Source organism: Ranitomeya variabilis, chromosome 3, assembly GCF_051348905.1.
Source record: "Ranitomeya variabilis isolate aRanVar5 chromosome 3, aRanVar5.hap1, whole genome shotgun sequence".
Lineage (NCBI taxonomy): Eukaryota > Metazoa > Chordata > Amphibia > Anura > Dendrobatidae > Ranitomeya > Ranitomeya variabilis.
The window spans coordinates 313,549,090-313,693,268 of record NC_135234.1 but is presented as its reverse complement, the minus strand read 5'-3'; the positions used below and the strand labels follow the sequence as shown (position 1 = coordinate 313,693,268).

At 45.2% G+C, this 144,179-nt stretch overlaps 1 protein-coding gene and 1 long non-coding RNA gene across 3 annotated transcripts; one reads left to right on the top strand and one right to left on the bottom strand.

The window, feature by feature from the left end:
- Positions 1 to 74,493: 74,493 nt before the first annotated feature.
- On the bottom strand, positions 74,494 to 83,750 carry LOC143818191 (uncharacterized). Its single transcript, XR_013224373.1, has 3 exons — positions 83,658 to 83,750; positions 75,350 to 75,539; positions 74,494 to 74,795 (listed from the first exon to the last, which is right to left on the bottom strand). It is a non-coding gene; the product is annotated as an uncharacterized LOC143818191 (long non-coding RNA).
- Positions 83,751 to 83,806: 56 nt separating this feature from the next.
- MED18 (mediator complex subunit 18) lies at positions 83,807 to 124,262 on the top strand. 2 transcript variants are annotated; one of them, XM_077295659.1, is made up of 3 exons: positions 83,807 to 83,948; positions 84,069 to 84,149; positions 121,586 to 124,262. In XM_077295659.1, exons 2-3 carry the CDS (start codon positions 84,077 to 84,079, stop codon positions 122,137 to 122,139), a joined length of 627 nt encoding a protein of 208 aa, XP_077151774.1. In that variant the 5' UTR covers positions 83,807 to 83,948; positions 84,069 to 84,076; the 3' UTR covers positions 122,140 to 124,262. The 2 variants fall into 2 exon arrangements, with proteins under 2 accessions (XP_077151774.1, XP_077151775.1); XM_077295660.1 differs by lacking the exon at positions 83,807 to 83,948 and having other exon boundaries at positions 83,959 to 84,149.
- Positions 124,263 to 144,179: the final 19,917 nt, after the last annotated feature.

Sequence of the window (144,179 nt, the reverse complement as noted above, 5' to 3'; positions counted from 1 at the left end):
AAGCCTTGGTGGCTACCTTCTGGGAGGGTCTTTCAGGAAGAATTAAGGATGAGCTGGCAGGACGGGACGTGCCTACTACTCTGGATGACATGATTTCCCTGGCAGTCTGGATAGACCTACGGTTTCAAGAATGATCAAAGGAGATCAGACGTGAAAAGGGGTCCTATCACTCGGTTGCTAGTACTCCTAAACCAGCGACCTCCCCGACTTCATTCTTCTCACATATGGCTATGTAAGTAGATCGAGTAAGCTTGGGTAACCGCCGCCAGGAGGCGCGTCGCCAGGAGGGGAGCTGTTTCTACTGTGGCAGTTCCGAGCATTTCATCCTCTCCTGTCCAAAAAAGTCGAGAAACACCAGTGCCTAGGGTCTGTAGAAGAGGCAGCCCTAGGAAAGGATCATCTCTCTCCACCACTGCAAATAACAGTCTCCGTGGTCTTTGGCAAGGTAAAATTTTCAGAACTCTGTCACTTGGATTCTGGAGACGCCAGCAATCTCATTCAGCAGGCGGTTGTGGATTGCAGGTGACATCTGTAGATGGCAAACCCCTGTCCGAGTCCATTCGGTTCCAGACTGTGCCTGTGGAACTCTGGGTAGGTTTAACACACTCAGAAAGAATTTGCTTTTATGTGTTGCCTGGTTCATCTCGCCCCTTGCTTTTAGGTCTACCCTGGCTCCAGATGCATGAACCAGTCTTAAATTGGAAGACAGGTGAGGTTCTGCGCTGGGGAGACTCCTTCTTGGATAGGTGTATCATCCCTCTTGAACTGTTCTTCCTCCAATCCAGTCCACTACTCTGCCGGGTCTACCCTCCTCTTACTGGGCCTTCGCTGACATCTTCGGGAAAAAGGAGGCAGAGAGATTACCTCCGCACAGGTCGTACGATTGCTTGATTGATCTGCTTCCCGGAACATCTCCCCCTCGGGGGCGAATCTATCCTCTTTCTCAAGCAGAGACCCAGTCCATGTCTGACTACATTCAGGAGAACCTGACCAGAGGATTTATCCTGAAGTCATCCTACTCAGCTGGAGAAGGATTCTTGTTCGTGAAAAAAAAAGATGGATCTCTTCGGCCCTGTATCGATTACAGGGGGCTGAACCAGATTACGGTAAATAACAGGTATCCGTTGCCGCTTATCTCAGAGTTGTTTGATCGTCTTAGGGGTTCTAAAATCTTCACCAAACTGGACCTCAGAGGGGCCTACAACCTAATATGTATTCGTAAAGGAGACGAGTGGAAAACTGCTTTCAACACCCGGGACGGACACTACGAATACCTGGTTATGCCGTTCGGTCTAAGTAATGCACCTGCAGTTTTTCAGGAATTCTTAAATTATATTTTCAGAGATCTGCTCTATTTGTGTGTTGTTGTTTACCTGGACGACATCCTGATCTTCTCTGCAGATTTAGCCTCCCACCGGAGAGAAGTACCTCTGGTCTTACAAAGACTCAGGGAGAACAGACTTCATGCTAAATTTGAAAAATGTCTCTTTGAACAATCCTCTCTGCCTTTCCTTGGTTATATTGTCTTGTCCACAGGATTAAAGATGGACCCGGAGAAGGTATCTGCCATTCTTAAGTGGCCTCACCCATCTGGTCTGAAAGCCATACAACGGTTCCTGGGGTTTGCCAACTATTACCGTCTATTTATTCCACACTTTTCCACCCGAGTGGCACCCATCTCGGCCTTGACCCGGAAAGGCGCAAATGCCAAGGATTGGACTCCTGAGGCAGAGGAGGCTTTTGTTTCTCTTAAACAGGCCTTCTCCTCCGCACCCTTTCTTCATCGACAGGATTCAGATAAACAATTCTTGCTAGAGGTAGATGTTTCTTCCATAGGTTCTGGTGCGGTTCTCACCCAGAAGTCATCCACAGGTCGGATGGTCACCTGTAGTTTCTTCTCGAAGGTCTTTTCTACCTCAGAAAGGAACTATTTTGTGGGAGCTCGAGAATTGTTGGCAATCGAGTTAGCCCTGCAAGAGTTGCGACATCTCCTCGAGGGGGCAGTCTAACAGGCTGTCATCTTCACTGTTCATAAGAACCTCGCTTATCTCCTATCCGCACAAAGACTGAATCCTCATCAGGCCCGCTGGGCCTTGATTTTTGCCCGATTTAACTTTGTTTTTCATTTCCGTCCGGCTTATAGGAACGTTAAAGCCGATGCACTCCCGATTTTGAGGAAGAACAGCAACACATCATTGAACCGTCCATGTTTGTGCCCGTAGCCGCAGTTAATCTTGCTCGACTTCCTCCAGGAAAGACTCTTGTATCTACTTCCATTCAGAGTCGTGTCCTCCGGTGGGGTCATTCTTACAAGTTGGCTGGCCATGCTGGTCAGAAAAAGACTCTGCAACTCATCTCCTGATAGTACTGGTGGCCCACGATGGGCAAAGATGTGCAGGAATATGTTACTGACTGTACTTCCTGTGCCCGCAACAAGACTGCTAAGCATCTGCCCTCTGGGTAGCTATTACCTCTCTCTGTTCCTTCAGTTCCCTGGCAGCACATCGCGATGGACTTCATCACTGATCTTCCCGTGTCTTCCTGCTGTTCCATCAGCTGGGTAGTGGTGGCTCGTTTCTCGAAGATGGCCCACTTCGTTCCGTTACCCGGTCTCCGTCTGCTCCTGAGCTCGCTGATCATTTCATGCAGCACATTTTCCGTCTTCATGGGTTTCCTCTCCACATTGTGTCCGACAGGGGCGTCCAGTTCACCTCCAAGTTCTGGAGAGCGGTTTGTAAATCTATGCAAGTGGAACTGGACTTCTCTTCTGCATACTACTCTCAATCCAATGGGCAAGTAGAGAGGACCAATCAAATCCTGACTGGATTCCTGCGTCACTTCGTCAATGTGCATCATGATGACTGGATCAAATTGCTGCCTTGGGCAGAATTCTCGTACAATAATCAAGTAAGTGCATCCTCTGGAAAATCTCCATTTCAGAGTGTGTTTGGTATTCAACCCGGGATCCCTCTTTCCATCTCTGGGTCTTCAGGCGTCCCAGCAGCTGACCTCTTTACTGGGGAATTCTCGAAAGTATGGAGCGACACCAAGGTCGCCTTGGAGAAAGCCTCACAACATATGAAGAGGCATGCGGACAAAAGACGTCTGGATGCACCTATCTTTCGGCCCGGAGATAATGTGTAGCTCTCCTCCAGGTATATTTGTCTGAAGGTGCCCTCATACAAACTGGGTCCCCGCTTCATTGGTCCTTTTGAAGTCTTGAAACAGATCAACGCAGTCTCATACAAATTGAAAATTACCTGCTTCTTTGCATGTGCCCAACACTTTCCATGTTTCCCTTCTCAAACCAGTAGTTTTGAACTCCTTCTTTAAAGACCCAGATTCCACTTCTGAGCCCATCAGTGAGGAGGATGTTTTTGAGGTAAAGAACATCTTGGCCACTAAAGAGTAAGGGGTAAGATTTTTTACTTGGTGGATTGGAGAGGCTTTGGTCCTGAGGAGAGGTCATGGGAGCCTAAAGAGAATATCCAGGCTCCTCTCCTTCTGAAAAGATTCAATGCAGGCTTGAAAAAGAGGGGGCGTAAAGAGGGGGATACTGTTACACCCGGTCTGGTCCCTGTACCTTCACGGGGTCCCGGTTGGGACCCCCGCTCTGTGCCGGCTCCACGCTGTCCTGACAGGGCCTCTGCTTCCCATTCCTCCTCTGCTTCCTGGCATGCAGCCTGCAGGTCCTCCGGCTGTGTGCTTAGGTCATGCGCTCACTCTCGGTCTCTTAAAGAGACAGCGTACATTTTCCAAAAAGTGTTTCTGGCCAATGGCGTATTAATGTTTACTATTTCTAGCCCCTCCACCATAGGGAAGGTGCCGGAGTATCAAGTATCCTCAGTTGCTAACTTTCGGTTCCTGCTAGCATGTGCTTCTGTTTCTGAAGTTCTCTGCCAGTGCTCCGCTTAAACTGTTTGTCTCCACAGACTATCTGCTACCTGTTACCTGGCTTTCCTGGACGATCTCCAATCTGCTTACTCCGATTCCGTCTCGTCCCGCCATTCAGTTACCCGAGCCTCTGGACAACGTCAGTACCGCTGGAACCAGCTTCTACCCGTACTCTGGGTACCCATCGGTTAGCTCTACGTCACCTGCTAACCCTGCTTGTCCGTCTGTCCCTCTGGGTCAGCTACCACAAGTCCGAGGTCTAACTGGAGGTAGCACCAGTGTCCCACAGGCATCCCATTCTGACCCTGTTCGAGGGCTCTTACCACGGATGTTTGGGGCTCCCGTAGTCATTGTCATGTCGGACGCTGTTCAGACCAGGTCATCCGACAGACAGCGGTAGTTCCGCTTTTGACCACTATTTGTTCATTGGCGTCGGCTAGATTTTGTCTAGCTGTTCAGGGGTTAATTTACCTGATCCTCGGATTGGAGGTTGGGCCATGCCCATTGCCTTTAAATAGTTCTCCTGATCATTGGGTGTCGCCGATTATAGCTTCTGTCTTGCGCATTTGTTATCTCGGTCTGGAGTGGAGAGCTGGTCGTTGGAGTATCGTTGCTGGTGGTGTATTTTCCCTTGTCTTATTTACTCCATCCTATATTTGTGTTTATTTTTCCTTACACATTTATAGTGTATTCCTGAGTGACTGCAGCGTGATGTGTTGTGAACTGTTTTTGGGCTCCCTCTTGTGGTCACAAGTGGTACTGTGTGAGTGCTGTCTTTGGGCTCCCTCTGGTGGCTCTTTGTGTCATTCTGCAGGTCTGAGGCTGGATCAGCTGTCTCGTTATGTTAGCTGGTTTCCTATTTAGCTCACCTGGACTATCAGTTGTTGCCTGCTGTCAATGTATTCAGTGCTATTTTGATCTCTCCTGCCTACCTTTGTTACCAGTCTCTCCAAGAGAAGCTAAGTTTTCTGTTTGTTCATTTTTTGATCATCAGTGTTCAATATGTTCCTTGGTTATTTATTTGTCCTTGTCCAGCTTGCTAATATGTGATTTCCTTGCTTGCCGGTAGCTCTAGGGGGCTGAGTTTCTCCCCTCACACCGTTAGTTGGTGTGGGGGTTCTTGAATTCTCAGCGTGGATATTTTGTATAGGGTTTTTTACTGACCGCACAGTTCCCTGCCTGTCTTCTGCTATCTAGTATTAGTGGGCCTCATTTGCTGAATCTGTTTTCATTTCTACGTTTTTTATATTTTCCCCTTACCTCACCGTTATTATTTGTTGGGGGCTTCCTATATCTTTGGGGTCATTTCTCTGAGGCAAGTGAGGTCTTACTTTCTCTATAGGGGTAGCAAGTTTCTCAGGCTGCGTCGAGACGTCCAGGAATTTAGGCACGTTCACCGGCTACCTTCAGTGTGTTTGGTTAGGATCAGATTTGCAGTCAGTCCAGTTACCACCTCCCTAGAGCTCGTTCTATGTTCAGTAACTTAGCTAGTTCATTCTGTGATCCTCAGCCACTAAGGATCATAACAGTGATGTATATTTTCCTTTATCCTTGTCTGTGCTAACTGTGGGTACTGGTGTATTGCATTCACTGGGTGGAGGCCGGAGGTTTCCAGCTCAGGGTTGTATCAGGAGGCAGGGTGAGGTTCGAGGCCTGAACATGCACACCATCAGTGTAAACTTCAGGTAGAGGGCCAGTCAGTATTTCCCTAGTCTTAGGGAAATTGCAGGGGCCCGGGTTATAAGCTCTCGCCCACCTAGTCTCTCCGTGACAGTCATGCCCCCTTCGGAACCCCCCGGACCGTGGTCCCGAGGTTCCACGTTAACTTACAATAAAAACGAATGTGAACTTCACCATCTGTGCCTCCGTTTCCATTCGTTACATACTGTAAAGCACAGAGGTGGATTGCTGATGTTTTGGGGATGTGTGAGCTACAAAGGCACAGGAAACTTGATTAAAGAAAATACTGGAGGCTAATTTTCACTCATCGGCCCGGAATCTGTGTATGGGATGTACTTGGACGTTCTAGCATGACAATGATCCAAAACACAAGGCCAAGTCGACCTGATATTGGCTACAGCAGAACAAAGTGAAGGTTCTAGAGTGGCCACCTCAGACTCCTGACCTCAATATCATTGAGCCACTTTGGGGAGATCTCAAGCACGCAGTTCATGCTAGACAGCCCGGGAATTTACAGGAACTGGAGGCTTTTTACCAAGAAGAGTTGGCAGCTTTACCATCTGAGAAAATAAAGAACCTCATCCACAACTACCACAAAAGACTTCAAGCTGTCATTGATGTTAGAAAGGGCAATACACGGTATTAAGAAATGGGGTATGTAAAGTTTTGATCAGGGTCAATTGGATGTTTTGGGTTGTCATTATGATTTAACCACTAATTGACCAGAGGTATTTTTGGTTTTGCGTTTTCATTTTTTGCTCCCCTTCTGCCCAGAGCCATAACTTTTTTGTATTTTGGTCAAAATAGCCATGCGTGACGAGTTGTACTTTTTAACGTCACCATTGGTTTTACCATGTTATGTACTAGAAAACGGGAAAAAAATTGCAAGTGTGGTGAAGTTGCAAAAAAATTGCAATCCCACACTACTTTTTTGTTTGGCTTTTTTATTTGGTTCACTAAATGCTAAAACTGACCTGACATTATGATTCCCCAAGGTCATTACGAGTTCATAGATACCAAACATGTCTAGGTTCTTTTTTATCTAAGTGGTGAAAAAAATTCCAAACTTTGTTAAAAAAATAAATAAAAATAAGCACCATTTTCCGATACCTGTACTCCATTTTTCGTGGTCTTTGGTTGGGTGAGGGCTTATTTTTTTGCGTGCCGAGCTGACGATTTTAACTATACCATTTTGATGCAGATATAATCTTTTGATCGCCTGTTATTTCATTTTAATGCAATGTCGCGGCGACCAAAAACCGCAATTCTGGCGTTCGGGCGATTCTTAACACGGCGATACCAAATATTGTATTTTCCGCTTTATAAGACGATGCAGATTATAAGACGCATCCGAAATTTTGAGGAGAAAAATAGGAAAAAATGTTTTTTAATAAAATGGTGGTGCTTCTTATAATCCATGCATCTTATTGCTTACCGGGGGTGGTGGCTGTGGTGAAGCGGGGACCCAGGGTCGCTGCTGGAGGAGGCAGGAGTGGGGTGATGCTGCAGGCTGGGATGAAGGGGTGTCCGGCAGTGCTGCGGGGGTGTCCGGCGGTCCTGCTGCGGGTGTCCAGCGCTACTGCCCGGTGCTCTGCTGGTGTCTCCGGTGCTGCGGGTGCCCGGACAGCGCTGCCCGGTGCTGCTGCGGCGGTCTCCAGAGCTGCCGGGGCTCTGCCTATATTTAGTGAAAGGCCAGAGTCCTGGCAGTCCCATGATTTCCTGTGCAGTGGACTCCAGAAAAATGGCCGCTGGGGAAGCAACGCATGCACAGATGGCGATCTCGGCACCGAGATCTCGGGAGATGAGATTTCAGCGCACCGGAGACCGCCACAGCAGTATCGGACAACGCCAGCCGCACACCCGCAGCATCGGAGACACCAGCAGAGCATCGGGCAGCAGCGCCAGACACCTGCAGTAGCAGGACACCCCCGCAGCTCCTCTGGGCACCGGAGACACCCGCAGAGCACTGTGTAGCAGCGCCGGACACCCGAAACACCGCCAGACACCCCTTCATCCCAGCCTCCGGCCTGCAGCAACGGTACCGGTAAGGTACATTCGCATTATAAGACGCAAACCCATTTTCCCCCCAAATTTTGGGGAAAAAAAAGGGTGTCTTATAATCCAAAAAATACGGTATGTGTGTGTTTGATTTTTTTTTTTTTTTTGAATGGGGCGAAAGGGGGGTAATTTGAACATTTATATATTTTTTATATTTTTAAAAACATTTAACTTTTGGCATGCTTCAATAGTCTCCACAGGAGACTAGAAGCTGCCATAACCCGATCGGCTCTGCTACATACAGGCGATGATTAGATCGCCTCTATGTAGTAGAATTACTCATTTGCTATGAGCGCCGACCACCAGGCGGTGCTCACAGCAAGCCGGCAGTGACAACAATAGAGGTCTCCAGGAGACCTCTGGTTGTCATGCCAATGACAGCGGCATTTAACTTGTGCTTCCGGTCATCGGGATGGAAATCCGCCCACTGGTGACTCCCGTCACGTGATCCTGAAGAGTCACACCGACCAGAAGAAAATGTCTCTTTATATAGTTCTCAACTGGCCTTCAACCAGCATCCAGAGGTAAGAGAGATGTCAATCAGGCCAGCCTTCATTGTTCAATTATGAAAGCTATTTGCATAGTTTTCCCTCCTCTGTTTGGGAATGCCAACAAACTGGCTGGCATAAACAATGTAAGTAATCAGCATATCAGCATACATCGTGTGGCCATACTGTTTTGCAAAGATAACAGAAGATAAACTGTAGGAGCACAATATATTAAGGCCCCGTCTCACATAGCGCTGCTGAGTCACAAGTTTTGTGACGCAACAGCGACCTCAGTAGCAATCTCGCTATGTTTGACACGTAGCAGCGACCCGGCCCCTGCTGTGAGATCGCTGGTCGTGTCGGAATGGCCTGGACCTTTTTTTGGTCGTTGAGGTCCCGCTGACATCGCTGAATCGGTGTGTGTGACACGGATTCAGCGATGTCTTCACTGGTAACCAGGGTAAACATCGGGTTACTAAGCGCAGGGCCGCGCTTAGTAACCCGATGTTTACCCTGGTTACCATCGTAAATGTAAAAAAAACCAAACAGTACATACTCACATTCCAGTGTCCGTCAGGTCCCTTGCCGTCCGCTTCTCGCACTGACTGACTGCCGGCCGGAAAGTGAAAGTACAGCACAGCGGTGACGTCACCGCTCTGCTGTTAGGGCCGGCGCTCAGTCAGTGCAGGAAGCGGACGCCGGGGGACGCGAAGGTGAGTATGTACTGTTTGTTATTTTACATTTTACACTGGTAACCAGGGTAAACATCGGGTTACTAAGCGCGGCCCTGTGCTTAGCAACCCGATGTTTACCCTGGTTACCCGGGGACCTCGGCATCGTTGGTCGCTGGAGAGTGGTCTGTGTGACAGCTCTCCAGCGACCACACAGCGACTAAACAGCGACGCTGCAGCGATCGGCATCGTTGTCTGTATCACTGCAGCGTCGCTATGTGTGACGGGGCCTTTAGAGGTAAATATTCGTCCTACAAGAGTCAATACTTCAGACAACAGTTCATGAATTCTGCGCCTACTCAATTTACGTCTAGCATAATTAAGAAGAAATGCTGTGTCGTCACAAGGGGCAATTATTTATTCAGGGGCTCTGTGCAGGGCAGATACCGTATTTTTCGGACTACAAGATGCACCGGACCATAAGACGCACCCCAAATTTTGGGGTGAAAATAGCAGAAAAAAAGGTTTTTATAAGATGGAGGTCCGTCTTATTGTCCGAATTTAAGGTATCTTACCTGAGGGCTGGCGGTGGTACAGCAGGGTCACATGAGGCATGGTCCCTTCCTCAGGATAACTCCGGTCCGGTGTCAGCGGTGCTGATGTTCGGTGTGGACTGTGGGGAGTGCACCTTAGCAGGGTCCCATAGCGATGCCATGGCCTGGTGTCCACAGGAGGTTGCAGGAGTGGTGTGGTGGTGGCAGCAGTGGTGTGGCGGCGGCAGAGGTGTGGTGATGCTGAGGGACGGTACGGCATGCACCTGAGCAGGGTCCCTTCCTCAAGTGAGGTGAAGCCGCGGCCTGGTGTTCAAGGCAAGCAGCAGAGCCGGGTTAATCACGGGTTTCTCGGTGGCGGCGTCCATCTTTCTGAGGCCACGTGTGTGCAGATTGAGTACTCTGCGTCCCGTAGCCTCAGGAAAATGGCCGCGGGAGGCAGCGCGTGCGCATATGGAGATCGCGGTGGCCATTTTCCTGAAGTTGAGTGAAGCCGAGATCTCAATCTGCGAACTCGGCTTCCGGAAAATGGCCACCGTGATCTCAATCTGCACACGCTCGGCCTCCCGCGTCCATTTTCCTGAAGCTCCAGGAAGCAGAGAACTCAATCTGCACATGCGCGGCCTCAGGAAGATGGCCGCCGCCACTGAGAAATCCGTGATTCACCCGGCTCTGCTCTCCGTGGACACCGGGCCATGGCGTCACCTCACCTGAGGAAGGGACCCTGCTCAGGTGCACGCTGTACTGCCCACCACGCCTCAGCATCGCCGCACCTCTGCCGCCACCACACCACACCACTGACGCAACAAACGGTAAACCTGCATTCGCACTATATATATAAGACGCACCCCCCATTTTGCTCACTTTTTTTGAGGAAAAAGTGCATCTTATAGTCTGAAAAATACGGTATTTTTATTCAGGAGCATTTACACTGCTATGTTAAGGGTATTGTGTGGGAATGTGCTGCACAAGACTGAGACGATGGAAGTCGGCAGAGACGAGCTGTGGCTGTGAAAAGTCATCATAGAGTCTGGACAAGATGAAGAAAAGAAAGAGAACAACTGCAATCCGAGGCAACGTCAACTATAATGTACCTGGACGTAAATGTTTATTTGTTACATTGACTAATTGTCGTCCACTCTGTTTGCTCCGCAATTTGATGCCTGATTGCAAATACTACTTGCAGAAGAAGCGCACCACCGTGGGGTCCAACGCGGCACCTCCATATGCAAACATACACATGGATCATTTTGAGACCACTCACGTATACAAGCACCCCCTTTTCACAACCAATGTTATACATTGGAAAAGGTTCATTTGGATTGGTGCCGATGATACATTAATGCAGTTTTACACAGACCTCAATGGGGCCAGCACTGATTTATCATTTACTATCCACCACGACACACGATCCATTCACTTCTTGGATACCACTGTATCAATTACAACAGATAGGAGACTAGAAACCTACTTGTACACAAAACCAACGGAAAAAAATAATCTGCTTCACTACACGAGTTGTCATCCTCCACATATCAAGAGGTCTCTTCCCAAGTCCCAACATCATAGGGTGCGCCGTATTGTTTCCAATGCGGATACCCGCACTCTCAGACACGATAATATGACTCCAAGTTTCGGCCAAAGGGGGTACCCGGATAGTATCCTTAAATCATCTAGAATACCAACAGAACGACCGGTTAACTCCTAAAAACAAAGAGTATTTTTCATCAGCACATTTCACCCTTTTAGTAGAGCTATCAACAATAACATATTTAAACATTGGTCTTTTATACAAGCTTCATACCCTAAAGTTCCTGAGTTCACAAATAGACCCATCATGGGATACAAACGACCCGAGAACATTAAAAACCACATAGTGAGGGCCGACGTGGGTTCTGCTAAAGTAGGTCCCATCCAACGCACACTAACTACTCCATGAAAAGGCACATTCCCATGTTTAGGATGCCTTCAGTGCTCCAACATTTCCAAAGGTGATAGCTTCACCCATCCACGATCTGGTAAACGTTACCCCATTAAAGGATTCTATACATGTGACTCTACGTACGTAGTTTACCTGATTAAGTGCCCCTGCGACCTTGGATATGTGGGGGAAACTACTCAGAACATTCGTGAATGGATTTCACAGCATAAGTCCATGATCAGATGTGGACGGATGCTATTATGCATTCCCTCACATTTTATTTCAAACAGTCATACCATCTCCCAGCTCAAGTACCAAGTGATAGATCACGTCCCACCCAATAGGCAAGGTGGCAATAGAATCAAGCAGTTGAAACAACGCAAATCTTTCTGGATTCATACATTACAGACTCTGTCCCCTCTGGGACTCAATAGAGAGTACGAGGTCCTTTACTAATAGGTCTATATTGGGTTATACATTAACTGATTAACTGTATACTTACCAGTATAATCTATTTACATTTTATAACTGACGGTGGACCCATGACGATTTAATCTTTTTCCTTTTTCCTTTATAGATACCATTATAGACAACAGACCAGGTAATATGTTTTTTCCATATACAATTTATAATTTTGTTTTTTTATTTTTATGTTTTTCTATTTTTTCTATTTTTTATTTTTATATTTATTTTTCTTTTATTAGGCTTTGTTTCAGTGTCTACCATAGGATCCTAATCAATATATTTTGGCATTGTTTTTTATTTTGTTTTTTTATTTTTATATTTTTCATTATTTTTCTATTTATATTTTATTTTACAGTTTCATCTTCATTTCTATCATTATTTATTTATTTATTACTTATTTTTTATTTTATTTTTTTATTATTTTTTTCCACTTACTTTTTTAATTTCTAACTTTTTATCTTATATATTTACTTTTTTGACGTTTCATTCTTCATGAATATTTTGTCCATTTAAACTTTGTTGTTCTATATAATTTTTCCTATATTAACAACATTACCACTAATTATATTTTTTCCCCCTGATATTTGCCCCATTTATAGGGGCTTTCAATTTCCCTTTTCCCCATTCCTCTCATAGTTTACCCCCTTAGTATCTCCTTTCTCTTTATAAATGCTCCTTTTTTCTTTTATTACTCCCCCTACTGATCACTAAGGATCACCACCCTAACAGAACGCCTTGTCCATCCACCATTGTGCGCGCACTAGTCATGTTCTGTCCATAGACTCACAGGCCGGAGGGTTGCACAAGCGCATTCACACCTGCGACCTCTTTAAACTTGAACCAGAAGTATTGGCGGCTTTTCCCGTCCCAGCGCATAAATAGCAGGCGCTTGGCATAGTGTCTGCACATTATGCCCACACAGGGATACCGGCAATCCGCCGCCGCACCGAGGCGTCCATAACTTACAGGTACATGCGGTCTCATTCTATATTGGCTCGCGCAGCCACCTTCCCACTAACGGTGCCTGATCACCTGCCTCCCTCTTTGGTGCAACCCCCCCTTGCCTGCACCATATACACATATATATGTATTTTACTAATACGTAAATTGATCCCAACACCTTTAATTTTCCTGTACAGGTAAACCCGGTCCTACACTGCATACCCCAATCGTTCATTCATGTATACATTTTTTGGCGGCGTACTTAGGGTGTTTTCCCTCCTTTTCTTTCTCCCTGTTTTTTCCTCCCCTTTCTTTCCCTCCCCTCTTTTTCCTTTCATTTTCATCCTCTCCCCTTATCCCCTTCCTAGTTCCCCTTGAATCCTATATCATGGGTCCTCGGTCGATGATTCTCTTTGTACATATGCTCACAGATTTGACCCTATTATACTATGTATTTGTTATACTTTGTGGCACCGGGCATCATAGTCATGTACATTTTACTATTATGGCCATATGCTGTTTCTGAGACCAAAACCTGGAGTGTAACTTTGGTTGTTTCTCTTTAGCTACCTCTAGCAAGTATGTTGCATTGTTTTTGTGTTTTCCAGCACTGTTTTTATGTGTTTTTTAACATATTTACTGTTTTGTGTATATTTCATGACAGATTTGGCTTGAGAAAGGCGTTACATTGCCGAAACGTTGCAGCTGCAGTATATCTGTATATGTCAACGTTCTGTTTTTTCTTTTGTATTTGGTGGATGTTTTGCCTCTTTTTTTCATTTGGACACTGAACAATAAATTGTTCTCATTGAGTGCCAAAGGTTCTTGCTTAAATCTGATTGCAAATACTCCCAGTATCTTCCTAACATTGTTAAGGACATACTGAAGTTGTAGGTTCATGGAATACAAATGTATATGGGTCTGACTTGACATTACAATTGATGTACCATGTACTGATGGTTACATGATACATGGCTATCGTAAAAAGTGTTGTGCAGTCTAACAAGTTAGGGGTTACTATGTTTTTGTTCATTAGAAGCATTAAGGGGTTGTTTAAGTTTGTGATGAGTCTGCAGATATGCTATGTGGCTGCAGACTTTTGAACTCTCACAGTGTGCACTGCACGCTGTGAGGATTCTCTGGTGCTGGTTGTGAGAGTGGTAGGTCACAAAACCGCAAGTATGCGATTTGCATACATGTGGTCAGGTTCCGATTAGATATGCATGGCCTCACTCAATGAAAATAAACTGAGCGAGGCAGGACACGTCTAGTCATAATGTGGCCAGAAGTATACAAATCGCATACTTGTGCTCACATGACCAATGGTAAGGAAGAATCCTAAAAGTATGCAGTGCATGTGCTGTGAGAATTCAGAAGTCTGCAGAACCTAGAGTTCTTTAATTTCAAAACTAAACAAGCCCTTTAATTATAAAATAAAGCACTGTAGCATGTAATCCAAACAGCATGTAATATATCCACTGTCAGGATTCTGCTATGCTCGCTGGTTCCAACAGTCATCACATGGCCACTTCACTCATATGCGACTTTCAGACTTACGGTCATGGGACAAATAGCTTTTCTTCCTGCTTCTCAGTTTTTCACAGAACATTGAGAGAATTAAGGAGAGTAGATAGTCGGCAAATGACTGTATGTGTGGAAATCGCATATGTGCTTGTATTCACCGCTGTTTCGGCCCTCCGGCTGAGATCAGCACTAGCAGGGAAGAATGCTGGGTTATATTCAACTGATAACAGTGAGGGCAGGCGGCAGATGGGACTACTACTCCCATCAGTCTACACCTGCTGCAGTTAAAAACAGTGAGAGCAGGTGGCGGCTGATGGGAGTATTCAGGTTCTCCTCTATTTTTGATAACCAGCCAGGTAAAACTGATAGCTGTGGATTGCAACCATCAGCTGTCAGCATTAGCAAGCCTAGTTATCAAGAATAGAGGGGTCCCCAAGCCGTATTTTTAATAATTTAAATAATTTAAAAAAAACGTCGTGGGATCACCCCTATTTTTGACAACCAGCGTTGCTAAAGGAGACAGCTGGGGGCTGATATTCTGAGGCTCGTAAGGTGCCATTGATATTGGCCCCAGCCTAAAAATAACAGCTTGCAGCTGACCAGAAAAGGCATATCTATTAGATGCGCTAATTCTGGCACTTTGCCCAGCTCTTTCCACTTGCCCTGTAGTGGTGGCAAGTAGGGTTCATATTTGTGGTGTTGATGTCACCTTTTGCCTGATGTCACCTTTTTTGTATTGTTTGGTTACATCAAGCCCATGGCTTAGTAATAGAGAGGCGTGAAAGATCTGCGTTGAACTCACTAAGCTGAACTGCAGTGAACTCACTGACTTTTTCTCACGGTGCTGAGGTGACCGCAGTTCAGGGGCCCGGATGGGAACGCAGCCTCAGTGAACGGCAGTAACCTCGATGATGTCCCTGCTGGTCACTGACGCTGCAATCGCAGGTGCTCATTCATCAGTGGTTCTCAGCCTGGATGGTCGTATCTTGACAACGTCCAAGTTGAAAACAATTTATCCCCAGACATGGATTATAGGTGAGGAACATTGTTGTGTTTTATTTTTGTGTTATTAAAGGAGAGGAGGGATTCAAAGGAATGAAAGGTAGGTGAGTATAACGGTATTTGTTATTTTTAACTAAAAATGGAAAAGTGTGTTTTGTGTTTGTTTATTTCAATAAAATACTTTATACTTGCTGTATTTTTACTTACAATACAACTATAGGATTAGTAATGGAGAGGTATCTTATAGACTCCTCTCCATTACTAAGTCGTGGGATTTGATGTCACTGGACAATACAACTGTAACATCAACCCCCACAAATAAGAACCCCACTTGCCACCACTACAGGGAAAGTGAGAAAAGCCAGGCAAAGCGCCAGAATTGCCACATCTAATACACCGTGTTCCAATTATTATGCAAATTGGGTTTAAGTGTCATAAAGATTTAATTGTTTTGTTTTTCAAATAAACTCGTGGATGGTACTGTGTCTCAGGGCTCAGTGGATCACTGAAATCAATCTTAAAATATGTGATAATTAGTTTTCCAGGTGATTCTAATTAAAGGAAAATTACTTAACAATGATGTTCCACATTATTAAGCAGGCCACAGGTTTCAAGCAATATGGGAAATAAAAAGGATCTGTCTGCTGCTGAAAAGTAGGGTTGAGCGAAACAGATCGGTCAATTATATAAATCGCCGACTTTCGGCAAAGTCGGGTTTCGTGAAACCCGAGCCGATCCCAGTGTAGGATCGGCCATGCGGTCGGCGATCTTCGCGCCAAAGTCGCATTTCATATGACGCGTTCAGCGCCATTTCTCAGCCAATGAAGGTGGAAGCAGAGTGTGGGCAGCGTGATGACATAGGTCTCGGTCCCCATCATCTTAGAGAAGGGCATTACAGTGATTGGCTTGCTTTCAGTGGCGTCACAGGGGCTATAAAGGGCGTGCGACCGCCATCTTACTTCTGCCGATCGTAGCTGTTATGATCCGGTGACCTTGGAGCCGCATGAAACTTTCTCTGGAGTGGGTGGAAACTATACTGACCGCAGATCTTGAACTAACACCGCAACTAGAAGTAGCCGTGGGGTGTGCCTAACAAACCCTAGACACCTCGACACAGCCGGAGGACTAAATACCCCTATAGGTGGAAATAGGAATACTACCTTGTCTCAGAGCAGAACCCCAAAGTATATGCAGCCCCCACGAATATTGACTGTGAGTAGCAGAAGAAGAAAAGACACACGCAGGCAGAAAACAAGATTTAGCAAAAGAGGCCACTCTAGCTAAATAGGAAAGGATAGGACAGAATACTAGGCGGTCAGTATTAAAACCCTTCACAAAATATCCACAGCAGATAATACAAAAACTTCCACAATCTAACTAAAGACGTGGAGAGAATATCTGCAACCCCAGAGAATCCAACAAAGACTGAGAAAATACTGACACAATCTAAGCTAGACAAGAAAACACAAAAGAATAGCACTGAATTATGAAGCACACAGCATGTGTGCCACAGAAACAAAACCAGACACTTATCTTTGCTGATTTGGTAGAAAGGCAGGAGGAACCAGGCAGAGGTCCAATACCTCCCAACAACAATTGACAACCGGCAAGGACCAATGAATCCTGCACGCCTAAATACCCCAGTCAGAGCTGCAATCAGCAGAAACACCTGACCAGGACTGCAACTCAGGGACAACTGCATTACCACCTACAACCACCGGAGGGAGCCCAAAAGCAGAATTCACAACAGTACCCCCCCTTGAGGAGGGGTCACCGAACCCTCACCAGAGCCCCCACGCCGATCACGACGAGCCAGATGAAAAGCATGAACCAAATCAGCAGCATGGACATCAGAGGCAAAAACCCAAGAAATATCCTCCTGGCCATAACCCTTCCATTTGACAAGATACTGAAGCCTCCACCTTGAAAAACGAGAATCCAAAATCTTCTCAACCACATACTCCAACTCCCCATCAACCAACACAGCGGCCGGAGGATCAACAGAGGGAACAACGGGTACCACATATTTCCGCAATAAAGATCTATGGAAGACATTATGGATAGCAAAAGAGGCCGGAAGCGCCAATCGAAAAGACACCGGATTAATAATCCCAGAAATCCTATAAGGACCAATAAACCGAGGCTTAAACTTAGGAGAAGAAACCTTCATAGGGACATGACGGGAAGACAACCAGACCAGATCCCCAACCTGAAGCCGGGAACCAACACACCGACGACGGTTAGCAAAACGTTGAGCCTCCTCCTGAGACAACACCAAATTGTCCACCACATGAGCCCAAATCTGCTGCAACCTGTCAACCACCGAATTAACACCAGGACAGTTAGAAGGCTCAACCTGCCCAGAAGAAAAACGAGGATGAAAACCAAAATTACAAAAGAAAGGCGAAACCAAAGTAGCTGAACTAGCCCGATTATTAAGGGCAAACTCGGCCAATGGCAAAAAGGCCACCCAATCATCCTGATCAGCAGACACAAAGCATCTCAAATAGGTCTCCAAAGTCTGATTAGTTCGCTCGGTCTGGCCATTTGTCTGAGGATGAAATGCAGAAGAAAAAGACAAATCAATGCCCAGCTTAGCACAAAAGGCCCGCCAAAACCTAGAAACAAACTGGGAACCTCTGTCGGACACAATATTCTCCGGAATACCATGCGAACGAACCACATGCTGAAAAAACAACGGAACCAAATCAGAAGAAGAAGGCAATTTAGGCAAAGGCACCAAATTAACCATCTTAGAAAACCGGTCACAAACAACCCAGATAACCGACATCCTCTGGGAAACTGGAAGATCAGAAATAAAATCCATAGAAATATGCGTCCAGGGCCTCTCAGGGACCGGCAATAGCAAAAGTAACCCACTAGCACGGGAACAACAAGGCTTGGCCCGCGCACAAGTCCCACAGGACTGCACAAAAGAACGCACATCACGTGACAAGGAAGGCCACCAAAAGGACCTACCAACCAAATCTCTGGTACCAAAAATACCAGGATGACCAGCCAACACAGAACAGTGAACCTCAGAAATCACTCTACTAGTCCATCTGTCAGGAACAAACAATTTCTCCACAGGACAGCGGTCAGGTCTGTCAGCCTGAAATTCCTGAAGAACCCGCCGTAAATCAGGGGAAATAGCAGAAAGGACCACCCCTTCTTTCAGAATGCCGACCGGTTCAAGGACCTCAGGAGAATCAGGCAAAAAACTCCTAGAAAGGGCATCAGCCTTAATATTCTTAGAACCCGGAAGATACGAAACCACGAAATCAAAACGGGAAAAAAACAAGGACCATCGAGCCTGTCTAGGACTCAGCCGTTTGGCAGACTCGAGGTAAATCAGATGCTTATGATCAGTCAGGACCACAATACGGTGCTTAGCTCCCTCAAGCCAATGTCGCCACTCCTCAAACGCCCACTTCATAGCCAACAACTCCCAATTGCCGACATCATAATTGCGTTCAGCAGGCGAAAACTTGCGGGAGAAGAAGGCACACGGTTTCATCAAGGAACTAACAGAATCCCTCTGAGACAAAACGGCCCCTGCCCCAATCTCAGAGGCGTCAATCTCAACCTGAAACGGAATAGAAACATCCGGTTGCTGCAACACCGGAGCAGAAGTAAATCGGCGTTTAAGCTCCTGAAAGGCAGCGACAGCCGCAGAGGACCAATTTGCCACATCAGCGCCTTTCTTCGTCAAATCGGTCAAGGGTTTAACCACGCTGGAGAAATTAGCAATGAAACGGCGATAAAAATTTGCAAAACCCAAAAATTTCTGAATGCTCTTCACGGATGTGGGTTGAATCCAATCATAAATGGCCTGAACCTTAACCGGATCCATCTCCATAGATGAGGGAGAAAAAATGAAGCCCAAAAAAGAAACCTTCTGCACCCCAAAGAGGCACTTGGACCCCTTCACAAACAAAGCATTGTCACGAAGGATCTGAAATACCATCCTGACCTGTTCCACATGAGACTCCCAATCATCGGAAAAAAATCAAAATATCGTCCAAGTATACATAGTAACATAGTTATTAAGGTTGAAGGAAGACTTTAAGTCCATCTAGTTCAACCCATAGCCTAACATGCCCTAACAATCAAGAATTTATTAATATAGGTCCGGAAGATATCATGCATGAAGGATTGAAAAACCGATGGAGCATTAGTGAGCCCAAATGGCATCACAAGGTATTCAAAATGGCCTTCGGGCGTATTAAACGCAGTTTTCCATTCATCACGATGTTTAATACGAACAAGATTATATGCCCCCCGAAGGTCAATCTTAGTAAACCAACTAGCCCCCTTAATCCTAGCAAACAAATCAGAAAGCAAAGGTAAAGGGTATTGAAACTTGACCGTGATCTTATTCAAGAGGCGATAATCAATACAAGGTCTCAAGGAGCCATCCTTCTTAGCAACAAAAAAAAATCCCACTCCCAACGGTGAAGAAGATGGCCGAATATGCCCTTTCTCCAAAGACTCCTTAACATAACTCCGCATGGCGGTATGTTCAGGCACAGACAGGTTGAAAAGTCGGCCCTTAGGAAACTTACTGCCTGGAATCAAGTCAATCGCACAATCACAGTCCCTGTGCGGTGGAACGGAACTGGACTTGGGCTCATCGAATACATCCTGAAAATCAGACAAAAACTCTGGAATTTCAGAAGAGGAAGAAGAGGAGATTGACATCAAAGGAACATCATTATGAACCCCCTGACAACCCCAACTAGTCACAGACATAGACTACCAATCCAACACAGGATTATGTACCTGCAACCACGGAAAACCCAGCACGATAACATCATGCAAATTATGCAACACCAGAAATCGACAATCTTCCTGATGGGCTGGCGCCATGTGCATGGTCATCTGTGTCCAAAACTGAGGCTTATTTTTAGCCAAAGGTGTAGCATCAATCCCCCTTAAAGGAATAGGGTTCTGCAAAGGCTGCAAGGGAAAACCACAATGCCTGGCAAATTCAAAATCCATTAAGTTCAAGGCGGCGCCTGAATCCACAAACGCCATGACAGAAAAGGATGACAATGAGCAGATCAAGGACACCGATAACAGAAATTTAGGTTGTACAGTACTGATGGTAAATGAACTAGCGATCCTCTTTGTCCGCCTAGGGCAGACTGAAATGACATGAGAAGCGTCGCCACAATAATAAAACGACCTATTCTGACATCTGAATCCTTGTCGTTCCTTTCTAGATAGAATCCTATCACACTGCATTGGCTCAGGACTCTGCTCTGAGGACAACGCCACAGCGCGCACAGTTCTGCGCTCCCGCAAGCGCCGATCAATCTGAATGGCCAGAGACATAGAATCACTCAGACCGGAAGGCGTGGGAAACCCCACCATAACATCTTTAACGGATTCAGAAAGACCCTTTCTGAAAATTGCCGCCAAAGCATCATCATTCCATTTAGTCAACACAGACCATTTTCTAAATTTCTGACAATACAATTCTGCCGCCTCTTGACCCTGAGACAGGGCCAACAAGGTCTTCTCCGCTTGATCCACAGAATTCGGTTCATCATATAATAATCCTAAAGCCTGAAAAAAGGAGTCTACATTAAGCAAAGCAGGATTCCCAGATTCCAGGGAAAATGCCCAATCCTGTGGATCACCACGCAGCAGGGAGATGACGATTTTAACCTGCTGAATGGAATCACCAGAGGATCGAGGTCTCAGAGCAAAAAACAGTTTACAATTGTTTTTAAAACTCAAAAATTTGGACCTGTCACCAAAAAACAAATCAGGAGTAGGAATCTTCGGCTCTGAAACAGGAGTCTGAACAATATAATCAGAAATACCCTGTACCCTAGCAGCAAGCTGGTCTACACGAGAAGCTAATTCCTGAACATCCATGCTAGCACAAGACTCCTCAGCCACCCATAGATAAAGAGGGAAGAAAAGACAAAACAGACTGCAGAAAAAAAAATGGCTCAACACCTTTCTTCCCTTCTTCTGAGATGCATTTAACTCATTGTGGGCCAGTTGTACTGTTATGATCCGGTGACCTTGGAGCCGCATGAAACTTTCTCTGGAGAGGGTGGAAACTATACTGACCGCAGATCCTGAACTAACACCGCAACTAGAAGTAGCCGTGGGGTGTGCCTAACAAACCCTAGACACCTCGACACAGCCGGAGGACTAAATACCCCTATAGGTGGAAATAGGAATACTACCTTGCCTCAGAGGAGAACCCCAAAGTATAGGCAGCCCCCAGGAATGTTGACTGTGAGTAGAAGAAAAGACACACGCAGGCAGAAAACAAGATTTAGCAAAAGAGGCCACTCTAGCTAAATAGGAAAGGATAGGACAGAATACTAGGCGGTCAGTATTAAAACCCTTCACAAAATATCCACAGCAGATAATACAAAAACTTCCACAATCTAACTAAAGACGTGGAGAGAATATCTGCAACCCCAGAGAATCCAACAAAGACTGAGAAAATACTGACACAATCTAAGCTGGACAAGAAAACACAAAAGAATAGCACTGAATTATGAAGCACACAGCATGTGTGCCACAGAAACAAAACCAGACACTTATCTTTGCTGATTTGGTAGAAAGGCAGGAGGAACCAGGCAGAGGTCCAATACTTCCCAACAACAATTGACAACCGGCAAGGACCAATGAATCCTGCACGCCTAAATACCCCAGTCAGAGCTGCAATCAGCAGAAACACCTGACCAGGACTGCAACTCAGGGACAACTGCATTACCACCTACAACCACCGGAGGGAGCCCAAAAGCAGAATTCACAACACGTAGCATAGGAAGAGGTTGCTGCAGCTTCGTCAGAAGCAGGGATATTGTTAGGGAGGAAAGATTAACCCCCAAACCGCTTGTGCTGTAGCGATTTCCACTGTCCAACACCACCTTTTCTTTGCAGGGACAGTGGAGGCTAGATTTCTGTGCATCAGCTCTGTAGCTTATAAGGCTCCCTGATAGCTGCATTGCTGTTTGTATGCCGCTGTGCAAACCAACTGCTTTTTTCAAAGCAAAAATCCTGTTGCTTCTTTCTGCACAGTTCTCTTGTTTCTTTGTCCACACTCTTGTGTGCAGCAGTCCTTTTTATTGCTGCCATACTTGTCCTTTGATCATTGTAGGGAGATTGAAATTCTACTACAGCCCTTGTATTTTTTGATATATCTGCCAGCCACTTTCTGCCAATCAAACTGTGTAGTGTAATACAGTGGGCCTGATTTTTTCCTGCATTCTCCCACACATAAAAAGGGAGATTTATATTGCCACTGAGTGCATCTGCGTCAGTCCTGTCTGTGGCATATCTGCCAGCCACTTTCTGCCACTCAAACTGTGTAGTGTAATACAGTGGGCCTGATTTTTCTGCTGTCTCCCACACATAAAAAGGGAGATTTATATTGCCACTGCGTGCATCTGCGTCAGTCCTGTTTGTGGCATATCTGCCAGCCACTTTCTGCCACTCAAACTGTGTAGTGTAATACAGTGGGCCTGATTTCTTTCTGCATTCTCCCACACATAAAAAGGGAGATTTATATAGCCACTGAGTGCATCTGCATCAGTCCTGTTTGTGGCATATCTGCCAGCCACTTTCTGCCACTCAAACTGTGTAGTGTAATACAGTGGGCCTGATTTCTTTCTGCATTCTCCCACACATAAAAAGGGAGATTTATATTGCCACTGAGTGCATGTGCGTCAGTCCTGTTTGTGGCATATCTGCCAGCCACTTTCTGCCACTCAAACTGTGTAGTGTAATACAGTGGGCCTGATTTCTTTCTGCATTCTCCCACACATAAAAAGGGAGATTTATATTGCGACTGAGTGCATCTGCGTCAGTCCTGTTTGTGGCATATCTGCCAGCCACTTTCTGCCACTCAAATTGTGTAGTGTAATACAGTGGGACTGATTTCTTTCTGCATTCTCCCACACATAAAAAGGGAAATTTCTATTGCCACTAAGTGCATCTGCGTCAGTCCTGTTTGTGGCATATCTGTCAGCCACTTTCTGACACTGAAATTGAATTGTGTAGTATAATACAGTGGGCCTGATTTTCCCAGCAGTCTCCCACACCTATAAAGGGAAATTTCTATTGCCACTAAGTGCATCTGCGTCAGTCCTGTTTGTGGCATATCTGTCAGCCACTTTCTGACACTGAAACTGTGTAGTGTAATACAGTGGGCCTGATTTTCCCAGCAGTCTCCCACCCACACCTATAAAGGGAAATTTCTATTGCCACTAAGGGTATCTGCGTCAGTCCTGTTTGTGGCATATCTGTCAGCCACTTTCTGACACTGAAACTGTGTAGTGTATGTGGTGCAGTGACCAATGTTACAGCCAGGGGGCGCTGTGTGTGCGCTTCAAGATGCGCTTGGAGGCATAATGGTGATGAGAGAAAGTCCGGCAGGATTATAAATGGCCGGTATGTCAGTCTGAAGTTAAGTTGGTGTGCTGGGACCTGTAGTCCCACGTGTGATTGTGTAGTTCTAATGGGAGATTGGCAGGGCTAGTTATGAGAGATGGGAGGGTCAAGCTAGCCACACACACCCACACTCCCACCCAGGGGAGTGGTTACAGGTATGTAATGTGACCAGGTTGTGGGTCACATGTTCCTGTGGGTTCCTGTGTATGGATCCGTTTGGTTCCTATGCAAGGTCCTGGACGGTCGGCGTTGGAAGCTCCTGTGAGTGGAGTCTTCCTGGAATCACCTGAGACCGTGGACTTAGTGGACGAGGTGTTGGATTGTCCTGGTATGGACTGGAATCCTGCAAGCACTTGGTAAGATCATGGACTGATGGCCTGTGTGTTGAAAGTGCCTGTGACTGGACTTCCTGAAAGCACATGGAGAGGCTGCAACTACAGAACCTGTGATGGCTTCTGTATTGGGGAGGCTACAGTTCCTACTGGGGGTCTGGACTATCCGAGGTGCCCTGGTCACAAGGACGGTGACCCCAGTGAGGCAGCTTTCCCCTGTGAACCAGCACTGGCAGGAGTCAGTATATGGAGCCGGAGCTCCTATAAGGTAACTCCAGGTAAAAAGGGGTTACGGGCAGACACGGATCTGCCATTGGAACAGACTATCGATGGTTAATGTGTTCCGTTGATGTACATAATGAACTGTTTGTGTTATGGTTTATGACGTTTAATAAACCAGAATAGACTGTTTAAGTGGAGAAATCGTTCCTGCTTAACTCCCATGCCAAGCGAGTGTCCCCCAACACACTCAGATAGCGTATCACCACATGTAATACAGTGGGCCTGATTTTCCCAGCAGTCTCCCACACCTATAAAGGGAAATTTCTATTGCCACTAAGTGCATCTGCGTCAGTCCTGTTTGTGGCATATCTGTCAGCCACTTTCTGACACTGAAACTGTGTAGTGTAATACAGTGGGCCTGATTTTCCCAGCAGTCTCCCACCCACACCTATAAAGGGAAATTTCTATTGCCACTAAGGGCATCTGCGTCAGTCCTGTTTCTGGCATATCTGTCAGCCACTTTCTGACACTGAAACTGTGTAGTGTAATACAGTGGGCCTGATTTTCCCAGCAGTCTCCCACACCTATAAAGGGAAATTTCGATTGCCACTAAGTGCATCTGCGTCAGTCCTGTTTGTGGCATATCTGTCAGCCACTTTCTGACACTGAAACTGTGTAGTGTAATACAGTGGGCCAGATTTTTCAAACAGTCTCCCACACCTATAAAGGGAGATTTAAATTCACAACAAGTTTACGTACACCTTCTACCTGGTTTTACAGTACTATCTAACGGTTGTTAGTTTGGTTACATTTTTCCAAGAATGAGGAAGTCTGGTGGAAGAGGTCGTGGCTGTGGGCGGTCATTGCCAGCTGGTAATGATGGTAGTGGTGGTGGAGCATCAGGTGGTCGTGGGAAAAGCAAAATAGCACCTAAGGCTCGAGTTGTTGAGCCAGCGTCATCGTCTGGCTACACAAGGCCTCAAACGCTCCCTTTTCTGGGAGTAGGAAAACCGCTTTTAAAGCCGGAGCAGCAGGAAAAAGTTTTGGCTTTCCTTGCTGACTCTGCCTCTAGCTCTTTCGCCTCCTCTTCGGAAAGTGCAAAATTTAAAAGCAGCGCGTCGTCAGTGGATGGTCCCGGTCAGGAACAAGTAGCTTCCTTGTGTCCTTCACCCAGAACAACAGTGAAGGATGCGTCAGGCGACACAACAGGTTACTCCATGGAGCTCTTTACACATACCGTGCCTGGGTTAGAAAGGGAAATTGTTAACAGGCCATGCCCATTACAAGATGAATCGGACATGTAGTGCACAGATGCACAGCCATAGCTAGATTATTATGCTGTTCCATTGACTCAGATCACAACATTGTCCTCGCAGTGTACTGAGCCACAATCTGACCCTGATGAGAATATGGTGCCCCGTCCTGAACGCTATAGCACCGGCTTACACGGTGACACAGAGGAAGGTGCACAGGACATAGAAGAGGTGATAGATGACCCAGTTGTTGACCCCGATTGGCAGCCATTGGGGGAACAGGGTGCCGCTGGGAGTAGCTCTGAAGCGGAGGAGGAGGAGCCGCAGCAGGCATCAACATCGCAACAGCTTTCATCTGGCAGGCCCGTATCTGGCCAAAAACGTGTGTCAAAACCAAAAATAGTTGTAGGACAGCGTGGCCATCCGGTTAAAGTAGCACAGTGTGCAATGCCTGAAAAGGTATTCAATAGTAGGAAGAGTGCAGTCTGGCAATTTTTTAACCAAGATCCGAATGATCAGTGCAAAGTGATCTCTATGAAATGCTCAAAGACCTTTAGCAGAGGTCAGAATGTCAAAAATTTAAATACAACTTGCATGCGTAGACATTCAACCACCATGCACTTGCAAGCCTGGACTAACTACCAAACGTCCCATAAAGTTGTTGCACCCGCTCACAATGAAGCTAGTCAGCAACGCTACATTCCTTCCCTAACTGTAAGCCCACCGTTTATGACACCACCTGCAGCAAATGTGGAGGTATCGTCGCAAGGCCAAAGCAGTCAAGGAATCACCAGGTTCTTGGTAGGAAACACTGTATGTAGGCCAACAGCAAGAATACCATCACCAACCCTCTCTCAGTCTGCCATGTCCACCACCACCCCCGCTAGTTCCACCATATGCAGCTCTCCAGTCCAGCTCACCCTACAAGAGACTCTCGTTAGGAAAAGGAAGTACTCGTCCTCTCATCCGCGTACACAGGGTTTGAACGCCCACATTGCTAGACTAATCTCGTTAGAGATGATGCCCTACCGGTTGGTTGAAAGCGAAGCTTTCAAAGCTCTGATGGCCTACGCAGTACCACGCTATGATCTACCCAGTCGACACTTCTTTGCGAGAAAAGCCATCCCAGCCCTCCACCAGCATGTCAAAGACCGTATTGTCCATGCACTCAGGCAATCTGTCAGTAGAAAGGTGCACCTAACAACAGATGCATGGACCAGTAGGCATGGCCAGGGACGTTACGTGTCCATCACGGCACACTGGGTTAATGTGGTGGATGCAGGGTCCACAGGGGACAGCCATATTGGGACAGTTCTGCCTAGCCCACGGTCTAGGAAACAGTTGGCTGTAGGCGTTCGCCACCCCTCCTCCTCGTCCTCCAGCAGAAGCGAGAGCTCGTCCACAGACCGCAGTCGCACGACCACTCCATCCGCAGCTGCCAGTGTTGCACACGAGGTGTCCCATCATGGAACAGCTAGTGGTAAGCGTCAGCAGGCTGTGTTGGAAATGAAGTGTTTGGGCGACAACAGACACACTGCGGAAGTTCTGTCCGAGTTCTTGCAGCAAGAGACTCAGTCTTGGCTGGGCAGTGTACATCTTGAGGCAAGCAAGGTAGTCAGTAATAACGGAAGGAATTTTATGGCTGCCATAGCCCTTTCACAACTGAAACACATTCCTTGCCTGGCCCACACCTTGAACCTGGTGGTGCAGTGCTTCCTGAAAAGTTATCCAGGGTTACCCGCCTTGCTCCTGAAGGTGCGAAGACTTTGCTCGCACATCCGCTGTTCGCCCGTACACTCCAGCTATATGCAGAACCATCAGCGGTCTTTGCAGCTTCCCCAGCACCGCCTAATAATCGACGTTGCAACAAGGTGGAACTCCACACTGCACATGCTTCAGAGGCTGTGCGAACAGAGGCGTGCTGTTATGTATTTGTGGGAGGATACACATACACGGGCAGGCAGTTGGATGGCAGATATGGAGTTGTCAGGTGTGCAGTTGTCGAAGCTACAAGACCTGTCTCAAGTCCTTCAGTGTTTTGAGGAATGCACACGCCTGGTTAGGGCAGACGACGCCATCATAAGCATGAGCATCCCCCTAATGCGTCTGCTGATGCAAAGTTTGACGCACATAAAGGAGCAGGCGTCTGCAGCCGAGGACGAGGGAAGCCTTGATGACAGTCAGCCATTGTCTGCTCAGGTAAGTCTCCTGGACGAGGTGGCGGACGAAGAGGAGGAGGACGAGGAGGATGATGGGGATGAATATTTATGGGAGGAGGAAGCGTCTCAGGGGGCAATAGAATCTGGTGGCGTTGCAAGGTCAGGTACAGGGTTTTTGAGGGAGACAAGTGATGTTGATTTGCCAGAAAGTGCTCCTCAACCCAGCACAAGCAGTGATTTGACACCTGGAACATTGGCCCACATGGCTGATTATGCCTTGCGTATCCTAAAAAGGGACCCCCGCATTATCAAAATGATGACCGATGACGATTACTGGTTGGCCTGCCTCCTGGATCCATGCTATAAAGGGAAATTGCAAAATATCAAGCCACATGAGAACCTTGAGCAAATATTGGCTACCAAACAAGCAACTCTTGTAGACCGTTTGGTTCAGGCATTCCCAACACACAGCGGCGGTGATGGTTCTCACACGAGCTGCAGGGGGCAACATGGCAGAGGTGTTAGAGGTGCACAAATCAGAAGTGGCGTTGGACAGAGGGCTTTTATGACCAGGTTGTGGAGTGATTTCGCAATGACCGCAGACACGACAGGTACTGCTGCATCAATTCAAAGTGACAGGAGAGAACATTTGTCCAGTATGATTACTAACTATTTTTCCTCCCTTATCGATGTTCTCTCTCACACGTCATTCCCATTTGATTACTGGGCATCCAAAATAGACACCTGGCCTGAATTGGCAGAATATGCATTACAGGAGCTTGCTTGCCCAGCTGCTAGTGTGCTATCAGAAAGAGTATTCAGTGCTGCTGGTTCAATACTGACCGAAAAAAGGACTCGTCTGGCTACCCAAAATGTTGATGATCTAACCTTCATTAAAATGAACCAATCATGGATTTCTAATTATTTTGCCCCACCTTTCCCTGCTGACACCTAGCTTTCCTGTAAAAAGGTCTTGCTTTTGGACTCGTCTTACTGACTGCTCTAATTTCTCCATTTGCAGCTGCTGTATGTCCACCATAGGCCATTTTTACACCTCCCTAAATGGGCTGACTCCCCCCACGGGGCCGTGGTCACCACTTGGCGCAAGCACCCGTGCGAGTGCCGTTTGGCTGAACAGGTGGGTGTGCCCACTTTTGGGCGACGGCACTAGCACAGGGTCCCTCATAGTACAATGAAGTGTCTCTGGCGGTGGTGGTGCACACCCAACGTCAGACATACCGTCGTAACATGAGGGGCCCTGGGCCAGTACCGCCGCCCACGAGAGTGTTCCCCCCCCCAGCTCAAACAGTGCTCTACCACTTGCAAAATTACCTCTCACTGCTCCACCACTGTTTAATCTGTGCTGTTAAATCCTTCAATGGCACTGCCAATACCAATTTGTTGACATGATTGATGCTAGTAAAAATATTCAGGGGCCCTGTCCTACATTTACACCAGTTAATACTTTGCGCCAACTACCAGTGTCTGCAAGACAGCAGAGGAGCCCACCCCTGTACCTTGGTATGCCACCTGTTTATTTGTGAAATTTTTTTTTTTCCCAGACATTAACCTCACTTTATTATTTTGGCCTACTAACTGTGTCAGACACTCTTTACAGTTGTCCTCCACTGAACAAAGCTAGGCCGCCTGCGTACTCCTGTAACCTATTTTTAACTGCATTTTGCCTATTACTTTTTTGGCCCTACTAACTGGGTCTGCCCCTCGTTGCAATCTTCCTCCGCTGAACACACCAATGCTGCCTGTGTACCCCTGTAACCTATTTCAAACTGCATAGAGCCAACTTATTTATTTTAGGCCTAGTAAGTCTGTCTGCGGTCCCTCCTTGCAATCGTCCTCCGCTGACCACACCAATGCTGTCTGTGTACCCCTGTAACCTATTTTAAACTGCACAGAGCCTACTTTTTTATTTTAGGCCTAGTAAGTCTGTCTGCGGTCCCTCCTTGCAATCGTCCTCCACTGATCACACCAATGCTGCCTGTGTACCCCTGTAACCTATTTTAAACTGCATAGAGCCAACTTTTTTATTTTAGGCCTAGTAAGTCTGTCTGCGGTCCCTCCTTGCAATCGTCCTCCGCTGACCAAACCAATGCTGTCTGTGTACCCCTGTAACCTATTTAAAACTGCATAGAGCCTACTTTTTTATTTTAGGCCTAGTAAGTCTGCGCCACTCCTTCCAATTGTCCTCCGCTGACCACACCAATGCTGCCTGTGTACCCCTGTAACTTTTTTTAAACTGCATTGAGCCAACTTTTTTGGTTAAGGCCTACTACCTGTGTTTGTCTGCGCCACTCAATACAGCTGTCCTCCTCTGAAAAAAGCTGAGCTTCAATTGTCAGGTTTTCAGCCTATAGGAATTTAAAAACTGCATTGGTGCTACTAGTTTGGTTGGGCCCTACTAACGGTGTCTGCCGCTCCTTGGTGTTGTCCTCCAAGGAAAAAAGCTGAGCTTCAATCTTCAGGCTTTCGGCCTATATCAGATATTAAACTGCATTTGGCCTACTAGTTTGGTTGGCCCCTACTAATGGTGTCTGCCGCTCCTTGGTGTTCTCCTCCACTGAACAAAGCTGAGCTTCAATCTTCAGGCTTTCGGCCTATATTTACAAATTTTAAACTGCATTTGGCCTACTAGTTTGGTTGGGCCCTACTAACGGTGTCTGCCGCTCCTTGGTGTTCTCCTCCACTGAACAAAGCTGAGCTTCAATCTTCAGGCTTTCGGCCTATATTTACAAATTTTAAACTGCATTTGGCCTACTCGTTTGGTTTGGCCCTACTAATGGTGTCTCCCGCTCCTTGGTGTTCTCCTCCACTGAACAAAGCTGAGCTTCAATCTTCAGACTTTCGGCCCATATTTACAAATTTTAAACTGCATTTGGCCTACTAGTTTGGTTGGGCCCTACTAACGGTGTCTGCCGCTCTTTGGTGTTCTCCTCCACTGAACAAAGCAGTGCCGCCTATTTACTCCTGTTACTAATTTTGAACTTTATTTGGCCCACTTTATTATTTGGGCCTACTAACTGTGTCTGCCTCTCATTACAGTTGTCCTACACTGAACAAAGCAATGCCGCCTGGTTAGTCCTGTTACCAATTTTGAACTGCATTTAGCCCACTTTATTATTTGGGCCTATATCTGTGTTTCCTCCTCATCCTGCCCATTGCCCAGCCAGTGCTACATGAGTCTGCTGGTACATTGACCCAGACCACTACATTCCCCTTGCACTCTACACAGCCAGAATCTGACCCTGCTGAAAGTCAGGTTCCCCTTCCCGCATACTATACCACCTTACACGGGGACAAAGAGGAAGACACAGATGAAAGTGCAGGTTCCTTCATCAGGCGGGGAGGGCATACTCATTGGCGACGTCACTGTCACAGGGCCCCTCATAGTACGCAAAAGTGTCTCTGCCGGTGGGAGGCGCCCCCACCGTCAAACACAACGCCATACTTTGAGGGGCCCTGTGCCAGTGCCAATGCGAACGAGTGGGCCCCCCTGCTTGCTCAGGATCACAGCACTTGCAAAGTTGAAATACTGACCTCTCCCTGCTCCACCGCTGTGACGTAGTCCGCGTTTCCTGGGCCCACGAAAAACTTGAGCCAGCCCTACCCCCCCACACAACTTTAGGCAAATGACCCCCAATTTTCAATGCCTAAGTTTTATTATAAGGTAAATTAAGATTCACAAGCTTAAGTGACACGAATTGATGTTTTTGACATTAAAATGGGCACTGTAGGGGTTTTCCTTTCCTCCACTCACTGCCGACTTTGCTTCCCCATTGACTTACATTGGGTTTCGTGTTTCAGTCGATCCCCGACTTTGCGCGATAATCGGCCGATTTCACTCGACTCGACTTTTGACAAAGTCGGGTTTCGCGAAACCCGACTCGATCGTAAAAAAGTAAAAGTCGCTCAACCCTACTAAAAAGTGTTAAATAGTGCAATGCCTTGGAAAAGTGTTACGATTTTCCCAATGGCAGGGAAATCAAAATAACAACGGACTAGCTCTCGGGTGATGGGAACTAAAGTGACCGTGACCTGAACCTGACACGACACTGGAAGTAGCCGGGGAGTGTTTCCTACGATGCCCTAGACACCACGCGCCAGCCGGAGATCTAACTACCCCTATCAGAGGAATATACAGGCCTGCCTTACCTCCAGAGATGAACCCCAAAAGGAGATAGCAGCCCCCCACAGATATTGACGGTGAGTCAAGAGGAAAAGACATACGTAGGATGAACAGCAGATTTAGCACAGTGAGGTCCGCTTACTAGATAGCAGAAGTACAGGAAAGAGTTACTTCACGGTCAACTTCAAAACACTACTCAAAAACACCATCCTGAAATTACTTTAAAACTCCAGTGACAACTCATGCCACTGGAGTGGCAATTCCAGTCCACGAGAGCTTCCAGCTACAGAGAGTCACATTGCAAATAGCTGGACAAAAATAGAATAAACTAGAAACAAAATTCAACTTAGCTGAACAGGATCTTGAGGCAGGAGAATGCAACAGAATGCTACTGATACATTGTTGGCCGGCATCAGACCAGCAGCCAAGCAGCCTTAAATAGGAAACTCCCCTAATGGGTGTCAACAGGTGATCAAGGATAGAAGAAGGCAAATAAGTGGCACTACCATAAAACACCACCGGGGGAGCCCACAAACAGAATTCACAACAGTACCCCCCCCTTAAGGAGGGGGCACCGAACCCTCACCAGAACCACCAGGGCAATCTGGATGAGCACTATGAAATGCACGAACCAAATCAGGAGCATGAACATCAGATGCTGTCACCCAAGAATTATCCTCCTGACCATAGCCCTTCCACTTAACCAGATACTGAAGTTTCCGTCTGGAAACACGGGAGTCCAAGATCTTTTCCACCACATACTCCAACTCACCCTCAACCAGCACAGGAGCAGGAGGATCAGCAGACGGAACAACCGGCACCTCATACCTCCGCAACAATGACCGATGAAAAACATTATGAATAGTAAAAGATGCTGGGAGGTCCAAACGAAAGGACACAGGATTGAGAACCTCCAGAATCCTATAAGGGCCGATAAACCGAGGCTTAAACTTAGGAGACGAGACCTTCATAGGAACAAATCGAGAAGACAACCAAACCAGGTCCCCAACACAAAGACGAGGACCGACACGCCGATGACGATTAGTGAACTGTTGAGTCTTCTCCTGGGACAACTTCAGATTGTCCACAACCTGTCCCCAAATCCGATGCATTCTATCAACCACAGCATCTACTCCAGGACAATCCGAAGACTCCAATTGACCGGACGAAAAGCGAGGGTGAAACCCTGAATTACAAAAAAATGGAGAAACCAAAGTGGCAGAACTGGCCCGATTGTTAAGGGCAAACTCTGCCAATGGCAAAAAATCAAGCCAATCGTCCTGATCAGCGGACACAAAACACCTCAAGTAAGTCTCCAAGGTCTGATTAGTACGCTCAGTCTGGCCATTAGTCTGAGGATGGAATGCAGACGAAAAAGACAAGTCGATGCCCATCCTGGCACAGAACGCCCGCCAAAATCTAGACACAAACTGAGTACCCCTGTCAGACACTATATTCTCAGGAATACCATGCAAACGCACAACATTCTGAAAAAATAGAGGGACCAGCTCAGAGGAGGAGGGCAATTTGGGCAAAGGTACCAAGTGAACCATCTTGGAAAAACGGTCACACACCACCCAGATGACGGACATCCTACGAGAAACAGGAAGGTCAGAAATAAAGTCCATAGAGATGTGCGTCCAAGGCCTCTTAGGAATAGGCAAGGGCAACAACAACCCGCTGGCCCGGGAACAGCAGGGCTTAGCCCGAGCACAAACATCACAAGACTGCACAAAAATACGTACATCTCGAGACAAGGAAGGCCACCAGAAGGACCTAGACACCAGATCCCTGGTGCCAAAAATTCCAGGATGACCTGCCAACGCGGAAGAGAGAACCTCCGAAATAACTCTACTGGTCCAGTCATCAGGGACAAACAATCTACCAGGCGGACAGCGATCAGGCCTATCCACCTGAAACTCCTGCAAAGAGCGCCGCAGGTCTGGGGAGACAGCTGACAATATCACCCCATCCTTCAGGATGCCAGTAGGTTCGGAATCACCAGGCGAGTCAGGCTCAAAACTCCTAGAGAGGGCATCCGCCCTCACATTCTTAGACCCAGGCAGATATGAAACCACAAAGTTAAATCGAGAGAAAAACAACGACCAGCGCGCCTGTCTAGGATTCAGACGCCTGGCTGACTCAAGATAAATTAGATTTTTGTGGTCAGTCAAGACCACCACCTGGTGTCTAGCACCCTCAAGCCAATGACGCCACTCCTCAAATGCCCACTTCATGGCCAAGAGCTCCCGATTTCCAACATCATAATTTCGCTCAGCGGGCGAAAACTTTCGAGAGAAAAACGCACATGGTCTCATCACTGAGCAGGACCTTTCTGCGACAAAACTGCACCTGCTCCGATCTCGGAAGCATCTACTTCAACCTGGAACGGGAGCGAAACATCAGGCTGGCGCAACACAGGAGCAGAAGAAAAGCGGCGCTTAAGCTCCCGAAAGGCCTCCACAGCCGCAGAGGACCAATTAGCAACATCAGCACCATTCTTGGTCAAATCAGTCAAAGGTTTAGCAATGGCAGAAAAACCCGCTATGAATCGGCGATAGAAATTAGCAAATCCCAAGAATTTCTGAAGACTCTTTAGAGAAGTAGGTTGTACCCAATCACAAATAGCCTGAACCTTAACAGGGTCCATCTCCATAGATGAAGGGGAAAAAATATATCCCAAAAAGGAAATTCTCTGAACCCCAAAAATACACTTTGAGCCCTTCACAAATAGAGAATTAGCTCGTAAAACCTGAAAAACTCTCCTGACCTGTTGAACATGAGATTCCCAGTCCTCCGAAAAAATCAAAATATCATCCAAATACACAATCATAAATTTATCCAGATATTCACGGAAAATATCGTGCATAAAGGACTGAAAAACGGAAGGGGCATTCGCGAGACCGAAAGGCATTACCAAATACTCAAAATGGCCTTCAGGCGTATTAAATGCGGTCTTCCACTCATCCCCCTGCTTAATCCGCACCAAATTATACGCACCACGTAGATCGATCTTAGTGAACCACTTCGCCCCCTTTATGCGAGCAAAAAGATCAGTCAGTAAAGGTAACGGATACTGGTATTTAACTGTAATCTTATTCAGAAGTCGATAGTCGATACAAGGTCTCAATGAACCATCCTTTTTACCCACAAAGAAAAACCCTGCCCCCAGTGGAGACAAAGAGGGGCGAATATGACCCTTTTCCAAAGATTCTCTGATATACTCCCGCATAGCAGTATGTTCAGGTACAGACAAATTAAACAAGCGACCCTTAGGAAATTTACTACCGGGAATCAACTCAATAGCGCAGTCACACTCTCTGTGAGGAGGGAGAGAATCAGTTTTAGGCTCCTGAAAGACATCATAAAAATCTGACAGAAATGCTGGGATCTCAGAGGGAGTAGATGAAGAAATGGGAACCAAAGGTGCATCCCCATGAATCCCCTGACATCCCCAGCTCAGCACAGACATTGATCTCCAGTCCAAGACTGGATTATGAATTTGTAACCATGGTAATCCAAGTACTAATACGTCATGTAGATTATATAACACAAGGAAACGAATAATCTCCTGATGGTCTGGGGACAGATGCATAGTCACTTGTGTCCAATATTGTGGTTTATTGCTAGCCAAAGGTGTAGAATCAATACCCTTTAAGGGAATAGAAACCTCCAGAGGCTCTAAATCAAACCCACAACGCTTGGCAAAGGACCAATCCATGAGACTCAGAGCGGCGCCAGAATCCACATAAGCATCCACAGTAACAGATGATAAAGTACAAATCAATGTCACGGACAAAAGAAATTTAGACTGCAAGGTACCCATAGAAAAAGATTTATCAACCTTTTTATCAACCTTCTTTATGCGTTTAGAGCATGCTGATATAACATGAGCTGGATCTCCACAATAGAAGCACAACCCATTTTTGCGCCTGTAATTCTGTCGTTCGCCTCTAGACAATACACTATCGCATTGCATATGCTCTGGTGCCTTTTCAGAGGTCACCGCCAAATGATGCACAGGTTTTTGCTCAGAAGATACCGCCATATGGTGCACAGGTTTTTGCTCAGAAGATACCGCCATATGGTGCACAGGTTTTTGCTCAAAAGATACCGCCATATGGTGCACAGATTTTTGCTCAGAAGATACCGCCATATGGTGCACAGATTTGCGCTCCCGTAAATGCCGATCAATCTGGATAGCCAATTTCATGGCATCATTCAGACCTGTAGGCACAGGGAACCCCACCATGACATCCTTCACGGCATCAGAGAGACCTTCTCTGAAATTAGCTGCTAGAGCGCACTCATTCCATTTAGTAAGCACCGACCATTTACGAAATTTTTGGCAGTATATCTCAGCTTCATCTTGCCCTTGAGAAAGAGCTATCAAGGCTTTCTCAGCCAAAATCTCTAAATTAGGTTCTTCATAAAGCAACCCCAAAGCCAGAAAAAACGCATCTACATTTAATAACGCAGGATCCCCTGGCGACAATGCAAATGCCCAACTTTGTGGGTCACCCCGCAATAGAGAAATTACAATTTTAACCTGTTGCGCAGGATCACCAGCAGAGTGAGATTTCAGAGACAAAAACAATTTACAATTCTCTCTGAAATTCAAAAAACGGGATCTGTCTCCGGTAAAAAATTCAGGCACAGGGATCTTAGGTTCAGACATTGGAGCACGTATAACAAAATCTTGTAAGTTCTGGACCTTTGTAGCCAGGTTATTCAGACCTGCAACCAAACTCTGTGGATCCATGATTCAAACAGGTGTAACCAAAGCCATTCAGAGATTAAGAGGAGAGGAAAAAAAAAAAAAAGGCTGAAGACTGCAGTTTAAGCAAGGAGTACAAATAAGCACTAAGGTGCACTTTCCAAACACAGAAGGAAAAAAAACCTTTTCATATCCTTTCCTGCTTTAGTGCATAGTTTTAACACATGGGGCCGGCCAAACTGTTATGATTTTCCCAATGGCAGGGAAATCAAAATAACAACGGACTAGCTCTCGGGTGATGGGAACTAAAGTGACCGTGACCTGAACCTGACACGACACTGGAAGTAGCCGGGGAGTGTTTCCTACGATGCCCTAGACACCACGCGCCAGCTGGAGATCTAACTACCCCTATCAGAGGAATATACAGGCCTGCCTTACCTCCAGAGATGAACCCCAAAAGGAGATAGCAGCCCCCCACAGATATTGACGGTGAGTCAAGAGGAAAAGACATACGTAGGATGAACAGCAGATTTAGCACAGTGAGGTCCGCTTACTAGATAGCAGAAGTACAGGAAAGAGTCACTTCACGGTCAACTTCAAAACACTACTCAAAAACACCATCCTGAAATTACTTTAAAACTCCAGTGACAACTCATGCCACTGGAGTGGCAATTCCAGTCCACGAGAGCTTCCAGCTACAGAGAGTCACATTGCAAATAGCTGGACAAAAATAGAATAAACTAGAAACAAAATTCAACTTAGCTGAACAGGATCTTGAGGCAGGAGAATGCAACAGAATGCTACTGATACATTGTTGGCCGGCATCAGACCAGCAGCCAAGCAGCCTTAAATAGGAAACTCCCCTAATGGGTGTCAACAGGTGATCAAGGATAGAAGAAGGCAAATAAGTGGCACTACCATAAAACACCACCGGGGGAGCCCACAAACAGAATTCACAACAGAAAAGGTAGGTAAACATTAGATATTTCACGAAAACTTAAGAGTAATCATCATACTGTGAATAGATTTGTGACTGAAACAGAGCACAGACAGAATTCATGCAGATAAAGGCACAATGAGGAAGGATTTTACCAGACAAATTCATTGGATGAAGAGAGCAGCTGCCAAAATACCATTACAAAGCAGCAAACAGTTATTTGAAGCTGCTGGTGCCTCTGGAGTCCCTTGAACCTCAAGGTGTAGGATCCATCAAAGGCTTGCTGTGGTGCATAAACCTACTATTCAGCCACCCCTAAACAGTGTTCACAAGCAGAAACGGTTGCAGTGGGCCCAGACATACATGAAGACTAATTTTCAAACAGTCTTGTTTACTGATGAGTGTCGAGCAACCCTGGATGGTCCAGAAGGATGGAGTAGTGGATGGTTGGTAGATGGCCACATGTCCCAACAAGGCTGCGACGTCAGCAAGGAGGTGGAAGAGTCATGTTTTGGGCCGGAATCACAGGGAAACAGCTGGTAGGGTCCTTTAAGGTTCCCGAAGGTGTGAAAATGACCTCTGCAAAGTATATAGAGTTTCTGACTGACAACTTTCTTCCATGGTATAAAAAGCAGAAACGTGCCTTCAGGAGTAAAATCATCTTCATGCATAACAATGCACCATCTCATGCTGCAAAGAATACCTCTGAGTCATTAGCTGCTATGGGCATAAAAGGAGATAAACTCATGGTGTGGCCACCATCTTCCCCTGACCTCAACCCTATAGAGAACCTTTGGAGTATCATCAAGCAAAAGATCTATAAGGGTGGGAGGCAGTTCTCATCAAAACAGCAGCTCTGGGAGGCTATTCTGACTTCATGCAAAGAAATGCAAGCAGAAACTCTCCAAAAACTCACAAGTTCAATGGACGCAAGAATTGTGAAGGTGATATCAATGAAGGGGTCCTATGTTAACATGTAACTCGGCCTGTTAGGATGTTTTGGAGTTAAATAGCTTTTTTGTTCAGTGAATGTGACCTCCTAATGCTGCAAATTCCATTTTCAGTTCTTTAAAACATCAAATGTTTAGAAATTCTACTGTGCCTAATAATTTGGAACAGTGCATTTTGAGTTTTTATTCATTTTAGAGATTATGCTGTTATCATTGGGAGGTGTCTTCAATAAAATTTGATGTATACTGTAACGGGTGATGACTTTTATTAGACTGACTGTCATTTGCACCGACCATTTAGGAAAATCTGAGAAAAATATCATTTGCATAATAATTTGGAACATGGTGTAGATGTGCCTTTTCTCCGTGGCTGCGGTCTGGTATTTTTAGGTTGGGGGTGCAATATCAATGGTCCCTTACCAGCTTGATAATACAAGCCCCCAGCTGTCTTCTTTAGCAAGGCTTGGGGACCTCACGCCATTTTTTTTAAATTATTTATTTAAATAATTACAAATATGGTGTGGGAGTGGTTTTTACTTTTTTTGCTACGCCGTTTACTGATCAGATTAATTCTTTTTATAGCTTGATAGATTGGGTGATTCTGAATGCGCCGATACCAAATATGTGTATATATATTTTTTTCTAAATTGTTTTATTTTGAATGGGGTGATTTGAACTTTTTTATTTTTTTTATATTATTAAAAACATTTTTTTTTTATTTTTCACTTGCTTCAATAGTCTCCATGGGATACTAGAAGCTGCAAATATCCGATCGCCTCTACTACACACAGGCGATGATTAAATCGCCTGTGTGTAGCAGAAATGCTCCTTAGCTATGGTCGCCCACTACTGGGTGACGCTCATAGCAGTCCGGCTACGACAACCATAGAGGTCTGCTGGAGACCTCCGATTGTCATGCCAACCTATCGGTGACCCGCGATCATGTGATGGGGTTACTGATGGGCGAGATTAGTGACACGCTTCCAGTGCTATCACATTAAATGCCGCTGTCAGAGATTGACAGCGGCATTTAATGGGTTAACAGCAGCAGGTAAATCGCGATTCCACCCGCTGCTGTTGGGGGCAAATGTCAGCTGTTCAAAACAGCTAACATGTGCTGGAAAAGATGTGGGCTCAGTGCTATGGCAACTTGATACATAAATGCACACTCCAAAAATGACAGACTCGGCGATATACTGAGCAATAATCAACTAGCTCAAATGAGCCATGCAAAAAAAATAAGACAGTTTGTAAAGTACCACAGTATGCAGTAACTATAAATTGGAAGTTAGAGCATGAACTTAACGCCTATTTTACCCACTAAATAGCTGAGACAGGAGAGATAGGGGAAAAAAACAATATACCAGCAAAATTGCTATACACAACCTCCCTCTCCTCACATGGTCCTTTAGAGGGGTATAAGTTCCCATATATCAGAACATCAAGCTTGCCCACCATAGAGAGCATACAATAAATTACCAAAACCAATGAGCCCAAGTCAGCGTTTCTTAATCACTGTTTAGCAAACTCAGTTAGTGCTGTAAGCCTATAGAGAGCCCTGGGGAGTAAAGACAGGAGGTGCGCAGACCCAGGAGGGTCTAAACAGTGGAAACCCCCCAATTCTAACTGAAACCCTAACCCAAATACACCCCTAACCCTAATCCCAACCATAACCCTAACCACACCCCTAACCCTAATTCCAGCCGTAAATGTAATCCAAACCCTAACTTTAGCCCTGACCCTAACTTTAGCCCCAACCCCAACTTTAGCCCCAACCCTAACCCTATCCCCAACCCTAACTGTAGCCCTAACCCTAACTTTAGCCCCAACCCTAACCCTAACTTTAGCCCCAACCCTAACCCTAACTTTAGCCCCAACCCTCACTAACCCTAATGGGAAAATGGAAATAAATACATATTTTTAAATGTTATTATTTTTCCCTAACTAAGGGGGTGATGAAAGGGGGTTTGATTTACTTTTATAGTGGGTTTTTAGCGGATTTTTATGATTGGCAGCTGTCACACACTAAAAGATGCTTTTTATTGCAAAAAATAGTTTTTGTGCCTCCACATTTTGAGAGCTATAATTTTTCCATATTTTGGTCCAGAGTCATTTGAGGTCTTGTTTTTTGTGGGACGAGTTGACGTTTTTATTGGTACCATTCTCGGGCACGTGACATTTTTTGATCGTTTTTTATTCCGATTTTTGTAAGGTAGAATGAAAAAAAAACAGCTATTCATGAATTTCTTTTGGGTGGGGCACTTATACCTTTCCACGTTTGGTAAAATTGATAAAGCAGTTTTATTCTTCGGTTCAGAACGATTACAGCAATATCTCATTTATATCATTTTTTTATGTTTTGGCACTTTTATATGATAAAAACTATTTTCTATAAAACATAATTACTTTTGCCTCGCTTTATTCTGAGGACTATATCTTTTTTATTTTTTCGTTGATGACGCTCTATGGCGGCTCATTTTTTGCGGGACAAGATAATGTTTTCAGTGGTACCATTGTTATTTATATCGGTCTTTTTGATCGCGTGTTATTCCACTTTTTGTTTGGAGGTATGATAATAAAGCGTCATTTTTTGCCTCATTTTTTTTTATGGTGTTCACTGAAGGTGTTAACTAGTGGGACAGTTTTATAGGTCGGGTCATTACGGACGCGGTGATACTAAATATGTGTACTTTTATTGTTTTTTTTATTTAGATAAATAAATATATTTATTGGAACAATATATATATTTTTTTTCTTTATTTAGGAATTTTTATTTTTTTTTACACATGTAAATATTTTTTTTTTTACTTTTTTACATTGCCCCAGGGGGGACATCACATTATAGTGACAGATCGCTGATCTGACACTTTGCAGTGCACTGTGTCAGATCAGCGATCTGACAGGCACTGCAGGGAGGCTTCCCGGCGCCTGCTCTGAGCAGGCGCCTGAAAGCCACCTCCCTGCAGGACCCGGAAGGCCCCCCGCGGCCATTTTGGATCCGGGGCCTGCAGGGAGGAGGTAGGAGACCCTCGGAGCAACGTGATCACATTGCGTTGCTCCGAGGGTCTCAGGGAAGCACGCAGGGAGTCCCCTCCCTGCGCGATGCTTCCCTATGCCGCCAGAACGCTGCGATCATGTTTGATCGCAGTGTTCCGGGGGTTAATGGGCTGGGAGAGGTCCGTGACCGCTCCTGGCACATAGTGCCGGATGTCAGCTGTAATAATCAGCTGACACCTGGCGGCGATCGGCCGCGCTCCCCCCGTGAGTTAGCCCACCGGCATCAGGACCAGAACCGCAGCGGGACCGCCCCTGGGTGAGTATAATCTAATCTCTTTTTCTCATCTTTCAGGATACATCGGGGGCTTATCTACAGCATTACAGAATGTTGTAGATAAGCCCCTGATGCCGGTGGGCTTAGCTCACCTTTGATTTTGGGGGTGACAAGTTCCCTTTAAGCGTTCAAGGGCTGACACTTGAGCCACCTTTTAAACACAACCAAAAGAAGCAATTTTTTTAAGGATATTACAGATCATTATGTGTAATAATTATAGGTTGTGAGACTTTGAATAAAACTAATTGTTACTTTTTTCTATAGAACGCATTGTCACCCTAATGTACAGCAATGTGACAGAGCTTCCAAAGGAAACTCCTATGGTAATATGAACACAGGTTTATTTAGGTCTGAAAAGCAGGAGGATGGGGAGATTTGTGAGCATAATATACTCCCACCAAAGCTTTCCATTTTTATAGAACTGACAGAAATAAAAGTTGCATTATGATTGCTATGGGTAACAACCAATATTCATTATTGTGCATTACTTTCCATTAATCTGCCGACATTTATGGAAGGAGAGCGCATTTTGCACTGCTGTAAGGAGACGGCTATATTGTGCATGTTTCCCCTTGAAGAATAAGTGTATTGTTATATTGGTATAATGTGAACTGTGTTAGTAATGTTGATATCGTGTGTTGCCCAACGGAAAGGAGAGTTAGAGTTAAGGACTGTGATTAGCCCAGAGCGGAAGGAGCCAAGCTCAAGGGACAGAGACAGTTTCCTGTCAGGATGTCAGATAATCAGCGTGCATAGAACGCAGACCTAAGGTCTAATGTGAGCAGTGCCTCATGATGTGGGTTTCCATGACGTGAGAGACCAAGACAGAGGATAGTGATATCCTAGCGGAAAGTAGGAGAGAGGTGACTGAAAGACAGAGAGTGGTCAATTGGAGAAGGATCCAGGAAAAGGACGCCTAGCAGTACGGCCCAGAGTTTGTAACTCTAAGAGGTAACAGGTCAAGACGAGACAGAATACCTGAGACAAAGAGAGTGCCCCGAGCAGGAGTTCCAGAGCGTCAGGCATAGAGAAGATAAGTACAGGCCATACGGCAATATAGTTCCCTAGAGGGGAAATGAGATGCGGAACCGCGGGTTGAGTAAAGCACTCTTGCTAACAGGACTGTAGTACTGAGCTGGGGTTGCGGTGAAGTAGAGAGGAACGGTGAAGATAGAGGACAAGCGAGAAAAGAGCAAGGAATTGAAACTGTGTGTGGAAAATGCTGTTTTGTGAAGGAAACGTTCATTAAATTGTGTGCCCGCTATCTACTGTATATAAACATCACAAGTTATCGTTTAGTAAAAAGTTTATTTTTGACTGGTGGTCTCCATCATTGAACTGTCAAACATTTGGTCCTGGCCAACCAAAGTCATCGGTTATATGCGGTCTGCAAGGGCATAGCGCCCCCATAGCAGATGTCCGCATACCCAGCCAGGACCTTAATGTAATGTGCCAGGGCTGAAGAGATGAATACCTCGCCCACGGCTACTGCCCTGCACTTGTAGTAGTCAGCAGGATCAAGTCTCACAGCCAGAAAAACATAGTGATCGTGGAAAACTTGAGTTTTATGGAGGATGGCAGCCATTATAGAGCTTAAAATGGTGCCAAGCACGAACTCTGTAATGGCAGTTGGTGGCGTAGAACAACAAGAAGATCCCGCAACTTGTGTTTATAGAAGGAACGAAAGGGCATGAAAAGCTGTCCAGCCCTCCAGAGTTTACACCTACTGAAGGGAGTGTTGGCACTGGAAGTGACAGCCTACAGCAAGGAGTGGCTGCTGCAGTAAAACAAAGTGGAAGGAGAAGGCCCGCCAAGTAAGATGTAAGTCAGGAAAATAGAAGGAGTAGATGAACGGGATGGTGAACCAAAGAGAAACCTACCTAGTGAAAGGCGGAGCTGTAATGAAGGATGCTGAACAGCGAGACAGGCAGCATCATTTGTCAGTTGAGTGTGGAAGAGAATACAGTACTGTGGAATGACAGAGACAAACGCAAAAATTATGAAATGGGAGTTTTTGCTGGCAAAGGGAGACCTGGTGCTTGGCAAACCGTCCGAGAAGAGGATAGGGCAAGGACGGTTGTGTCAGTTAATGACGCTGATGAAGGAAGAGATGAGGCCCGGTGGTCTGATCTGACAGAAGATAACCAGGTACCTTGAGGAAGGGCCAAAGATCGGACGTTAGCCGGAGATTGAGAGCCTCCATGGCCTGGTTCATGACCTAAGGGTCAAGCGCCTGGAGGCCTTATGGGCTCAGACGTTGGTGGGGTCCCTGCTGACCACAAAAGTGGTCCCCACCCCAGAGAGAGCACCCCCTACTACCAAGGCACAATGAATTGCAAACATGATTTGGGGAAAGAAGAGAAGGGAGGAATGGGTATGAGCCCAGCTGGATGACCTCAAAAGAGAGGGTCTTGATAGTCATATGATGCAAGGGATGGTTCTGTCAGAGGGAGTAGGGTTTACTGGAAGAGCAGAGTACCAAGCATACCGTTTATGTGAATGCTCACTCTGTACGGCGCCAGCCCTCTTCCCTCCCACATGCAAAGCTTAAAACCAGGGTGGTAGGTTCAATTTTTGAAGAACAGACCGAGAGGGTGGTTTCCGGTGGCTGTCTCCAGAGTACAGATGAGGACAGAGCTTGAAAGACTGTCCGCGGCAGGGCAGCCTTGGGTGTGTTGCAAAGTTGGTCGCAGATGAAACTTCACAGAACATGATCTACATGCATCAGCACTTAACACAGCATAACAGGAAGTCTGAAGGACCTTTTACCAGAGAGAAAGTGAAATCAAAGTACAAGTATATGCATTACATTCAACTAAGCATATAACAGTAACAACATCACCATCTACTGTCAGAAAAGTATAAACTGATCCTACATGTGGCACCCCAGGGACCTGGTTGTCACAGTAGAATTGCTTTCCTTACGAGGAGAGTGATGTTACGTTTGGAGGCAAGAAGGGATAACTGTCACCAGGTAAACACAAGAATGCAACACATTCACACTCCAGGCCATCAGGGGGAGCTTTTGATCCTATTTACTAGGTGACTCCCCATATATATGGTAGTTTGTAGGGAAAGTTAGTCAGTTATTGCCAGGAAACAGACTGGAGCAGTCTGAGGCAGAAGAAGGGGTACGGAGCTGTGTAGCCGCAGTGCTGCAGTTCCTGGAGAGATATACAGAAAGCCGAATATATTGCAGTGAGCGTGTAGGAGTGTCAAGCACAGCAAAGGATACCAGTGGGAGACCAGCCACGAGCAGGCTGCCTCCTTCTGAGGCACAGAGACCGGTAGCCGGAACACCGAGGTTGTAAGGGCCTCTACGACTTACATGAGAGACCGGCAGGACATCTGAACTCCAGGTTACCTGTCCGCCTTAATACCCAGGAGGCACGGTGACACCCTTAGAGCCCAGGGTGTGCTAGAGTCCCTATAAACAGGCTCAAGTCACCAGTCATACTGGTTGTATCCTATCCTATACGGGGGACAGAGAGAGAACGTCTGTGAGGACCTTATCTGAAGCCATAGGCAGTAAGGGACTGCAACACCACGGTGCTAGAGGAAGGCTTTGATTTCCACCTGGATAAGGGGACTCCTAACTTACCTCCAAGCCGGCCGGACACTGCCTGCCCTGTGATCTGGTGCCCTGAACTGTGGCTGCCTGAAGTCTTCAGTAAACAAGGTAAAGAGACTGCAAACCTGTGTCCTCGTTCCTTACTGTGCCATTTATCATCGTCCATCTACACACCGGGAGCCCTGGGGATATACTTCACCTGTGGGAAGGTATACCATCTAGCTGCCATAACATCACCCCAGAGGACCCCTTAAAGCAGCATCGGTCCCCACTGACAGAATACCACAAGTGGCGTCATGAACATAAACTTTATTCCCTTTAAAGACCTTTCCCTTTTACATGGGCGCCCAGGGCCACAGACCGGGTCGTCACCGTGACATCCCCCTGTGAACTCAGGACCCGGTACCGAGTACACCACGGCCCTGGCGGGCGACGCACTACACACAAATAAGTCTGTGCCTGTTGCATATCTGCCAACAGAGTGGAGGTGCCCATCCTGAGGGTTTTTGTTTCCCTGTGTCCTGGAGCTCATGTGGAGGAAGCCAGGAAAGCAGTCCAGAGTCTCCACAGTTCCACAGGGGAGGTAGGAGCTGCAAGTGAGATGTCTGCTAGACTTGCCAGTGGTGGCAGCGAATCCAGATGTCTTGTATGTGACGCAGGGTGGGCACTCGGCTGTAGATGTGCGGTAGGCTGGAGCAAGGAAGACCTTTGTCACAAGTTTACCGCAACAGAGAGGAGTCAGAAAACCCACATCTGCTTTCCCCTACTCCTTCAATGTAAATTTCCTTTGGCAATGCAGGCGTTTATCTGTTCTGTTGAGAGCTCCTGGAGAGTTTAGGCTCTCAGCCGTGTACTGTTAGCCACTCTTATCTCCTATATAATTTTGGTCCTGACTAGCACTCATTGTCAAAGCAGCTTTTGCTGCACGGCTGGAGGTTGTTGGTGGTTATTTTTTTTTCAAACTCTTTATTAGTTTTAAACAGTACATATCAAACCAATAGCATGTCATAAGCTCTGTCAATTTGTCTTTTCCATTATGTTCAATATGACATTATTGTCAAAACAGTAAATTATTCAAACTCTACCTATTCTGTAATCCCTACCTTTAACTCCCCCCAGCCACACCTCTCTGGGTGCATCCATAAAAATCTATAGTTTATGGAATCAGAATATGTTCATCAATAAACTTAAGAAGATACCATCTGGTGTCCTTCAACTGGGCTCTCAGGCTATCTTTAACTCCGTTACCCCCAAGGGTGGTTTGCATGTTAAGGACCGGGCCAATTTTTACAATTCTGACCACTGTCACTTTATGAGGCTATAACTCTGGAACGCTTCAAAGGATCCAGGTGATTCTGACACTGATTTCTCAAGACATATTGTACTTCATGATAGTGGTAAAATTTCTTTGATATTACCTGCGTTTATTTGTGAAAAAAATGGAAATTTGGCGAAAATTTTGAAAATTTTGCAATTTTCCAACTTTGAATTTTTATGCAATAAAAATAACAGAGATATGTCACACAAAATACTTAATAAGTAACATTTCCCACATGTCTACTTTACATCAGCACAATTTTGAAACCAACATTTTTTTTTTGTTAGGGAGTTATATGGGTTAAAAGTTGACCAGCAATTTCTCATTTTTACAACACCATTTTTTTTTAGGGACCACATCTCATTTGAAGTCATTTTGAGGGGTCTATATGATAAAAAATACCCAAGTGTGACACCATTCTAAAACCTGCACCCCTCAAGGTGCACAAAACCACATTCAAGAAGTTTATTAACCCTTCAGGTGTTTCACAGGAATTTTTAGAATTTTGTGTGCATGGCAGAGCTTGGAAGCGAAGGAGCGCCATTTGACTTTTCAATGCAAAATTGACTGGAATTGAGATGGGACGCCATGCTGCGTTTGGAGAGCCCCTGATGTGCCTAAACATTGAAACCCCCCACAAATGACACCATTTTGGAAAGTAGACCCCCTAAGGAACTTATCTAGATGTGTGGTGAGCACTTTGACCCATTAAGTGATTCACAGAAGTTTATAATGCAGAGCCGTAAAAATAAAAAATCATATTTTTTCACAAAAATGATCTTTTCGCCCCCAATTTTTTATTTTCCCAAGGGTAAGAGAAGAAATTGGACTCCAAAAGTTGTTGTACAATTTTTCCTGAGTACGCTGATACCCCATATGTGGGGGTAAACCACTGTTTGGGCGCAAGGGAGAGCTCGGAAGGGAAGGCGCGCCGTTTGACTTTTCAATGCAAAATTGACTGGAATTGAGATGGGACGCCAGGTTGAGTTAGGAGAGCCCCTGATGTGCCTAAACATTGAACCCCCCCCCACAAGTGACACCATTTTGGAAAGTAGACCCCCTAAGGAACTCATCTAGATGTGTTGTGAGAGCTTTGAACCCCCAAGTGTTTCACTACAGTTTATAACGCAGAGCTGTGAAAATAAAAATTCTTTTTTTCCCACAAAAATTATTTTTTAGCCCCAGTTTTGTATTTTCCCAAGGGTAACAGGAGAAATTGGACCCCAAAAGTTGTTGTCCAATTTGTCCTGAGTACGCTGATACCCCATATGGGGGGGAACCACCGTTTGGGCGCATGGGAGAGCTTGGAAGGGAAGGAGCGCCATTTGGAATGCAGACTTAGATGGAATGGTCTGCAGGCATCACATTCCGTTTGCAGAGCCCCTAATGTACCTAAACTGTAGAAACCCCCCACAAGTGACCCCATATTGGAAACTAGACACCCCAAGGAACTTATCTAGATGTGTTGTGAGAACTTTGAACCCCCAAGTGTTTCACTACAGTTTATAACGCAGAGCCGTGAAAATAAAAAATCTTTTTTTTCCACCAAAATTAATTTTTAGCCCCAGTTTTGTATTTTTCCAAGGGTAACAGTGTAAATTGAACCCCAAAAGTTGTTGCCCAATTTGTCCTGAGTACGCTGATACCCAATGTGTGGGGGGGAACCATCGTTTGGGTGCATGGCAGAGCTCGGAAGGGAAGGAGCGCCATTTGGAATGCAGACTTAGATGGATTGGTCTGCAGGTGTCATGTTGCATTTGCAGAGCCCCTGATGTAACTAAACAGTAGAAACCCCCCATAAGTGACCCCCATATTGGAAACTAGACGCCCCAAGGAACTTATCTAGATGTGTTGTGAGAACTTTGAACCCCCAATTGTTTCACTACAGTTTATAACGCAGAGCCGTGAAAATAAAAAATCTTTTTCTTCCACAAAAATTATTTTTTAGCCCCCAGTTTTGTATTTTCCCAAGGGTAACAGGAGAAATTGGACCCCAAAAGTTGTTGTCCAATGTGTCCTGAGTACGCTGATACCCTATATGTTGGGGTAAACCCCTGTTTGGGTGCACGGGAGAGCTCGGAAGGGAAGGAGCACTGTTTTACTTTTTCAACGCAGAATTGGCTGGAATTGAGATCGGACGCCATGTCGCATTTGAAGAGCCCCTGATGTGCCTAAACAGTGCAAAGCCCCCAATTATAACTGAAACCCTAATCCAAACACACCCCTTTCCCTAATCACCCCTAACTCTGACACACCCCTTACCCTAATCCCAACCCTATTCCTAACTGTAAATGTAATCCAAACCCTAACCCTAACTTTTAGCCCCAACCCTAACTTTAACCCAAACCCTAACTGTAGCCCTAACCCTAGCCAAAACCCTAACCCTAGCCAAAACCCTAACCCTAGCCCTAACCCTAATGGGAAAATGGAAATAAATACATTTTTTAAATTTTTTAATTTTTCCCTAACTAAGGGGGTGATAAAGGGGGGTTTGATTTACTATTTATAGCGGGTTTTCTAGCGGATTTTTGATTGGCAGCCGTCACACAGTAAAAGACGCTTTTTATTGCAAAAAATGTTTTTTGCGTTACCACATTTTGAGAGCTATAATTTTTCCATATTTTGGTCCACAGAGTCATGTGAGGTCTAGTTTTTTGCGGGACGAGTTGACGTTTTTATTGGTAACATTTTTGGGCACGTGACATTTTTTGATCGCTTTTTATTCCGATTTTTGTGAAGCAGAATGACAAAAAAACAGCTATTCATGAATTTCTTTTGGGGGGCATTTATACCGTTCCGTGTTTGGTAAAATGGATAAAGCATTTTTATTCTTTGGGTCAGTACGATTACAGTGATACCTCATTTATATCATTTTTTTTATGTTTTGGCACTTTTATACGATAAAAACTATTTTATAGAAAAAATTATTTTTGCATCGCTTTTTTTCTGAGGACTATAACTTTTTTATTTTTTCGCTGATGATGCTGTATGGCGGCTCGTTTTTTGCGGGACAAGATGACGCTTTCAGCGGTACCATGGTTATTTATTTCCGTCTTTGTGATCGCGTGCTATTCCACTTTTTGTTAGGCGGTATGATAATAAAGCGTTGTTTTTTTGCCTCGTTTTTTTTTTTACGGTGTTCACTGAAGGGGTTAACTAGTGGGACAGTTTTATAGATCGGGTCATTATGGACGCGGCGATACTAAATATGTGTACTTTTATTGTTTTTATTTTTATTTAGATAAAGGAATGTATTTATTGGAACAATTTTTTTTTATTATTTATTTAGAAATTATTTTTTTTTTACACATGTAAATTTTTTTTTTTACTTTGCCCCGGGGAAGGGGGTGGGGGGGGGCATCACAGTGAAGTGACAGATTGCTGATCTGACACTTTGCTGTGCACTGTGTCAGATCAGCGATCTGACGTGCACTGTTGGAGGCTTCCCGGCTCCTGCTCTGAGCAGGCGCTATGAAGCCACCTCCCTGCAGGACCCAGATGCAGCCCCGCAGCCATTTTGGATCCGGGGCTTGCAGGGAGGAGATGCTCGGTACAAGGTGAGCACATCGCCTTGTACCGATCGTCTCAGGGAAGCACGCAGGGAGCCCCCTCCCTGCGCGATGCTTCCCTATACCGCCAGAACACTGCAATCATGTTTGATCGCAGTGTGCCGGGGGTTAATGTGCTGGGGGCGGTCCGTGACCGCTCCTGGCACATAGTGCCGGATGTCAGCTGCGATAGTCAGCTGACACCCGGCCGCGATCGGCCGCGCTCCCCCCATGAGGGCGTCTGATCGCGCTGGACGTACTATTCCGTCCTTGGGAAGTAGGGCCCACCCCACATGGATGGAATAGTACGTCCAATGGCAGAAAGGGGTCAATAACCGTCAAATAAATAAGGCAGCACACTGCAGCGCCAAAACTTGCAAACATGAAATATGAAAATTGAATTGCATTACTGCACTAGAAATATTCAAAAATTGAAAAACTTTAGGGCATAAATTGGCTAATTCATGTGTACCTGGTAGCCAAGATAAGGCATTTCTCGTATACCAGGCCCTAGCAATGCCTTTCCTCTCAGAGAATAAGGTCTTCATATGAATGGGAACCTAATGTGAGTCCTCTCTTAGACTAAAATCTATATCTCTGTGGAGGGGTAATGGTCCTGCTGTGATTAAAAACACCTGTGGCTAAAAGGCGGAGTGCTCAGTCAGAAGGCTAATGAATACAAATTTCAAAAAACTGACTGTCATATCCAAACATAGACTAAGTGTGTACAGGTGCTGAACCTAGAGTCAGCAACTCACATACAATCAAATAAATAAGACAGCATACTGTGCTGACTTATAACTGGTGATAACCTTTCTTTGTCGGTTAATGTTTCCAACCAATCCATTTTGAAAAGGAACATTATTTTTGTCTGTATTAGTGATTGGGATGGTATATTAGGCCTCAACCAATGTTGTAATATACTCTTCCTATCTGCCTAAGCCCATATTACAAAAATTGCTTTTATATGTTTGGGCAGAGATTGCTGAGATTCCCCTAGCACAGTAGTGGGGAATCTTTTTTCTGCGAAGGGCCATTTGGATATTTATACCATCTTTTGGGGGCCGTACAAACTCCGCCCACAAAGTGCATCCTGACTCTGGCACTGGTTTCAGGATGTAATCTTTCATTGCATGCCCTTCAATGTTCAGTAGTGAACACTGCGTGTGTGTGCTAACAGAGCAAGAAGAAATTAATGAGCTTGTGGCAATCAAAATACAGCTCCTTGCCCAAGAATGCAGTCCCTGAGAATCTGCTCAGGGGCCTGATAAAAGGTCATCAAGGGCTGTAAATGGCCCTGGGGCCTGAGGTTCCCCACCCCTGTCCTAGCACATTCAAGATTGCCCATTGCAGTGTAAGTGGGAATGTAATATGAAAGGTAGTTTGTAGTTCTACATGTATCCTATGCCACAGTTCTTGTATTCTTGGACAGCTCCACAGGTGATGGAGGATGTCTGTGTTATGTGTTCCACATCTTGAGCATGTATACAATGTTGTAGGTGTCATTTTGGCCTGCATTGACGGAGTGATGTTTGCCCTATGAAGCATCAATAGAGCCATGTCCATGTAACTACTATAGGGGATAAATTTCTTGTGACAACATAACATCCAAAAAGTCCCCATCTTCACACCCTGGGGTACCTCTCACCCATCTAGAAGGCCCGATGTCTCTCCCCTCCGAAGACCAACACTGACGTAGTATAGAGTATGTTTTGCTCGTTGAAGCATTCTGCAACCTCTAGATTTTAAGAAAGACCTAAATGTTATTCATCTGAGCTGTGCCTTTCCTACCACCAATATATTTTTGGGCTAGGCTACGTGTCTGAAGGAAGAGAAACAGCCTGTTTCTAAAAAAAATGAAAGTGCTGTGTCACTGTTGCAAAAGATAGTAGGGAGAAATTCTGAGCCACAATGGTGCATCCGTTTTGCCAAGGTTATATAATGTACAGGTGGACAATTATTCATAAATTTAGGGATACCTAGAAATGGCTGAAAGGGAGACAGGTCAACTGTCACTCCACAAATTTTCTACCTCTCCTCCATGTCAAAATAGTTTGCCACAAAACCAAGTGCTCCCTAACATGATCAGGGAGCTCATCGTTACCCAAATGGATCAGAGCGATTACTGACACACGAGGGCTTAATTGTTGCTTCAATTGTACATTGGCAAAGTGGGAGACCCCACGAATGCAATCCACAATGCACCTAAAGTTAGCTGCCAGATTGTATCTTCCAATATCCGGAAAATTAATTCCTTCATCTCTCTTGGATAAATGTAGCTTGAGCAATATTGGTAGTTATTGTTGGAGAAAGGCGTTTGGTGGATTTATCTGTGACTGTTGCTAGGTTTTGAGTGCGTGATAATTAATTCTTCTCCTACTTTGGCTTAACCCTATCCTCCATTCCCCGATGCATCCATCTGTTATATGTGAGTATATTTGTATGTTTAGTATTTTTTGTTACCACCATTCGTATTACCTTGTTAGTCTGGTTGGTGTACTATGGTATACTACTACTCCCCTTTTTCCTGGATGGGGGAAAGGCACAGAGTCAGGGCGGATTCAAGAGCTAAGGCAAGGTATGTAGCCCCAGCATCTTCACCGTCAGAAGTAGTCCGGGGAGCAGGGCGAGCTAAGGTGCCCCCTAGCATTACAGACAGGGAAGGAGCCTCTGGTCCCGGACACCTGACATCAGAATTGTGACAATCTCGGCCGTAAAGAGGAAGGATCAATAGAGAAAAAAAAAACTGAATCAGGAGCTGTAAAGGTCTGTGTTGTGCCTGTTGCATTCTCATGTGTAGAACAGTTCTGAAGTTTCAGGAGGACCAAGCCCTGCGGCTCTATGGTCCAAAAAGCCTGGGACTCCCCCACGCTAATGGCCACGGATGGCCGAAATGTGCTTTTCCCCCAGTTTTGTTGCGCTCGTTGCACATTCACCTACTGGATTAAATGACGCTACAGCCACTGTAGGGTCCTACACTCTCAGTCAAGGAGTGAATCTAATCCAGGACGAACGTTGTCCTTAAGTGACTGTGTGTGCCTGTGGAACGCCCGCAAGGGCCGTGGGGTTCCCGGTACTTAAGGGGATGTGTCACAGTGGTGGCTACCCGGTCCGTGGCCTTGGACGCCCATGTAAAAGGGAAAAGTCTTTAAGGGGGTTTTGTGAATAAAGTTTGTGTTTGTGACACCACCTGTGGTTCTCGGTCAGAAGTGACCGACGCTGCTTAAAGGGGTCCTCTGGTGTGGTGTTATGGCAGCTGAGATGGTATGGCTTCCCACAGATGAAGCTGGGTCCCCAGGGCTCCCGATGTGTAGATGGTGAATGGAGCAGTAAGAAATGGAGGACACAGATTTGCAGTCTCTTTACCTGGTTTACTGAAGACTTCAGAAAGCCACAGTCCAGGGCACCAGATCACAGGTACAGGCAGGGTCCGGCCAGCTTGGAAGCAAGTTCTGGGTCCCCTCTACCAGGTGGAGTTAGAAGCCTTCCTATCAGCCCTGTGGTGTAGTCCCTTGCTGCCTGTGGCTTCTGTCAAGGTCCTCACTGTTCTCTCTGTCCTCCTTAAAGGGTAGGACACTAACCTGTATGACAGGTGACTCAAGCCTTTTTACAGGGTCTCTATCATGACTCGGGCTCTATGCGCCACTGTGTTTCTAGGTGTTAGGGTGGGCAGGTCCTGCCGGTTTCTGCTGTGCCTCATAGAGTCCGACACAACCTCGGTCTTCCGGCTACTGATGTCTGTGTTCTGCAGGGAGGTAGCCCAATCGCAGCTGTCCTCCCCAGCTGTCACTCTCCTGTGCTTCGCTCTCCTCCGCGCTCACTACAATCTGTTCTTCCTTCAATGTTGTCTCTGTCCAGGAGCTGCAGCATCCTCTTGGCTGCACGGCCCCACACTCTCCTCTCTGCCTCAGACTGTTCCAGTCTGTTGTCTGGAACTCTCTATCCAGAACTAACTAACTTTCCATCCAGACCAGAATATATATATAGGGGAGCCACCCATAAGCTGAATCAGAGGTCCCCCTTCTGGCCTGGAGTGTGAACATGTTGTATGCTTGTGTATACCTGATAGATCTTTCCTTGCTTCCAAGCATGACATCACTCTCCCCGTGAAGAAAGCAATGCCACTGTAACAACCAGGACCCTGGTGTGTTACACTCCCCCCCTCCCGTTAAATCCAGTACTCCCGGACTGGGAAAAGAACAACGGGTTAATACAGACATACAACATTTTTAAATGCTTATAAACAGGTATAAACATTGGCTTCCCTTCATGGGAGGTGATCGATGCTTTAACGTTGCAAAACTTTATTACAAGGTATAAATAACTTTCAAAATATAAAACTTTCCTATAACATACTATGAAATGGCGACTACCTTTTACGGGTATACTATCTTTAACACTCTCTTCACTGAAGTACCAAAGCAATAACTTACTTCCAATCTAGTACACCCTCACTAAAATATTCAATACTATCTGCATACTTTATCTCACATACAAAACACTATTTATTTCCCTTACAGGGTAACTTCTCTGGCTGCATTAAATACTATCACTCCATTAAACAAAGTGCAACAACTCAACATTTTCAAAGTGCAATCAATATTCAAGTCAATAACTTTTTAACAGCAGCAACGATGCGGGGGACCCGTCATAAACCCCCAAAGTAGGACATGGATGGGCTACAAGGCATATATCCACACCCGGTGTTCAGCCACGCCAGACGGTCTTTCGCTTCAGGTCTCAGGAACAAATATAAACTTTTAAAGGCAAACGTTAGTAAACAGTTCCTTTAGCGACTCCTTGTAAAATTAGTAGAAAGCACCTTAAGAGGTGCCAACTATATACAATGGAGAGTTTGTGGACCATTCACCGTCCATAACCTAAGTGTCTTTAAACAAATAAACTGTCTTTCAACAGAAATCTGGTCAGGGTAAACATACTTTTTAACTATTCACAGTCATATATTCCTGATTCAATTTTGCTTTTTCCATGGTAGCACCTGGACATTACAGTCTCCTAATCGGGAGTTCAGTCGTATGCCAGGAACAACATAAAGCTGATCAGTACCCATGATTGGAGTCTGGGTACTCCTTGAATGCAGTTCCACTGTAGCCTGAGTAGCCCTGGCAGACATGGTGGTTAGTTCTCTGCTGGGGGCAAGTGCAGGGGTTACCTAGCCAGGTAATGCTGCTGGTTACTTAAGTGTGGTTGCTGGCGGTGGCTCTGGGTCACTTGCAGGTGACCTGGGTCCTGCTCCCTTTGGGGCACATTTGTGTACATGCAGTGCGTAACACTTTTTTTCTCCCCAGTGCCTGGTGTAAGAAACACGGTCTCCGGGGTAGAGGTCCGTGTCCGGGTGTCCCTTTAATAGGTGGTGTTCCACATCACACCTGGTGACTAATACTTCTAGTTGTAGGCCGGTTCTTTAATAAAGCCCCAGCTGATTTGATGCGGAACGCCACTACAGTCCCTTGTCTCCGTGGGCCCCTGTCCTCATGATTTATCCTCCTGGCCTGAGCTTTAGCCTGCAGTTCTCTCTCTCTTTTGCGGCCCTGCGGCGGAGGTCCCGCTCTCTGTCCTCCTGCTTCTGTTTCAGCGCCTGCTGCTGGCAGTACTCTTTCTGGCCGATAACCTCCGTTCTCCCTCAGCCTGGGCCTCCACGTGGAACCCCATCAAGTTGGTGCCGGAATGCTCCCACCGGAAGGTCACCCATTCTCTGTGTGCTTCCTGGGTCCCCCTAGTCGGCTGCAGCGGGGCTGCGGAGGTATGTACGATCTCCCAAGGCCGCTCCCAATCTAACAATCTGCACACCCGGCCAGGTGTTAGGGGTGGCGGAGCATCTATGGGCCCGATCAGGGTTTCCTCGGCTACAGGGGCAGGATTGGTCTTCTTAATGCCGCTGCGTTGTCTCTGCTGCCGGACTCCTCCGCTACAGGCTGGGATTCCAGAAGCGTGCTCTGCTGCTGCTCCCACACTTTTGCGGCTGTGCAAAACCAGGATCGCTGGACCTGACAGCACAGCTTCTCCACTTCCGCTCCAAGAACCTCCAGGTTCAACGCTGACAGCAGGTCTTCTTCTTTCTCCCATTGGCTGGGGCAGCTTCCTGCTTTCTCCCCCTCCTCCGGGTGACCTCCGCTCGCCATCTTGCCAGCCAGGTACTGAGTCGCATCTTCCTGCTGTTCCCTTCACGCCTCCCTCCATGGGCGGTTCCTACTTCCTTCTCCCCGCCATCCCAGATCAGGAGGCGGACATCTCTGGGGGATGGACAGATCTCTCGGACATAGCAGTGTCTATGAGGGGCGGCCATTACTTTCACGCCGTTCCTCCAGGCTCCGCCAATGACAACATGCCCCACTCCTCCTGCATGGCACAGGGTGCTGTAATGGCAGCGGTTTGGGTGGTATTATACAGCTCAATAGTCACACAGTAAAGCACAGTCTCTGAGGCGCACATGACTCGATTGTTTTTGGTCGGTTCATCCTGTTCATGATGCCAAAATGGAACGCCAGCCAGGGCCATGGGGTACTCGGTACCGGGTCCGGTACATAAGGGGTTGTCACGGTGGCGGCAACCCGGTCAGTGGCCTTGGGCGCCCATGTAAAAGGGAAAAGTCTTTAAGGGGGTTTTGTGAATAAAGTTTGTGTTCCTGACGCCACCTGTGGTTCTCGGTCAGAGGTGACTGACGTTGCTTAAAGGGGTCCTCTGGGGTGGTGTTATGGCAGAGGAGATGGTATGGCTTCCCACAGGTGAAGCTGGGTCCCCAGTGTGTAGATGGAGATAGTGAATGGTACAGTAAGAAACAGAGTACACAGGTTTGCAGTCTCTTTACCTGGTTTACTGAAGACTTCAGAAAGCCGCAGTATAGGGCACCAGATCACGTGTACAGGCAGGGTCTGGCCGGCTTGGAAGCAAGTTCCGGGTCCCCTCTACCAGGTGGAGATAGAAGCCTTCTTTCCTACGCTGTGGTGTAGTCCCTTGCTGCCTGTGGCTTCTGTCAAGGCCATCACTGTTCTCTCTGTCCTCCTTAAAGGGTAGGACACTAACCTGTATGACAGGTGACTCAAGCCTTTTTACAGGGTCTCTATCATGACTCGGACTCTATGCGCCACTGTGTCTCCAGGTGTTAGGGCGGGCAGGTGACATGTAGTCCAGCTGTCCTGCCGGTTTCTGCTGTGCCTCGTAGAGTCCGACACAACCTCGGTCTTCCGGCTACCGGTGTCTGCGTTCTGCAGGGAGGTAGCCCAATCGCAGCTGTCCTCCCCAGTTGTCACTCTCCTGTGCTTCGCTCTCCTCCACGCTCACTACAATCTGTTCTTCCTTCAATGTTGTCTCTATCCAGGAGCTGCAGCACCTGTTATGATTTTCCCAATGGCAGGGAAATCAAAATCACAACGGACTAGCTCTCGGGTGATGGGAACTAAAGTGACCGTGACCTGAACCTGACACGACACTGGAAGTAGCCGGGGAGTGTTTCCTACGATGCCCTAGACACCACGCGCCAGCCGGAGATCTAACTACCCCTATCAGAGGAATATACAGGCCTGCCTTACCTCCAGAGATGAACCCCAAAAGGAGATAGCAGCCCCCCACAGATATTGACGGTGAGTCAAGAGGAAAAGACATACGTAGGATGAACAGCAGATTTAGCACAGTGAGGTCCGCTTACTAGATAGCAGAAGTACAGGAAAGAGTCACTTCACGGTCAACTTCAAAACACTACTCAAAAACAGCATCCTGAAATTACTTTAAAACTCCAGTGACAACTCATGCCACTGGAGTGGCAATTTCAGTCCACGAGAGCTTCCAGCTACAGAGAGTCACATTGCAAATAGCTGGACAAAAATAGCATAAACTAGAAACAAAATTCAACTTAGCTGAACAGGATCTTGAGGCAGGAGAATGCAACAGAATGCTACTGATACATTGTTGGCCGGCATCAGACCAGCAGCCAAGCAGCCTTAAATAGGAAACTCCCCTAATGGGTGTCAACAGGTGATCAAGGATAGAAGAAGGCAAATAAGTGGCACTACCATAAAACACCACCGGGGGAGCCCACAAACAGAATTCACAACAGTACCCCCCCCTTAAGGAGGGGGCACCGAACCCTCACCAGAACCACCAGGGCGATCTGGATGAGCACTATGAAATGCACGAACCAAATCAGGAGCATGAACATCAGATGCTGTCACCCAAGAATTATCCTCCTGACCATAGCCTTTCCACTTAACCAGATACTGAAGTTTCCGTCTGGAAACACGGGAGTCCAAGATCTTTTCCACCACATACTCCAACTCACCCTCAACCAGCACTGGAGCAGGAGGATCAGCAGACGGAACAACCGGCACCTCATACCTCCGCAACAATGACCGATGAAAAACATTATGAATAGTAAAAGATGCTGGGAGGTCCAAACGAAAGGACACAGGATTGAGAACCTCCAGAATCCTATAAGGGCCGATAAACCGAGGCTTAAACTTAGGAGACGAGACCTTCATAGGAACAAATCGAGAAGACAACCAAACCAGGTCCCCAACACAAAGACGAGGACCGACACGCCGATGACGATTAGTGAACTCTTGAGTCTTCTCCTGGGACAACTTCAGATTGTCCACAACCTGTCCCCAAATCTGATGCATTCTATCAACCACAGCATCTACTCCAGGACAATCCGAAGACTCCAATTGACCGGACGAAAAGCGAGGGTGAAACCCCGAATTACAAAAAAATGGAGAAACCAAAGTGGCAGAACTGGCCCGATTGTTAAGGGCAAACTCTGCCAATGGCAAAAAATCAAGCCAATCGTCCTGATCAGCGGACACAAAACACCTCAAGTAAGTCTCCAAGGTCTGATTAGTACGCTCAGTCTGGCCATTAGTCTGAGGATGGAATGCAGACGAAAAAGACAAGTCGATGCCCATCCTGGCACAGAACGCCCGCCAAAATCTAGACACAAACTGAGTACCCCTGTCAGACACTATATTCTCAGGAATACCATGCAAACGCACAACATTCTGAAAAAATAGAGGGACCAGCTCAGAGGAGGAGGGCAATTTGGGCAAAGGTACCAAGTGAACCATCTTGGAAAAACGGTCACACACCACCCAGATGACGGACATCCTACGAGAAACAGGAAGGTCAGAAATAAAGTCCATAGAGATGTGCGTCCAAGGCCTCTTAGGAATAGGCAAGGGCAACAACAACCCGCTGGCCCGGGAACAGCAGGGCTTAGCCCGAGCACAAACATCACAAGACTGCACAAAAATACGTACATCTCGAGACAAGGAAGGCCACCAGAAGGACCTAGACACCAGATCCCTGGTGCCAAAAATTCCAGGATGACCTGCCAACGCGGAAGAGTGAACCTCCGAAATAACTCTACTGGTCCAGTCATCAGGGACAAACAGTCTACCAGGCGGACAGCGATCAGGCCTATCCACCTGAAACTCCTGCAAAGAGCGCCGCAGGTCTGGGGAGACAGCTGACAATATCACCCCATCCTTCAGGATGCCAGTAGGTTCGGAATCACCAGGCGAGTCAGGCTCAAAACTCCTAGAGAGGGCATCCGCCCTCACATTCTTAGACCCAGGCAGATATGAAACCACAAAGTTAAATCGAGAGAAAAACAACGACCAGCGCGCCTGTCTAGGATTCAGACGCCTGGCTGACTCAAGATAAATTAGATTTTTGTGGTCAGTCAAGACCACCACCTGGTGTCTAGCACCCTCAAGCCAATGACGCCACTCCTCAAATGCCCACTTCATGGCCAAGAGCTCCCGATTTCCAACATCATAATTTCGCTCAGCGGGCGAAAACTTTCGAGAGAAAAACGCACATGGTCTCATCACTGAGCAGTCAGGACCTTTCTGCGACAAAACTGCACCTGCTCCGATCTCGGAAGCATCTACTTCAACCTGGAACGGGAGCGAAACGTCAGGCTGACGCAACACAGGAGCAGAAGAAAAGCGGCGCTTAAGCTCCCGAAAGGCCTCCACAGCCGCAGAGGACCAATTAGCAACATCAGCACCCTTCTTGGTCAAATCAGTCAAAGGTTTAGCAATGGCAGAAAAACCCGCTATGAATCGGCGATAGAAATTAGCAAATCCCAAGAATTTCTGAAGACTCTTTAGAGAAGTAGGTTGTATCCAATCACAAATAGCCTGAACCTTAACAGGGTCCATCTCCATAGATGAAGGGGAAAAAATATATCCCAAAAAGGAAATTCTCTGAACCCCAAAAATACACTTTGAGCCCTTCACAAATAGAGAATTAGCTCGTAAAACCTGAAAAACTCTCCTGACCTGTTGAACATGAGATTCCCAGTCCTCCGAAAAAATCAAAATATCATCCAAATACACAATCATAAATTTATCCAGATATTCACGGAAAATATCGTGCATAAAGGACTGAAAAACGGAAGGGGCATTCGCGAGACCGAAAGGCATTACCAAATACTCAAAATGGCCTTCAGGCGTATTAAATGCGGTCTTCCACTCATCCCCCTGCTTAATCCGCACCAAATTATACGCACCACGTAGATCGATCTTAGTGAACCACTTCGCCCCCTTTATGCGAGCAAAAAGATCAGTCAGTAAAGGTAACGGGTACTGGTATTTAACTGTAATCTTATTCAGAAGTCGATAGTCGATACAAGGTCTCAATGAACCATCCTTTTTACCCACAAAGAAAAACCCTGCCCCCAGTGGAGACAAAGAGGGGCGAATATGACCCTTTTCCAAAGATTCTCTGATATCCTCCCGCATAGCAGTATGTTCAGGTACAGACAAATTAAACAAGCGACCCTTAGGAAATTTACTACCGGGAATCAATTCAATAGCGCAGTCACACTCTCTGTGAGGGGGGAGAGAATCAGTTTTAGGCTCCTGAAAGACATCATAAAAATCTGACAGAAATGCTGGGATCTCAGAGGGAGTAGATGAAGAAATGGGAACCAAAGGTGCATCCCCATGAATCCCCTGACATCCCCAGCTCAGCACAGACATTGATCTCCAGTCCAAGACTGGATTATGAATTTGTAACCATGGTAATCCAAGTACTAATACGTCATGTAGATTATATAACACAAGGAAACGAATAATCTCCTGATGGTCTGGGGAAAGATGCATAGTCACTTGTGTCCAATATTGTGGTTTATTGCTAGCCAAAGGTGTAGAATCAATACCCTTTAAGGGAATAGAAACCTCCAGAGGCTCTAAATCAAACCCACAACGCTTGGCAAAGGACCAATCCATGAGACTCAGAGCGGCGCCAGAATCCACATAAGCATCCACAGTAACAGATGATAAAGTACAAATCAATGTCACGGACAAGAGAAATTTAGACTGCAAGGTACCCATAGAAAAAGATTTATCAACCTTTTTATCAACCTTCTTTATGCGTTTAGAGCATGCTGATATAACATGAGCTGGATCTCCACAATAGAAGCACAACCCATTTTTGCGCCTGTAATTCTGTCGTTCGCCTCTAGACAATACACTATCGCATTGCATATGCTCTGGTGCCTTTTCAGAGGTCACCGCCAAATGATGCACAGGTTTTTGCTCAGAAGATACCGCCATATGGTGCACAGGTTCTTGCTCAGAAGATACCGCCATATGGTGCACAGATTTTTGCTCAGAAGATACCGCCATATGGTGCACAGATTTGCGCTCCCGTAAACGCCGATCAATCTGGATAGCCAATTTCATGGCATCATTCAGACCTGTAGGCACAGGGAACCCCACCATGACATCCTTCACGGCATCAGAGAGACCTTCTCTGAAATTAGCTGCTAGAGCGCACTCATTCCATTTAGTAAGCACCGACCATTTACGAAATTTTTGGCAGTATATCTCAGCTTCATCTTGCCCTTGGGAAAGAGCTATCAAGGCTTTCTCAGCCAAAATCTCTAAATTAGGTTCTTCATAAAGCAACCCCAAAGCCAGAAAAAACGCATCTACATTTAATAACGTAGGATCCCCTGGCGACAATGCAAATGCCCAACTTTGTGGGTCACCCCGCAATAGAGAAATAACAATTTTAACCTGTTGCGCAGGATCACCAGCAGAGTGAGATTTCAGAGACAAAAACAATTTACAATTCTCTCTGAAATTCAAAAAACGGGATCTGTCTCCGGTAAAAAATTCAGGCATAGGGATCTTAGGTTCAGACATTGGAGCACGTATAACAAAATCTTGTAAGTTCTGGACCTTTGTAGCCAGGTTATTCAGACCTGCAACCAAACTCTGTGGATCCATGATTCAAACAGGTGTAACCAAAGCCATTCAGAGATTAAGAGGAGAGGAAAAAAAAAAAAGGCTGAAGACTGCAGTTTAAGCAAGGAGTACAAATAAGCACTAAGGTGCACTTTCCAAACACAGAAGGAAAAAAAAACCTTTTCATATCCTTTCCTGCTTTAGTGCATAGTTTTAACACATGTTGGCCGGCCAAACTGTTATGATTTTCCCAATGGCAGGGAAATCAAAATCACAACGGACTAGCTCTCGGGTGATGGGAACTAAAGTGACCGTGACCTGAACCTGACACGACACTGGAAGTAGCCGGGGAGTGTTTCCTACGATGCCCTAGACACCACGCGCCAGCCGGAGATCTAACTACCCCTATCAGAGGAATATACAGGCCTGCCTTACCTCCAGAGATGAACCCCAAAAGGAGATAGCAGCCCCCCACAGATATTGACGGTGAGTCAAGAGGAAAAGACATACGTAGGATGAACAGCAGATTTAGCACAGTGAGGTCCGCTTACTAGATAGCAGAAGTACAGGAAAGAGTCACTTCACGGTCAACTTCAAAACACTACTCAAAAACACCATCCTGAAATTACTTTAAAACTCCAGTGACAACTCATGCCACTGGAGTGGCAATTTCAGTCCACGAGAGCTTCCAGCTACAGAGAGTCACATTGCAAATAGCTGGACAAAAATAGCATAAACTAGAAACAAAATTCAACTTAGCTGAACAGGATCTTGAGGCAGGAGAATGCAACAGAATGCTACTGATACATTGTTGGCCGGCATCAGACCAGCAGCCAAGCAGCCTTAAATAGGAAACTCCCCTAATGGGTGTCAACAGGTGATCAAGGATAGAAGAAGGCAAATAAGTGGCACTACCATAAAACACCACCGGGGGAGCCCACAAACAGAATTCACAACAAGCACCCTCTTGGCTGCACGGCCCCTCACTCTCCTCTCTACCCCAGACTGTTCGAGTCTGCTGTCTGGGACTCTCTGTCAGGAACTAACTAACTTTCACTCCAGACCATAATATACAGTTGTGGCCAAAAGTATTGACACCCCTGCAATTCTGTCAGATAATACTCAGTTTCTTCCTGAATATGATTGCAAACACAAATTCTTTGTTATTATTATCTTCATTTAATTTGTCTTAAATGAAAAAACACAAAAGAGAATGAAGCAAAAAGCAAAACATTGATCATTTCACACAAAACTCAAAAAATGGGCTAGACAAAAGTATTGGCACCCTCAGCCTAATACTTGGTTGCACAATCTTTAGCCAAAATAACTGCGACCAACCGCTTCCGATAACCATCAATTAGTTTCTTACAATGCTCTGCTGGAATTTTAGACCATTCTTCTTTGACAAACTGCTCCAGGTCCCTGATATTTGAAGGGTGCCTTCTCCAAACTGCCATTTTTAGATCTCTCCACAGGTGTTCTATGGGATTCAGGTCTGGACTCATTGCTGGCCACCTTAAAAGTCTCCAGTGCTTTCTCTCAAACCATTTTCTAGTGCTTCTTGAAGTGTTTTAGGTCATTGTCCTGCTGGAAGACCCATGACCTCTGAGGGAGACCCAGCTTTCTCACACTGGGCCCTACATTATGCTGCAAAATTTGTTGGTAGTCTTCAGACTTCATAATGCCATGCACACGGTCAAGCAGTCCAGTGCCAGAGGCAGCAAATCAACCCCAAAACATCAGGGAACCTCCGCCATGTTTGACTGTAGGGACCGTGTTCTTTTCTTTGAATGCCTCTTTTTTTCTCCTGTAAACTCTATGTTCATGCATTTGCCCAAAAAGCTCTACTTTTGTCTCATCTGACCAGAAAACATTCTTCCAAAATGTTATAGGCTTTTTCAGGTAAGTTTTGGCACACTCCAGCCTGGCTTTTTTATGTCTCGGGGTAAGAAGTGGGGTCTTCCTGGGTCTCCTACCATACAGTCCCTTTTCATTCAGACGCCGACGGATAGTACAGGTTGACACTGTTGTACCCTCGGACTGCAGGGCAGCTTGAACTTGTTTGGATGTTAGTCGAGGTTCTTTATCCAACATCCGCACAATCTTGCGTTGAAATCTCGTCAATTTTTCTTTTCCGGCCACATCTAGGGAGGTTAGCCACAGTGCCATGGGCTTTAAACTTTTTGATGACACTGCGCACAGTAGACACAGGAACATTCAGGTCTTTGGAGATGGACTTGTAGCCTTGAGATTGCTCATGCTTCCTCACAATTTGGTTTCTCAAGTCCTCAGACCGTTCTTTGTTCTTCTTTCTTTTCTCCATGCTCAATGTGGTACACACAAGGACACAGGACAGAGGTTGAGTCAACTTTAATCCATGTCAACTGGCTGCAAGTGTGATTTAGTTATTGCCAACACCTGTTAGGTGCCACAGGTAAGTTACAGGTGCTGTTAATTACACAAATTAGAGAAGCATCACATGATTTTTCGAACAGTGTCAATACTTTTGTCCACCCCATTTTTTATGTTTGGTGTGGAATTATATCCAATTTGGTTTAGGACAAATCTTTTTGTGTTTTTTCATTTAAGACAAATTAAATGAAGATAATAATACCAAAGAATTTGTGTTTGCAATTATTTTCAGGAAGAAACTGAGTATTATCTGACAGAATTGCAGGGGTGTCAATACTTTTGGCCACAACTGTAAATATAGGGGAGCCACCCATAAGCTGGATCAGAGCTCCCCCTTCTGGCCTGGAGTGTGAACATGTTGTATGCTTGTATTTACCTGATGGAAGGAGATCTTCCCATGCTTCAAAGCGTGACATCACTCTCCCTGTGAGGAAAGCAATGCCACTGTAACAACCAGGACCCTGGAGTGTACACCGGTCTCACGGAGAGGACAGAAAGAAAAGGACTGTATCCCCATCCTAAGGACTGACGGGGGGACAATGGACTGTGCACTTGGCTAAAAAGGCTACCCTTATCGTGTTGGCTTGAGGGCATTTGTTCAGAGCGGCCAAAGTAAGCTGAAGGACTGGTACCAGGTTAGGAGAAAAATAAAACAAACTCAGATGGCAATGGTTCCAGGATTCTAACCAAGTAGGACCAGTACTGCATCTCTTGCAAGAGAAAAGGACTTCATCTGGTCTGTTATGTGTAGCAGAGTCCCTTAACACACTTGTCCTAGTATCTTATTGGTACATATCACTTCTAAACAACAACTTAATACCACAACCCAAGAAGCATAAATTCTAATGTTAATGAAGAGACTTGTGCTATGAATATTAAAAAAATAGTTTTTATTAGAAATACATTAACATACTATAAAAAACTGTGAAGAAACCTTATCTATCACAAGACGTGGATCAATACATGTATAAATGCAAATCCAAGAAAAGCAACTAGGCCCAAGAGCTATATAGATAGAATGTAAATTTTATTATTCAACACAAATATTAAAAACCATAAAAATATTAGTATGATGACAATTTAGAAAAGATACAGACAACAAACTAGTACCCCAAACAAGAGACAGGATATTGCACTAAAATAATGACCACTGGAGGAATATACAATGAATGTAACCAGAAATACAATACATATGAAGCTTAATAAATATATGTGACAAATACAATATATAGTGCTACCCAGCTGGTCAGGACTCTGAATATCATATAAAAGTATCAAAAGTGCATTGTGCCAAAGTGCAATAGATCAGAAATGGTAAAAATAACTTGTGCAAACATAAATAGACTAAATTATATCCCAAGTGGGGAATACTCTAATGTTATAGACTATAAAGGTGCCAGTCAGACATGTATATATATAATAATGCACACTAAATAATCCAAATGGAAACAAAATTAAGTAAGGTTATCCAGCATAATGGGCACTGTGTTCAAATAATAATACAGAGGAGATATAGAGAGTCATCCTGTACCTGAGTGCGGGAAGAGAAACCCCAACGTACGTTTTGCACACTTGCTTCCTCGGGGGGCGTAGTGTGTGGGATGTAATGGCCGGTTTAAATACCCTGAACTGCATAAGGATGGAGCGGCTGATACGGCGCTTCCGATGGCGCGGCAGTGACCGGAAACCGAGGAGTCGGCGTCCAACGTCACAAGTCCACGCCCATCACTGATGCGTCAGTGGGAGGGCCAGGAGTGCGACGCTGCTAGGACGCGTATCCAAGGCAACCAAGGCACGCCAGCCAACGGGAGCGCACGCCGCAGAGGTAAACACTGACACATGAATAGAAAGACCGATAACCGGGGAGGACATGAACTCATCACATTAAAAGAAAGAAAGGTGTAAGTGCTCATACCTGATAGGTGCGGAAAGAATAGAATAGAGTGAAAAAATATGCGACCGAGTGACTGAAATGAAAAAGAGAGAGAGAATAATATTAAAGGCAATATGGAAGTGGGGAAAATGGGATCAAATACGAATAAGGATTAAATAATAATAATGAAAAATGAAATTATACTGAAAAAAACAAGTGAAAAAGAATGAGTGAAAATAAGGATGAATAAATAAATAAATACATACAGTGGGGCAAAAAAGTATTTAGTCAGTCAGCAATAGTGCAAGTTCCACCACTTAAAAAGATGAGAGGCGTCTGTAATTTACATCATAGGTAGACCTTAACTATGGGAGACAAACTGAGAAAAAAAAATCCAGAAAATCACATTTTCTGTTTTTTTATCATTTTATTTGCATTTTATGGTGGAAAATAAGTATTTGGTCAGAAACAAACAATCAAGATTTCTGGCTCTCACAGACCTGTAACTTCTTCTTTAAGAGTCTCCTCTTTCCTCCACTCATTACCTGTAGTAATGACACCTGTTTAAACTTGTTATCAGTATAAAAAGACACCTGTGCTCACCCTCAAACAGTCTGACTCCAAACTCCACTATGGTGAAGACCAAAGAGCTGTCAAAGGACACCAGAAACAAAATTGTAGCCCTGCACCAGGCTGGGAAGACTGAATCTGCAATAGCCAACCAGCTTGGAGTGAAGAAATCAACAGTGGGAGCAATAATTAGAAAATGGAAGACATTCAAGACCACTGATAATCTCCCTCGATCTGGGGCTCCACGCAAAATCCCACCCCGTGGGGTCAGAATGATCACAAGAACGGTGAGCAAAAATCCCAGAACCACGCGGGGGGACCTAGTGAATGAACTGCAGAGAGCTGGGACCAATGTAACAAGGCCTACCATAAGTAACACATTACGCCACCATGGACTCAGATCCTGCAGTGCCAGACGTGTCCCACTGCTTAAGCCAGTACATGTCCGGGCCCGTCTGAAGTTTGCTAGAGAGCATTTGGATAATCCAGAGGAGTTTTGGGAGAATGTCCTATGGTCTGATGAAACCAAACTGGAACTGTTTGGTAGAAACACAACTTGTCGTGTTTGGAGGAAAAAGAATACTGAGTTGCATCCATCCAACACCATACCTACTGTAAAGCATGGTGGTGGAAACATCATGCTTTGGGGCTGTTTCTCTGCAAAGGGGCCAGGACGACTGATCCGGGTACATGAAAGAATGAATGGGGCCATGTATCGTGAGATTTTGAGTGCAAACCTCCTTCCATCAGCAAGGGCATTGAAGATGAAACGTGGCTGGGTCTTTCAACATGACAATGATCCAAAGCACACCGCCAGGGCAACGAAGGAGTGGCTACGTAAGAAGCATTTCAAGGTCCTGGAGTGGCCTAGCCAGTCTCCAGATCTCAACCCTATAGAAAACCTTTGGAGGGAGTTGAAAGTCCGTGTTGCCAAGCGAAAAGCCAAAAACATCACTGCTCTAGAGGAGATCTGCATGGAGGAATGGGCCAACATACCAACAACAGTGTGTGGCAACCTTGTGAAGACTTACAGAAAACGTTTGACCTCTGTCACTGCCAACAAAGGATAGATTACAAAGTATTGAGATGAAATTTTGTTTCTGACCAAATACTTATTTTCCACCATAATATGCAAATAAAATGATAAAAAAACAGACAATGTGATTTTCTGGATTTTTTTTTCTCAGTTTGTCTCCCATAGTTGAGGTCTACCTATGATGTAAATTACAGACGCCTCTCATCTTTTTAAGTGGTGGAACTTGCACTATTGCTGATTGACTAAATACTTTTTTGCCCCACTGTATATATATATATATCCCGGGTCACATATATAATACCGGACTCCACATATACATATACACCACGGACAAATGCCGGACTTTACATACTGTAGCGTGGCTAAAGGTTGTATAGTCGACGGGAGGTATGTATCACAGAGAAGGCTTGTCGCTGTGATGTAACCCGGAGTGTTTTCTTTAATGCACATAAAGCAATGAGGAATTGTTTGGTATATTTGGGTCCGGGTTACGGGTAGCTATGAGAGATGGGAGGGTCTGGCTACCCATATACCTCACCCCTGGGTAAGGGGCATAACCATGCCTATCTATGTTTGTTTCAGGACCTGTGGTGATGTCAGAACCACATGTCTAATCATGTGACAGGTGCCTGGGTGTGGTTTCAGGCTACATAATGGAGGTGTGTTTGGCACATGCTGGTGAGTGTTTGGGAATCTGTGAGTGTGGACAGAGATCCCTGTGTCCAGGCAGGACACTACAGACAGGAGTCTGTGTGTGTGGAGGAGAAAGCCTCCACAGTGTGTTAAGGCTCCAGGACTGGGCCTGCGTGCTGGACATGGCACAGTCTGTGTGCCTACAGACCTGAGAGCGGAGCTCTTCTATGGACTTTGATGCTATGTCGGCCTGATATAGGACTGTTTTCCTTTTTGTTGCTGCCTTGCTGGTTTATGGAGCAAATAAACCCACATGGACATTAAAGAGAATGTGCCTCCTGTTTCCTCCAACGCACCTGAGCGAGTGAACCCCTACAATTGGTGTTTCGGATGCGGGCAAAGATCCGAAGAGCACATGTTGCAGCGCTGGCTGGTCTGAGCCAGAAGAGTGGACGGTCTTGAAAACCGTGAGTAAATACTGACCGGGGTCAGTGAGAATTGTTATTGGTGGGATACCTTCGAGAAGAGGGTCCCAGGAACCTGTGCGGCAATGATGGGTAACGGTCTTGAAAACCGTGTGTAAATACTGACCGGAGTCAGTGAGAAAACTGTTGTGTCTGGGCACCTCTGAGGCCGAGGGGTGTCCAGGAACCCGTGAAGTTGCCAACGGGTGACGGTCTGAAAACCGTGTATTGTACTGACCGGGTCAGTGAAAAACTATGTTTGGGCTGTGTGTAAAGCCGGGTGCGTAACAGACCGGAGTCTGTGGTGTTCTGACCGGGGTCAGTGAGAGACTGAGTTTTTTTTTCCTGAGAGCGCTTGCTGTAGCTCGGTGGGGTCACAAAGGTGACAAGCGGCTTGCTGTGGATCAGCGGGTCCACGAAGGTGACAAGCGGCTTGCTGTGGATCGGCGGGTCCACGAAGTCTGCGGTTGAGCTGTGCAGCGCGGTTGCAGCAAAGTGAGAAAAGAGAAAAAAAAAAAAAGGACATTGCTGGTTTAGAGTGTGTGGACTCTTAAAGGGCCAGAGTCACATTGGTGTGCTGGGCAAACTGGGGCCTGAGAGTGCTGTGGGAAGTCCACAGGGTGCACCCCAGAGTGGGGTGGTGTCTCTAAAAGGGGGTGGAGTCCCAAAAAACGGAGCAGTGCCCAAATAATTATGGTTGGCCAAAAAGGGGCTGCGTCTCAAAAGGGCGTGGAGTCCCTAAAAGGGGTGGTGGCCCTAAAGGAGAAAATGGTCCACAAGGGGGTGGTAGCCAACAAGGGGGTGGTGACCCAAAAAGGGGTGGAGCTTTCAAAAGGGGAACAACAATGTTTGTGTTTTGTGTATTCCGAGTGCGGCATAGACTTCCCATTTGATGACAGCCCACAGGTGTGTACTGTTATGTTACACCGTGAAGGAGTATCTGGACTGCTGGACTCAAAGAGTCAGGTGACTCTGACGGGAACTCCTCTCGTTCTCTGTCTAACCGAGAAAAAGGTCAATGTTCGCTGCATTCATGGGGTCAATGTTGACTATACTGTGGACAGAGTGATTATTGATATGTCCAAAAATGTAAAGTGCCAAGATGGCGGTATAACACCAGACTTGTTCTACCCATTTGAGAGGGACCGGGACTTTGTGATCTTTGAAGACATATGGGAAGTTGACGCAGGGTGGGGTTGTTCAGAGGAGAGACGGAATGGTCATATTGAAGCCCCACTACAGCAGCAGGTTGTGGGGATTCCTGTTAATGGGATGTGTAAAGAGAAAGCAGCGCCACCTAATGTCAATAGTCCAGAGTTACGGGTGACTGGAAGAAAGTGTGGGTCTGACACCTGTTTAAGTGGGGACTTGCTGTTCCAGGATGACAGGGTAAGAGGGGGTGACTCCTATCCCGACTGTGACTCGAGCGCAAAGGGAAAAGAGTGCAGTAAGGAGGAGCCGAGTAAAAATCACAGATCTTCATCTCGTCGCGGGGGCCGCAGAAAGGCGGAACAAGTTACAACCTCTGAGAAGAGAGATGATGAGGAAGAGACAGGGTCAGGTGCAGATAACGTTATTGTCCTTGATAAGGAGGTCACTTTATCTCTGACAAATCCAAGCACAGAGGTAGGGCTGGAATTAAAACAGACCTGTGGTAGTCCCATATCTGCAATGCCCGGGAAGGCTGAAGTGGCTCAGTATGAAGGCTCCAGAGTACCTGATGCTGAAGATATGGAGAACTCTGAAGTTACCAAGAGCCCAGGAGAGACCATAGAGGTGGATGCAGAAACAGGTGGAACTCTGAAGAGGCAGAGTGTGAGTGGGCAAGAGACCCCGTCTGAAAGTTTAATTAAAGAACTGGTGGTGTGACATGTGCTGGCCAAAAGAGAGCAGGACCATGAGATAGAGCTGCTTAAAGAGACAGTCAAGCAAGAAAGGGTCCTGAGACTGGTGATTGAGCACAGAGTGGATGAGCTGGAGAAGGAAGTCTCTGCGCTCAGAGGTCACCTATCAGCGTGTCAAACCATGAATAGGGCCATATTGAAAGATATGGAGGTGCTCAGAGAGGCCCAAGAGAAAAATCAGCAGGAGCTTCTCCAGAGAGAGGATGAGCGTCGCTGCCTGACAGAGGAGTTGCCAATGCCCATCTTGGCGAAGGCTCAAGCAGAAGAAAAGACTGGGGAAGAGTTTGTGCTCAAGGCGGAACAAGACAGTCACCTGGTTGTGGCAGATGTCCGTGAAGATGAGACCCCGCTCTTCAAGACCGTGATTGATGTACCCGAAGAGGTGCAAGAAGCCTGTACCAGTGAAGGTGTGCATGAAGCATTTAGAAAGGCAGTAGAAGCATGTAGTGTGCACTGGGCACCAGAGACTAAACAGTTGGTGATACTGTCGACTAGGGAAGTCACAGTGAAGCGGGTGAGGGATATGCACCTACACTGCCTCCGTACAAAGTAGAAGATCATTTTGAAGAATGATGAAGCCGTTCGACGTTTGGAGCGTGAAAGGAAAGCTCTTAGTCAGCTGGGCTTAGTAGAGGACACAGTCCAAGTACCCAAAGTTCTGGTGGAGAAAGTTATTGGGAAACTTGGGAGAGTGATGCAGGAGATGGTGGATAAATCCGGTCTGAAGAGACTGAGGATACCGGCTGATGAAGTGGTCCAGGTCATGGGTGAAGATGGGATGGTTCCGTTCCTGGTTGTCAGATCCAGAGAGAGTCTTAGGAATATCCGCATGCTCCTGGAATATCGCATGGCATACCTAAGGGAGCTAGAGCAGCTGAAATTTGAGAGACTGCAAGTTAATAAACAGCTGCAAGAGAGGCGAAGAGGTTCTCTAAAGACTCGAAGTCCTCAAGCTAACAGAGTATATAGAGATAAAGGGAAGAGCTGCTCTCCGAAGAAAGACAATAGGAGAGATCAACAACCGAGAGAGAACCGAAGGTGGTCAGATGGAAGAGCTAGAAATAGTGACTCCTCAGATAGTTCAGGGTTCAGTGACCTAAGCGGGAGATCCTGTAGCAGACGAGATGACAAGGGGTCATCGTTATCAAAGGATGTGACGGAAAGGGTTGACGAATACCGACGTAAGGGTTCAGTGCCAGGCCCTGACTTTGACAGACGGTTTGACTGTCAGGGACGACTGAGAGGGGACTCTAGTCGGTTTAGGACAAGTGCCAAGCCCCACGGCTTTAGGCAGAGGGGGGAGGTATGTAGCGTGGCTAAAGGTTGTATAGTCGACGGGAGGTATGTATCACAGAGAAGGTTTGTCGCTGTGATGTAACCCGGAGTGTTTTCTTTAATGCACATAAAGCAATGAGGAATGGTTTGGTATATTTGGGTCCGGGTTACGGGTAGCTATGAGAGATGGGAGGGTCTGGCTACCCATATACCTCACCCCTGGGTAAGGGGCATAACCATGCCTATCTATGTTTGTTTCAGGACCTGTGGTGATGTCAGAACCACATGTCTAATCATGTGACAGGTGCCTGGGTGTGGTTTCAGGCTACACAATGGAGGTGTGTTTGGCACATGCTGGTGAGTGTTTGGGAATCTGTGAGTGTGGAGAGAGATCCCTGTGTCCAGGCAGGACACTACAGACAGGAGTCTGTGTGTGTGGAGGAGAAAGCCTCCACAGTGTGTTAAGGCTCCAGGACTGGGCCTGCGTGCTGGACATGGCACAGTCTGTGTGCCTACAGACCTGAGAGAGCGGAGCTCTTCTATGGACTTTGATGCTATGTCGGCCTGATATACGGACTGTTTTCCTTTTTGTTGCTGCCTTGCTGGTTTATGGAGCAAATAAACCCACATGGACATTAAAGAGAATGTGCCTCCTGTTTCCTCCAACGCACCTGAGCGAGTGAACCCCTACAATACATATATACATACATACACCTAAACACATACCAGACTATAAACGCACATATATATATGTGACAAAGCATATATGCATGGTAGTATAAAGAAGAATAGATACACAGAACCATAAAGGGCCAAAACAACCAAGTGAATGGAAACTAAAAAAAAAGTGTATATATCAAATGTACACACATGATACATAAAACCATATATCAACACAGGCAATATACGCATAAACGAAGCCGGTGGTGTCAGACAATCCGAAAGAGTGGACAATACATAAAATTAAAAACATAAGAGTGCAATGACAAAAATAAATATAAATAAAAATGAAACAACATTGACAGAATATATGAATATAAGAAGTACAACTGGGAACATAAAATATGTATCCAGGAGAGCACAGAATCCAATTTGTAGATACAATTGGAAAGCAATCATGTATCATGTTATGTCATGTCATGTCAATCCTGGAGGTCAATCCATGCGTCCTAAAATCTCAGTGCAGAGTAAAAATAAGAAGGGTAAAGATAAACAAGCCTGCATTGAAAGAAAGAAAAAAGTGAGAATAAATACAAACACAAATCACATGTTAAAAGCATAAAAAATCACAAGCACTACATGAATAAAATATTACAAAAATGGGACAAAACTAAGGACCTCGTTAAGGCCCTTTGGATTATTCGCATTGACTGCATTCATCCTATGTGCTTCCAGTTGCGCAAGTCTCTTTTTAATATCACCACCACGTTTATCCGTCAGGACACGATCGATACCCCGTACCCGTAGTAAATTGCTGTTGCATCCATGCATTTCCTTGAAGTGCCTAGGAATGGGCTTCAAAACTTCATCAGCTGATGATTCCAAGGCGCCTTTGATGTCACAAACATGCTCTCTAACCCTCACGCGAAGTTGTCGCGAGGTAAGACCAACGTAAATTAGGCCACAAGGGCATGTTGCGTAATATATCACACCCTCAGTCAAACAAGTGATATGTTGGGTGATGCGAAATTCTTTGAGGCCATCACTGGACATAAAATTAAAACAGCGTTGCAGATTAGCACATGCGCGCACAGTTTTTGCAGGGAAAGAAGCCCCCATCTGGGGCCTTTTGATCCAAAGGCACCTTTCGATTCACCGCCTTTGTAGTAACTATGGGTTAACATGTCCCGCAGATTTTTATTGCGCCTATATGTGATGGAAGGAGTAGTAGTGATACATTTTGCCAATATAGTATCTTGCTTAATAATTGGCCAATATTTGTTCAATATATCTCTAAACGCCTTGGAATTACTGGAATAAGTGGATATTAGTCTCACCTGTTTAGAGGAGTCCAACTTTCTTTTCGTCTTCAGAAGGTCATTTCTTTCAATATGTGAGGCTTTCAGCATGCATTTGTTCACAATCCTTTTCGAGTAGCCCCGATCACAGAATCGGTTGAAGATTTCATCAGCTTGTTTTTGATATGATGTATCCTCTGAACAGATCCGTTTTGCCCTCAAGAATTGGCCATAGGGAATATTATTCTTCAGATGTTTAGGATGGGTCGAAGAGGCATGGAGTAAGCTATTTACAGCCGTCTCTTTCCTGTGCAGGTCACTTTGTAGGAATCCATCTTCACCCCTTCGAATGCACACATCTAGGAAGTCCACATAAGCACAGCTATAATGGCAGGTAAGTTTAATATTAGATTAATTCTTGTTAAGATGTTCAACAAACTTCAAAAGATCTTTTTCAGTACCCTGCCATATTGCAAAGACATCGTCTATATAACGTGTCCACATCAGCACTACAGTGGGGTAGCATCTGTAATGAAGATTCTCCTCTCCCACAGCCCCAGGAACAGACATGCGTAGGGCGGCACAAAGGCCGCCGCCATGGCTGTACCCTGGAGCTGCAGGTAGAGTACCTCCTTAAAGATGAAGAAGTTATGGGATAACGCAAATTCCAGAGGGGACAGCAAGAGACGGATGGAATGATCATCCAAATCGGTCATGGCCAGAAAGAAATTGGCCTCCTCCAAGCCGTCAACATGGTTGATGGAGGTGTAAAGAGATTCTACGTCTAATGTGACTAACCACATGTCAGGTTCCAAACAAATGTTCATGATCTTCGAGAGAATATCGTCAGTGTCTCTCAGGAACGATGGTAAGGTTTCCACAAGTGGTTTAAGGTAAAAATCCAGCATCTTACCTATATTTTCAGTCAATCCCCCATTTCCAGAGACGATGGGTTATCCAGATGGGCATAACAGGTTTTTGTAAATTTTAGGCAACAGGTATAGGCAGGGTGTCCGTGGTACTGCAGCGATAAGACCTTCTTTTAATTATTTTGAAATCAATCCATCCAGAAAAGCTTCTTCCGGGATGTCCATAAGTTCGACCTGGAAAGCAGAGGTGGGGTTAAAACTTAGTCTCTTGTACTTGTCCTCATCCCTTAATTGCCGGTACGCTTCCTTCTCGTACAAATCAGTAGGCCATACAACCACATTGCCACCTTTATCGGCTGGCTTCACAAGTACCCCCTTCAGGCATTTTAGCTCAGTCAATGCCTGTCTCTGTACCCTTGTCAGGTTATCAGTTGTAATACATTGTGGAATTTTTTTGAGATCCTCCTTTTCCACTCTCACGAATAAATCGATTTCTGGGAATAAATTCAAGGGGGGAAAACGTTTAGGTTTGGGTAGCGTAAACTTACCCCTAGATGCCATATGTTCAGATTCACCACAAAGTTCGTTTAAAATTGCAATTGCCTCCTGTTCCTCAGCAGTCCACTGGGTATCCACGGAATTCTTCTTTTGATGCAATTTATGTAAAACCAACTTCCTCGCAAATAGATGGAGGTCTTTCACTGCTGTGAAGAAATTAAATGATGAGGAAGAAGAAAAGGAGAGCCCAAGGCTTAACACCTCCTTTTGTGCATCAGTCAAGACTATTGATTAAAGATTCACTACCTGTAATTTAGCAGATCCGGAAGTGCCCGTGTTGGTGCGTTTGGATGAATTATATTTACGATTGTAATTAATTCCCTTATGCTTATTCCTACCATTGAAGGAGAAGTGCTGATTGTCTTGGCTTCCAGATGTACTTTCATCTGAAGACAGGGAGGAAATGGATGATGACCTCAGTGATGTATGAGGTTTATACCACTTATATACAGAGTTTGTCTTGAAATCTTGTACATCATGTAAGAATTTTTTTGTTTTTACCTCTTGGATTTCTTTTTCCCAAGTTGCAAATTGCTTATCCAAATCTTTTTTGAAACTATCCATATCCACTGTACGTAGTAAATCCATAAGTTTTTTCTGTAATGTCTCAATCTCACCCTCCATGGTTTCCAGACTCTTCTTATTCATGTCAATGAGAAGCTCAATTAAGTATAAAGCAGTATGCATGGCTTTAAAAATGTTGCCCTTAAGTGTGCGCATGCGTGGCTCGCAGCCCTCGATGACTTCCGCTCCTGCACACTGGAACTGACATGCCTTCCACATGTACTGTACATTCCAAGCTAAGTGACAGGAAGTCGTTATTTTACCGAGAGGCCACTTCATGCGCCACCCACCTTCAGGACAACCTCGCCACATATGAATATGTGGCAATCGCACATTGGTTGCAATGATAGATTTAAGGAGCTCCAGCCTCTGCCTTTTACTGATGCCCCTTAGAATACACATTGGTGAACTGGTGTCATTGGGGTGCAGCTATTCACAGCATGTGGACGTAGGTCTATGATAAAATGTAAGTTTATGTGGCTTTTATATTTACACCTCTCCCATATATTTGTGGATAGAGATATTCCAAGATGGCACTAAGCACTTTGCTGGTCTGCATTTGCACTTTATTTCACATCTGATTGAAATACTTCATATTTCGGTATTTGCAAGCCACACATCATATATGGTTTATATATTATCTTGAGTTTGCATTTTAAGTAATATTTTAATGTTATATTTTGAATCTACATATTTTTAAAGCCACCCATACTGCTTTATACATGTATTGATCCACATCTTGTGATAGTTCAGGTTTCTTCCCTGTTTTTTTTTATAGTATTTTAATGTATTTCAAATAAAAACATTTAATATTCATAGCACATCTATTAACCTTAGAATGTATGCTTCTTGGATTGTGGTATTATGTGTAGGATAGTGTCTTGGTGTCTTTTATGTTTTGGATAGGTATCGTTAAAGGAGAAATTTAAGATGGACACATTGCCTACGTTCCCCCTTGAAGAACAAGTGTATTGTACGGTGTAATGTGAACTGTGCCAATAATATTGGTATTGTGTGTTGCTCAACTATAGAGAGAGTTAGGCTGCCGTCACACTAGCAGTATTTGGTCAGTATTTTACATCAGTATTTGTAAGCCAAAACCAGGAGTGGAACAATTAGAGGAAAAGTATAATAGAAACATGTGCACAACTTCTGCATTTATCACCCACTCCTGGTTTTGGCTTACAAATACTGATGTAAAATACTGACCAAATACTGGTAGTGTGACGGCAGCCTAAAGGTACCGTCACATTAAGCGACGCTGCAGCGATAGCGACAACGATGCCGATCGCTGCAGCGTCGCTGTTTGATCGCTGGAGAGCTGTCACACAGACCGCTCTCCAGCGACCAACGATGCCGAGGTCCCCGGGTAACCAGGGTAAACATCGGGTTGCTAAGCGCAGGGCCGCGCTTAGTAACCCGATGTTTACCCTGGTTACCAGCGTAAAAGTAAAAAAAACAAACAGTACATGCTCACCTGCGCGCCCCCAGCGTCTGCTTCCTGACACTGACTGAGCTCCGGCCCTAACAGCACAGCGGTGACGTCACCGCTGTGCTTTCACTTTCACTTTAGGGCCGGATCTCAGTCAGAGCAGGAAGCAGACGCTGGGGGCGCGCAGGTGAGCATGTACTGTTTGTTTTTTTTACTTTTACGCTGGTAACCAGGGTAAACATCGGGTTACTAAGCGCGGCAATGCGCTTAGTAACCCGATGTTTACCCTGGTTACCAGTGTAAAACATCGCTGGTATCGTTGCTTTTGGTGTCAAACACAACGATACACGGCGATCGGACGACCAAATAAAGTTCTGGACTTTATTCAGCGACCAGCGACATCACAGCAGGATCCTGATCGCTGCTGCGTGTCAAACTAAACGATATCGCTAGCGAGGACGCTGCAACGTCACGGATCGCTAGCGATATCGTTTAGTGTGACGGTACCTTAAGAGTGAACGATTGAGACTAGCCCAGAATGGGAGCAGCTAAGCTGAAGGGACAGTTTTTGGTCAGGACGTCAGATAGGGCTCAGTGTGCGTATAAAGCAGACCTAAGGTCTGATGTGAGCAGTGCCTCATGACGTGGGTGTCCATAACGTGAGAGGAGACTGAGACAGAAGATAGCGAGACCCTAGCAGAAAGTATACAAATATATAAAGTGGGCACCATCAACTATTAAAAGTATTATATATACGTGGGATCACCTAAATGCAAGAGTAACCAAGAACCAAATTACAAAGGAGAAAGGAGCACATGCAAAAATTCAGGATCACAACGATGTTAACAATACAAAGTTTTTATTTCCAAACCAGAAAAAACACTCACAGATTTAAAAACATTTAAAACATCCCAAAAGGCACATACATAATAGATTAATATACAAAAAATGATATTCACAATAAGTGTATATAATTAAACCGCTGGCTACACAGATACTTTGTTATTACAGGATGGCATTAAAAGCAGATACTGCCATTCATAATACTCTCCATAATAGGATTAAACACAATCAAACCTAGATACTCGTGCTTTTTGCGTCCTGCAGTGACATATATCATTTACTGGGGTATATGTAACAACCTCCGGACCCTATACAATAATAATTGGGCTGATGGTACTCCCAACACAAAAGATTCATAAGTCCTGAGCAAGCCAGACAAATAGAGTTATGAACCAAGGCAAGCTAATACTTCACCCTAGCCAGTCCTCTGAGGTCGCCCCATGTCCCTGCAAGCAGCTCTGTAGCCTTGTGGAGAAAGCGGACCCATGCGTTACGACACTTAAGGCTACTTTCACACTAGCATCGTACGACGCACGACGAATTGCGTCGTTGCGACGTACCGACGCTAGCAGTGAATGCGCCGCACAACGGGGGCATCTGCCGCCCCATTGTGAGGTGCGGGGACGAGGGGGCGGAGTTCCGGCCGCGCATGTACGGTCGGAAATGCTGGACACGATGCACCAAAAAATGTTACAAGCAACGTTTTTTGGTGGCGACAGTCTGACGCAACACGACGCAACCGTCGCACGACGGTTGCGACGTGTGGCAATGCGTTGCTAGTGCTAGTTTATGGAGAAAAAACGCATCCAGCAAGCACTTTTGCAGGATGCGTTTTTTCTACAAAACGACGCATAGCGACGTGCAGTGCACGACGCTAGTGTGAAAGTAGCCTAAGGTGTCTTTTTCAAGGTGAGTGTACCCGGTCCGGAAAGGGGTAACTTATTTATACAAATTTAATTAATTATTAATAGTCTTACCAGCTGGTTTAGCTGTGGCAGGAGTAAGCACCGCATGTCTCAATAACATGTCCGGGAAGACCTCGGCGGGGGTCAAGTTGTTTACTACGCTTGCGTGAACCACATACAGTGGGGCAAAAAAGTATTTAGTCAGTCAGCAATAGTGCAAGTTCCACCACTTAAAAAGATGAGAGGCGTCTGTAATTTACATCATAGGTAGACCTCAACTATGGGAGACAAACTGAGAAAAAAAAATCCAGAAAATCACATTGTCTGTTTTTTTATCATTTTATTTGCATATTCTGGTGGAAAATAAGTATTTGGTCAGAAACAAAATTTCATCTCAATACTTTGTAATATATCCTTTGTTGGCAATGACAGAGGTCAAACGTTTCCTGTAAGTCTTCACAAGGTTGCCACACACTGTTGTTGGTATGTTGGCCCATTCCTCCATGCAGATCTCCTCTAGAGCAGTGATGTTTTTGGCTTTTCACTTGGCAACACGGACTTTCAACTCCCTCCAAAGGTTTTCTATAGGGTTGAGATCTGGAGACTGGCTAGGCCACTCCAGGACCTTGAAATGCTTCTTACGAAGCCACTCCTTCGTTGCCCTGGCGGTGTGTTTTGGATCATTGTCATGTTGAAAGACCCAGCCACGTTTCATCTTCAATGCCCTTGCTGATGGAAGGAGGTTTGCACTCAAAATCTCACGATACATGGCCCCATTCATTCTTTCATGTACCCGGATCAGTCGTCCTGGCCCCTTTGCAGAGAAACAGCCCCAAAGCATGATGTTTCCACCACCATGCTTTACAGTAGGTATGGTGTTGGATGGATGCAACTCAGTATTCTTTTTCCTCCAAACACGACAAGTTGTGTTTCTACCAAACAGTTCCAGTTTGGTTTCATCAGACCATAGGGCATTCTCCCAAAACTCCTCTGGATCATCCAAATGCTCTCTAGCAAACTTCAGACGGGCCCGGACATGTACTGGCTTAAGCAGTGGGACACGTCTGGCACTGCAGGATCTGAGTCCATGGTGGCGTAGTGTGTTACTTATGGTAGGCCTTGTTACATTGGTCCCAGCTCTCTGCAGTTCATTCACTAGGTCCCCCCGCGTGGTTCTGGGATTTTTGCTCACCGTTCTTGTGATCATTCTGACCCCACGGGGTGAGATTTTGCGTGGAGCCCCAGATCGAGGGAGATTATCAGTGGTCTTGAATGTCTTCCATTTTCTAATTATTGCTCCCACTGTTGATTTCTTCACTCCAGGCTGGTTGGCTATTGCAGATTCAGTCTTCCCAGCCTGGTGCAGGGCTACAATTTTGTTTCTGGTGTCCTTTGACAGCTCTTTGGTCTTCACCATAGTGGAGTTTGGAGTCAGACTGTTTGAGGGTGTGCACAGGTGTCTTTTTATACCGATAACAAGTTTAAACAGGTGCCATTACTACAGGTAATGAGTGGAGGAAAGAGGAGACTCTTAAAGAAGAAGTTACAGGTCTGTGAGAGCCAGAAATCTTGATTGTTTGTTTCTGACCAAATACTTATTTTCCACCATAATATGCAAATAAAATGATAAAAAAAACAGACAATGTGATTTTCTGGATTTTTTTGTCTTAGTTTGTCTCCCATAGTTGAGGTCTAACTATGATGTAAATTACAGACGCCTCTCATCTTTTTAAGTGGTGGAACTTGCACTATTGCTGACTAAATACTTTTTTGCCCCACTGTATCTAACAAATACAAAGAATTTCAACACATGCGCAGTGAGTGGCAGATGATGATAGTATGGGCGTGCGTCTGCTGACAAGCCCACACACGCCCCTCCAACAAGCGCATGCGCTGGTAATGAGTGCAAAAAATATATATATTTTTGTATTATTTTAGGCACTTTTTTCTTATGATCCAAGATGTAATATGTTTATTAAGTGCCATGTTAATTGAGGGCGTCATTACCAGTGTTGCTTTTGTTTACATTTACAACCCTTGTTGGTTCACTCACTGGTGACTAATGCACTATGCGTATTCCAGAGTCAAAATATTCCCGTGACATATGTACTTTTATTCAGTATTATCCTGGTATTTATTGTGTAAGCGTAACTATGTATAATGAACTTTTGCCCGATATAACATGTGCGCAAGCGCACAAAACAATCGGACTCCAGCTCATGGTCCATTTGCTAAAGCTTTTCAGCAACACATCTTTGCACTCATTGCTAGCGCATGCGCTTGTTGGAGGGGAGTGTGTGGGCTTGTCAGCAGACGCGCGCCCATACTATCATCATCTGCCACTCACTGCGCATGTGTTGAAATTTTTTGTATTTGTTAGATATGTGGTTCACGCAAGCGCAGTAAACTTGACCCCCGCCAAGATCTAGTTCCGGGTCTTCCCGGACATGTTACTGAGACATGCGGTGCTTACTCCTGCCGCAGCTAAACCAGCTGGTAAGACTATTAATAATTATATTTGTATAAATAAATTACCCATTCTGGATCGGCCACACTCACCTTGAAAAATGTCGACACCTTGAGTGTCGTAACGCATGGGTCCGCTTTCTCCACAAGGATTCAGAGCTGCTTGCAGGGACATGGGGCGACCTCAGAGGACTGGCTAGGGTGAAGTATTAGCTTGCCTTGGTTCATAACTCTTTGTCTGGCTTGCTCAGCACTTCTGAATCTTTTGTGTTGGGAGTACCATCAGCCCAATTATTATTGTATAGGGTCCGGAGGTTGTTACATATACCCCAGTAAATGATATATGTCACTGCAGGACACAAAAAGCACGAGTATCTAGGTTTGATTGTGTTTAATCCTATTATGGAGAGTATTACGATTGGCAGTATCTGCTTGTAATGCCATGCACCAATCCTAAAATAACAAAGTATCTGTGTAGCCAGCGGTTTAATTATATACACTTATTGTGAACATCATTTTTTGTATATTAATCTATTATGTATGTGCCTTTTGGGATGTTATAAATGTTTTTAAATCTGTATTTTTTTCTGGTTTGGAAATAAAAACTTTTTGTATTGTTAACATCGTGGTGATCCTGAATTTTTGCATGCGCTTCTTTAGCCTAGCAGAAAGTAGGAGAGGAGTGATCAATTGGAGATGGATCGAGGGAGAGGATGCCTAGCAGACAGTACAGCCAAGAGTTTATAATTTCAAGAGGTAACAGGCCAAGACGGGACAGAATACATCAGACGAAGAGAGTGCCCTGGGTAGGAGATCCAGAGAGTCAGGGACAGAGAAGATCAGTACCGGCCGTGCTGGCAATTGATGTGGAGCTGCGGGTTTAGTAAAAGACTCTTCCTAACTGGACTATAGTACTGAGCTGGGGTTGGTCTCCCTCATCTGTCCATAGACAACCAAAGTCATCAGTTAGGCTACGTTCACATTTGCGTTGCGTCGGGCGCAGGTTCGGCGTCGCATGCGTCATGCGCCCCTATATTTAACATGGTTGCGCATGGACATGCGTTGTCTTGCGTTTTGTGACGCATGCGTCATTTTTGGCGCAAGCGTCAGGGCGCACAGGACGCTGCATGTTGCATTTTTTTTGCGCCGAAAATCATGCAAAAATTGGACGCATGCGTCACAAAAAGCTGCGTTTTGCATGCGTTGTGTCGCCAACGCTGCGCCGCACAACGCAAATGTGAACGTAGCCTAACATGCGGTCTGCAAGGGTGTAGCGCCCCCATAGCACAAGTCCACACCCAGCAAGGACCCCCTACTTTCATGTAATGTGGTGGGGCGTAAGAGACGAGTACCCACAGCTAACACCACCTTACACTACCACTACTATACAACATGGAGATGGTACTTTTCATATCATAAAAGTAAAACCTGTGCTAAATAACGCCCATAACCTTGTAAAGTCTGCCAAAATGACCTGTACGTGTCCTAAAAAGACAAAGGGATACGGGAGTACATGTCTGCTTTCCACTCTACCACAAAATAGCACAAAGCTCCAGAACTGTAGTGTTCCTGGGAGACATTCACCTAGTCCCTGCTTCTCTAGGATATTCTGAACCCCAAGCCTCTCAATGCCAATCTCCTACGTCAGACGCCTGAACACTACTACTACAGCGGCCATTTTACGCGCGCTCGTTACAGAACTTTATAAAGTGTCGTGCATCACGTGATTGTGCGGCGCCGCGATGAGGTTGGTCACGTGGTGCGGTAGGAGGTGGCCTGCGCCTAGTGATGACGCGCTCTGCGCGCCGATGACGGCCGTCCGTTGCATTGTGGGTATTGTAGTTCTGAAGGCTTCTGCTTTGTGGTGTTGGTGAGGTGAGTGTACTGTGACCCGAGGGCATTATTCACCCTGCAGAGTCATGGCCGTGAATGGTGTGCTGTATGCCGAGAGGGGGCAGGACTAAGAAGTCTCACTGACCTGTCATTTATGTCTAGCTGCAGTAATGGAGGCTCCCCCAGTGACCACCATGCCTGTATCAGGAGGAACCATTAACATGATGGAGTATCTGTTGCAAGGTAGGTTAAATAAAAACTGCGCATGAGAACTACAAGTCTCCTAGATTTCCGAAGGACTCTTAAATCCCCTAATGTGTCCCAGACCCCTGTGAGGAGGAGACTGGGATGTGGGGACCTCACACCACCCATCTACAAAATGAGAATTCTTCCAGCTCCTCCTTAAAGGGGATGTACATCTGTGGGGGCATTTGTTGGGACTTACATGCATGTAATTGCGGCTAAATGACTTTTACAATAGGTTTTGATTGATAAAGCTATTGCCCCGCTTGCCTTCTGCAGCCTCGGCGCTGTGTGTTGGTGGCCAGACATTCCTGCACGAGCGCTATCGGCTTATTCTCACACCTAGCGCTCCTGTCTATGACAGTCCAAGGGCTGTTCACAAGTCCATGAGATGTTTGCTGACCATGTGGTCCATGCCAATGTGCAGAGACCTGTCTGATATTGATGTGAGTGTTGGGTCAGACTCATCAGTGATAAAGTACCGGCACATCCGAGTGCGGCCTGATCTCTGTGCGGTCTGTTTTTCACTGACTGACAGGAGGTGGAGAAAAATGTTGTTTCTAATCAATTAAAAAACTGCTGAAAATCGCTAAAGAAACTCATTGTTCTTCTTGTACATGAATAAAGGCTCATGCAGACGTCTGATCACAGACTGCAATACATTGACTAGCTGCAGGTCTCCCACAGTGATCGTTACATCGTGCATGGATAGTCTGTTCCTTTCTGAACTGTGAATAGTACACAAGGGGACTCCAATTTTGTCTGACCGGTGCGGGTTCCACTTCCAGGACTACCACCTATCAGACATTTGTCATGAACTTTTGATATACCATGAAAACTACAGAATCTCCGCTTTAAAGGGAACCTGTCACCAGCTTTGGCCAATATAAGATGCGACCACCCCCTTTCAGGTCTGATGGCATTTTATAATGCTGTATATAAGCCCCCGATCCGACCTGTAAGAAGAAAAATAACTTACCGTATATACTCAAGTATAAGCCGACCCGAGTATAAACTGACCACCCTAATTTTGCCACAAAAAACTGGGAAAACTTAATGACTCAAGTATAAGCCTAGGGTGGAAAATGCAGCAGCTACCAGTAAATGTCAAAAATAAAAATAGATACCAATAAAAGTAAAATTAATTGAGACATCAGTAGTTTAAGTGTTTTTGAATATCCATATTGAATCAGGAGCCCCATATAATGCTCCATACAGTTTATGATGGGCCCATAAGATGCTCCATATTAAAATATGCCCCATATAATGCTGCACAAAGGTTAATAAAGGCCCCATAAGATGCTCCATAGACACATTTGCCCAATATAATGCTCCACAAATGCTGATTATGACCCCATAAGATGCTCCATACAGAGATTTGCCCCGTATAATGCTCCACAAATGTGGATTATGGCCCCATAAGATGCTCCATCAATATTTGCCCCCATATCATGCTGCACATGGCCCCATACAGATGCCCCATATCATGCTGCACATGGCCCCATACAGATGCCCCATATCATGCTGCACATGGCCCCATACAGATGCCCCATATCATGCTGCACATGGCCCCATACAGATGCCCCATATCATGCTGCACATGGCCCCATACAGATGCCCCATACAGATATTTGCCCCCATATCATGCTGCACATGGCCCCATACAGGTATTTGCCCCATATCATGCTGCACATGGCCCCATACAGATGCCCAATATCATGCTGCACATGGCCCCATACAGATGCCCCATATCATGCTGCACATGGCCACATACAGATGCCCCATACAGATATTTGCCCCCATATCATGCTGCACATGGCCACATAAGATGCCCCATACAGACACTTGCCCCATATGCTGTTGCTGCGATTAAAAAAATTACATTCTCACCTCTCCAGCCCCCGGCACTTGCTAGAGTCACCTGCTCCCCGGTCCACCGCTGATCGCCGCTGTGTCTTCCCATCCTCTGCACTGACGTTCAGGAAGAGGGCGGCACGCACTAATCGCGTCACCGCGCCCTATGGCCTGAGCGTCACTGCGGAAGACACAGCGGCGCCGACGGTGGAACGAGGACCAGGTGAATATCGCGCACTGCCCCCCGTCATACTCACCTGTTCCCGGCGAGGTCCCTTCACGTCTGTTCCCCGGCGCCGCATTTTCTTCCTGTAGTGAGCGGTCACCGTTACCGCTCATTACAGTAATGAATATGCGTCTCCACCCCTATGGGAGGTGGAGCCGCATATTCATTACTGTAATGAGCGGTACCATGTGACCGCTCACTGCAGGAAGAAACTGCAGCGCCGGGAAGCAGGGACCTGCAGAGACCGCGCCAGGATTAGGTGAGTATTATTGCCGACCCCTGGGTATGACTCGAGTATAAGCCGAGAGGGGCAATTTCAGCCCAAAAAAGTGGGCTGAAAATCTCGGCTTATACTCGAGTATATACGGTATTATACTCACCTGTGGGGCGATCCGGTCCGATAGGTGGCGCTCTTCTTGGTCCGGCGCCTCCCATCTTGTGATGCTGTCCTCCTGCTTGCTTCGTGTGGATGACGAGTCCCTGCGTCATACACACATGCTCCCCGGCACCTGCGCTCCTGCTCGGGCATGCTTCTCTGCCCTAGAGAAAACACCACAAAAAAAAATGAGTGAAGGTGCTTACTAGTGATGAGCGAGTGTGCTCGTTGCTCGGGTGGTCTCCAAGTATTTATGACTGCTTGGAGATTAAGTTTTCATCGTCCCAGCTGAATGATTTACAGCTATTAGTCAGGCTGAGTACATGTTGGGGTTGCCTGGTTGCTAGGTAATCCCCACATTTAATCAAACTGGCTAATAGCTGTAAATCATTCTGCTGAGGCGATGAAAACTTAATCTCCGAGCAGTCATAAAAATACTCGGAGATCACTCGAGCAACGAGTACACTCGCACATCCCTAGTGCTTACCTGTCTTGGCTTCAAGTTAAATGCACTATCATGGCGACTACACAGGTGCGGTAATCCCAAATGAGACAGCCAGCCTACAATCAGGGATTGGCCGCTTGGCACACCAGTGCAAATAAATAATCTGCAGCAATGTTCACAGAGTATGCACAGCATCTGGATAATAGCCTATTAGTAACGCCCTGTGGCGGGCTGCCCAGTGCTAACTGTAGTGCGTCCTGTGTGAACAGAGGCTACAACTTACAATGCCATCAGGGCCCAACTGCAACTCAAAAAGTAAAAAAAAGTGCACAAGAGCATATCAAAATATGTAAGGTATTAGTTAATATTATGGCCACAATACGTAAGCTGGCATCTTTACTTGGGCCCGCTGCACCATGATAGTGCATTTGACTTGAGGCCTAGACAGGTAAGCACCTTTGCCTGTTTTTTTGTGCTGTTTTCTCTAGAATAGTGGAGGTTTTTTTCCTCATTGTTTTCCTCTTGTTGTGGTTTGTGCTTATCTGCCCTGTTGAGGGCAGAGAAAAGTACTGCAGTGCGCAGGCGCCAGGGAAGGTCAGAGAGGCCCAGCGCCTGCGCACTGCAGTACTTTGCTCTGCCCTCAACAGGGCAGGAAAGTACGCCTGCACAGGAACGCAATTCCAGGGAGCCTGTGTGGATGATGCAGGGGTGCCTCATCCGCATGAAGCAAGCAGGAGGACGGCATCACAGGAAGATGGGAGGCGCCAGACCAAGAACATTGACACCCACTGGACTGGACCGCCCCGTAGGTGAGTATAATAAAAATTAGTTTTCTTCTCTTACAGGTCAGGTTGGGGGCAGATATACAGCATTATAGAATGCCATCAGCCCTGAAAGGTGGTGGCCGTAACTCGTATCAGCCTAACCTGGTGACAGGTTCCCTTTAATTTGGAGATTGGTTTCGTCTGATGTGACTCTAGGAACAGGAGACAATGTGCACCCCCTGCTTTAGGGAATTGGGCTCTGTTTCTCTAGAAGGTTTAGTAAAGTGGTGGTCTGGGCTACTGATATTGATGACCTATCAATTGGATAAGTCATGAATTTCAGATGTGATGATGGTGCCATATGTCGTACCCCCCCACCCATTGGCTATAATCAGCCTGCGACAGCCAGGTATGGACAATGTTTGAACTTCCATCACAGTCTCATGGCCACTGCCAATAACTGCAGCTCAGCTCCCATGTTCTTAACCCCTTTCTGCCATCGGACGTACTATCCCGTCCATGTGACCTGGGACTTAATTCCCATGGACGGGATAGTACGTCCAACGCGATCAGCCGCGCTCACGGTGGGAGCGCGACCCGGTGTCAGCTGATTATCACAGGTGACACCCGGTACTATTTGTCAGGAGCGGTCACGTACCGCTCCCGGAACTGTAACCACCGAAACACTGCGATCAAACAATATCGCAGCATTCCGGTGGCATAGGGAAGCATCGCGCAGGGAGGGGGCTCCCTGCGTGCTTCCCTGAGACCTTCAGAACAATGCGATGTGATCGCGTTGTTCCGAGGGTCTCCTCCCTGCAGGCGCTGAGAAGCCTCCTGGACTGCCTGTCAGATTGCTGATCTGACACAGTGCTGTGCAAAGTTTCAGATTAGCGATCTGACACTATATAGTGATGTCCCACCCTGGGGAAAATGTAACAAAGTAAAAAAAAAAAAAATTAACGTGTAGAAATATTTTAAAAAAAATCCTAAATAAAGAAAAAAAAAAACATATTGTTCCAATAAATACATTTCTTTATGTAAATAAACAAAACAATAAAAGTGCACATATTTAGTACCCTGGGACAATGTAATAAAGTAAAAAAAAAAAAATTAAAAGTTGTCCACTACTATAACTTTCTTTTTCATAAATCTTGCTATTATGTGCCACTGAAAACATCCACTGTGTTTATTTTAGCAATATTACCTTTTATCATGCTGTAGCAGCACATCTTCAGTGCTGGATCCAGCTCTCATGGGGTTAATCGACAACTTCCTTTCTCCTGACTTATTGTGCTCTAATACTACAAATTCCATGATGCATTGCACTGACCTGTAAGCCCGAACCTAGCACACCCACTCCAAAACACACCCCAACCCCTCCCTCCTCTCTCTTCAAAAAGATTTGTGATGTCATTTCTGTCCAACCTCCTTTTTTACATTTGTCCAACCCACACTCCATTACACACAGATAGATAGACAGATAGATAGATAGATAGATAGTAGAAAGACAGATAGATGGAGCTATGGGATAGATAGATAGATGGATATGGGATGTAACAGAAAATGTGAAAAAAAATTCAAAGTGCGATGAAATTGCAAAAAAAGTGCAATCCCACACTTGTTTTTTGCTAGGTTCACTAAATGCTAAGGCTGTGTGCACATATTGTGGATTTGATTGCAGATCCGCAGCGGTTTTTGCCGCATGGAATTGCATCAAATCCGCAGTGTAGTGCACAACCAATGTAAGTCTATGGGAGCCGCAGACTTGTGCACATGCTGCGGAAAAAGCCGCACAGAAACGCAGCTTTTTTTTTTTCCGCAGCATGTCACTACTTTTGTGCGGTACTGCAGCGTTTCTGCACCCATAGACTTGCATTAAGTCGGGCACATCCGCAGCAAAACCGCAGATGTAAAAAAGATCTGCAGTTTTGCTGCGGATGTGGGTCCGAGAAACGCTGCAGCTCGGGAGGAGGGAAGTGTGTGGGCGGTGACACTGTGTGTGTGTGCCGGGCTGTTTGGCTGTGTGCAGGACTGTTCGGGTGTGTGCGGGCGGGGTCTGCGGAGTGTCCAGGTGTGTGCAGGGCTGTCCGGGTGTGTGCAGGGCTGTGCGGGGGGTCTTTGAGGGTGTGTGTGTGTGCAGGCATCATCCGATGGGACTACAAGTACACAGCATCCAATCTGCAGCTAATCCGGATGTAATCCGGACAGTGGACACGCACTCTACACTATCCATACATCTATCAATAGATATATCTATCCAGATATATCTATAGATAGATATATGAATAGATAGATCTATAGATGCATACATCTGTCATGGTTCCCAATGGCAGGGGAACGTCAGGACACATAAATAACGAACGAGCTCTTGGGTGATGGAATCTCGAGCTGACCGTGAGCTAAACCTACCACACAACTAATAGTGGCCGGGGGGCGTGCCTACGTTTTATCCCTAGACGTATCTCGCCAGCCGGAGAACTAACTTACCCTAGTAGAGGAAAAAACAGACCTGGCTTACCTCTAGGGAAATTCCCCCAAAAAGGAGACAGAAGCCCCCCACATATATTGACGGTGAGTTCAGAGGAAAAGACATACGCAGTATGAAGGTAAGTTCAGCAAAGCGAGGTCCGCTTACTAGATAGCAAGAAGATACAATAGGGAACTTCACGGTCAGCTGAAAACCCTATTAAAATACCATCCCGAAATTACTTTAAGACTCATGTGTCAACTCATGACACCGGAGTGGCAATTTCGGCCCACAAGAGCTTCCAGCTACAGAGAATGACTTAACTGTAAACTGGAACAAAAATGCAAACAAACGTAGGACTAAGAGTCCAACTTAGCTGATCAGTAGTCTAGGAGCAGGAACATGCAACAGAAAGGCTCTGGTTACATTAATGGCCGGCAAGGCAATGACTGAAGAGCAGGATTAAATAGGAACACCCCACTACTGATGAAAACAGGTGAACTGAGAAAGAAAACAGACCCGAGTCACCAGTACCACCAGCCACCACCAGAAGGAGCCCAAAAGCAGATTCACAACAGTACCCCCCCTCAAGGAGGGGGCACCGAACCCTCACAAGAACCACCAGGGCGATCCGGATGAGCCCTATGAAAGGCACGAACCAAATCAGAGGCGTGAACATCAGAAGCAGTTACCCAAGAATTATCTTCTTGACCATAGCCCTTCCACTTAACCAGATATTGTAGTCTCCGTCTGGAAATACGGGAGTCCAAGATTTTCTCTACAACATACTCCAATTCACCCTCAACCAGCACAGGAGCAGGAGGCTCGGTAGAAGGAACAACCGGCACCTCATACCTCCGCAACAACGACCGATGGAAGACATTATGGATAGCGAAAGATGCCGGAAGGTCTAAACGAAAGGATACAGGGTTAAGAATCTCCAAAATCCTATAAGGACCGATGAACCGAGGCTTAAACTTAGGAGAAGAAACCCTCATAGGGACAAAACGGGAAGACAACCACACCAAGTCCCCAACACGAAGACGAGGACCAACACGACGACGGCGGTTAGCAAAATGCTGAGTCTTCTCCTGGGACAACTTCAAATTGAATAGAAATATATAAGGTGATAACCCCAAATTAGTATTTAACAGAAATTTAACCAAGAACTAATTTAAACAATATCTTTATTATAATATTAGGATAAATAAACCAACACAACCCCTTAAAAAACCCTTCTATTATAGACAGGGTTACCTGGTATGTATGTACACGGGCAGAGGGGTAGGGTACCTATGTATGATCTGACACCTATGCGTCCCTATAGTGTCCCCTACCTATTTGCGGAGGTTGGCACCCTCTTGGACGCAATGTGGCGCCCCCGCTCCTCGATGACTGACCCTCAATGCCCTATGGATCCCTAGTACACCGTAATTGGGGACACCTAACGACTGCCCACACCTAGGGCCCACACCTAACAAAACACATACCAATTGAAATTTTCACCCAGATACCACAATGTCAAAAAAGTGTGCCGTAGCAAAAGCTTAATTATATACGGCACAATAAACAGTCTATTCTAAGCCTCCTTCACCGGCTATTACACCCTTGTGCGTCCCTATCCGCACTGCCCTGCCTGACAGCGGAGGTTGGCACCCTCTTGATCGCAAAGTGGCGCCCCCGCTCCTCGGCGGCTGTCCCTTGGATGCCCTTAATAGGTCCCTACAGATAATTGAGTCCCCCTAGGGAAAGGTGCCTATGGGGCTATATTAGTGGGCTATACTCTGAGCACAAGGTCATTGCAATACCAAAAAGCACAGTGAAGGAGACCTAGTGTCCGCATATACCAGCTATACTAATGATTTATTCACACAAAACAAAAAAATACCAATATTCTCTACGTACCAAAGATGCATGTACACATTAATGGCATTGCTATATCAGATAATATATGGTGAAAAGATCAAAATACTAAATGATTAAAAAAAATCTGGTGCACTTATCTGTGCCCGGATCTCGCCTCTACGCGTTTCCCCCCCCATGATATGGTTCCTCAGGAGGCACATGGGAAAAAGAGCCGTGTGTTACCACATCGGCGATATGCTGTGCCTGGTTGTAGGTGCAGGGATAACACTGATACAGACTAGCTTATATAGCTTATACCACTCCCACCCACCTACCGGTGTAGAGGGAGTTAATCCAAATCTACGAACATGTGGGTTAATACGCTAATCATAGCGCAGATGTCCAATGAATGCCCCCAGTCCATAGTTTCATATTGCACATTGCGGTCGCCATTACTCCTATACTGTTTTCAGCGTGCCTATGCAGCGCATGCGCTGTTTTCCCGTCTCCCATGACAGCACACCTGAGAGAGGGATCCGCCCAGTCAGGACAGGAAACCTACTGAAATAAAAGGGCGGTACCTCTCCCTCGCTTCAGTTGGGTTTCCTGTCCTGATGGGAACCCCTTGTGCTGAAGAACGGCGGTTCATTTCTGTTGATAGAAGATCCACTTACCCGCTCCTGTCCCGGCACTGGAAGCACAGGCAGGGCGCCTGTATGTCGGCCTTCAGGAGCGGTAGCGCCGTTCGCAGATCCCATAGGGCTCTTGCGCACGTGCGGGCGTCGGTCCGGCACAGTCCGGACTCCTGGGGCCGGTCTCTGTCCGCCACGCCGCTCTCTCCCCCTCAGCTGGGCCACTTCCGGGTGCGCGGCTGACGTTGCGCGCAAGGTACGCTGGGAGTGGGCGTGCCCGCGTGACGTCAGACCGGCGCGCCGGATCCAAGATGGCGGCGCCCATGCAAAGAACGCCGGTAGCGCCACAGGCTACCCGGCGGTATCCAGGGGGAGGAAAAAGAGCGCAACGGTCACCGGAAGAGGTGGAGAGCACGAGTACCCTTTATTAAGGGAGAAATAACGCTGGAACAACGCTCATTTCCATACTGCTATTCCAGACATGGAGGATCGTATGGAACTACAGCAGCAGCAGCAGCCTTTACAGCAGCAGCAGCAGCGTGAGCCCCTTTCAAGTGATACGCCTGCTCACCAGCGTACCAAAAAAGATAGCCGCTCGAGTGCAAGGAGTGGCAAACGCCCTGGTCGGTCGTCTCAGGATTCTACCCCCAGGAGAATCATTCCGCGTGCTCCTAGTCCGCCTCAGATTCCGGTACCGTTTGTGGTCAGCGGGTGGTGAGTGATCTACGTGAATGTCACCCTGGTGGTTATGGGCTACATTTTCTGTTTACTTGGCAGGCGCCGAGGAAGGCTAGCTCCAAGACCAGGAATAAGGAATGTGCCCTCTGTAGAGCTCCGTTGGCAGTCCAGTGGCAGAAAAGTCTTTGCATAGATTGTATTCAAAAAACCATCCAGGAAGAAACCCCTGACTTTGCCTCTAGTCTTAGGGCAATAATTAGAGCTGAAGTAGAAGGCTCTGTTAAAGCGGCCCTTAAGAAAAAGGGTAGTAGAGACCCAGAACCGGTTTCCGCATCGGAGGTTTCTCATTCTGAAGAGGAATATCAGGAGGATCCATTATCTCCCTGCTCCTCCGCCTCTAAGTCCTCTGGCTCCTCTTCAGATAGTGATATTGGGGGGCGTCCATGCTTTCTCACCGAGAACATGGACAAACTGGTTAAAGCCGTTAGAGCTTCTATGGGCCTAAAAGACGAGAAAACAGCCAAATCCCTGGAGGACATTATGTTCGGAGGGTTGGAGGAAAAAAGAAAACGTACGTTTCCCGTTAACTCCAAAATAAAGGCCCTTATTGAAAAAGAATGGAAAAAGCCGGAAAAATCGGGTAATCTGCCCTCGGCTTCTAAAAGACGGTACCCCTTTGAGGAAAAAGATTCAGAGACTTGGGATAAAGTGCCTAAAATTGATGGCGCAGTAGCAAAATCTTCTAAAAAGCTATCCCTTCCCTTAGAGGACTCTGGGGTATTAAGGGACCCCTTAGATAAAAAGGCGGACGGTTTCTTAAGACACACTTGGGAAGCAACCGCAGGCGCTCTGAAACCTGCAATTGCAGGAACCTGTGTGTCTCGTTCCCTTATTGTTTGGTTACAGCAAATAGAGGAGCAGTTGACATCTAAAGCTCCAAGAGACGAAATTTTATCTAATGTGACTATGGCTAAAGGGGCGGCCGCCTTTATAGCAGACTCATCAGCAGATTCCGTAAGGCTGGCGGCCAGAGCTGCAGGTTTATCCAATGCAGCTAGGCGTGCTCTCTGGTTAAAGGGGTGCCCGGGAGACCTGCCCTCAAAGCATAGACTCTGTTCTATACCATGTGATGGCCATTTCCTCTTCGGTAAAAAGTTGGAGGACATTCTGGAAAAAGCCGGTGACAGGAAAAAGGGTTTTCCTCGCTTTCCAGTAGACTTTAGAAGGCCTTATTTTCGGAGGGGCAAATTTAGTAGGGGCCGCCCCCCGGGAGACAGAAGGGGCTGGGACTCCAGAGACAAAAGGGGATCTGGATATATGTTTAAAGGTTCCTCAACTTCAACTAAAAAGCCCTCCCAATGACGCCAGGCCAGTAGGGGGGAGGCTTTCATCTTTTTTCCCAGCCTGGGTAAACATCTCCCCCTCTCATTGGGCTCTGATGGTGGTCAAAGATGGCCTAAAAATAGATTTTGTTTATCCACCGCGACAGACTTTTATTTCAACACCCCAAAGAAAAACCCCGGAAGAGCAGCTAGCCTTGGAAACAGAGGTACTAGAGCTGGTTTCAAAACGTGTTTTGATAGAAGTCCCGCGGAGGGAACAAGGAAAAGGTTTTTATTCCCCTCTTTTTTTGATAAAAAAACCAGACGGGTCACTAAGAACTATCGTCAATCTAAAAAACCTCAATCAATTGGTGGTAAACTGTTCCTTCAAAATGGAGTCTGTAAATACAGCGATAAAACTCTTATTCCCACAGTGCTTCATGGCAGCTATCGATTTAAAAGACGCCTATTATCACGTCCCAATTCATCAAGATTTTCAAAAATTCCTAAGGGTAGCGGTTTATGTCCAAGGTTGTCTCAGGCACTATCAGTACGCTGCCCTCCCGTTCGGCCTGTCAATAGCGCCAAGAATTTTTACCAAGCTGATGTCAGAGGTCATGTCCTTCCTCCGCTCACGGGACGTGGTAATAGTTCCATATCTGGACGACTTCCTGATAATAGGGAACTCAGCGGCACACTGCCTGTCACAAATAGAAGAGGTTATGACGACACTAGAATTGCTGGGGTGGAAAATAAATCTTGCCAAATCAAGGTTGACGCCGGAGCCGGTTCAGTCCTTTCTAGGCCTGGTTCTGGACTCCGGGCGTCAGCTTTGTCTCCTACCAGAAAACAAGCTGGTCAAAATCCAAAATCTTGTGGAAGCAGCAATTCAACACCCTGTAATGACTTTGAGAAAAGCAATGTCCTTGCTGGGCTCTCTGACGTCCTGTATACCCGCAGTAAGATGGGCTCAGTTCCATCTAAGATTGTTGCAGTGGGAGGTCCTGTCGGCGCAAAAACTGTTAAAAGGGCGTTTAGAGGGCAAGCTGTGTCTTTCTTTGGGGGTAACGGATTCCCTAAAATGGTGGACCATAAGAAATCATTTAACATCGGGGGTCCAGTGGGTAACTCCGATAGAACAGGTCATCACCACAGACGCAAGCGGTACAGGATGGGGAGCTCATTTAGGGACTCTCTCAGTTCAGGGATCTTGGTCCCATATAGAGTCACAACAGGCGTCAAATTTAAGGGAATTATGGGCCGTAGAAAGAGCTGTGAAACACTTCCTTCCCATCATTCAGGGCCACCATACCAGGGTCATGTCGGACAATCGCGCAGTGGTGGCATATATCAACCACCAAGGGGGGACGAGGTCCCCTTCCCTAATGAAGTCAGCGTCTGTCCTCCTACAAATAGCAGAGCACCACCTGCTATCCCTCTCTGCTCTTCACATAAGGGGAATCGAGAATTCGAGAGCAGACTACCTAAGTCGCAAGACACTAAGGCAAGGGGAGTGGTCTTTAAATCCCCGGGTCTTTCAAAAGATAGTGCAGGCCTGGGGCTTACCTGTGATAGATTTGTTTGCCACTCTAACCAACAGGAAGGTAGACAGGTTCTGTTCACTAGACCCGAGGGAGAATCCCTTCGCAGTAGATGCCCTGCAGATTCAATGGGATTTCAGTCTCGCTTATGTGTTTCCACCAATAGCAATGATTCCAGCAGTAGTGAGGAAAATCAGAATGGAACAAGCGAGAGTAATCTTAATTGCTCCATTTTGGCCGAAAAGACCTTGGTTCTCCCTCCTGAGACAAATGTCTATAACCGATCCGTGGATCCTACCAGAGATTCCGGACCTACTAACCCAGGGCCCAATATGCCACTCTCAGGTGAAGGGCTTCCATCTTGCAGCCTGGAATTTGAGAGGGCATTACTGAGTAGGCGGGGGTTTTCGCCGGGGTTAGTTTCCACCTTATTAAAAAGTAGAAAACCAGTAACATCTAGAATTTATGGTAGAACGTGGAAAAAGTTTCTGGATTTTTCGGGGCAACCTTTGGGGGACAAGGCTCCTGTGGGTACCATCTTAGAATTTTTACAAGCGGGTTTACAACTGGGGTTGGCAACCAATACACTCAAGGTCCAGGTATCGGCATTAGGTGCTTTATATAATTGCAATCTTGCCTCCAATAGATGGGTATCCCGCTTTATTAAATCCTGTAGTAGGTCTAGACCGATAAAAATTCAGAGACTTCCCCCGTGGGATTTAAATCTGGTATTAAATGCTCTAACCAATAGTCCATTTGAACCCCTGCAGGAATCATCATTAAAGATACTCACTCTTAAAACGGTCCTCCTGGTTGCGTTAACATCAGCCCGTAGGGTGAGCGACTTACAGGCCCTGTCCGTCTCCCCTCCTTACACGCAAATTTTTGACGACAGGGTAGTACTCAGACCAGATCCGGCATACCTTCCAAAAGTTGTACTTAAATTTCATAGAAGTCAAGAGGTTGTGTTGCCCTCCTTTTGTAATAATCCTAGGAACCCAGGGGAGGCAAAATTTCATACACTGGATGTGAGGAGGGCTATTGTGCAGTACATATCCTTGACTAATCAGTGGAGAAAAGATCAATCCCTTTTCGTAGCCTTCCAGGGTAGTAGGAAAGGATATGGGGTATCCAAGGGTACTATTGCTAGGTGGATTAGGGAGGCTATTTCATTATCCTATGCTTCCTGTGGCGCCCCGATCCCTGATGGCATCAAGGCTCACTCCACCAGGGCCGTGTCTACTTCCTGGGCTGAAAAAGCAGAGGTATCGATAGATCAAATTTGTAAAGCCGCTACCTGGTCCTCTCCGTCTACCTTCTTTAGACACTACCGGCTAGATCTATCCTCCTCGTCTGACCTTACCTTTGGTAGAAGGGTGCTACAAGCGGTGGTCCCTCCCTAAGGTGGTTCTTTCTCCAAAAATCTCTCAGGTGTGCTGTCATGGGAGACGGGAAAACACCAAGGTTACTTACCGGTAGCCGGTTTTTCCGGAGCCCATGACAGCACCTGTATATTCCCTCCCTTCTCTTTTTCACCCTTTGGTGCGTACTTTTTAGCTGGGTGTATTTTGTTATATTTATAATGTGGTGATGGATTACCATGTACTAACCAAAAGGGCCTCTCATGCTCTGAAAACCAACTGAAGCGAGGGAGAGGTACCGCCCTTTTATTTCAGTAGGTTTCCTGTCCTGACTGGGCGGATCCCTCTCTCAGGTGTGCTGTCATGGGCTCCGGAAAAACCGGCTACCGGTAAGTAACCTTGGTGTTTTCGGACCCTAGAGGTCCATCTTACCCCTTCAGACGACGCAGGCGCTAACCGAAATCTCCATTTTCTTATGGCACACATAGCGGCCGCCATTATTCCTGTACTAATCTCGGCGTGCCTGCACTGCGCATGCGCCGTTTTCGGGCCCTAGAGGTCCATCTACTCCTTCAAACAGCGCTGATAATAGTAGGAGTCTCCATTTTCTTGTGGCACACGTTATAGTCATTACGACTTATACCAGCATTGTTATCGTGGGCCCCATAAGAGGAATCCAAGGCACCGCATAGGTGTAGACACACATGAACAAAGTAGACACATATTTATATATAATCTCTAATATTTGCTATAACCTCATGTTCATATCGCTATCTAGCAATCATATGTCAAATCCAGTACCAGTTTATCTATAGACATAATTATCAGGGAACGGCACCTAAAGCACCAAATCCCCCGATATGGAATATTATCTAAATATACCAGCCTAAACAGACCACTTCACACATTATTTGGGAACTTTTCATGATCATGGCTGTATAGCCCCATATATATAAAAAAAAAAAAAAAAAAAAAGGGCAAATAAATCCCCCACCTACACTAATCTTATCCTTAAGCCCATTACTGGCAAATAATTATTAAAGTTACAATCTTAGGTAACCATTTATTATTATATATTGTGAACCATCTAATAGATCCACATAGCCTCTACAATCATGTCAGGGAAACGGGGAAGCTTAGATCTATGTAAACAGTTCACACGAAGCAACTATAGGTTAGACGTTCATTAAGTCCTCTAGGGACGAATGACTCCATTCTAAATATCCACTGGGTCTCTTTTTGTAGGATGACCCTATCCCAATCGCCTCTTCTCCCATTTTGTTTCACCACCTCCAGGACACAAAAGGAGAGTGTCCTATTTTCACCCTGATGGAATTCCCAGATGTGACGTGCTATAGGGGTGTCCCTACAGTTCTTTATGTCCCCCAAATGTTCCCCAATCCTCCTTCTCAGCTCTCTCTTGGTCTTCCCTATATAATTTTTCGGACATCCACACGTGGCCATATAGACTACACCCGTGGTCCTACAGTTTGAAAATTCCCTGCAGAAAAATTGTTTACCATTAGATGCACTAGCGAAACTCCTGCAGGGAGTTATGAAATCACAAAACGAGCAATTTCCCTAGGGCACCTTTCCCTAGGGGGACTCAATTATCTGTAGGGACCTATTAAGGGCATCCAAGGGACAGCCGCCGAGGAGCGGGGGCGCCACTTTGCGATCAAGAGGGTGCCAACCTCCGCTGTCAGGCAGGGCAGTGCGGATAGGGACGCACAAGGGTGTAATAGCCGGTGAAGGAGGCTTAGAATAGACTGTTTATTGTGCCGTATATAATTAAGCTTTTGCTACCGCACACTTTTTTGACATTGTGGTATCTGGGTGAAAATTTCAATTGGTATGTGTTTTGTTAGGTGTGGGCCCTAGGTGTGGGCAGTCGTTAGGTGTCCCCAATTACGGTGTACTAGGGATCCATAGGGCATTGAGGGTCAGTCATCGAGGAGCGGGGGCGCCACATTGCGTCCAAGAGGGTGCCAACCTCCGCAAATAGGTAGGGGACACTATAGGGACGCATAGGTGTCAGATCATACATAGGTACCCTACCCCTCTGCCCGTGTACATACATACCAGGTAACCCTGTCTATAATAGAAGGGTTTTTTAAGGGGTTGTGTTGGTTTATTTATCCTAATATTATAATAAAGATATTGTTTAAATTAGTTCTTGGTTAAATTTCTGTTAAATACTAATTTGGGGTTATCACCTTATATATTTCTATTTGATTTTGTGTAATATGGCCGGATTCTTGTCGGGGCCTATCAGTTCGGAAACTTGGGTTAGTGAAGCAGATCGGGTGTTTTCAGTTGACTCGGGGTATACGGGTACTGACTTCAATCCATCTATATATACCACATTTAAGGATTTGACTGGGTGTTACAAGAGGTACCTGAAATCTCTGTGGGAAACAAAAGCCTTAGAAAACTATATTAAGAATAATATTGTTCCTAAAGGATTACGGATAAACATCTTTCCGTCACCAAGAGTGAACAATCCCTGTCTACTTAAAGCTTGGCAGGAGGAGTCCACAGCCTCGTCTGTTAGGTTTATGAGGTTATTGTTAGAGGAAGAAAAAAAGATTTTCGAGACTACCTCTAAACAACTTAATGAACTAATAGAAAAAACTTTACAGTTTAAGTCAGACCCTGAATTTAATAAAAAAGAAAGCACTCTACAGATATCGGTGGAGCGCTATCAGAACCAGTTAAAAAATCGTAAACACACACAGTTTATGCGGGATTCTGAGGAATTTAGAACCAACAGGGCATACAACTTTACAGGAAGTGTGGACACTAATTCAGAGATATCTTCTTCAGAAGCAGAAGGCTCTGACACAGAGAGAACAGGTGGTTTTTGGAGACAAAGAGGAAGGGTTTTTTTTTCGTCATTTAGGGGAAAAGGAAGATGGCAGAAACAGAAAAATTACAAGAGCAGATATTTTGGCGGCAGGGATCAAGATCAAGGTCATGGTGGCCCAGTAAATGGAACTGGAGGCTTTGGGGTACCCCAAAGATCCCAAGCACAAATGACACCGTCTTCATCTTCATCTGCCTCTATGCCTTCCTCCTCTTTTTTAGAACAGAGACCCCTTGGGGGGTACGATCTGAGGAAACGAATGTAAAAGTAGGGTATGATGATAATCAAATTCTAAATCTTAGTAGTCATGCTCTATCACCTAGTGAGATGAGTGTACTTAAAAGGGGATTAACATTTGTTCCAACAACACTGTTTAATACCTTCTCATGGGTGAAAGATCTAAATCTGTACTGCCGTAAGTTAAAATGGAAAAAGTTTTTTTGTTTGCACAACAGACAACAATGTATGGAACTTGGTATATCCGAGGAAGATCTGGAAGGGGTTAACATCTTGACAGGTCTTTTGGAGGATAATGAGAGGGAGGAGGGCTCGGGTCCACATACTAACCTTAAATTAAAGAGTAACAGGATGCCCCCTCCTGGAGACTATGTTAACATTGATATGTTCTTAAAGGTGGTCGAGGATGACCTTAAAAAAGTTTGCCGAAAAAATGGTAACTCATTACAAAATTTGAGTAGTAAAGAGTGGGAGGCTTTAGAGACATTGGAGAGAAATGACCAAATTATTATTAAGCCATCCGATAAGGGCGGCAATTTGGTCATCCTCGACCACCAAATGTACGTAGGAATGTGCAACTTGATCCTTAATGAGAAGGGGACGTATGGCAGACTTGCAAGTGATCCTACTGATAGGTACACTACCTTGCTGATTTCTATTTTGGACGCAGGACTAAATGATAAATTGATTTCTTGTAATGAACATAAGTTCCTGGTTCCTCGTACCCCTACAATCCCTACTTTCTACGCCCTGCCAAAAGTCCACAAGGGTCTCTCGCCCCTAAGGGGACGCCCCATAGTTTCGGGTGTTGGCTCACTAAGTCAGAACGTGGGCATATATGTGGACAATATCCTACGTCCGTTTGTAACATCTTTACCCTCCTATGTGCGGGACACGTCAGATTTACTCCAAAAAATAGATGGCATTGTGGTGGAACGGGGTACCATCTTGGGCTCGATTGATGTAGAGGCCCTATATAGTAGCATTCCACACACAGAGGGTCTTAGAGCTTTGGAGTATTATTTGAAAACAAGGGCCATCTATTTTGAGGGACATAATAAGTTTGTGGTGGAGTTAATGAAATTTATTTTAACCCACAACTATTTTCTTTTTGACGGTAAGTACTTCCACCAGCTCAGGGGGACTGCGATGGGGTGTTCCTGTGCACCCTCGTACGCAAATCTCCTCCTGGGCTGGTGGGAGGAAACCGTGGTTTTCCCTGGAATTGAGGGATGGTGAAACAACAAAATAACGGCATGGTACCGTTATATAGACGATGTCCTGGTCATATGGAGTGGTACACAAACGGAATTTAATGACTTTGTACAGGAGCTGAATAATAACAGGATTGGCTTAAGATTCACTTCAGAGAGTGACACATATGAACTGGCCTTCCTGGATGTAAAGGTCACTATTGGTGTCAATGGTATCCTGGAGACAAGATTATTTCGAATGCCCTTCTTCGGTGGGAGAGCCATCACCCGGTTCCCCTGAAGAGGGGCATTCCTCGGGGTCAGTACCTCAGGGCTCGTAGGAATTGCTCCAACCCGGCCACCTTCAGGACACAGGCTTACGATCTGAGGGAGAGATTCCGAGATCGAGGCTATCCAGATGAGGTCCTTGATTCAGCCTTTCAGAATGCTATGGGGAGGAATAGACGGTCCCTCTTGAACACCACCAGAGAAAAAGAAACTGAAAATGCTCTGAGGATTATTGGAACCTATGATAATCAAACTAATCGGGTGTTCAACATCCTCAAGAGACATTGGAGTATATTACAGATGGATGAAACCCTGACAGAGGTCATCCCAAATAGACCCCAAATTACCTTCCGTAAGGGACGCTCTCTGAAAGATAGGCTTGTACATAGCCACTATAAAAGAGAAAAGCAAGCAGGAACATGGCTTGACATACGGCCAAATGGCACGTTTAGGTGTGGAAATTGCTCGTTTTGTGATTTCATAACTCCCTGCAGGAGTTTCGCTAGTGCATCTAATGGTAAACAATTTTTCTGCAGGGAATTTTCAAACTGTAGGACCACGGGTGTAGTCTATATGGCCACGTGTGGATGTCCGAAAAATTATATAGGGAAGACCAAGAGAGAGCTGAGAAGGAGGATTGGGGAACATTTGGGGGACATAAAGAACTGTAGGGACACCCCTATAGCACGTCACATCTGGGAATTCCATCAGGGTGAAAATAGGACACTCTCCTTTTGTGTCCTGGAGGTGGTGAAACAAAATGGGAGAAGAGGCGATTGGGATAGGGTCATCCTACAAAAAGAGACCCAGTGGATATTTAGAATGGAGTCAGTCGTCCCTAGAGGACTTAATGAACGTCTAACCTATAGTTGCTTCGTGTGAACTGTTTACATAGATCTAAGCTTCCCCGTTTCCCTGACATGATTGTAGAGGCTATGTGGATCTATTAGATGGTTCACAATATATAATAATAAATGGTTACCTAAGATTGTAACTTTAATAATTATTTGCCAGTAATGGGCTTAAGGATAAGATTAGTGTAGGTGGGGGATTTATTTGCCCTTTTTTTTTATATATATATATGGGGCTATACAGCCATGATCATGAAAAGTTCCCAAATAATGTGTGAAGTGGTCTGTTTAGGCTGGTATATTTAGATAATATTCCATATCGGGGGATTTGGTGCTTTAGGTGCCGTTCCCTGATAATTATGTCTATAGATAAACTGGTACTGGATTTGACATATGATTGCTAGATAGCGATATGAACATGAGGTTATAGCAAATATTAGAGATTATATATAAATATGTGTCTACTTTGTTCATGTGTGTCTACACCTATGCGGTGCCTTGGATTCCTCTTATGGGGCCCACGATAACAATGCTGGTATAAGTCGTAATGACTATAACGTGTGCCACAAGAAAATGGAGACTCCTACTATTATCAGCGCTGTTTGAAGGAGTAGATGGACCTCTAGGGCCCGAAAACGGCGCATGCGCAGTGCAGGCACGCCGAGATTAGTACAGGAATAATGGCGGCCGCTATGTGTGCCATAAGAAAATGGAGATTTCGGTTAGCGCCTGCGTCGTCTGAAGGGGTAAGATGGACCTCTAGGGTCCGAAAACGGCGCATGCGCTGCATAGGCACGCTGAAAACAGTATAGGAGTAATGGCGACCGCAATGTGCAATATGAAACTATGGACTGGGGGCATTCATTGGACATCTGCGCTATGATTAGCGTATTAACCCACATGTTCGTAGATTTGGATTAACTCCCTCTACACCGGTAGGTGGGTGGGAGTGGTATAAGCTATATAAGCTAGTCTGTATCCGTGTTATCCCTGCACCTACAACCAGGCACAGCATATCGCCGATGTGGTAACACACGGCTCTTTTTCCCATGTGCCTCCTGAGGAACCATATCATGGGGGGGAAACGCGTAGAGGCGAGATCCGGGCACAGATAAGTGCACCAGATTTTTTTTAATCATTTAGTATTTTGATCTTTTCACCATATATTATCTGATATAGCAATGCCATTAATGTGTACATGCATCTTTGGTACGTAGAGAATATTGGTATTTTTTTGTTTTGTGTGAATAAATCATTAGTATAGCTGGTATATGCGGACACTAGGTCTCCTTCACTGTGCTTTTTGGTATTGCAATGACCTTGTGCTCAGAGTATAGCCCACTAATATAGCCCCATAGGCACCTTTCCCTAGGGGGACTCAATTATCTGTAGGGACCTATTAAGGGCATCCAAGGGACAGCCGCCGAGGAGCGGGGGCGCCACTTTGCGATCAAGAGGGTGCCAACCTCCGCTGTCAGGCAGGGCAGTGCGGATAGGGACGCACAAGGGTGTAATAGCCGGTGAAGGAGGCTTAGAATAGACTGTTTATTGTGCCGTATATAATTAAGCTTTTGCTACCGCACACTTTTTTGACATTGTGGTATCTGGGTGAAAATTTCAATTGGTATGTGTTTTGTTAGGTGTGGGCCCTAGGTGTGGGCAGTCGTTAGGTGTCCCCAATTACGGTGTACTAGGGATCCATAGGGCATTGAGGGTCAGTCATCGAGGAGCGGGGGCGCCACATTGCGTCCAAGAGGGTGCCAACCTCCGCAAATAGGTAGGTGACACTATAGGGACGCATAGGTGTCAGATCATACATAGGTACCCTACCCCTCTGCCCGTGTACATACATACCAGGTAACCCTGTCTATAATAGAAGGGTTTTTTAAGGGGTTGTGTTGGTTTATTTATCCTAATATTATAATAAAGATATTGTTTAAATTACAACTTCAAATTGTCCACCACCTGTCCCCAAATCCGATGCAACCTATCCACCATAGTATCCACCCCCGGACAATCCGAAGACTCCACCTGACCGGAAGAAAAACGAGGGTGAAACCCCGAATTGCAAAAGAAAGGAGAAACCAAAGTGGCAGAACTAGCCCGATTATTGAGGGCAAACTCTGCCAACGGCAAAAAGGCAACCCAGTCATCCTGATCCGCAGACACAAAACACCTCAAATAAGTCTCCAAGGTCTGATTAGTTCGCTCAGTCTGGCCATTAGTCTGAGGATGGAACGCAGACGAAAAAGACAAATCAATGCCCATCCTAGCACAGAATGCTCGCCAAAATCTAGACACGAACTGGGTCCCCCTGTCAGAAACGATATTTTCCGGAATACCATGCAAGCGAACCACATTTTGAAAAAACAGAGGAACCAATTCGGATGAGGAAGGCAACTTAGGCAAGGGTACCAAATGAACCATCTTTGAAAAACGGTCACACACCACCCAGATGACAGACATTTTCTGAGAAGCAGGGAGATCAGAAATAAAATCCATAGAGATGTGAGTCCAAGGCCTCTTCGGAATAGGCAAGGATAACAACAATCCGCTAGCCCGAGAACAACAAGGCTTGGCCCGAGCACAAACATCACAAGACTGCACAAAAACTCGTACGTCTCGAGACAGGGAAGGCCACCAGAAGGACCTAGCCACCAAATCCCTAGTACCGAAGATTCCAGGATGACCTGCCAATGCAGAAGAATGAACCTCCGAGATGACTCTGCTGGTCCAATCATCAGGAACAAACAGTCTACCAGGCGGGCAACGATCAGGTCTATCCGCCTGAAACTCCTGCAAAGCCCGTCGCAGGTCTGGGGAAACAGCAGATAATATCACCCCATCCTTAAGGATACCTGTAGGTTCAGAATCACCAGGGGAATCGGGCTCAAAACTCCTAGAAAGGGCATCTGCCTTCACACTTTTAGAACCTGGTAGGTATGAGACCACAAAATTAAACCGAGAGAAAAACAACGACCAGCGCGCCTGTCTAGGATTCAGGCGCTTGGCAGACTCAAGATAAATCAGATTCTTGTGATCGGTCAATACCACCACCTGATGTCTAGCCCCCTCAAGCCAATGACGCCACTCCTCAAAAGCCCACTTCATGGCCAAAAGCTCCCGATTACCAATATCATAGTTTCGCTCGGCGGGCGAAAATTTTCGAGAAAAGAACGCACAAGGTCTCATCACGGAGCAGTCGGAACTTTTCTGCGACAAAACCGCCCCAGCTCCGATCTCGGAAGCGTCGACCTCAACCTGAAAAGGAAGAGCAACATCAGGCTGACGCAACACAGGGGCAGAAGAAAAGCGGCGCTTAAGCTCCCGAAAGGCCTCCACAGCAGCAGGGGACCAATCAGTAACATCAGCACCCTTTTTAGTCAAATCAGTCAAAGGTTTAGCAACATCCGAAAAACCAGTTATAAATCGACGATAAAAATTAGCAAAGCCCAAGAATTTCTGTAGGCTCTTAAGAGAAGTAGGTTGCGTCCAATCACAAATAGCCCGAACCTTAACAGGATCCATCTCAATGGAAGAAGGGGAAAAAATGTACCCCAAAAAAGAAATCTTTTGAACTCCAAAAATACACTTAGAACCCTTCACACACAAGGAATTAGCCCGCAAAACCTGAAAAACCCTCCTGACTTGTTGGACATGAGAGTCCCAGTCATCCGAAAAAATCAAAATATCATCCAGATACACAATCATAAATTTATCCAAATATTCACGGAAAATGTTATGCATAAAGGACTGAAAGACTGAAGGGGCATTTGAAAGACCAAAAGGCATTACCAAATACTCAAAATGGCCCTCGGGCGTATTAAATGCGGTTTTCCACTCATCCCCCTGCTTAATTCGCACCAAATTATACGCCCCACGAAGATCAATCTTAGAGAACCACTTAGCCCCCTTTATTCGAGCAAACAAATCAGTCAGCAGTGGCAAAGGATACTGATATTTGACTGTAATTTTATTCAAGAGTCGATAATCAATACACGGCCTCAAAGAGCCATCTTTTTTAGATACAAAGAAAAAACCGGCTCCTAAGGGAGATGAAGAAGGACGAATATGTCCCTTTTCCAGAGACTCCTTAATATACTCTCGCATAGCAACATGTTCAGGTACGGATAAATTAAACAAACGACCCTTTGGAAATTTACTGCCTGGAATCAGATCTATGGTACAGTCGCAATCTCTGTGAGGAGGGAGTGAACCAAGCTTAGGCTCCTCAAAAACATCACGATAATCAGATAAAAATTCCGGAATCTCAGAGGGAATAGATGACGAAATGGAAACCAAAGGTACGTCCCCATGAGCCCCCTGACATCCCCAGCTTAACACAGACATTGCTTTCCAGTCAAGGACTGGGTTATGAGATTGTAACCATGGCAATCCGAGCACCAAAACATCATGTAGATTGTACAACACAAGGAAACGAATCACCTCCTGATGGTCTGGAGTCATACGCATAGTCACTTGTGTCCAGTATTGTGGTTTATTACTAGCCAATGGCGTAGAATCAATACCCTTCAGAGGTATAGGGACTTCCAGAGGCTCTAGATTAAACCCACAGCGCCTGGCAAAGGACCAATCCATAAGACTCAAAGCGGCGCCAGAGTCGACATAGGCGTCCGCGGTAATTGACGATAATGAACAAATCAAGGTCACAGATAGAATAAACTTAGACTGTAAAGTGCCAATTGAAACAGACTTATCAACCTTCTTTGTGCGTCTAGAGCATGCTGATATAACATGAGTTGAATCACCACAATAGAAGCACAACCCATTTTTTCGCCTAAAATTCTGCCGTTCGCTTCTGGACAGAATTCTATCACATTGCATATTCTCTGGCGCCTTCTCAGAAGACACCGCCAAATGGTGCACAGGTTTACGCTCCCGCAAACGCCGATCAATCTGAATAGCCATTGTCATGGACTCATTCAGACCTGTAGGCGCAGGGAACCCCACCATAACATCCTTAATGGCATCAGAGAGACCCTCTCTGAAATTCGCCGCCAAAGCGCACTCATTCCACTGAGTAAGCACAGACCATTTACGAAATTTTTGGCAGTATATTTCAGCTTCATCTTGCCCTTGAGATAGGGCCATCAATGCTTTTTCAGCCTGAATCTCTAAATTAGGTTCCTCATAAAGCAACCCCAAAGCCAGAAAAAATGCATCCACATTGAGCAACGCAGGATCCCCTGGTGCCAATGCAAATGCCCAATCTTGAGGGTCACCTCGCAGCAAGGAAATTACAATCTTAACCTGCTGTGCGGGATCTCCAGCGGAGCGAGGTCTCAGAGAAAGAAATAATTTACAATTATATTTGAAATTCAGAAAAAGAGATCTATCTCCGGAGAAAAACTCTGGTATAGGAATTCTAGGTTCAGATATAGGAGCATGTATAACAAAATCCTGTAAATTTTGAACTTTTGTGGCAAGATTATTCAAACCTGTAGCCAAACTCTGAGGATCCATTTTAAGCAGGTGAGATCAGAGCCATTCAAGGGTTAGAAGGTTAGGGAGACAAAGACTGCAATTAGAGCTGAAATGCAACTGATTAAACTATAGAGCAAACACAGAGGGAGAAAAAAAAAAAATTTGCAGACTTCTTTTTCTCTCCTTTCTTCTGCCAACAGTTTTAACACGTGGCCGGCCATACTGTCATGGTTCCCAATGGCAGGGGAACGTCAGGACACATAAATAACGAACGAGCTCTTGGGTGATGGAATCTCGAGCTGACCGTGAGCTAAACCTACCACACAACTAATAGTGGCCGGGGGGCGTGCCTACATTTTATCCCTAGACGTCTTTCGCCAGCCAGAGAACTAACTTACCCTAGTAGAGGAAAAAACAGACCTGGCTTACCTCTAGGGAAATTCCCCCAAAAAGGAGACAGAAGCCCCCCACATATATTGACGGTGAGTTCAGAGGAAAAGACATACGCAGTATGAAGGTAGGTTCAGCAAAGCGAGGTCCGCTTACTAGATAGTAGAAAGATACAAAAGGGAACTGCACGGTCAGCTGAAAACCCTTTTAAAATACCATCCTGAAATTACTTTAAAACTCATGTGTCAACTCATGACACCGGAGTGGTAATTTCAGCCCACAAGAGCTTCCAGCTACAGAGAATGACTTAACTGTAAACTGGAACAAAAATGCAAACAAACGTAGGACTAAGAGTCCAACTTAGCTGATCAGTAGTCTAGGAGCAGGAACATGCAACAGAAAGGCTCTGGTTACATTGATGGCCGGCAAGGCAATGACTGAAGAGCAGGATTAAATAGGAACACCCCACTACTGATGAAAACAGGTGAACTGAGAAAGAAAACAGACCCGAGTCACCAGTACCACCAGCCACCACCAGAAGGAGCCCAAAAGCAGATTCACAACAGTACCCCCCCCCCTCAAGGAGGGGGCACCGAACCCTCACAAGAACCACCAGGGCGATCCGGATGAGCCCTATGAAAGGCACGAACCAAATCAGAGGCGTGAACATCAGAAGCAGTTATCCAAGAATTATCTTCTTGACTATAGCCCTTCCACTTAACCAGATATTGTAGTCTCCGTCTGGAAATACGGGAGTCCAAGATTTTCTCTACAACATACTCCAATTCACCCTCAACCAGCACAGGAGCAGGAGGCTCGGTAGAAGGAACAACCGGCACCTCATACCTCCGCAACAACGACCGATGGAAGACATTATGGATAGCGAAAGATGCCGGAAGGTCTAAACGAAAGGATACAGGGTTAAGAATCTCCAAAATCCTATAAGGACCGATGAACCGAGGCTTAAACTTAGGAGAAGAAACCCTCATAGGGACAAAACGGGAAGACAACCACACCAAGTCCCCAACACGAAGACGAGGACCAACACGACGACGGCGGTTAGCAAAATGCTGAGTCTTCTCCTGGGACAACTTCAAATTGTCCACCACCTGTCCCCAAATCCGATGCAACCTATCCACCATAGTATCCACCCCCGGACAATCCGAAGACTCCACCTGACCGGGAGCCCAAAAGCAGATTCACAACATACATCTATCTGTCCATCTCATGTATCATCTATCTGTGTGTGTAATGGAGTGTGGGTTGGACAAATGTAAAAGAGGAGGTTGGACAATAATGACATCACAAATCTTTTTTTTTGTTGTTCAATAATACTTTATTTAGCTTTCAAAAACGCATTAAAATAACGCATAAAAACCGCGCAAAAAGTGCATAAAAAATGAATCAAAAAATGAATTGAAACCGCGCAAAAACTGCACCAAAAACTGAATCAAAACCGCACAAAAACGCATCAAAACAGCACCAAAACCTGAATCAAAAAACTGCATCAAAACCGCGCAAAAACCGCACCAAAAACTGCACCAAAAAGTGCAACAAAACTGCATAAAAACAGCACCAAAACCTGAATCAAAATTGTGCAAAAACTGCATCAAAACTGCACCAAAAACTGCATCAAAACCGCGCAAAAACCGTACCAAAAATTGAATCAAAAACTGCACCAAAACTGAATCAAAATCGCGCAAAAAACTGCACCAAAAACTGCATCAAAAACCGCATCAAAAACTACATCAAAAAACCGCACCAAAAACTGCATCAAAAAGCATCAAAATTGCACCAAAACCTGAATCAAAACCGCACCAAAAACTGAATTAAAACCGCGCAAAAACTGCATAAAAAAACGCATCAAAACCTTAATCAAAATCGCGCAAAAAATGCACCAAAAACTGCATCTAAAAACACTTCAAAACCGTGCAAAAAATGCGCAAAAACGCATTTAAAAACGCAGCTGCGTTTTCTGCCAGGAGATGCAGATTTTGTGCAGAAAATTCTGCACCCAAATCTGTAACGTGTGCACACAGCCCAAAACTGACCTGCCATTATGATTCTCCAGGTCATTACGAGTTCATAGACACCAAACATGTCTAGGTAATTTTTTATCTAAGTGGTGCAAAATAAATTCCAAACTTTGCTAAAAGAAAAAAAAATAATTGCGCCATTTTCCGATACCCGTAGCGTCTCCATTTTTCGTGATCTGGGGTTGGGTGAGGGCTTATTTTTTGAGTGCCGAGCTGACGTTTTTAATGATACCACGTTTGTGCAGATACATTCTTTTGATCGCCCGTTATTGTATTTTAATGCAATGTCTCGGCGACCAAAAAAGCATAATTTTGGCTTTTGATTTTTTTTCTCGCTACGCCGTTTAGCGATCATGTAATTTTTTTTTTTTTCAATTGAAAACAGCTGACATGTTGCGGCTTTGAAGTGGGCGCACCGCCGGAGCCCACCTCAAAGCTAGGGATACTGCCAGCTGACGTACTATTCCGTCAGCTGGCAGAAAGGGGTTAATGAACAATACGTTTCAGTTAAAAAAAAAAAAAAAAAAATGGCGTGGGCTCCCATGCAATTTTCTGCGCCAGAGGGGGAAAGCAGACTGCCGGGGGCCAATATTTGTAGCCTGGGAAGGGGGTAATACCCATGGCCCCTCTCTAGGCTATGAATATCAGCCCGCAGCTGTCTGCGTAGCCTTTACTGGCTATTAAACTAGGGGACCCCCCCAAAAAAAAGACGTGGGGTCCCCCTATAGTTTATAGCCAGAAAGGCTACGCAGACAGCTGCGGGCTGATATTCATAGCCTAGAGAGGGGCCACGGATATTGGCCCCCTCCTGGCTACAAATACCAGCCCGCAGCCACCCCAGAAAAGGCGCATCTGTTAGATGCGCCAATTCCGGCACTTAGCCCCTCTCTTCCCACTCCCGAGTAGTGGTTGGATATGGGGTAATAAGGGGTTAATAACACCATGCTATTGTAAGGTGACATTAAGCCCGGTTAATAATGGAGAGGTGTCAATAAGACGCCCATCCATTAATTTTTTTTAACCCTTTCACTACTATAGGATTAATAAAGACACAGCCAGATACAAGTATTTTATTATTCTTAATTTCACCATACTTGCCATACTCGATCGCCTGCAAACAAATTAAAGTAATAAACCAACCGTATACTACCTGTCCGCTGTAGTCCAATTAATAACGAGTGTCCCACGACGATCTCCCCTATAGAACAGTGACATCGGGTGATGTCACCGCTCTATAGACCTCCAGTGACACACTGACAGGAGACAATGGCTCCTGCAGTGTATCACTGAGGTTACCTTAGTTCAGACACTCTCACTTTATGGCAAAGCTGTGTGAGAATTTTCACACACAGCAATGCCACAAGTGAGAGTAGGGATTATTTCTCACAGGGGCGGAGGAATACATTGTGGAAGGATACCTTCCATCATTGTATTCCTGGAGAGCGGTCGCATCAGCACGGGAGATCGTCGTGGGACATTCGTTTTAATTGGATATCTGCGGATCAGGGAGTATATTGTTTGTTTATTATTTTAATATTTTTTTTACAGGTGACACTGGCTTTGGGCATCAAGGTGATGGTGAGTATGTACTCTGTTTAATGTACTGTATGTATGTTGTATGTATGTACTGTATGTATGTTATGTATGTTGCATGTCGCGTGGTGCATGTTATATGTTGCATGGTGCATGTCGTATGTTGCATGTTGTATGGTGCATGTACTGTATGTGTGTAATGTATGATGTATGTACTTTAGATGTATGGGCTTTTTTTTTTTTTTTTACATTCAACACATTAGCCGGATGATGGGACTACTACTGTCCCATCATTGGCTAATGTGTCATTCACTGTCACTGTAGCAGGCATAGCCCCATGGGACTTGTAGTCACAGAGACACACCAATGAGACAGAAACACACACCTCCGTCCGAAGCAGACCCACCGCACAGCCCTGCAGAGCCCCCGCACACTCCAGCACCTTCTGCAGACCCACGGCGCAGGAACCCCCCACCGCCGGCTGATTCACCGCACAGACCGCCGCCGCACAAGCTGCAAGTCCCAGCACATGATCACGCACAGCAGACAACAGCCCCGCCCGCAGACCCCAGCCCCGCCCACAGCCCAGTCACTCTTGATGATGAGTGACCGCTGTCTGTGGAGACTGGGTCACGTCTGCTCATGACGTAACGTCAATTTCCAGAGTCTGGAAATTGACGTGACATCGGCGGAAATTAGTGGCGGCTGCAGCCTGGGGGTCACGTGACCCGGACTCAGCCGCCGGCATAGCGCAGCTCACAGGCGAAAACGGCAAAAGAAGGTATTTAGAAAATTCATTAGGGGCACCGGGGGGATACATTGGGGGGGTTAATTGAAAGTAGTGGACAACCCCTTTAACATGCGTAAAAATACTTTTTAAAAAAAATCCTGAATAAAGAACAAAAAAAACATATTGTTCCGATAAATACATTTCTTTATGTAAAGAAACAAAACAATAAAAGTGCACATATTTAGTATCGCCGCGTCCGTAACGACCCGACCTATAAAACTGTCCCACTAGTTACCCCCTTCAATGAACACCGTAAAAATAAAAAAAGGCAAAAAACAATCCTTTATCGCCATACCGCTGAACAAAAACTGGAATAACACGCAATCAAAAAGACGGATATAAATAAACATGGTACTGCTGAAAACGTCATCTTGTCTTGCAAAAAACGAGCCGCTATACAGCGTCATCAGCAAAAAAATAAAAAAGTTGTAGCCCTCAGAATAAATCGATGCAAAAATAATTATTTTTTATATAAAATAGTTTTTATTGTATAAAAGTGGCAAAACATAAAAAATAATATAAATGATGAGGTATCGCTGTAATCGTACTGACCCGAAGAATAAAACTGCTTTATCAATTTTACCAAACGTGGAACGGAAAAAACGCCTCACCCCAAAAAAATTCATGAATTGCTGTTTTTTTTTTTTTTTCTTTCTGCCTCCCAAAAATCGTAATAAAAGTGTCATGTGCCCGAAAATGGTACCTATAAAAATGTCAACTCGACCCTCAAAAAACAAGACCTCACATGACTCTGTGGGCCAAAATATGGAAAAATTTAGCTCTCAAAATGTGGTGATGCAAAAACTACTTTTTGCAATAGAAAGCGTCTTTTAGCGTGTGACAGCTGCCAAACTTAAAAACCCGCTATAAATAGTAAATCAAACCCCCTTATCACCCCCTTAGTGAAAAATAATAATAAAAAAAAATGATTTATTTCTATTTTCCCATTGGGGTAAGGCTTCTTTTAGGGTATGTGTCCACGGTCCGAATTACATCCAGATTAGCTGCGGATTGAACGCTGTGTACAACCGCAGCATCCAGATGTTACAGCATAGTGGAGGGGATTTTATGAAATCCTGTCTCCACTATGCTTGCGAACACGCACCCGGCAGCCCTGCGTTTACAGACATGTGACTCGTCTTTTTAGAACGCAGCATGTCTGTTTACCTTGCAGCAACACTCCGTCGCCGCAAGGTAAATAACAGGGTCCTACTGTATAGGTTGCGGCAATTCCGGATGTGTGCAGTGAATAGATCCGGAATCACCGCTCATACAGAAGGGGGTGGCGCTTTGGGCGGAGCGGGGTTTCCGCTTCGTCCAAAGCACCGACAGTCCGGACTGTGGACACGCACCCTTACACATACCGTTGTTTTGCGGCCCATTTTTGCAGCCCCAGTAGATTTCTATGGGGCCGCAAAAACAGGCCGCAATAATTTCACGGTGCACCGTGAGGGCCGTATTTACGTCCGTGAAAAAAGATCGAGCCTGCTCAATCTTTTTCCCGGCTTACGGACACAGCCCCCATTGAAAATCAATGGGGCTGCAAAAACAACGGAAGGCCCAAAATAAAACCCGGTATGTGTAAAAGAAGCCTTAGGCTATGTGCACACGTAGCAGAATTGCCGCGGAAATTTCCGCGGCAATTCTGCGCCTCCTGCCGCGGGTATATCGCATGCAGAATTTGCATGCATATACCCGCAGAAAACTAGCGTTTTGCAAGCATAATTAGCTTGCAGAATGCTAGCGTTTCCCAAGCAATCTGTAGCATCGCTTGGAAAACTGTTTGACAGGTTGGTCACACTTGTCAAACATAGTGTTTGACAAGTGTGACCAACTTTTTACTATAGATGCAGCCTATGCAGCATCTATAGTAAAAGGTAGAATGTTAAAAATAATTAAAAAAATAAAAAAAAAAGGTTATACTCACCTCAGCGGCTTCCGTACCTAATGCTGTGTGTTCAGGACCTTCCATTGACATAGCGGTCACGTGACCCGCGGTCATGTGACCGTGACGTCATCGCAGGTCCTTCACACACACCACAGAAGCCGTTGAGGAGGTTAGGCCGCCCGAAGGTGAGTATATCGCTATTTTTTATTTTAATTCTTTTTTTTTACCACTTATATGGTGCCCAGTCCGTGGAGGAGAGTCTCCTCTCCTCCACCCTGGGTACCAACCGCACTTGATCTGCTTACTTCCCGCATGGTGTGCACAGCCCCGTGCGGGAAGTAAGCAGATCAATGCACTCCTATGTGTGCAGAATCGCCCGATTCCGCAATTTTAATGAACATGCTGCGTTTTTTTCTGGATTGCGATTCCGCTCAGGAAAAAAATGCAGCATGTGCACAAAAAATGCGGATTGCATTCTGTTACATAGGATGCTTAATGTTAGCGTTTTTTTCGCGGTTTTATAGCGTTTTTATAGCGAAAAACCGCGCAAAAAATCTGCTACGTGTGCACACAGCCTTAGGGTTAGAGCTAAAGTTAGGGTTGGGGCTAAAGCTAGGGTTAGGGTTTGGATTACGTTTACGGTTGGGATTAGGGTTAGGAGTGTGTCAGGGTTAGAGGTGTGGTTAGGGTTAGGGGTGTGTTGGGGTAGGCGTGTGATTATGGGCGTGTTCGGGTTACGGTTAGAGTTAAAATTGGGGGGTTTCCACTGTTTAGGCACATCAGGGGCTCTCCAAATGCGACATGGCGTCCGATCTCAATTGCAGCCAGTTCTGTTGTCGTGCGCCCAAACAGGGGTTTACCCCCACATATGGGGTATCAGCGTACTCAGGACAAATTGCACAACAACTTTTGGGGTCCAATTTCTCCTTGGGAAAATAACAATTTGGGGGCTAAAAAAATCATTTTTGTGGAAAAAAAAATAATTTATTTTCATGGCTCTGCGTTAGAAACTGTAGTAAACACTTAGGGGTTTAAAGTTCTCACAACACATCTAGATAAGTTCCTTGGGGGGGTCTAGTTTCCAATATGGGGTCACTTATGGGAGTTTCTACTGTTTAGGTACATCAGGGGCTCTGCAAACACAACATGACGCCTGCAGACCATTCCATCTACCGTATATACTCGAGTATAAGCTGAGAATGTCAGCCCATTTTTTAGGCTGAAATTGCCCCTCTCTGCTTATACTCTAGTCATACCCAGGGGTCGGCAGGGGAGGGGGAGCAGAAGCTGTCTAATAATACTCACCTGCTCCCTGCACATCCCTGGTTCTCCGGGTGCCGGAAGCTCCTTCTTGTAGTGAGCGGTCACATGGTACCACTCATTACAGTAATGAATATGGACCCCACTCCACTCCCATAGGGGTGGAGCCGCATATTCATTACTATAATGAATGGTACCATGTGACCACTCACTACAGGAAGAATCTGCCGGCACCGGAGAACCAGGGACAGCACGGCACCAGGAGCAGGTGAGAATAACACTGCGCGATATTCACCTGTTCCCCGTTCCACCAACGGCCGCCGCTCCGTCTTCTGCGTCCTCTGCAGTGACGCTCAGGTCAGAGGGCGCAGTGACGTGATTAGTGTGCTCGCCGCCCTCTGCCTGAACAGTCCGTGCAGAGGACGCGGAAGACACAGCGGCGCCGACGGTGGAACGCAGACCGATGAATATAGCAAGTGCCGGGGGCCTGAGAGGTGAGTATGTGATTTATTTATTTATTTATTTTAATCGCAGCAACAGCATATGGGGCAAATGTCTGTATGGAGCATCTTATGGGGCCATGTGCAGCATTATATGGGGCAAATATCTGTATGGGGCCATGTACAGTATTATATGGGGCAAATATCTGTATGGAGCATCTTATGGGGCCATGTGCAGCATTATATGGGGCAAATATTTGTTTCGGGCCATGTGCAGCATTATATGGGGCAAATGTCTGTATGGAGTATCTTATGGGGCCATGTGCAGCATTATATTTGGCAAATGTCTGTATGGAGTATCTTATGGGGCCATGTGCAGCATTATATGGGGCAAATATCTCTATGGGGCCATGTACAGCATTATATGGGGCAAATATCTATGGGGCCATAACGTTTGTGCAGCATTATATGGGGCAAATATCTCTATGGAGCATCTTATGGGGCCATAATCAGCATTTGTGGAGCATTATACGAGGCAAATGTGTCTATGGTACATCTTATGGGGCCATAATCAACATTTGTGCAGCATTATGTGGGGCATATTTTAATATGGAACATCTTATAGGGCCCATCATGAACTGTATGGAGCATTATATAGGGCTCCTGATTCAATATGGATATTCAAAAACACTTAACCTACTGATGTCTCAATTAATTTTACTTTTATTGGTATCTTTTTTTATTTTTGAAATTTACCAGTAGCTGCTGCATTTTCTACCCTAGGCTTATACTCGAGTCATTAAGTTTTCCCAGTTTTTTGTGTCAAAATTAGGGGTCTCGGCTTATACTCGAGTATATACGGTAAGTCTGTATTCCAAACGGCTCTCCTTCCCTTCCGAGCTCTGCCATGCGCCGAATCGGTGGTTCCCCCCAACATATGGGGTATTAGCGTACTCAGGACAAATTGTACAACAACTTTTGGGGTCCAATTTCTCCTATTGCCCTTGGGAAAATAAAAAATTGGGGGCGAAAAGATCATTTTTGTGAAAAAATATGATTTTTTTTATTTTTCCGGCTCTACATTATAAACTTCTGTGAAAGACTTGGGGGCTGAAAGTGTTCATCGCACATCTAGATAAGTTCCTTAGGGGGTCTACTTTCCAAAATGGTGTCAATTGTTGGGGGTTTCCACTGTTTAGGCACATTAGAGGCTCACCAAACGCGACATGGCGTCCTATCTCAATTCCAGCCAATTTTGCATTGAAAAGTCAAACGGCGCTCCTTCCCTTCCGAGCTCTGCCATGCGCCCAAACCGTGGTTCCCCCCCACATATGGGGTATCTGTGTACACAGGGCAAATTATACAACCACTTTTGGGGTCCAATTTCTCCTGTTACCTTTGGTGAAATAAAACAAATTGGATCTGAAGTAATTTTTTTGTGAAAAAAAAGTTAAATGTTCAATTCTTTTTTAAAACATTCCAAAAATTCCTGTGAAGCACCTGAATGGTTAAAAACTTCTTGAATGTGGTTTTGAGCTCCTTGAGGGGTGCAGTTTTTAGAATGATGTCACTTTTGTGTATTTTCCATCATATAGACCCCTAAAAGTGACTTCACATGTGATGTGGTGCCCAAAATAAAATTGGTGTTGTAAAAATGAGAAATCGCTGGTCAACTTTTAACCCATATAACTTCCTAACAAAAAAAAATGTTGGTTCCAAAATTGTGCTGATGTAAAGTAGACATGTGGGAAATGTTACTTATTAAGCATTTTGTGTGACATATCTCTGTGATTTAAGGGCATGAAAATTCAAAGTTGGAAAATTGCAACATTTTTGCCAAATTTCCATTTTTTCACAAATAAACGCAAGGAATGTCGAGGAACTTTTACCCCTAACATGAAGTACAATATATCACGAGAAAACAGTGTCAGAATCATCAGGATCCATGAAAGCGTTCCAGAATTATAACCTCATAAAGGGACAGTGGTCAGAATTGTAAAAATTGGCCCGGTCATTAACATGCAGACCACCCTTGGTGGTTAAGGGGTTAAATATGAGCTGCAGTTCTAGGCTATGTGCACACGTTGTGGAAATTGCTGCGGATCTGCAGCTGCTGGTCCACAGCAGGTTCCCATGAGTTTACAGTACAATGTAAACCTATGGGAAACCGAAAACGCTGTGCACATGCTGCGGAAAAAAACGCACAGAAACGCAGCGGTTTACATTCTGCAGTATGTTAATTCTTTGCGTGGAATCCGCAGCGGTTTTACACCTGCTCCATAATAGAAAACCGCAGTGGAATCCGCACAAAAACCGCGGTAAATCCGCAGGAAAAACGCAGTGTTTTTGCCCTTTTATCTTTATATTCATTTTTGCTTATTATATACAGTACAGACCAAAAGTTTGGACACACCTTCTCATTTAAAGATTTTTCTGTATTTTCATGACTATGAAAATTGTACATTCACACTGAAGGCATCAAAACTATGAAGTACCACATGTGGAATTATATACTTAACAAAAAAGTGTGAAACAACTGAAATTATGTCTTACTAGACTGTGGCCCGATTCTAACGCATCGGGTATTCTAGAATATGCATGTCCCCGTAGTATATGGACAATGATGATTCCAGAATTCGCGGCAGACTGTGCCCGTCGCTGATTGGTCGAGGCAACCTTTATGACATCGTCGCCATGCTGTGCCCGTCGCTGATTGGTCGAGGCCCAGGTGGCCTCGACCAATCAGAGATGCGGGATTTCCAGGACAGACAGACAGACAGACGGAAAAACCCTTAGACAATTATATATATATAGATATTCTAGGTTCTTCAAAGTAGTCAGTCACCTTTTGCTTTAATGACTGCTTTGCACACTCTTGGCATTCTCTTGATGAGCTTCAAGAGGTAGTCACCGGGAATGGTCTTCAATTCACAGGTGTGCCCTGTCAGGTTTAATAAGTGGGATTTCGTGCCTTATAAATGGGGTTGGGACCATCAGTTGTGTTGTGCAGAAGTCTGGTGGATACACAGCTGATAGTCCTACTGAATAGACTGTTAGAATTTGTATTATGGCAAGAAAAAAGCAGCTAAGTAAAGAGAAACGAGTGGCCATCATTACTTTAAGAAATGAAGGTCAGTCAGTCCGAAAAATTGGGAAAACTTTGAAAGTGTCCCCAAGTGCAGTGGCAAAAACCATCAAGCGCTACAAAGAAATTGGCTCACATGAGGACTGCCCAAGGAAAGGAAGACCAAGAGTCACCTCTGCTTCTGAGGATAAGTTTATCCGAGTCACCAGCCTCAGAAATCGCAGGTTAACAGCAGCTCAGATTAGAGACCAGGTCAATGCCATACAGAGTTCTAGCAGCAGACACATCTCTACAACAACTGTTAAGAGGAGACTTTGAGCAGGAGGCCTTCAGGGTGAAATAGCTGCTAGGAAACCACTGCTAAGGACAGGCAACAAGCAGAAGAAACTTGTTTGGGCTAAAGTACACAAGGAATGGACATTATACCAGTGGAAAACTGTGCTTTGGTCTGATGAGTCCAAATTTGAGATCTTTGGTTCCAACCACCGTGTCTTTGTGCGAAGCAGAAAAGGTGAACGGATGGACTCTACATGCCTGGTTCCCACCGTGAAGCATGGAGGAGGAGGTGTGATGGTGTGGGGGTGCTTTGCTGGTGACACTGTTGGGGATTTATTCAAAATGGAAGGCTGAACCAGCATGGCTACCACAGCATCTTGCAGCGGCATGCTATTTGATCCGGTTTGCTTTTAGTTGGACCATCATTTATTTTTCAACAGGACAATGACCCCAAACACACCTCCAGGCTGTGTAAGGGCTATTTGACCAAGAAGGAGAGTGATGGGGTGCTACGCCAGATTACCTGGCTTCCACTGTCACCAGACTTGAACCCAATCGAGATGGTTTGGGGTGAGCTGGACCGCAGAGTGAAGGCAAAAGGGCCAACAAGTGCTAAGCATCTCTGGGAACTCCTTCCAGATTGTTGGAAGACCATTCCTGGTAACTACCTCTTGAAGCTCATCAAGAGAATGCCAAGAGTGTGCAAAGCAGTCATCACAGCAAAAGGTGGCTACTTTGAAGAACCTAGAATATAAGACATAGTTTCAGTTGTTTCACGCTTTTTTGTTAAGTATATAATTCCACATGTGTTAATTCATAGTTTTGATGCCTTCAGTGTGAATGTACAATTTTCATAGTCATAAAAATACAGAAAAATCTTTAAATGAGAAGGTGTGTCCAAACTTTTGGTCTGTACTGTATATATAATTTATATATTTTCACTGCAGCGGCATTATTTGATGTGGTGCTATTTTCTGCCCTCCCATCCACTATAATGCACGTGGTTCCTGTGTGTTACGCCTGTGAAATCAATCAGTTATTCTACTTTGGCTGTGAATTTTTGTTGTTTTTATTTTGTTTGCTTTATATGTAATTTTGAATAAATTATGATTCTGATTTTATTTGGGACTTTTAGTGTACTCTGGTCTCAGCGGTTTTGCAGACAAGACACTACTAATGTCAATTGTTCAAATGCATTTCTGTGAACTACACTACACTATTTTTTTTTTTCATTAAAATTACCCTAACTAGCAATAATGCAAGTGTGAATAAAGCCAAATAAGTTTTCTCCTTTATCACTGATATCATCCTATTTCAAAGTCATTCTTCAGTTTTTCTCTTTAGGCAGTATACTAGACCAAGGACTAGAGAGCCTCCTTCACCGCTTACGTGGATTATGTGACAACATGGAACCAGAGACATTTGCGGATCATGAAAGTGTATATTTACTAAAAGGCCAGCAGGCGAGCCCCTTTGTACTTCGTGCCCGTCGACCACTTGACCGTCCAGGAGCACCGTGGCACCTTCGTTATCTTGGCCAACCAGAGGCTGGAGACCGAAGCCGACACACATTAGTTAGGAACTGTGTTGACATTTCTACCTCAGAAGTCTTACCTGAATTTCTTCAAGAGATGGGCTTTCGAATGGATCATGAATTTATAGCAAGAGGACACTTGTTTCGCAAGGGAGTTATGAAAATTGCAGTCTACAAAGTGTGTCGTGTTTTGGTGGCAGGAACAGCTGAAGGTGCTGAGCCACTGTCCCTTTCTTATTTGGTAGAACTCAGCGTAGTGGCACCTGCTGGCCAGGATAGTGTCTCTGATGAAGTCAGAAGTTTCGCTGAACAGCTTAGACCATTGGTGCAGCTAGAAAAAATAGATCCGAAACGTCTAATGTGAAAAGTTAATTTCATTCTGTTTAAGACTGTGTTTTGTGTTCTGTTCAGTGGCTTTTTCAAGGCTTACATCCAAACCCCTAAAAAAGGATTCCAGCATATGTGCCGACAGGGCCATTGAAAGTAACAATGCAGATGGAGTCACCGTGTGCTCTGTCATACATCATTTTCAGCCACATACGCCTATTGGAGGCGGACAGCCAGATATAGTAGTTGTCAACCTCAACTAGGTATATGTGCAGCTGAAAATGATGCATAAAAGCACACTTTGACTCCGTCATGACTGCATCATTACTTTCAATGGCCCTGTCGGCGCATATGCCGGAATCCTAATTTATGAGGGTTCAGACATAATCCCTGATGGAACCACCAAAATTAGGGTAAAATATCATGTTAGCCTTGCCTTATAGAAAAAAAACATAAAGGGGCCACAATCACACAGTTCAGTTTTCTCTTTTAAATGTATGAATCTTTATTACTAGCGTTTGTACCAATATTCATAATTTATGAATGAATAGAGAGCTGTGCGTGCATGGCCATCTCTTCATGACGTGTGATGGACCATGGTTCTCAAGATAAGGGTTCACACTCATCAGCGTAAATAAAATCGCTCCGATGTTGTTCCTGAAAATAGGACGAGTGCCATGCAAGTACAATGCGATTTTTCTCGCCTAGCATCCGTATGACATGTTAAAAATGCATTATATAAGGATTGCATACACACCAGCTTTTACATACTGTATCTGTCATTTCAAGCTAGTTTACTAACTAACTAAACAATTTTATATACATATATATGTCATTGAGCTACATAATCATTGCAATGCATGTTTAGCTTACTGTACATTTTTTTTTAATTATTAGCTAATTACAAGAAAAAAATGTAGTGGGGTTCCCCTAACTTTTCTTAACCAGCTGAGGGAAAGCTGACAGCTAGGGGCTGATGTTTATGGTCTGGAAAGGGGGTAATAAACATGAAGCTTCACAGGCTATTAGTATCAGCCCACAGCTCTCTACTTGGCCTTTACTGGTTGTTAACAAGGGGTGACCCCCCAAAAAATTACATGAAGTCCCAATAATCATCAAAGGCTAGGCAGACAGCTGCAGGCTGATATTAAGAGCCTAGGAAAGGGTCATGGATATGACTAATAACAGACTAATAACACCAGCCTTAAGCTGGAAGTGGAACATCCATTGGATGCGCCAATTCTAGCGCTTGGCCTCCGCTGTTCCCACTTACCCTGGTGCGTTGGCAAGTGGGGGTAATAGTATTAGGGTTGATGTCAGCTGACATCAAATAGTTAGTTATGGAGAGGCTGTAAGACACACCCATTACTAACCCCAAAGTCAAATGTAATAGATACACAGAGAAAAACCTTTAATTGAAAGAAACACACACAGTCCTTTATTTGAAATAAAAACTCCGACTCTCTTTTAACCATTTATTAATGTAAAAATAATAAAATGCCATATTCCTCACCTGTCTGCAGATAATCCCTATGTCCAACTCTGCTACATCCGAATGGTTTGTTGAGCGGTGGCATGATGCAACTACTCAGCATGCCACTTGGAACACACTGAGACTGGAGCGTGATTACACTCCTGCAGTATCTAGCGCTGACTTGAGTAAGGTCACCAGAGTTCATAGCTGATGAACCCAGGTCACCTTACTTCTGTCACTGCTACCATCGTGAAAAAAATACGATTGTACTCTGATTAATATTAGTCAATGATTCTTTGTTCCTCTATGATTTTTTTTTTCTCAGCTCGGATCTGACCGAGAAAAAAATAGCAGCATGCGGCAAATGGCTTTGTATATTGGAATTTTTTTTTTTTTAATCTGATTGCACTCGTCTGTTTTAAACGCAGATGAGTATGAGTCCTTAATCTGGGTCCCAGAGTTGGGTCTCTCCTCTACTAGATATTTATTCCACTTCCTGTGGATATACCATTAATATTTGGAATGAGACCACACCTCTAGGCAAAGATAATAAATACTATTACTTTTCAATTGAGTATTTCTTTGCTTTTGACAAATGATATCCATTTTTTTTTATTATGTTTTCTTGGATCTTTATTCTATTGTTGTGTAAACATTTTTATTAAATCAGTGTTTTGTATACCATTTATCTATATAGTTTACTTTTCTTGGGCAAGATTCATTGAGCTTTAAAAGTATTATCTAGTAATGTGAATCTATGGAGCTGATTTCAGGGAGTTTCTACTGTTGGTGGTCCTATTCACAGCTGGTACCAGTAAATGATAATGACTTTCATTTATAAAGCGCCAACATATTCTGCAGTAGTTTTACAATTCAGAGCGGACATGAGAAGATAAAATCAGCTATTACAGTCTAACAAATTAAAGGGAATCTATCACCCCAAAATTGGCCTATAAGCTAAGGGTACTGTCACACAGTACCATTTTGATCGCTACGACGGTACGATTCGTGACGTTCTAGCGATATCGTTACGATATCGCAGTGTCTGACACGCAGCAGCGATCAGGGATCCTGCTGAGAATCGTACGTCGTAGCAGATCGTATGGAACTTTCTTTCGTCGCTTGATCACCCGCTGTCATCGCTGGATCATTGTGTGTGACAGCGATCCAGCGATGTGTTCGCTTGTAACCAGGGTAAACATCGGGTAACTAAGCGCAGGGCCGCGCTTAGTAACCCGATGTTTACCGTGGTTACCAGCGTAAACGTAAAAAAAACAAACAGTACATACTCACATTCCGGTGTCTGTCCTCCGGCGTCTCAGCTTCTCTGCAGTGTGAGCGCCGGCCAGCCAGAAAGCGAGCACAGCGGTGACGTCTGACGTCACCGCTCTGCTTTCCGGCCGCTGTGCTTACACAGTGGAGAGAAGCAGAACGCCGGGGACAGACACCGGAATGTAAGTATGTACTGTTTGTTTTTTTTACGTTTACGCTGGTAACCACGGTAAACATCGGGTTACTAAGCGCGGCCCTGCGCTTAGTTACCCGATGTTTACCCTGGTTACCGGGGACTTCTGCATCGCTCCAGCGCCGTGATTGCAACGTGTGACCGCAGTCTACGACGCTGGAGCGATAATCATACGATCGCTGCGACGTCACGGATCGTGCCGTCGTAGCGATTAAAATGGTACTGTGTGACAGTACCCTAAGGCCACCGGCATCGGGCTTATCTACAGCATTCTGCAATGCTGTAGATAAACCCCCGATGTCACCTGCAAGATAAGAAAAACAAGTTAGATTATACTCACCCAGGGGCGGTCCCGTGTGGTCTGGTCCGGTCCGATGGGCGTCGCGGTCCAGGTCCGGCACCTCCCATCTTAATGCGATAATGTCCTTTTCTTATCTTCCTGCCGCGGCTCTGGCGTACTTTGTCTGCCCTGTTGAGGGGCAGAGCAAAGTACTGCAGTGCGCAGGTGCCGGGAAAGGTCAGAGAGGCCCGGCGCCTGCGCACTGCAGTACTTTACAGCATATTACAGAATGCTGTAGATAAGCCCCTGATGCCGGTGGGCTTGGCTTATAGGCCAATTTTGGGGTGACAGATTCCTTTTAACAATTCAGCCAAGAGGTTTGAGGGTCCTGTTCACAAGACCTTGTAGCCCATGCGAAAATGGGGATGAATCTCTGGTTTGTCCATTTTTCGATAATGACATTTAAATCCGTGGATGATCAGTCATTTTAGTGAAAACCTGCAGCACTGGAAGACCTAAAATGATATTTTGAAGGTGAAAGCCCCCACAAGATTTGGTCACTTATAAGAAAAAAAATAAATAAATAAACAGGTCACACTTTTATTGAGTGCTATGCTATGTTTCTTTTTTTCCCCTCACAGTTTTTTGTAGATATTTGTGATTTTTATAGAGCAAGGGTTAGAAAAGAGAAAAAGAATAGGTCACGCATAGGGGATGAGCATGAAAATGAAGGTATCCAGCTCCGGAAATAAAATCAAAAGTCTTTATTTGGACAAATTTAAAAAGTAACCTGCTTGACAAACCAGTGCATACAGGGGGAAGGAATGTCTTGAATAACTGGACGCGTTTCGAACACGTGTAGTGTTCTTAGTCCTCAGGACTAAACTGAACAAGAAGTTTAAAGCCCATGGCACTGTGGCTAACCTTCCTAGATGTGGATGGAAAAGAAAAATTGACAAGAGATTTCAACACAAGATTGTGCGGATGTACATAAAAAAATCCCGAAGCAATAATATCCAAACCGAGCTGGTGGAACTGCGTCAAACCTAAAAAAAACTTTTGAATATACAATCAGCTAAAATTTACATGAGATGCAAACAGAAGTTTTACCTCTATGGTAATAGAGGCAGTAAACTCATGACTTAACTACTTAACCCCTTTCTGACATTGGACGTACTATCCCGTCGAGGTGGGGTGGGCCCGTATGACCACCGACGGGATAGTACGTCCAGCGCGATCGGCGACGCTCACGGGGGGAGCGCCGCCGATCGCGGCCGGGTGTCAGCTGATTATCACAGCTGACATCCGGCACTATGTGCCAGGAGCGGTCACGGACCGCCCCCGGCACATTAACCCCCGGCACACCGCGATCAAACATGATCGCGGTGTGCCGGCGGTACAGGGAAGCATCGCGCAGGGAGGGGGCTCCCTGCGTACTTCCCTGAGACCCCCGGAGCAACGCGATGTGATCTTGCTCTTACCTCCTCCTCGCTGCAGGTGCCCGGATCCAAGATGGCCGCGGCATCCGGGTCCTGCAGGAAGGAAGGTGGCTTACCGAGTGCCTGCTCAGAGCAGGTGCTTGGTAAGCCTGCAGTGCTGTAAGTGTCAGATCACCGATCTGTGATGTCCCCCCCTGGGACAAAGTAAAAAAGTTAAAAAAAAAATTTCCACATGTGTAAAAAAAAAAAAAAAATCCTACATAAAGAAAAAAATATATATATTATTCCCTTAAATACATTTCTTTATCTAAATAAAAAAATAAAACATGTGCATAAAAAAGAAAAAGTTTGCAGCACTCACCCCGTTTATTTCTTCAGTTCTTTATTCAAACACAATTATCCATGATAGGATGTGGCACAAAGACGGCTTGGGCTTGTGAGGGGAGCAGGGATGTGCAGGAACGAGACGGACGACGGCCGTTTCGCGCGTTTGCGCTTCTACGGGTCCACGTCTTTGTGCCACATCCTATCATGGATAATTGTGTTTGATTAAAGAACTGAAGAAATAAACGGGGTGAGTGCTGCAAACTTTTTCTTTTTTATGCACATGACACTGGATTGTTGTATCCTTTGCATAGCACCGCCCCTGTCTTCCGAAGAGTTGCTATACCCCCTCAGCTTTAGAGGGTTTCCCTTGCGGGCACAACTTAAAAAACTACATGTCCATTCAGTGCCAGTGCTTTGTCTTCTCACGTTTTACTTTAAAAAAATAAAACAATAAAAGTACACATATTTAGTATCGCCGCGTCCGTAACGACCCCACCTATAAAACTATATCACTAGTTAACCCCTTCAGTGAACACCGTAGGAAAAAAAAAAGAGGCGAAAAACAACGCTTTATTATCATACCGCCGAACAAAAAGTGGAATAACATGCGATCAAAAAGACAGATATAAATAACCATGGTACCGCTGAAAACGTCATCTTGTCCCGAAAAAAATTAGCCGCCATACAGCGTCATCAAAGAAAAAATAAAAAAGTTATAGTCCTCAGAATAAAGCGATGCCAAAATAATTATTTATTCTATAAAATAGTTTTTATCGTATAAAAGCGCCAAAACATAAAAAAATTATATAAATGAGGTATCACTGTAATCGTACTGACCCGAAGAATAAAACTGCTTTTATTTATACTTTACCAAACATGGAACGGTATAAACGCCTCCCCCAAAAGAAATTCATGAATAGCTGGTTTTTGGTCATTCTGCCTCACAAAAATCGGAATAAAAAGCGATCAAAAACTGTCACGTGTCCGAAAATGTTACCAATAAAAACGTCAACTCGTCCCGCAAAAAACAAGACCTCACATGACTCTGGACCAAAATATGGAAAAATTATAGGTCTCAAAATGTGGAGACGCAAAAACTTTTTTGCTATAAAAAGCGTCTTTTAGAGTGTGACGGCTGCCAATCATAAAAATCCGCTATAAAAAATGCTATAAAAGTAAATCAAACCCTCCTTCATCACCCCCTAGTTAGGGAAAAATAGTAAAATAAAAAAAATGTATTTATTTCCATTTTCCCATTAGGGCTAGGGTTAGGGCTAGGGTTAGGGTTACGGCTAGGGTTAGGGCTGGGGTTAGGGTTGGGGCTAGGGTTGGAGCTAAAGTTAGGGTTGGGGCTAAAGTTAGGGTTAGGGTTGGGGCTAAAGTTAGGGTTAGGATTACATTTACGGTTGGGATTAGGGTTGGGATTAGAGTTAGGGGTGTGTCAGGGTTAGGGGTGTGGTTAGGGTTACCGTTGGGATTAGGGTTAGGGGTGTGTTTGGATTAGGGTTTCAGTTAGAATTGGGGAGTTTCCACTGTTTAGGCACATCAGGGGCTCTCCAAACGCGACATGGCGTCCGATCTCAATTCCAGCCAATTGGTTTACCCCAACATATGTGTTATCAGCGTACTCGGGACAAATTGGACAACAACTTTTGGGGTCCAAGTTCTCTTGTTACCCTTGGGAAAATATAAATTTGGGGGGCTAAAAATAATTTTTGTGGGAAAAAAAAAGATTTTTTATTTTCACGGCTCTGCGTTGTAAACTGTAGTGAAACACCTGGGGGTTCAAAGTTCTCACAACACATCTAGATAAGTTCCTTGGGAGGTCTAGTTTCCAATATGGGGTCACTTGTGGGGGGTTTCTACTGTTTGGGTACATCAGGGGCTCTGCAAATGCAACGTGATGCCTGCAAACCAATCTATCTAAGTCTGCATTCCATATGGCACTCCTTCCCTCCCGAACACTGCCATGCGCCCAAACAGTGGTTCCCCCCCACATATGGGGTATCAGCGTACTCATGACAAATTGGACAACAACTTTTGGGGTCCAATTTATCCTGTTACCCTTGTGAAAATACAAAACTGGGGGCTAAAAAAATCATTTTTGTGAAAAAAAAATAATAATTTTTATTTTCACGGCTCTGCGTTATAACCTGTAGTGAAACACTTGAGGGATCAAAGCTCTCAAAACACATCTAGATAAGTTCCTTAGGGGGTCTACTTTACAAAATGGTGTCACTTGTGGGGGGGTTTAATGTTTAGGCACATCAGGGGCTCTCCAAACGCGACATGGCGTCCCATCTTAATTCCAGTCAATTTTGCATTAAAAAGTCAAATGGCGCTCCTTCCCTTCCGAGCTCTGCCATGCGCCCAAACAGTCGTTTACCCCCACATATGGGGTATCGGCGTACTCAGGACAAATTGCACAACAACTTTTGTGGTATAATTTCTTCTCTTACCCTTGGGAAAATAAAAAACTGGGGGCGAAAAGATAATTTTTGTGAAAAAATGATTTTTTATTTTTACGGCTCTGCATTATAAACTTCTGTGAAGCAATTGTTGGGTCAAAGTGCTCACCACACATCTAGATAAGTTCCTTAAGGGGTCTACTTTCCAAAATGGTGTCACTTGTGGGGGGTTTCAATGTTTAGGCACATCAGGGGCTCTTCAAACGCAACATGGCGTTCCATCTCAATTCCAGTCAATTTTGCATTGAAAAGTCAAATGGCGCTCCTTCCCTTCCGAGCTCTGCGGTGCGCCCAAACAGTGGTTTACCCCCACATATGGGGTATCGGAGTACTCAGGACAAATTGTACAACAACTTTTGGGGTGCATTTTCTCCTGTTACCCTTGGTAAAATAAAACAAATTGGAGCTGAAATAAATTTTGTGTAAAAAAAATTTAAATGTTAATTTTTATTTAAACATTCCAAAAATTCCTGTGAAACACCTGAAGGGTTAATAAATTTCTTGAATGTGGTTTTGAGCACCTTGAGGGGTGCACTTTTTAGAATGGTGTCACACTTGGGTATTTTCTATCATATAGACCCCTCAAAATGACTTCAAATGAGATGTGGTCCCTAATAAAAAAAATGGTGTTGTAAAAATGAGAAATTGCTGGTCAACTTTTAACCCTTATAACTCCCTAACAAAAAAAAATTTTGGTTCCTAAATTGTGCTGATGTAAAGTATACATGTGGGAAATGTTACCTATTAAGTATTTTGTGTGACATATCTCTGTGATTTAAGGGCATAAAAATTCAAAGTTGGAAAATTGCGAAATTTTCAAAATTTTCGCCAAATTTCCGTTTTTTTTACAAATAAACGCAAGTTATATCGAAGAAATTTTACCACTATCATGAAGTACAATATGTCACGAGAAAACAGTGTCAGAATCGCCAAGATCCGTTGAAACGTTCCAGAGTTATAAACTCATAAAGGGACAGTGGTCAGAATTGTAAAAATTGGCCCGGTCATTAACGTGCAAACCACCCTTGGGGGTGAAGGGGTTAAGAAACGTAACGAAAAGAGGTTTATAAATCACATTAAATCTGCCAATAAATCCTCTAAACATGAAACTGTCGACATTGCTGAAGAGTTCAGATCCTTCTAAGAAGGCCTATATAATCTACCCACTCCAATAAACATGAAGGAACCCTCAGAGGCTTCTGGAAAAATAAACACATTTTTGGCACCCCTTAGACTCCCCAAGGTATTCTTAGATGATTGCCAGACATTAATAGCGCCCATCTCCCCTAAAGAAATATTAGATACGCTGGCAACAATCCCCAATGGGAAAGCTCCAGGGCCAGATGGCCTGCCCATTATCTACTATAAAAAATTTCTTAAGCACTTGCTGCCCCACTTGACATTGCTGTTTAACTCATACCTAGAAGGCCTACCCTTACCCAGACAATCCTTAGAGGCCTCTATATCAGTTATCCCGAAAGAAGGAAAGAATCCTACCTCCTGTACTAGCTACAGACCAATATCCTTACTCAACGCAGACACAAAATTCTGGCAAACAGACCCAAACTACCCAAACTCATCCATTCTGACCAGGCCGGGTTTGTAAGGGGAAGGGAGGGGAAGGATAACTCAGCTAAAATCATTCAATCTATTATGTTTGCTAGGAACAGGGGGATACCTCTGACCCTCCTATCCACAGATGCTGAGAAAGCTTTTGATAGGGTGAGTTGGAGATTCATGGGACAGGTAATGATCAAGTTTGGCTTTCCGCCTCAGTTTATTCATGCTGTATTTTCCCTTTACTCACAAACTACGGCCAGAGTGAGAATAAATGGCACCCTATCAAATAGCTTCGACATACACAATGGCACTAGACAGGGGTGCCCATTGTCCCCTTCCTTGTTCATCTTGGTCATAGAAACATTAATACAGAAAATCAGACAAGAAACATCTATAATAGGATTGAGAGTGGGCCCTATAGAATTAAAAACGTTAGCATTTGCTGACGACCTACTCTTTCTGATCACTAACCCCTCCCACGCGCTCCCGGCCATACTTGATATCTTTCAACAATTCAGATAGTTATCCAATTTTAAAATTAATGCCTCAAAATCTGAAGCATTGAACATCTCCCTACCACACTCCCAACTAAATATCCTACTTACCCAAACCCCATTTTCCTGGGTCACAAATTCCATAAAATATTTTGGGACAACGATAATGAGAGACCCAGACAATCTCTTTCAAACTAACTATAGCACACTCCTTTAAAAAAAGTGGAAAGTTTGACAAAAACATACAATTTACCTACACTTTCATGGATGGGACGTATAAATGTTTTTAAAGCATATATATTGCCGATAATCCTATATACTTTTAGTATGATCCCTATTAATGTACCACAAACCTTCTTTAGGAATTTAAAATCGATAATTTCAAAATTCATCTGGAACAAGAAACCAGCTAGACTACCCTAGAAGTTTCTTTCCCACTCATGTTCATCAGGCGGATTGGGAGTCCCGGATCTAACTCTATACTTCAAAGCAGTACATCTGTGTAGATGGTTAAAAATTGTGACTAGTTTTGAGAGAGGAGATCAAAACATCATCGATTTAGCATTACTGGGCTCTGAGGGAATACCCTGCCTTTGGTCGTTAGCAAGACCCCCTTCTCGTCTTAGACTAGATGAGGTGACCTTAACTACACTTCGAATTAAACGCTTAGTGAATAATGACCTCCCCCCAGAAACCTTTCCCTCTTTATTAGCCCCTATATGCACCATCCCTTTCCTGCTCGAACCCGACTTTCGAGATCCATATGGTCTCTGGTCCTCACTACCTAAAGAATCTTTAAATAGTTTCTATAATAACTAAATCCTTTACAGAGCGTCCTGGCCTACAACATCACTGAACCATCCAAAAAATTTCCTCCAGACACAGCATGTTAGACGAACACTTAATCAATTTAGACGAAAGTTCCCAATTAAATCTAACTGGTCCTGGCTTGATATATTGTCTAAAGCTCCTCACCCAAAAATGAAAAATATCTCTCGCATTTATTCGCAACTTAATACCCCCTTAGGGAAACCAAAACCCTCTTTTATTCATTCATGGGAAATGGAACTTAATGTTAACCTTACAGATGTCCAAATAGCAAAAAATCCTGACATATGCACGTGGCTTCTTCAGATGCATCCTACTTCAGGAAAATTCTTACAAAATATTAACAAGATGGCACCTAACCCCAGCCAAATTACACCATCTAGGACTCATAGAATCAAGTTCATGTTGGCGCTGCCATAATTCCAAACAATATTGGAAAGATATAAATAACACTCTTCAGAAACTACAAATAACCAAAACTAATCTTCAAGCAACTGAAGTCTTACTCTCTTGCCCATCCAAAAATTATAGGCCCAAAAAACATAGCCTTCTCCCTCTGATGATTTGCGCTCCAAAGTATTTAATTACTCTACATTGGAAGGATGAGTCTCCACCTACTTGGACGGAATGGTCCTCCAAAGTTAACCAAATTTCCCGCCTTGAGGCGCTCACAAGTTGGGAGATGGGCAACCATGATCTATATGTTAAGAGATGGTCACCTTGGAGGGAATTGCAAACATTCAAACCCCCTTAGCCAGAGGCGTAGCTAGGGTTTCAACTTAGGGGGGGCGAAACATCTGCGTGGGCCCCTAATCAGCTAACCCTGATTACAGCTACGGTTGCGCACTCTTATTGTGAATATAGGGGAACCTCAGAATATGACCCTACTGTTATTGAAAATAAATCTATATACAAAAACAAACATTGACGTTACCGCCATATTGGACCATATGCACAATAATAATGTCCCCTAAGTTCCCCCATGTACTGCTCCATTATACACAGTATCGTGAGCTTAAAGCTTCCCAATACACAGTATAAGGCCCCCACAACTCCCCTATACACAGTATGATGATTCTATAACTCCCCAATACACCGTATGATGTTCCCACTGCTCCCCTCTACACAGTATGATACCACTGCTCCCCTATAGATAGTATGAGCCCAATGCTCCCCTATACACAGTATAATGCTGACAGAACTCCACTATAGAAAGTATAATGCCCCCCAGAGCTCCCCTATATGCAGTGTAATGGGCCAACAGCTCCCATATGCACAATATGCCTTCACAGTTCCCTATACACAGTATGATGGGCCCGCAGCTCCCTTATACACAGTATGATGGACCCGCAGCTCCCGTATAAACAGTATGATGGATCCGCAGCTCCCTTATACACAGTATGATGGACCCGCAGCTCCCATATACACAGTAGGATGGACCCGCAGTTCCCTTATACACAGTATGATGGACTCACAGCTCCCTTATACACAGTATGATGGACTCACAGCTCCCTGTAATGATTTGGATGTCCCGGTCATTTACTCATCCTCTGGCGTATTAACTATTTTGTGGCACTGCTGCAGTGCCGTGGCTCAAACTTGTGAGCGCAGCTTCTGACTGGCCAGAAGTGAGAAGCTATGTCACAAGCGCTCAATGTAAGACTATGAGGCTATGTGCACTTGTTGCGGATTCGTGTGCGGATTTACCGCGGATTTCCTACGTTTTTTGTGCTGATTTCACCTGCGTTTTACCACCTGCGGATTCCTATACAGGAGCAGGTGCAAAACGCTGCAGAATCCGCACAAAATTGACATGCTGCGAAAAATACAACGCATCGTTTCTGCGCTGTATTTTCCGCACCATGGGCACTGCGGATTTGGTTTTCCATAGGTTTACATGGCACTGTAAACCAGATGGAAAACTGATGCGAATCCGCAGCGGCCAATCCGCACTGTGTGCACATAGCCTGAGAGTGAGGCCGGGGTCACACTAGACCGTAATACGCACGAGTGCTATGCAATAAAAAATCGCATAGCACTCGGCCCAATGTTAATCTATGGTGCAGCTCCCATCATCCGATATTTTCTCACCCGTATTCCGGATCCAAGTGAAATCGCAGCATGCTGCGATTGTCAGTGTGTCTCGGCCGAGAATCGCCAATGCAAGTTTATGGGTGCGCAAAAAAATCGGATTACACACGGACCAGGCGTGTGCATTGCGAGAAATACAGAAGACTTCTCCAGGTGACAGGAAATTGAATCATCCATTATCAGGAAGCTTTGGCATGCTAATTTATGGCCCACGCTGGATTGCAAAGCGGGAAGCACGCCTCCACGGAGTGTACTGTGTAACAGCATGGCCAGGCATATAAATGTTGAGATGCTGATTGCTCTGGTCCATGATAGACCAGAATTATGGGACCAACGCGACGCACATTATGCGGATCGTGCACGTAAAGACGCAGCATGGAGGGCAATCTGTCGCCACATGTTCCCCGATTTTGATGAGCGACCTCAAGAGGTTCAGCAAGAAATTTGTAAGTACCATCCTTTACCAAAAAATGGGTTTTTATATTGGGTTCCTGAGAAAAATAGGCATGAACACATCATATGTGGTGTGTTTATGAGTGATGTAAATGTTCAAAGCTCTTGGTTGAGGCTACAAAAACATTAACAAGACACACAAATATGGTTCAAATATAGTAGCTATAGTCCTTTCATATATTACCAAGGGAGTTTTATGTCCCCTTAGGCTCCAGGGCCTGTGTGTGATTGCAAACCCTGGACCTGTTGGAGTTATGTGCTTGGCCAGCATGGTGGCTCAGTGGATAGGAGTCCTGGGTTCAAATCCCACCAATGACAAAATCTGCAAAGAGTTTGTATGTTCTTTCCGTGTTTGCGTGGGTTTCCTCTGGGCACTCCGCTTTCCTCACACAATCCAAAGACATACAGTACTGATAGGGAATTTAGATTGGGAGCCCCATTGGTGACAGCAATGATAATGTCTGTAAAAAACTGCAGAATATGTTATCGGTATCTAAAAATAAAGATTATTTATTATTATTTGTTAGTCCCAAAACAACTTTTGATTCTTTGCAGTGAATGATGTCACTAGACACTGGCGGAGTTGCCGGGATCAATACCGGCGTGAACGTCAAGTTTCTGGGCGGAGTGGTGATGCAGCACCCAAAAAAAGGAAATATCTTTATTTTGATCGGCTGAATTTTCTTGCACCGGTGATGGAGCTCAGACCGTAAGTGCATGCATGTCCCAAAATCTTTTACACATCTTCTAACGTGAATATGTTTCTAATTTTTTCCTCTAAAATCATTTGTGAAATACAGAACAGAGTCCAATCTGACAGAAAGAGAGACTGCATCTGACTCGGAGTTGGTGATTGACCCCGTTGGTGAAGGTTCCGAAATGGCTGGACCATCAGGGCAAGCACCAAGCAGCAACCAACCACCACCACCACAACCAGCAGCAGCGTCTTCTGCCACACAGGAGGCCAATCCAGAGGTTGAGGAAGGGGGCCAGAGCAGCAGTCCAACCTTGGCTCTGGATACATCACCACAGCCTACTACAAGACCAAACCGTGGTCGGCGCAGAAGGGTGGCTTCTAACCCTGGCACCAGGAGGCAAGTGGATACAGGGGTGTTGGACTATTTGTCAAGGGCTGCACATGACGATGGGGAGGAAGCGTACTTCCGTAGTCTTGCCCACTATTTACGCCCCATTCCACGCTCGCTCAGGCTGCGGACCAGAGGTTGTCTACAAATTGTTATTGATGCGGCAACACCCCCAAACAACCCCACTCATGTGTTCAACTACCTTGAACGGTGGCAAATGTCACCTACAAATGTTCTGGCGGTGCAAGACCTTCCACAGGAACAAAACCAAACAGTTGCAGCACCACCCTTGCCACGTATAGCTCCACAACACCACCAAAACAGGCCAATTAATGAATATCCAGCAAATGCCCAATCTGACCACTTGAACAGACACATGTTTGGAGACTGGTCCCAACATGTGTCTGCTCGACATGGCCATATTGGGGGGTACGACCAAATGGGTCAATACAGTACACAGGACTTGATGCCCTTCTACCCTCAACATCAAGTTTTACCTCACACACAGGATAGAAACTTGCAACAACACCCTACATATATATCTGCCATACCACAGGTTGACAGTCTGGTTGGTCCACCACCTAGGCCAAGTTCAGCACATGCTGGACACCCGCCATCACCATCGCCACCCCCAACCTACCAGAACCTGTAATTTCTGTAACAAACGTTTTGGCAGGTCATTTATGCTTTTTAATGTGAAAAGTTATTTGCGCCATTGGCATGTTCTGGTTTCTGGTTTACTCTGGTTAACCCCTTCCTGACATCGGACGTACTATCCCGTCGAGGTGGGGTGGGCCCCCATGACCACGGACGGGATAGTACGTCCAGCGCGATCGGCGGCGCTCACGGGGGGAGCGCGGCCGATCGCGGCCGGGTGTCACCTGCCTATCGCAGCTGACATCCGGCACTATGTGCCAGGAGCGGTCACGGACCGCTCCCGGCACATTAACCCCCGGCACACCGCGATCAAACATGATCGCGATGTGCCGGCGGTGCAGGGAAGCATCGCGCAGGGAGGGGGCTCCCTGCAGGATTCCCTGAGCCCCCCGCAGCAACGCGATGTGATCGCATTGCTGCGAGGGTCTTACCTCCCTCCCTGCCTGCTCCAGACCCGGATCCAAGATGGCCGCGGATCCGGGTCCTGCAGGGAGGGAGGTGGCTTGACAGAAGCCTGCTCAGAGCAGGCACTGTGAAGCAGCCTGCACTTCTCTCAGATCGGTGATCTGTCAGAGTGCTATGCAAACTGGCAGATCACCGATCTGTATTGTCCCCCCCTGGGGCAAAGTAAAAAAGTTAAAAAAAAAAATTCCAAATGTGTAAAAAAAAAAAAAAAAAAATAAATAAAAATATTCCAAAATAATGAAAAAAAATATATATATTATTCCCATAAATACATTTCTTTATCTAAATAAAATAAAAAAAACAATAAAAGTACACGTATTTAGTATCGCCGCGTCCGTAACGACCCGACCTATAAAACTGTCCCACTAGTTAACCCCTTCAGTAAACACCGTAAGAAAAAAAAAAAAAAAACGAGGCAAAAAACAACGCTTTATTATCATACCGCCGAACAAAAAGTGGAATAACACGCGATCAAAAAGACAGATATAAATAACCATGGTACCGCTGAAAGCGTCATCTTGTCCCGCAAATAACGAGCCGCCACACAGCATGATGAGCAAAAAAATAAAAAAGTTATAGTCCTGAGAATAAAGCGATGCAAAAATAATTATTTTTTCCATAAAATAGTTTTTATCATATAAAAGCGCCAAAACATAAAAAAATAATATAAATGAGGTATCACTGTAATCGTACTGACCCGAAGAATAAAACTGCTTATCAATTTTACCAAACGCGGAACGGTATAAACGCCTCCCCCAAAAGAAATTCATGAATAGCTGGTTTTTGGTCATTCTGCCTCACAAAAATCGGAATAAAAAGCGATCAAAAACTGTCACATGTCCGAAAATGTTACCAATAAAAACGTCAACTCGTCCCGCAAAAAACAAGACCTCACATGACTCTGTGGACCAAAATATGGAAAATTTATAGCTCTCAAAATGTGGTAACGCAAAAAATATTTTTTGCAATGAAAAGCGTCTTTCAGTGTGTGACGGCTGCCAATCATAAAAATCCGCTAAAAAACTCGCTATAAAAGTAAATCAAACCCCCCTTCATCACCCCCTTAGTTAGGGAAAAAAAAAAAAGTATTTATTTCCATTTTCCCATTAGGGCTAGGGTTGGAGCTAGGGTTAAGGCTACAGTTAGGGTTGGGGCTAAAGTTAGGGTTAGGGTTGGGGCTAAAGTTACGGTTAGGGTTTAGATTACATTTACGGTTGGGAATAGGGTTGGGATTAGGGTTAGGGGTGTGTCAGGGTTAGAGGTGTGGTTAGGGTTACTGTTGGGATTAGGGTTAGGGGTGTGTTTGGATTAGGGTTTCAGTTATAATTGGGGGGTTTCCACTGTTTCGCCACATCAGGGGCTCTCCAAACGCGACATGGCGTCCGATCTCAATTCCAGCCAATTCTGCGTTGAAAAAGTAAAACAGTGCTCCTTCCCTTCCGAGCTTTCCCGTGTGCCCAAACAGGGGTTTACCCCAACATATGGGGTAGCAGCGTACTCGGGACAAATAGGACAACAACCTTTGGGGTCCAATTTCTCCTGTTACCCCTGGGAAAATACAAAACTGGGGGCTAAAAAATAATTTTTGTGGGAAAAAAAAATATTTTTTATTTTCACGGCTCTGCGTTATAAACTGTAGTGAAACACTTGGGGGTTCAAAGTTCTTACAACACATCTAGATAAGTTCCTTGGGGGGTCTAGTTTCCAAAATGGGGTCACTTGTGCGGGGCTTCTACTGTTTAGGTACATTAGGGGCTCTGCAAACGCAATGTGACGCCTGCAGACCATTCCATCTAAGTCTGCATTCCAAATGGCGCTCCTTCCCTTCCGAGCCCTCCCATGCATCCAAACGGTGGTTCCCCCCACATATGGGGTATCAGCGCACTCAGGACAAATTGGACAACAACTTTTGGGGTCCAATTTCTCCTGTTACCCTCGGGAAAATACAAAACTGGGGGCTGAAAAATAATTTTTGTGGGAAAAAATTTTAGTTTTATTTTTACGGCTCTGCATTATAAACTTCTGTGAAGCCCTTGGTGGGTCAAAGCGCTCACCACACATCTAGATAAGTTCCTTAGGGGGTCTACTTTCCAACATGGTGTCACTTGTGGGGGGTTTCAATGTTTAGGCACATCAGTGGCTCTCCAAACGCAACATGGCGTCCCATCTCAATTCCTGTCAATTTTGCATTGAAAAGTCAAACGGTGCTACTTCCCTTCCGAGCTCTCCCATGCGCCCACACAGTGGTTTACCCCCACATATGGGGTATCAGCGTACTCAGGACAAATTGTACAACAACTTTTGGGGTCCAATTTCTTCTCTTACCCTTGGGAAAATAAAAAATTGGGGGTGAAAAGATAATTTTTGTGAAAAAATATGATTTTTTATTTTTACGGTTCTGCATTATAAACTTCTGTGAAGCACTTGGTGGGTCAAAGTGCTCACCACACCTCTAGATAAGTTCCTTAGGGGGTCTACTTTCCAAAATGGTGTCACTTGTGGGGGGTTTCAATGTTTAGGCACATCAGTGGCTCTCCAAACGCAACATGACGTCCCATCTCAATTCCTGTCAATTTTGCATTGAAAAGTCAAACGGCGCTCCTTCCCTTCCGAGGTCTCCCATGCGCCCAAACAGTGGTTTATCCCCACATATGGGGTATCAGCGTACTCAGGACGAATTGTACAACAACTTTTGGGGTCCAATTTCTTCTCTTACCCTTGGGAAAATAAAAAATTGGGGGCGAAAAATAATTTTTGTGAAAAAATGTGATTTTTTATTTTTACGGTTCTGCATTATAAATTTCTGTGAAGCACTTGGTGGGTCAAAGTGCTTACCACACCTCTAGATAAGTTCCTTAGGGGGTCTACTTTCCAAAATGGTGTCACTTGTGGGGGGTTTCAATGTTTAGGCACATCAGGGGCTCCCCAAACGCAACATGGCGTCCCATCTCAATTCCAGTCAATTTTGCATTGAAAAGTCAAATGGCGCTCCTTCGCTTCCGAGCTCGGTCATGCACACAAACAGTGGTTTACCCCCACATATGGGGTATCGGCGTACTCAGGACAAATTGTACAACAACTTTTGGGGTCCATTTTCTCCTGTTACCCTTGGTAAAATAAAACAAATTGGAGCTGAAGTAAATTTTTTGTGAAAAAAAGTTAAATGTTCATTTTTATTTAAACATTCCAAAAATTCTTGTGAAGCACCAGAAGGGTTAATAAACTTCTTGAAGATGGTTTTGAGCACCTTGAGGGGTGCAGTTTTTAGAATGGTGTCACACTTGGTTATTTTCTATCATATAGACCCCTCAAAATGACTTCAAATGAGATGTGGTCCCTAAAAAAAAATGGTGTTGTAAAAATGAGAAATTGCTGGTCAACTTTTAACCCTTATAACTCCCTAACAAAAAAAAATTTTGGTTCCAAAATTGTGCTGATGTAAAGTAGACATGTGGGAAATGTTACTTATTAAGTATTTTGTGTGACATATCTCTGTGATGTAAGGGCATAAAAATTCAAAGTTGGAAAATTGCAAAATTTTCAAAATTTTCGCCAAATTTCCATTTTTTTTGCAAATAAACGCAGGTAATATCAAAGAAATTTTACCACTATCATGAAGTACAATATGTCACGAGAAAACAATGTCAGAATCGCCAAGATCCGTTGAAGCGTTACACAGTTATAACCTCATAAAGGGACAGTGGTCAGAATTGTAAAAATTGGCCCGGTCATTAACGTGCAAACCACCCTTGGGGGTGAAGGGGTTAATATGCCTACAATTACATATGATGTCAATATGTTTTTGGCAAATATATATATGCTTTGAGCAGTAAAAATGTTTTTCCAAATATGAGTGTTATGTATTCTTCGGACTAAAAAGATGATGTGGCAACTTAACAATTTTTTTTTTTTTTAAAGGAGAAACATACTACACAATTCAAACATGAACATTATGCTATTTATTAACTAACAATATAACTAAACTTTAAAGCACAACAGCATTGTCTTGCCAATCAGTCGCTCCCTCTGGTGACACAAAATAATTTATTAACACATCACAAACTTTTAGGCCTGAGGGCTGACGACGAGAAGGAAGAACACGTGGAGTAGTCAAGACAGTATTAGCATAATCAATTTCAACAGCAGCAGATGGTGGGCAATCATGGTATCTAGTAAAGTTGTGAAGAACAACACATGCTTTGATTACACCATTGACATTGCCTTCACTCAGTTGTATTGCGGACTGAAGTACCCGCCATTTTGCAGTGAGAATGCCGAATGAACACTCTACCAGACGGCGGGCACGGGAAAGGCGCAAATTAAAAATTCGACGCCGGTAGTCCAGGCCTCTCCGTGGATATGGCCTCATGACGTTCCTTGATAATTGAAACGCCTCATCTGCTACCATCATGTAAGGCACCGCATCCAAATTCGCCCCTGGTAGGTTACTTGGGGGTGGGACATCCAAATCATTGTTGCGCAGCCGCCGACCCATAATGGAAGAACTGAAGACTCTAGAGTCTCCAGTTCTCCCATAGGCCCCAATATCTACAATTATAAACCTGTAGTTGCTGTCGACTAGGGCCAACAGCACTACAGAGAAAAACTGTTTATAATTATAGAATTGGGTCCCTGATCCCGGTGGATGAGCTTTCCGTCTAGAGCCCCAATACAGTGCGGAAACTGGCAGGTGTCCTGAAATCCTTGGGCAATACGTAACCAATCGGACATTTTCGGCTCAGGCATCACCTCTTGATGGAGTCTTCTCCATATTTCCGTGCATGTATCCCGCACAATTCCCGAAATTGTCGATTTGCCAAGTAAAAACTCTAAATGCAGTGCCGCATATGATAGTCCAGTGGCAAGGAAGCTAAAAGAAAAAAGAGAATTTTTTCACCCTACAAAATTAACACATTACAGTGTTCTCTGGGCCAAAACTACAATTAGATAAATAATATGCCATGATTCATCAAACATTAAGGACATGCGATGGCTTTGATGTTCGATACAATAAAATATTCTAAAATAAGCCTAAATTATGTCGAAGTTTCCTAACCAGTTAATTAGCTAATTTTCACAATGGGTAAGACCATTAAACACAAAACATTGTTTGGAAACAGAGGATTTATACATACCGTAAAGTAAGGATAAGGCGCTCCTCTGCAGAAATAGATTTGCGCATCCTGGTGTCCTTCTTGGTAATCCCTGGTCGCAAAATCTCCAACAAAATATCAAACGTTTGTATCCTCATCCGACAATAGTTGAAGAACTTGTCTGGATTTGTCCTCAGAGCAGCATACAGACGGTTGAAATGTCCTTTATTGATCCGTTGCTTCATAAGTGGATGTACCCACATCCGTCTCCGCCTCCTCGGATCTCCAATAACTGGGTATGGCTCTCCAAAACGTTGGGAAAGTACCCAGTTGTAAAGCACACGCTCTGTGGTGTTAAAAGTCAGTAGATCCGACATGTTGCTCATCAAGCAGAAGTGCACCAACACAAGCAGGGACTCTGCTGCCTAGATTGGTGGCTGCCACCTGTTTTAGGGCCATTAAATAATGTTCTTGGTGATGATTTAAATTTTTACAGGTGCAAAAACCGTTATATGTCCATTTTGCAAGCTTGAGAGAAAATCTCGCAAGACGGATGGCATACGGATGTCACACGGATGTCACACGGATCATTTGATGCGAAAAAAACGCATCCTCGCACTGTACACGGATAACTGTTTTGTTAACATTATTGCGATTCTCGTCTGTGAAAAACGGACCGTTTTTTTATACGTTGTGTGTGTCCCCGGCCTGAGAAAGAGGCCAGAACAATGCTCTCATAGACTCACATTGATTAGTGACCTCTGCGCTGCTCCATGAAACACTGGAGCCTCGGACAGGACACAAACTGCAGAAGACGGAGCCGAGCGGAGACAAAAACAGATGAAAACGCCAGAAGGTGAGTATCAGACAGGGGACGGGGAATTTCAGCACCGCTCCAGCAATGAAATAAAAAATAATGCTGGAGTGGTGCTGTAAATGTGATGCAGCTCTTGGTTACTGTATGCGGGCTCCTTATACTAATACTCATAAAAGACCCAGATGGTACGTATCAAAAGCCCCCTACCCCCCATCTCCAGCCTCCCCAGACAGAAAATATTACATGATGAAGTACATATAATATAACTAAACATTATAATATTCAGCCCCCAGTGCCCTCCCCCATCCCCCACCAGCCCCAATACCCCCATCATCTCACATCCACCCCCCAGTACCCTGTCCCACCTCCAGCCCCCACAATACCCCCATCATCTCACATCCACCCCTCAGTGCCCTGTCCCACCTCACCCACCTTCTGCCCTCACAACCCCCAAATGGTCTCACATTCACCCCCCAGTGCCCTGTTCCCCCTCACTCACTTTCAGCCCCCACAATACCCCAACGGTTTCACAGTGACATACCTGAATTTAATAAACCTAATAAGTTCCTTCCCCACTTACTGGTAATGTTTGCACTGCAGGCAGGACCAGGAAGTGTAAGTGAAATGCAAAGTGTGGGCACTAGGACCCAGCGTGCCTGAGCCAATCCCAGCCTGCACAGAGTGAAGAATGCTGCAGCCAGGAAAAGCTTCATGATCAGGTCAGAGGGGCGAAACCATTCACTGCAGGAGGGAGACTGCAGCCGGTCACTGTGCTAGCAGCGTGCAGAGTCTCCGTCAGATGGGAGCAGACATTATACTGTTCTGCTCCTATGCGGTGTTCTGCCTCGTCACAGAAGTGGCCCTGGGTCCCAGTGGGCCCCTTCATGTGACAGGGCCCGGGGCGATGGCCCCCTCTGCCCCCCCAGTAGCTACGCTACTGCCCTTAGCTTTTATTCAAACACCTGACGTATTCTATACTTGTGGACCGATTTGGACGTTGGTTATTAAAGGGATCTTTTTTGTCTTCTCTTCGCCAATTATATGGACTGTAACCTCGGATATTTCCACTATTTCTGTAACA

Coding starts and splice junctions, on each gene's coding strand:
- MED18 (XM_077295659.1), top strand. CDS start 84,077: ATGGAGGCTCCCCCAGTGACCACCATGCCTGTATCAGGAGGAACCATT. Junction 84,150..121,585: donor GATGGAGTATCTGTTGCAAG/GTAGGTTAAATA, acceptor TTTTCTCTTTAG/GCAGTATACTAGACCAAGGA.